Raw genomic sequence first — 144179 nt, 5'->3', positions numbered from 1 at the left:
TCTCAATAATGCTGGCATTGCGTCCGTGTCATACTGGCTTTTAGATGGATTCATAAAACAACTGGCGCAAAATCTGGAGAACGGTAAGACCCAAACGGAGGAGAAGAAGGTTACCCCATCACCAGGAAGGCCCAGGAATATGAGCCAGTTGCTAGCACCCTGCCCCGAGACCTCCCCCCACCTGATAGGTCCACTCAGGGTGGAGTTCAGCTGGAACCTAAGTCTGGGCTCCGTCAGGAAGAGTAACTCTGCCGTCGGGGACGGAGGACGGTACAAACCCCGAGACTGCGTCGCTCTGCAGAAGGTGGCGGTCGTTGTCCCTTTCCGCAATCGCCACGAACACCTGAAGTATTGGCTCAACTACCTCCACCCAGTTCTCCGGCGGCAGCAGCGCGACTACGGCGTGTACGTCGTCAACCAGCACGGCGCGGGGAAGTTCAACCGCGCCAAGCTGCTCAACGTGGGCTACGCCGAGGCGCTGAAGGACTACGACTACGACTGCTTTGTCTTCAGCGACGTGGACCTGGTCCCCATGGACGACCGCAACACCTACGGCTGCTTCGCCCAGCCGCGCCACCTGTCCGTGGCCATAGACAAGTTTGACTTCAAGCTGCCCTACATGGCCAACTTCGGCGGCGTGTCGTCTCTGTCCAGGCGGCAGTACCTGGCGATCAACGGCTTCTCCAACTCGTACTGGGGCTGGGGCGGCGAGGACGACGACGTGGCCAACAGAGTGTTCCTCAGGGGGATGTCCATCTCCCGGCCGGCCGCTCTGGTCGGCAGGTACAGGATGGTCCGTCACGCGCGCGACGCGCACAACGAGGCCGACCCCAAGAGGTTCGACAGGGTCAGCAACACCAGGTGGACCATGGAGCGAGACGGCATCAACTCCCTGCGGTACAGCGTGGTGGAGGTGGTGAGAGACCAGCTGTTTACGTTCCTTACCGTTGATATTGGCAATCCTGCGTAATCCTGCGTAGATTACTAGAAGATTCGGGGCATTGAACAAAGTGACTTTGGAAAAGGGATAATGCCTCTTTTGGAAGTGGGAGCCTAATGTTGATATTAGGAACGTTGCATTGCTACATGTTTGCATACCTCTACTGCAAGACGGTGTGGTATGATCAGAGATCCATAATATCTAATATTGTTGTATGTGGACTGTCTGGCACACAGGAGATTTTGTGTGTTTGTGTGTGAATGATGAATGTGATTATACATTTAATGTGATTTTTTCAATATTTGTGCAATAAAGTTCGAGCCCAGCTCTCCGCATTGCTATCAGCTTGGCTGGTCGTTCATACTAATACAATTGGCAGTATTAGGGGGTGGGAAGCTGATGGGTGGGGATCGGACGTTGTGGACAGTGACTCCTACAGGTCAGTTGGTGCGCCTGCGCAGCAGAATCAGGAAGCGACGAGGGCGGCGTGTCCCTCCCACGCAGACCCCCGCCGCTGAGAGATCGCGCTGTGCAGGTGAAAAGATGCGACGGCTGCTTCCTCGAGTACCGGAGGGGACACGTGATGTAAGGCTTCGTCCACATTGCAGCCGGCTTGTGGGAGGCATGGCCTAACAGCGTTCGAGACAGGGGACGATACGAAATTGGGATGGGAGAAAAATAGAAAATATTTTTGCAATAAAGTGGTAGAGCAAGATATATTGTTTATATAATATATATATATATAAACTAAGGCTGTCAAAGTTAATGCGTCATTAACGCGTTAACGTACAAAAAATGACATATCGTATTGTAACATAATATGGGCTAGCACTCATTCATCTCATCTTCAAAAAATTATTTTACTTCAAAAAAGATTTGTTAGACTGGCAACCCTCTCAGATCGATTTGAACCATCTGCTCCTCTTTTCAAGAAACTAAACATTCTGACTGTGTCTGAGGTTAATTCTTTACAGATATGTATATTTGTGTACAAATGCATTCATGATCACAATCTACCAAATGGTTTTAATAGTTTTTTTTCTTTTAATTCAGATGTTCATTCATATGCCACACGTCAGTCCAGGGACCTGCATATACCTTATTGTGGTACTTCACTTAGGCAGTTCTCAGTGAGGTATAGAGGGTCCAATCTTTGGAATGCAGCTGATCCTATGCTGAGGAAATCTCCATCTCTGCTTATTTTTAAAGCAAACTACAAAAGAATTCTCATCCAAAAGTAGTAGATAGATAATAGGTCATACATGTAGGTATGCATTTGGTTATGTGGGTGGGTAGGTTTGTAGGCAGGTGGGTGGGTTTTTATATATTATTATGTACACAGTATATGCAGTTATGTACTGTGTGTATGTATGTTTGTATTAACACAAATCTTATTAATGTATTCTGGTATTTTATAATATGCATATTTTTGTATTTTTGTATGTTTGATTTTATAAAACAGGGGAAGTTCTTGATAAGCCTCTAGGCTTCTAACTTCTCCTTCACAATCGTTATAACTTATTATGTATTGTTTTTACTTCTGTTTAACTGTGTTAATAAACAAACAAGAAAACAAGAAACAATAGTGAGTGTGTGTGTGAGAGAGAGGGGGGGCGGGGGTGTGTCCTCAGCCCATGTGTGGGTGAATGTAACACGTTCCTAACATTTTCTTTCCCCTATTATTTCATGCACACTTTATTCATTATTTTAAATTATTATTTTCTTTTAAGTTATTTTGTGCGAGTGGCTGGGTGGCACAGTGGTCTAAGCACTCGTCACCAACGCAAGAGACACCGGTATCGAATCCGGCTGTCAGCGTTGCCTCCGGCTTGGGCCGGCCGTCATACTGACTCAATTGGCAGAGTTAGTGGGAGGGAAGTCGATGGGTGGTAGTCTGGTCGTTGTGAACAGCGACTCCTACAGGTCGGTTGGGGCGCCTGCACAGCAAAGTCAGGAAAATGGCGGGGGCAGTGTGAGCCTCCTACACGTTACTCCTCGCCAATGAGAGTCGACGCTGGCAGGTGAAAAGATGTGACTGGCTGCCTCCACATGTATCGGAGGGGACATGCGATGGGGCTTCTATCCTCCCTACAACCGGCCAGTGGGGGGCACATGCGAGCAACGATCAAGACATGGGAGGGGAGAATTGGCACGGCTAAATTGGGATGGGAGAAAAATAGAAAAAGGAGGAGAAAAAAGTGAAAAAAAAATAAAATTGTGCATCACTCTGTTTTGAATTTGATGCAAATTTGCAATGCATGAGGGTCATCCTTTTGTGTTAAATGGTTGCATAAAGCAAGCATTTGTTGACTCATGTTGATAAGAGTATTAAAACTTGAAAAAGATCCGTTTAAGGTAGATTTAGGAAATTAAAAAAAATGCGATTCATTTGTGATTAATCGCCAGTTAACTATGGACAATCATGCGATTAATCACATTAAATATTTTTATCGATTGACAGCACTAATATATATATATACATACATTGTATCTAAGGTACATAAGAACATTTAAAAGGGAGAACATTTAAAAGGGGAAAAAATCCTCTGTTCACAATGGGAAGACATAGGCGCAATAAATACATGTAATAAGCATATATATATGCATACATAGTAGCAATAGAATCAAGGTATATAAGAAAACTATAAAATGAAAGTAATAAATAGAACTAAGAACAAAGAGGCATATGACTACTGTACACGCTCTGGTATACAGGATGAGATACAAGAAGAAGAATAAGAGCACAGCTGACATACCAACCCATTCTCATGCTCCCTGTGTCACATGGTCACGCTGGTCTGGCAACCGTTGCATGTATTCTACACACTGAGACGCCCTCAGGTGTGTGTTGTTCAGGCACTGGTTAACCCAGGGAAGGAGCTCTCTCCTGGGGCTAGGAGGGAACATGACTGGGTGGTAGCCAGAGGGGCCAGGTTACACCGAGACGGGCTCACTATGCCTCGCTCTGGGTCAATCTTATCTGTGGAGCAACTAACTTTTAAAATAAACTGTCAGGAAGACCTGTGCACATGTGATGGTGACAGTTTACAGGTGACCTGTGCCTGTCTCCTAACAATGAGAACATGGTGCCTCAGGCTCCATGGCTAACAAAACAAACATACATGGAACACTAGAATGACGACACTGAACATAAATGTCCTACATGATGCAATGGACCAGAGAGAAGGAACTGAAATACACAAGCAAACAATGGGAGAAACACCTGGTCTGATTACAAATGGAGACACCTGGGAGGGGAAACAGACTAACAAAGAACTACAGGAAACAATACAATGCAATGAAAAGTATAGAAAACAGGACAGAGGAATACATAGACAAAAGATAAATACAAATAAATACTGAACAGAGCCACAGAGAAAGAGAAAGAGAGAGAGAGAGAGAGGGAGAGGGGGGCATCGAAAAAAAAAAAAAAAAAAAAAAATATATATATATATATATATATATATATATATATATTTTTTTTTTTTTTTTTGGCGAGGCATACAGTCAACATATTCTTAAATAATAGCGCTGCCCGAGGCTGGGCATGATACAGTCAACTGTCAACATATAGCAAGAGAGAGAGAGAGAGAGAGAGAGAGAGAGAGAGAGAGAGAGAGAGAGAGAGAGAGAGAGAGAGAGAGAGAGAAGAGAGAGAGAGAGAGAGAGAGAGAGAGAGACGAGAGAGAGAGAGAGAGAGAGAGAGAGAGAGAGAGAGAGAGAGAGAGAGATGGAGAGAGACACACCACGGCGGGTGCAGCACACAGAAGAGAGAGAGAGAGAGAGAGAGAGAGAGAGAGAGAGAGAGAGAGAGAGAGAGAGAGAGAGAGAGAGAGAGGAGAGAGAGAGAAAGAAAGAAGACAGAGAAGGGGGACAGAGAGAACGGGAGAACAAAAGTCTTATTGTAGAAGAAGAAACATCACGATAGGTAAAAAAAACTAAAAACACCATAAAATCCAAATAGTAGGGGCAGAATGTTACAAATACTTGATAGTGGGGAAGATCACAGGTGTTACCTTACTCACCAGGTCCATAGGTATGGAGAGACACACCTTCCAAACAGAATAAAAGAATAAAATAAAAAAGTAATTGTACTGGGGATTTGTACTTTACTCAAGTATTATTAGGTTTGTATACAGTACTTGTACTTTTACTCAATTACATTTCAGAGAAAAAAAAACATACTTTTTACTCCTTACATTTAAAATGCAGACCTACAAAGTACAAAGTACAAGTCTTGCAGGTCCAACCATTTTAATTAGTATATTTGTTTCTCTGGCCCGAACTAACGTTAACATTATTAATCCTGCGGCGACACTTTATTTAAAAACAGCCAATCAAATCCTGATCAATGGAAAATGAACCTGCCCATACCCATGCTGATTGTGTGAGGATTCGCCTGTTCCCTGGACCTTTAATTCCCTGTCTCCTCACCTCACCAGCCCCCCACCCTTGCGATGATTTACTCTCCTCTACTCTTCACCAGCCCCCACCCTTGGACTTTCTTGTTCCTCTACCTTCACACACCTGTTGGGAGTTTGCAATCTGCTCGGGAGGAGTACTTAGGTTGCAGACTCCCCTCCAGTCCTGGTCGGGTCGTTCTTGTTACTACAATCTACTGCCGCGTCTCCGGCGTGAGACGTCGTGCCACCCCGGTACATCACCACCTGTCGCCGTTTGCCTGGAGTGGGACGCCGTCTACGCTCTCTATTTCTCTACGGGAGGTTTCCCAGTGTTCCCACTCCAGACGTCAAGCCGGCGCGCATCGCTTCCTTTTTCCACGGGAGGATGCGTCTCTTCGCCCCGGTCCCCTGGGACCCCTGTGTTCTGCGCTGCCCGTCTTCAGCATCCGAGGAGGATCTCCGTGCCAGGCCTGGAGTGGTGTTCCACTCCAGACGTCAAGCCGGCGCGCATCGCTTCCTATTTCCACGGGAGGATGCGTCTCTTCGCCCCGGTCCCCTGGGACCCCTGTGTTCTGCGCTGCCCATCTGCAGCATCCGAGGAAGATCTCCGTGCCAGGCCTCCGCCGTCGGGCCCCTGGTCCCCGTGCCAGGCCTCCGCCGTCGGGCCCCTGTTCCCGTGCCAGGCCTCCGCCGTCGGGCCCCTGTTCATGTGCCAGGCCTCCGCCGTCGGGCCCCTGGTCCCCGTGCCAGGCCTCCGCCGTCGGGCCCCTGTTCCCGTGCCAGGCCTCCGCCGTCGGGCCCCTGTTCCCGTGCCAGGCCTCCGCCGTCGGAACCCTTTCCTCATCCCTGTAAGCAGCTCTGGCCCTCGCCCTGTCCAAGGCCTTACCCTGTTCTCTGTCCCTGTCTCCAGCCCGCCTCTCTGGGCCTCTGTCCCTGTTCCCCCTCTCCAGTGCCCCTGGTCCTGGTCCTTGACATTTAGCCCTGGCCCTGTCCCTTAGCCTTAGTCCCTTAGCCTGTTCGCCTCTTAAAGGCACAGTGCCGCATTTTCCAGATTTTTTGACTCTAGTGTTTTTTGTGTTCTCCCTTAAAGGGACTGTGCCGCTTTCTGTTATGTAAGAAATAAATGCCCTGTTTTGGCTTACTCTCATACCTGTCTTGTGTTGTGCGATTGGGGTCGATTACAAACCATAACAGTACGACCCGACCAGTCGACGACCCCAGCCAGCACAGACAGTGTATGTGAGTTAGCCCCTGTTAGTTCCCTCTAGTTCCCTCTAACCCACTCTAGCTCCCTCTAGCTCTCTCTAGTTCCCCTGTTAGTTCCCCTGTTGACTCCCCTGTTAGCTCCCCTGTTAGCCTCGTTAGCTCCCCTGTTAGCTCCCCTGTTCCCCACAGCTAGGACTGTCCTTCCAGCTAGCTTGTTCTCCTTTGCTAGTCCAGCCCTGTCTGCTAGCCTAGCTCCGGCAGCTAGCGCAGCCTCTATGCTAATGTAGCAGTACAGCTAGCATAGGCCCTGTAGCTAGCAATGCTCTGGCAGCTACCCTCTCCCTCTGCTAGCCCCACTTTAGGTGTAGCTTCCCCTGCTAGCATGGCCCAGTTTTTTTTTTTTGTTTGTTGCTTTGTCATGTCCCCTGCCCCGTTGTCTGATTTTTTCGGTTGCCCGGTGGCTCCCGTGGAGGGGGAGGTACTGTGAGGATTCGCCTGTTCCCTGGACCTTTAATTCCCTGTCTCCTCACCTCACCAGCCCCCACCCTTGCGATGATTTACTCTCCTCTACTCTTCACCAGCCCCCACCCTTGGACTTTCTTGTTCCTCTACCTTCACACACCTGTTGGGAGTTTGCAATCTGCTCGGGAGGAGTACTTAGGTTGCAGACTCCCCTCCAGTCCTGGTCGGGTCGTTCTTGTTACTACAATCTACTGCCGCGTCTCCGGCGTGAGACGTTGTGCCACCCCGGTACATCACCACCTGTCGCCGTTTGCCTGGAGTGGGACGCCGTCTACGCTCTCTATTTCTCTACGGGAGGTTTCCCAGTGTTCCCACTCCAGACGTCAAGCCGGCGCGCATCGCTTCCTTTTTCCACGGGAGGATGCGTCTCTTCGCCCCGGTCCCCTGGGACCCCTGTGTTCTGCGCTGCCCGTCTTCAGCATCCGAGGAGGATCTCCGTGCCAGGCCTGGAGTGGTGTTCCCACTCCAGACGTCAAGCCGGCGCGCATCGCTTCCTATTTCCACGGGAGGATGCGTCTCTTCGCCCCGGTCCCCTGGGACCCCTGTGTTCTGCGCTGCCCATCTGCAGCATCCGAGGAAGATCTCCGTGCCAGGCCTCCGCCGTCGGGCCCCTGGTCCCCGTGCCAGGCCTCCGCCGTCGGGCCCCTGTTCCCGTGCCAGGCCTCCGCCGTCGGGCCCCTGTTCATGTGCCAGGCCTCCGCCGTCGGGCCCCTGGTCCCCGTGCCAGGCCTCCGCCGTCGGGCCCCTGTTCCCGTGCCAGGCCTCCGCCGTCGGGCCCCTGTTCCCGTGCCAGGCCTCCGCCGTCGGAACCCTTTCCTCATCCCTGTAAGCAGCTCTGGCCCTCGCCCTGTCCAAGGCCTTACCCTGTTCTCTGTCCCTGTCTCCAGCCCGCCTCTCTGGGCCTCTGTCCCTGTTCCCCCTCTCCAGTGCCCCTGGTCCTGGTCCTTGACATTTAGCCCTGGCCCTGTCCCTTAGCCTTAGTCCCTTAGCCTGTTCGCCTCTTAAAGGCACAGTGCCGCATTTTCCAGATTCTTTGACTCTAGTGTTTTTTGTGTTCTCCCTTAAAGGGACTGTGCCGCTTTCTGTTATGTAAGAAATAAATGCCCTGTTTTGGCTTACTCTCATACCTGTCTTGTGTTGTGCGATTGGGGTCGATTACAAACCATAACAGTACGACCCGACCAGTCGACGACCCCAGCCAGCACAGACAGTGTATGTGAGTTAGCCCCTGTTAGTTCCCTCTAGTTCCCTCTAACCCACTCTAGCTCCCTCTAGCTCTCTCTAGTTCCCCTGTTAGTTCCCCTGTTGACTCCCCTGTTAGCTCCCCTGTTAGCCTCGTTAGCTCCCCTGTTAGCTCCCCTGTTCCCCACAGCTAGGACTGTCCTTCCAGCTAGCTTGTTCTCCTTTGCTAGTCCAGCCCTGTCTGCTAGCCTAGCTCCGGCAGCTAGCGCAGCCTCTATGCTAATGTGCAGTACAGCTAGCATAGGCCCTGTAGCTAGCAATGCTCTGGCAGCTACCCTCTCCCTCTGCTAGCCCCACTTTAGGTGTAGCTTCCCCTGCTAGCATGGCCCAGTTTTTTTTTTTTGTTTGTTGCTTTGTCATGTCCCCTGCCCCGTTGTCTGATTTTTTCGGTTGCCCGGTGGCTCCCGTGGAGGGGGAGGTACTGTGAGGATTCGCCTGTTCCCTGGACCTTTAATTCCCTGTCTCCTCACCTCACCAGCCCCCACCCTTGCGATGATTTACTCTCCTCTACTCTTCACCAGCCCCCACCCTTAGACTTTCTTGTTCCTCTACCTTCACACACCTGTTGGGAGTTTGCAATCTGCTCGGGAGGAGTACTTAGGTTGCAGACTCCCCTCCAGTCCTGGTCGGGTCGTTCTTGTTACTACAATCTACTGCCGCGTCTCCGGCGTGAGACGTCGTGCCACCCCGGTACATCACCACCTGTCGCCGTTTGCCTGGAGTGGGACGCCGTCTACGCTCTCTAATTCTCTACGGGAGGTTTCCCAGTGTTCCCACTCCAGACGTCAAGCCGGCGCGCATCGCTTCCTTTTTCCACGGGAGGATGCGTCTCTTCGCCCCGGTCCCCTGGGACCCCTGTGTTCTGCGCTGCCCGTCTTCAGCATCCGAGGAGGATCTCCGTGCCAGGCCTGGAGTGGTGTTCCCACTCCAGACATCAAGCCGGCGCGCATCGCTTCCTATTTCCACGGGAGGATGCGTCTCTTCGCCCCGGTCCCCTGGGACCCCTGTGTTCTGCGCTGCCCGTCTGCAGCATCCGAGGAAGATCTCCGTGCCAGGCCTCCGCCGTCGGGGCCCCTGGTCCCCGTGCCAGGCCTCCGCCGTCGGGCCCCTGTTCCCGTGCCAGGCCTCCGCCGTCGGGCCCCTGGTCCCCGTGCCAGGCCTCCGCCGTCGGGCCCCTGTTCCCGTGCCAGGCCTCCGCCGTCGGGCCCCTGTTCCCGTGCCAGGCCTCCGCCGTCGGAACCCTTTCCTCATCCCTGTAAGCAGCTCTGGCCCTCGCCCTGTCCAAGGCCTTACCCTGTTCTCTGTCCCTGTCTCCAGCCCGCCTCTCCGCGCCTCTGTCCCTGTTCCCCCTCTCCAGTGCCCCTGGTCCTGGTCCTTGACATTTAGCCCTGGCCCTGTCCCTTAGCCTTAGTCCCTTAGCCTGTTCGCCTCTTAAAGGCACAGTGCCGCATTTTCCAGATTCTTTGTTTTTTGTGTTCTCCCTTAAAGGGACTGTGCCGCTTTCTGTTATGTAAGAAATAAATGCCCTGTTTTGGCTTACTCTCATACCTGTCTTGTGTTGTGCGATTGGGGTCGGTTACAAACCATAACAGATTGGTCCTTGTGTGAGTGTATGCTTGGTTTCATTCCAGCCTTGCCTAAACACCAGCTGATCAGCGGCAAGATCATTGGGAAGGACCAGGAGCCACTCAGCAGCATCCACAAGAAACGGACAGTTAAAAAGGCCTGCCAAATAGTTGAGGACAACACACACACCCTTCACACCCATTACAAACGAATGCCCTCAGGCCGGCGATACAGAGCTTCAACACTAAATAAAAGGGGCTTAGGTAGCTTTGTGCCAACTTCCATCAGACTGCTGAACACCTAGGTCTGGTGGAGGCCGGACTGCCCCCCCCCGCCCAAGGACTTTGGACTACTTAAAATAGACTCCCCCTTCCACCTGATGGACATATATCACCTGTACTACTATTATTTATTATTTATATACATATAGAACTCAGTGGCGGCTGCTGACCAAATTTCTTGGTGAAGCACAAATTATTATATTATATTATATATTAAATTATATTTTTAAAACATCCCCAAGGCTGCAACACCCCCATTCCTCCCAGGTGTCAGGCTCCTCATTCATTTTGGGGACCATGTTTAAATATCATACTTCTGAAGTATAAACAAACTATACTGCTGTGACGATTTCAATAAAACAGACCATTCTGAGGCGGTCAGGTGGCGTAGCGGAGATTGCGTTCGTCACCAACCCCGGAGACACTGGATTCGCCTGTTCGAATCCAGCTCACAGCTCCGGGGTTGTCACCAGCTTGGCTGGCCGTTCACACTAATACAATTGGCAGTATTAGAGGGTGGGAGAAGCTGGCGGGGTGGGTCCGGGTCGTTGTAAACAGCGACTCCTACAGTTCGGTCGGGGCGCCTGCTAAGCGCAGATAGGGTCTAAGGGCGGTAGTGTGATCCTTCCACACGTTACACGCTCTCAGTGCATTTTACACGCTCTCAGCGCTGCCAGGTGAAAAGAAGCGGTTGATTGGCTAGACGTGTGTCGGAGGAAGCACGTGAGAGCCTCCACTCTTCCAGACCGACTGTGGGGGGTAAGTGCGCAGCGACCAGGAAGGGGATTGGGAATTGGCATAACGACTAACATTGGGATGGGAGAAAATCGGAAAAATAAAAAAAATACCATTCTGAGTCAATGGTACAGTAAAACTGTACATTGGAATATCTAACATGTATTTACCACCTTCCTCTGCACGAGGCCACAGATTGGTTTTATGTAACACAAGGACAATGAATGAATGAATGAATGAATGAATGAATGAATGAATGAATGAATGAATGAATGAATGAATGAATGAATGAATGAATGAATGAATGAATGAATGAATGAAAACTTTATTTAACAGATTGCAGAATGGGTACAATACAGTACGGCTCAATACACACAATTGTTAAGGGGATGCAGACCAGAGAAAGACTTTCGTCTTGTTTACATCAGGGTCCCCCATTTTCAATTCATACCTAAGAGAGGAGAGGAGAGGGAGAGGAGAGGAGAGGAGAGGAGAGGAGAGGAGAGGAGAGGGAGAGGGAGAGGAGAGGAGAGGAGAGGAGAGGAGAGGAGAGGAGAGGAGAGGAGAGGAGAGGAGTGGAGAGGAGAGGAGAGGAGAGGAGAGGAGAGGAGAGGAGAGGAGAGGAGAGGAGAGGAGAGGAGAGGAGAGGAGGAGTTGGGGACACAAGATCCCAATGCATTGTCCCGTGGGATTATGCCCCCCCCCCCCCCCTCCCCGCGGTGATATTAATATTTGATTAGAAATGCAAGGCTTGCCGCGGACGACTCATGTGGTCCTTGGGGGCTACCTGGTGCCTGCGGGAACCGTGTTGGTGTATTACACACGCAAGGCCACAGCGGGCGAATTAATTCATAATCACTGTAAAATATACATATATATTTTAAATCCACTCACCACACAACAGCCAAAGCAATGACCGATCTCATCTTCCATTGAATATTGCAGCTTCTCCATCGTGACAAGTCCGACTCGAGACACCTGCTTTTATCCCATGGAAAGTGTAAACAATTGACCACTGCACCACTTCCGGTATTTTGAGCTCATGGGAGGTTCGGGGGGGAAGGCAGCGCATTCATTTGATTCCCTCGCGCTCTCGTCCCCCCGCCCCCTTCCTCCTCACGAGCTCCATGTAACGCGGAAGTGCAGTGATCTATGCCATGTCACGCAGCTCCTTTCTGATTGAGTCTCAGACCGTTGAGGGCTGTCAATCATTCAACCCGCGTTCGTGAGTAGTGTGCGCAAATCTGCACGGCGGGGCTTAGATGACTAAAATAGCCTATTTTGATTGGATAATAGAATAAAAATATCAACCCGTGCAGGGAAAGTTGCACTTGAGTGATTGACAGCTCTCATTACTGCAGTTATGTGAGCACTGCAGGCCTGATCACAGAGCTCAGAGCTGTCACTTGGCTATTTTTTAAGGAAAAAAATAATTCACTGGAATTTTTTTTACAGAGGAAAACATTTCTAATTTTTTTTTTAATAATTACAAAAAAAAATATATATATATATATATATATATATATATATATATATATATATATATATATATATATATATATATATATATATATATGTAAATTAATAATAATTATGAGTGAATTTGTGCTTCACGTGTTGTCATGGAATAACCTCCACTGATAGAACTGCTCCACATGGATTTTAATATATCATGCTTTAAGTACAAGCTCGCTCCGTATTTTTCTGCCTATCGCTAATGTAATGAGTTATTATAGCCCTTTCAACTCTAAATACTCTGTATGTTAACTCCCAGTTCCTATGGTACTTCTCCAGAACTGTGAATTTTCTTATCTATTCAGATTTATGACCACAGTGCTCCGTCGAAAGGACGAGTAGCACGATCTCTCCGTGGGAGGAATAGCAAGATGAAGAAGTCTCCGTCTTATCAGCTACACACAAAGGACTATGTCGGCCACTGAAGGCGAGGATATTTATGAAAGACGAGGTTTTCCTTGTTATTTTGAGTTTTAACGAGACGGAAGACGACAGTGGTTTGGTCGTGTGAGTAATAGAGCAACGGACCGCTCCAGAGCAACGGACTGCTCCGTGTTTAGAATAGAGCGACGCATAACTCAAGGGCGACGGAACTGCCCCGTGTAGGGGAGAGAAACGGACATCTCCAGGGCGATGGAAACTGCCCCGTTTAGGAGAGAGCGACGGACAGCTCTGTGGTTGTTGATTGACGGACTGCTCTGTTGTATGATATTTCATAAAGACCCCGGTTGTGAAGTGACCCACCATCACTAGCTAAGTACATAGCTTAGCTTCAGTTTAGCCTAACCTGAAAAGACAGGAAATAAGGGAAGATGCCGGGACTCGGCTCTCCCACAGAATGTACTAACTGCTTGAAGATGAGTATGAGGATTGTAGAGCTGGAGGCTCGGGTTTCTATCCTGCACCAAATCCAACAGGATGAGCGACTCATTGACTCTATTTTTGAAGCTACTACAAATATAGCCAACGATACCATGATTGAGACCTGGCCTATGCTAGCAGCTACAGAACAGCACCACCCAAAAGACGGTCCTTGGCACAACCAAGGAGCTAAACCAAAGCAGTGGACCACCGTCAAGGATAAAAAGAGAAATAAACGAACCAGGACCTCACCCCCGGTGCCGCCAGGAAATAGTTTCAACCTACTCTCGGAAACACGCATATCAACACCCAAAGCAAAGAGACTTAGAAGCGTGGCTAACGGCGCTAATGAAGCAAACAGCGAGCGTAACGGAGCTCACACTAACGACGCTAATAGCAGGAATACCGGAGCTCACGCTAACACTAGCGAAGTAAACAGCTGGCATGCCGGAGCTCACGCTAATGCTAGCGAAGCTAACAGCCGGCACATCGGAGCACACGCTAACGACGAGACGACAAGGAAAACAGAGCCACGAGCGACGTGGCTAGCAAACAGAGACTACCATACGCCGAGGAGAACGTCGCGTAGCCGACACCGAAGGTACGAGACTAGCATTAACATGATGGCTACTGAGATGGCTAGTGGTACAGCTAGCGAGGCTATTTCACCAAGGCCACAAGACTGTGGTGAGAACCCGCAGACTTGGCCTAATCCAAAAACAAACGGCCCCAGAACTGTTGGAAAGAAAAATACTAACTTCACACAGAAAACAGACTGCATATTGATTGGAGATTCCACAACAAGGTACGTGGAAATGGCAAACACAGAAAATCGATGTCTAGAAAACACATCTGTGAAGGAGCTGTCCGAAATACTTCCAACACTCATCGGGCCAGACATAACAAAAATGGTCATTCACTCTGGATAATTTGACATCCTCTGAAGGAAAACGGGCACAGAGACATTGAAAGAGGATTTCACTTGTTTAATGAACACACTAGACAAATATCAGGATGTATCCATCAGTGGACCAATTGCATGCTATCGCAGAGGACAAGAAGCCTTTAGTCGACTCCTAAATTTATATTCATGGTTAGAATCTGCCTGTCTTACACACAGACTAAATTTCATTGACAATTTTAATGTGTTCTGGAATAATCCTGAACGCTTTCAGAGGAATGGATTCTTCCCAAACCGCCTTGGTTCGAGGCTTCTAGCAGCAAACCTACGTCATACCTTAGTGACTTCCAAGGGCATCAAACTCATGATACAAGCACGAGCACAAGGCGTCCTGTCCCCAGACAAGGCCATCATGGCCACCAGCAACCCGCTTTATCAAATGTCCCCGAGAGAGCTAATCAAATCAGCTCATCATGCACTAGAGGAGATGGACAGTCTGCTAGCACCAAAAAGGGTATTAAATGAATAGTACAAACACCATGCCATCTTTCAAAACATACCGGTAATCTTAACCAGCCAATGGCATGTTAAAAGCAATAATAGATATACACCATCAATGCGTTCACCTGCTATTAACCTCAAAGCCATCAAGGTCAAGCCAAAGCAGACCTCCTCTAAAGAAGTCCAACAAATAAAATTAGCCCTCCTAAATGTCAGATCACTGAATAATAAAACATTTTTAGTAAATGATCTGATTAAAGAAAATAACTTAGATTGCATCTGCCTATTAGAGACATGGCTCAATAATGACACAGCTACATCAATAATAATAGAGGCTTCTCCACTAGACTATAATTTTTATCAAATACCCAGAAAAAATAGAAGGGGTGGAGGAGTTGCAGCAATTTTCTCCTCAAAACTCTTGTTTAGAATCACGGAACTAGGCGAGTTTATGTCGATGGAATATCTTGCCATTGAGCTCAAAACAGAATCAATCATTATTGTCACAATATACCGACCGCCCAGACACTCACCAATATTTATACAGGAGCTCTCTGAACTGATTTCACTATGTGTTACCGGATATGATAAGGTGATCCTAAATGGAGATTGAACATCCATTTTAATAAGAAAACAGACTCCAAAACTATAGAGCTAGAAAATCTACTGGATAGCTTTGATCTAACACAACATATAACAAATGCAACCCACAAGCTTGGAAATACATTAGACTTAGTTATAACAACAACTGGGCTAAGCATAAAAAATTTCTCAATAACTGAATTACCTGTCTCCGACCATCACTGTATATTTTTTTATACTCAAATAACCCTTACTAAAACAAAAAAAGAAATCATAGTTCAAAAGAGGCTCCTAAACGACAAGGCTGAATCAAAGTTCATTAATCTTATCAGACTACATGAACCACACAATCATGACAGCTCTCTAAATGAAATGGTAGAAAATCTCAATGATGCACTGTCATCTGTACTAGATTCTGTCGCCCAACTAAAAATGAAAAAGAAGAAAACCAGAGCCTCGCCCTGGCTGAACTATAATGCGGTCAACAAAGAAAAAAGGAAATGTCGTGAAAAACAAAAACCACCATATGCTGTGATTATACAAAGATACTTTAACTGCTTATAATAAAACCATCCGCTTAGCAAGGAAAGACTACTTCTCTAAAATCATTACAGAAAACGCTGGAAACTCCAGAATCCTTTTTTCCACTATTAATCTACTACTAGTGTGAAGAACTTGCACTATTCTTTAACAACAAAATAACCTTGATCAGGGCCAGCATTACTCATGATGGAAATAAAGCTGATTGCAGCAAACCGTGCAATGTAACCATGAGAAGATTCACATGCATCACATTAGATGTACTCTGCAAAAATGTCTCAGAATGTAACTCCTCCACATCAGACATTGACGCTATACCTACAGCTTTCTTCAAACGGGTGTTTAATAGTGTTTCAAGCCCTGTGCTAGATATCATAAACACTTCCCTTAGAACTGGTATTTTCCCAGATGCCTTTAAAACAGCAGTTGTAAAGCCATTACTAAAAAAACCTAACTTGGATAGTAATGAAATGGCAAATTATCGTCCAATATCCAACCTACCATTCATTAGCAAAGTACTTGAAAAGATAGTTTCAGTTCAAATAAATTCCTTTCTTGAAGAAAACAACATCTTAGAAGAATTTCAGTCGGGATTCAGAAAATATCATAGCACTGAAACTGCCCTCACCAAAATAATCAGTGACCTCAGGCTAAACTCTGACGAGAATAAGATCTCCATCCTTATCCTGCTAGATCTCAGTGCAGCATTTGATACAATCGATCACGATATTCTAATCGATCGTCTTGAAAACCTTGTCGGTTTCTCAGAACATGTGCTAGGCTGGTTCAAAACATACATCAGAGGGAGGAAATTCTATGTTAGACTAGGAGAGCACATGTCTGATATATACGACAACAACTATGGAGTTGCACAAGGGAGTTGCTTAGGTCCTTTACTCTTCTCCCTTTACATGTTACCGCTGGGTAATATCATCAGAGAATATAATGTAGATTTCCATAGCTATGCGGATGATACACAACTGTACATATCTGCTGAACCAAATGATACAGCGATTAGCTCCATTACAGACTGCTTACTGGCAATAAATAAATGGATGAAAAAGAACTTCCTGAAACTAAACAAGAACAAAACTGAAATTCTAATTAGCGGCCCCAAAACTAAAAAAGAAACGTTAATAAAGAACCTGGGAGGACTAACCCCTTGGATCAAATCTGAGGTCACTAGTCTCGGGATTATCATAGATTCAAAACTGAACTTCAATTCTCATATTAGCAGAGTAACGAAAACATCGTTCTTCCATCTCAGAAATATAGCAAAAGTACGACCATTTATTAATCAGAACGATGCTGAGAAGCTAATTCATGCATTCATATCTAGCCGGTTAGACTACTGTAATGCACTTTTCACAGGTCTCCTTAAGAAAACCACAGAGAGGCTTCAGCTAATCCAAAACTCTGCAGCCCGACTGCTAACTAGAACCAAAAGGAGAGAGCACATTAGTCCAGTCTTAGCTGCTTTACACTGGCTTCCTGTAACATTTATAATTGACTTTAAGGTCCTTCTCCTTACATACAAAGCTCTAAATGGACAGGGACCTAGCTACATCACCAACACTCTAATAAATTACACGCCAGCAAGAACACTGCGATCATCAGCTGCTGGACTACTAGAGGCTCCCAGAAACTGTCAAAAGAGGATCGGTAATGCAGCCTTTATCAACTATGCCCCAAAACTGTGGAAGAAACTACCCCAAAACATCAGGGAAGCCAACTCGCTAGACATCTTCAAAAGACAGCTTAAAACCTATCTCTTTGCTCAGGCATTTCAATGACTTACCTGCACTATTCTTACCCTGCCTACTTTTATACACTGCCTATCAAATTCAAGTGTCGGTTCTATGCTAATTTTATCTGTTTTATCACACTTTTTACTTCTTACTGATGCACTGCTCTGTTGTATGTTAAATACCCTGTTGTATGTCCGTTCTATTTTATAATTTTTAGAATCATTATAAACTATTTTTATACTGAATGATTTACCATACCTTGCTACCTGTCTATCTTTTTTACGTTAGCTTATACCTGTATTTTTTACTGTTGTGAAGCACTTTGAACTGCAACCTCTGTATGAAAAGTGCTATACAAATAAAGTTATTATTATTATTATTATTATTACTAATTGGCTCACCTCTTCAACTAACTCACCTGATGCAATGTGTAGTTAAAATGAAAACTTGGCCCACGATGGAATGAGTTTGAGACCCCTCGTCTATCCCTTGCAATACATTTTTTTTATTTTTAAACTTTTTAGTACGTAAGTACATTTCAAAATAGAAACTTTTTGACTTTTACTCAAGTGTGTTTTTAGCCAGATACTCTGACTTTTACTTGAGTAAGATCTTGAGGCGGTACCCATACTTTCACTTAAGTATAATTTCCGGGTACTTTTTACACCCCGCGGGAGACATACAGAACAACATGTGACACATTTAGCAATTAAACTTGTATTGCCTACAAATGATCTGTCACACTGTCAAGCCACAGACATTCCTTCTGACACGAAGGGACTATTTTCTAAATGCCCCCGCACACGCTATTGCCCAACAGCCAACAAGAGATGTGCTCCACACACACACACACACACACACACACACACACACACACACACACACACACACACACACACACACACACACACACACACACACACAAACACACACACACACACACACACACACACACACACACACACACACACACACACACACACACACACACACACACACACACACACACACACACACACACACACACACACACACACACACACACAGAGGGAGAGAAAGATGCCTCACACACACACCCCCCCCCCAAGTTGGGTCAAGAACCAACATTCTGTGACCATTCTCTGGCTAAGATGTTTTGATGATTGATTTGACTTCTATGGACCTTTTATAAAATATTTAGCCCCCGTGTCCCTCCGAAAAATCCCGGCATTTTTTGTCAGATGGCCAAATCCAAAATACCTGCTGACGCCATCTTGAAAAATTAACTTTTGATCCAGAGCACCTAGAATCATGTATGAATACACTTTTTTGTGTAAGTCAACCATGACGATTCCAATTCTGACATCAGTTTGACTCTATGACATCAATTTGACCCAGAAATCCAAGATGGCCACCATATAGTAGAGCGAAAATGTAACTTTTAATGTCAAAACCAATTTTACCATGGTACTGCTGTACTTTAAACAAACTACCTTCATAAGGATCTCAGCAAAATAATTGATGAATGTACAGTATGATAAGATAACTAATTATACTTCAAAATACGCTCTCTTAAATAGCTGTAACTTGAACAGATTAACAATGAAACCACTTTTTCTTCTTATTTTTTTTTACTTAATTTTTTTTTAACTTTATAGCATTTTCAGCCTTTTCTGGCCACGCAGGACCGATAGAGGGAGAGAGGGAGAACGGGAGGAGAGGTAGGGAAGACATGCAGCAAATGGTCGCCGGGACTGGGAAACGAACTCAGCACGCTATGTGGTGTGCTACTGGAGCGCCCCAACAATGAAACCACTTTAAACATGTCATGATCAGTCCGAATCAGAGCATTCTGCCTCACTAGATTTTGAATCATCAGATTCCAATGAATCACCCCTCCTCCTCCATACATCATCATCTCCCTTCTCATCATCATCCTCCTCACTCTCCTTTTCCTCACTTAATTCAGCTAGCCCTGGTGCAGGTAGATGTGTTGGGAGAGCAGGTCGTGTGTGGCGGACAGGGCGACAGCGACCACCCACCAGCTCCCAGCCATGTCCGAGTGGCGAAGGGTGTCGCTTCAGGGAGGGGTGGCGCACTAGATATGCCAAGTAGTTGGCACGGAGGCAGTGTTGGCGTAGGCTATCTGCATCTGGAGGGAGATGGATGAATGATTTGTTCTTCATTCTCTTCCACTTTGTGGCACGGGCCTCAGCCATGGTGCTACTCTTCTTGTCGCCATAAATAACATGTTGTGTGAACTCGAACAGCTCCTCTAGCACCTCCTCCTCAAGGTCAAGGCTATCTCCACACCGCGAGAGCAGCCGTCGTGCCATAGGGCTCTTTGCCACCTTGTCATACATCGACGACTTACCCTTGTCATAGAAGCCTGAATTGGCATCACAGTGTAGCTGCACAATACAATCTGCCATCTCCTCAGTAACCAGGCCACGGCAGAAGACCGTGTTCTGCTTTCTCTTGATGCAGAGCATACCGGGCAGCTGTTGAGAGATGACCGCTGCCATGACATAGGCATCGGTGTCGGCTGCATCAATGACCACAGGGCCACTGTAGCCTGACTCACGTAGAACTGTGTAAGCAGAGAAGAGGATGGTGTCAGCCTCAGACTGGTCAAAGCTGTAGTTCTGCATTGGTTGCTGGGTTGACAAGTTGGTGCAGTGGGAGCCAACAGAGTAGACAATATCTGTATCTACACCCTGTGCAACAAGGTCAGTCAGATAGCTGCATATTACTTTTTGTAGCCGCTCCTTGTTGCTGACGCTACACAGCAGTGTTTTGAACTCTCTGGCAGAGGGGAAGGGGTCGCCCAGCTTCATGTAGGTGTTGGGGACATGTACCTTACCTTGTACCCGCAGATCTCGCTCATCATCTTTAGTTGAGTATGCTACGTCGTACGGGTCATTTACACAGAAAATACGGTCAGCATCACCATGGCGGGCAAGGATGATGGATGATACCTTGTGGACATAGTCCAACCACTTGTATGGGGTGCCATCTTGTGTCTGCCGATCTTCTGCTGATGGGGTTGCCATCCTCCAGATCATGCCCATGTCGACAAGAGCGGTGTAGGGTTCTTGCAGATCTACAGATTGGAGAGAGAGCTTCTGAATGAGCTTGCTCTTCTGTGTCTTCCTATATGTGCCATTGGAGTTGAATAAGGCCACACATTCCTCGACAACACGATGTTCCAGCAACTCTGAGAGATTCACAAGTTGACTGACCTCAACCAGGTTGATCACTGCCTTGAGAGCACTCCGCTCCATCTCAGCAGCTCTTGCTTTGAGTTCCTCCCTGGGCTTCTCCATGCAGGGCTGCTTGGCAAATGTCAAGCGTTTGCTCAGAGGGACAGGTGCATGGAGGGAGGTTTTCTTACTGAACACTCGGTCTTGCAAGAAGCTGGTCAACTTCTCCTCTCCCACAGCATAGGCTGAGTTGAAGTCCGCGATGAGTTCATCAGAGGCAGGCATGGCTGACTGTAGGGTGCGGAGGGTGGGTGAGGCTGGATCAAATGGGAAGGAATCAAACTCATGCATGCATGTGACCAGGTCCTGCACACGCTGCTCATCTTCTCTCATCCTTTTCGGACCACATTCTATGTGCTTCCTCTTGGCTTTTTTGTGTGTGGCCAGAGCATTGTGAGCCACCCGGATCTTGGCCAAATTGTTCACATTTCTGGAGTGCACCAGCAGATGTTTCTCATTCTGGAGGATGGAGAGCCAGCCAGACTTCATTTTGCTGCCCTTGTTCATTGTACACTCGATCCACATGTCCCAGGCCATGTTGGAGTAGGGGTTGCCTGTGATGGACTGAGTGAAGTCAGTACGAAGGAAGGCGACCTGATCAGCAGGGAGAGCTGTCAGCATTGCCCAGAAGTCAGGCAGCCACCTTCCATACCTATTGTTGTCGTACACTACCATCCATGGCAGCATGGCACGCAGAGAGCTGACATACTCATCCAAGTTGCAGATATGTACTGCATGCACATTCTGCATGAGTGCATCCGTCATAGACAGGAAGTCCCTCCAGTAGTCCGCCATGTCACTGGCCTCCACCTGGGTGAATAAATTGGTGATGAGGCTCTCGAGGTCAGTATCATCCTCCAGTGCCGCATGTGCAGCTGCACGGGGTTCTTGGGAGAGACTCATATCTCTCAGAATCTCAAGGTTCTCCCTTGTCTCATCAGCCAGGTTGGGCATGAGCCTCCCCTTTACCAGCTGACTCATGAGTGCCTCATAGATGAGCCTCAAGCAACGCAGCCCCCTCTTGTAATGCTTGCCTTTCAGTGCACGGTCGACCGAGCCCTCTGCAATAACTCCTCCTGCCACAAGTACATCTCCTAGCTCACTCCCCTTGTAGCGCTTGTAGATAGCGCTCATCATCACACACTGTGTATGGAAGGGACCAAGAAAGGGTACAATGTCATGGTACTTGTTTGGGTTCTCGGCCTTGAGCAGAGTGATGAGGACGTACACAGGATGATCTCCCACTAAGAAGGCGAAGGGCATGTGCTTAGTTGCGATGATGGTAGACAGCTTCTCCATGATGTCATTCACAACTGACTTGTTGGGCGGTTTATTGTAAGATGTATAAGCCTTGCTCTTCCTCTGCTCCATATTCAAGCCAGCGTGAAACCCATTGTATGAAGGGATAGTGCACGCATGCACGCACGTACGCACACACACATGTGCACACGCACGTATGCGCACACACACACACACTCACAGTCTATTGAAGAAGAAGGCCTGGATGAGCGAGGTCAACGGGAGTTCTTCATGTCAAGGAATGGCGAGATGGCGTGGTCCAAGATACCTTTTGAAACAGAAGGCTGAGCACAAGCTCAGAACATCATCAAAATAACTCCTGAAAGAAACAGCTTTCGAACACAACACAAGGGTTAACAAACCCCAAACACAGGGCTACAATGACTATATTAGCTAACTAGTTGTTGTTGTTGCTAGCTAGCTAGCTATTGGGAAAGTTGTTAGTCTGAAGCCCTGCCCAAACACCAAATCTTACTTTCCCATTCAAAAGTTACATTTTCGCTCTGCTGTCTCTTTCTACATTTTTGCTCTACTGGATGGTGGCCATCTTGGATTTCTGGGTTAAATTGATGTCATAGAGTCAAACTAATGTCAGAATTGGAATCGTCATGGTTGACTTACACAAAAAAGTGTATTCATACATGATTCTAGGTGCTCTGGATCAAAAGTAAATTTTTCAAGATGGCGTCAGCAGATATTTTCGATTTGGCCATCTGACAAAAAATGCCGGGATTTTTCGGAGGGACACGGGGGCTAAATCTTTTATAAAAGGTCCATAGAAGTCAAATCAATCATCAAAACATCTTAGCCAGAGAATGGTCACAGAATGTTGGTTCTTGACCCAACTAACCCATTGCTGTCTAGTAACAATTTATGATTGAAGCCGTTATGATTCTTGCACGAGACAGCAACAGAGCTCGAGAGAGACAGAGTCGAGAGAGCGTTGATGGATGAATGGGCTCATCCTGCCCGTTATTCTCACTCACGTAATACAGAACAAATGACGCTCAGTGTCGACTCGTAACAGAAACAACGTTTTGGACGGGTGGCAACAGGCAGCGTGCGTAGCGGGCGGTACTCCAGCTGAGGATACGTCCCTCGCCATAGCTGACGTGGGGAACGTGGAGCTCGATCCAGGGTTGTCCCAGATTGTACTTGGTAGGTCTGCATTTGTAAATGTAAGGAGTAAAAAGTATGTTTTTTTTCTCTGAAATGTAATTGCGTAAAAGTACACAGTATACAAACCTAATAAACAGTGAACTCCAAGCCCACGTGGTTGAACTAAAAATCCAAAGAAACAGACTAAGAAATGACGTAAACACCATGATCAGAACCGCAAAAAGAAATTTCATCAACGACAAAACTGAGGAAAACAAAAACAAACCCTGCGAACTTTGGAAATTACTCAATAATCAACTAGGCTGCAGTAAAAAACTTAAAACCAGATTCTCAAACATAAACATAAAGACGGACAACTCGCTCATCACAGACAAGCTGGATGTAGCCAATTACTTAAACATCTTCTTCACAAACATAGCCACAACACTGGTAAACAAACTACCCTCCCACTCAGGGCATTATGGGGTAGAACACATAGTAGCATACTACAAAAACCTAGGGGTCCACAAAGACGACTTCAAACTTGAAATGGTAACAACCGATGAGGTACTAAAAAAATTGAGCGCCCTCCAACCTAACAAGGCCACTGGCCATGACAACATCCCCTCCAAATTCCTCAGAGACGCAGCAGCCGCCATCACCCCAGTCATCACACACATAATAAACCTCTCTATAAGACAGGGGCACGTCCCCAAGGACTTCAAAATTGCGAGAGTGACCCCTCTACACAAAAAGGGCAGCAAATTAGACCCAGGCAACTACCGCCCTGTTTCTATTCTTACCTCCATCTCGAAAGTCATGGAGAAAATAGTCTACGAACAGGTCGAAAAGTACCTGGCGGAAAAAAACCTAATCTACGAATTCCAATCTGGCTTCAGAACGTCCCACTCCACTGACACATGCCTCCTCTATTTGAACGACCACATCAAACAAGAGGTGGACGCGGGCAAATACTGCGGCATGGTCATGCTGGACCTACAAAAGGCCTTCGACACTGTCAATCACTCCATTCTAATGGACAAGCTAAAAGCAATTGGTTTTGATAGCCTATCAGTGAGCTGGATGCAATCCTACCTGGAGGGGAGAGAACAGATGGTAGAGGTAAACGGTACTCTATCCCCCCCCCTCACAGTGAGCTGTGGTGTTCCACAAGGAAGCATACTAGGACCGCTACTCTTCCTAATTTATGCAAATGACATGTCGTCAGCCTGTGACTGCAACTTGTTCCTGTTTGCGGACGACTCAGCCCTGCTGGTCTCTGACAAGAACAAATTGCAGGTTGAAAAAACCCTCAGCACGGAACTAGGCAAAATCTGCATATGGCTCGCTGATAACAAACTATCATTACACATGGGCAAAACAGAGTCCATTCTCTTCGGTTCAAATAACAAACTCAGCAAGACCGACGGATTCTCAGTTACAGTGGGTGACAATATTGTCACAAGGAAAGACGAAATTACCTACCTGGGTTCCATCCTAGAGGCAAATCTTTCCTGTGACAAAATGGCATCCAATGTAATAAAAAAAGTCAACCAACGAACTAGATTCTTGTACCGGATCTCCTCTCTGGTAAACAAGAATACCCTGAAGACTCTGGCAGGAGCACTCATTCAAGGGTACTATGACTATGCGTGCACCTCATGGTACCAAAGCACCTCAAAGGCGCTTAAAACAAAATTACAAACATCACAAAACAAACTGGTCAGACTACTACTTGACCTGAACCCCAGAACCCACCTCACCCCTGCCCACTTTGCCAACCTAGGATGGCTTAGAGTAGACGACAGAGTACAGCAACTTGCAATGGGCCTGGTCTACAAGATACACTATACGACCGGGGTGCCCATGTACATGTCAAAATACTTCCCAAAGGTCAGTGAATACCACAACCACTACACCAGAGGAAGCTCCACAAATCATGTTAAACCCAGATTCGGCTCAAACAAGGGACTAAACACGTTTCGCAATTATGCCACAACAATGTGGAACGCCCTCCCCAAAGCTGTAAAGGAATGTGAATCCCTGCCCACATTCAAAACCGCTCTTAAAGAGCACCTACGGGAGGCTGCAATTCGAAACTGGCCACCGTAAATGCCCAAAACCCCCACCACCTCCTAATAGACAGTCTCCTCCCCACCGCATGTATATATTCCCTCCCCGCCGTATGTATATTTCTCTCCCACCCACCCACCCCCTCCTAATGTACAGTCCCCTCCCCATCATATGTATATACTCTGTCAGGATCTAGGGGTAACAGTACTGTATATTTGAATACCGCCTATGTCACAAATGTATCAGTACTAAATACCTATATGTCCCTATGCCATAAATGTCATGTATGTTGTGTATGTCATAAATGTCTATATGAATTGAAAATGGGGGACCCTGATGGAAACAAGACAAACGTCTTTCTCAGGTCTGCATCCCCTTAACAATTGTATGTATTGAGCCGTACTGTATTGTACCCATTCTGCAATCTGTTAAATAAAGTTTTCATTCATTCATTCATTCATTCATTCATTCATTCATTCATAATATTAGAGTAAAGTACAAATCCCCAAAAACAGAACTTAAGTATTGTAACGAAGTACGATGACTCAAGTACTTTACACCCCTGTCATTGTACATGATGTAATGAAATGAAATGTACGTAGCCAATTGAGAAAAAAAAAACATCTGTTTTGACTGACTGTCAAAGTGGAATGAGAATTGCATCTACACTATGAAAACTGCGTTTATTGTTTTGCATTCTGTGTGTGAACACAATGGGAAGTGAAACAGTGTATTGGCCAGTTGCCTTAAGGGTGTGGGGCTTGAAGACACTGTTGAGAGAATGAGGTTAGAGTCTGGAGAAATGCATCCAAGCGATTGAGAAATACTGTAATGCTTATCCTTGTTATTAAATGAAGTGCTGGTAGCTTCCGACTGAATGGTACCTGAATGACAGAGTAGGAGTCAGCTCTACTGAGCCATGTTGAAAATGAAAAGAGACACATTAACCTAAGTCATACTCCTTGTCTGGCAGTGTCGCTACATGGGTCAAGGCTGTTGTCAGAAAGTTGTTGTTGTACCCCCGTCACGATGATAGGGACACTGTACAGTTGCGAGTGCCGTCCATCGGATGCAGGGCCATTTCTAGCTTTTTGGGGGCCCTATTTTGTGAAAGCTATGGTGGGGGAATCCAAACCCTTTAAGGTGCACGGGCATGCATTTAACATTTAAATGCATAAATCTGGTTCACTTTAAGAGGAAAAGAGGCTAGATCCATGAAAAAAACGTACATGTTTTTTTCTCACAAATTCAAATCAAACATCTCAAGTTGACCCCAGCAATGACAGAACATTATAATAAATAGGAAACACTGGGGCTCCCCTACATCAAGAAACTCCTGAAAACTTACAGGATTTACAGAATCTGCATTATAACATCTCCCAAATGCACATAAATGAGACAGATACTGCATTTTCCTTATATTTCTGACTTACAATATTGAAATTTAAATGGAACTATTTAAGATAAGGTTAAAGTTAAATAAAGTTTGAAAATGCAACTACATTTGATGTCAGTAAGCTACTTGTATATATAATTTTGTATATAGAAACGGCCACTTGCGGTCATAAGCAGTAGCCGTTAAAAAAATGTAAGCTGATGATTTGTTACATCCCTACAGGATATATATACAGTATACAGTGTATTGAGTGAATATATATATATATTTTTTTATTAATAAAAATATTATAATTTATCTTTTTTTCTGGCATTTTAGGTGGCTTCGGGGGCCCTATGCAACCGCATAGTCCGCATATAGCAAAAAACTGGCCTGATCGGATGAGACGTTAAACCAAGGTCCCAACTGACTTTGGTCATTATAGAACCGGGCACCTATCACAAAAAGTAGGGTGTTCCCCGACATTTGCCAAATTCCCAATCAGATCTCTGACATCAAGGCCACCTAATCATCCCTCCCCCTTAATTGGCTGATATAAATCCCTGTCTCCTGAGCCGTTAAGCCATTGTGTAGTGTGATGTGTGCCTGGTGCCAGTGAATGGCAGCCATTGAGCCTGCATAGCCACAAGGTTGGGTGCTACACAGTGGTGGTGAAGGAGGCAATTTCCACCCTACAATGTAAAGCGATTTGATTGTCTAGAAAAGCACTGTATAAATGTAATATTCATTCATTCATAATAATCAGAGGACTTTCAGGTTTGCTCTCTGACTAGGGATGGGTACCGATTCCGGTACTTTTAAGGGTATCGACCGAATCACGTTGGTACTACAGAGTACCGATTCATGTGAGATCCACCCGTGCCACATTTCAGTAATGCTAATTATTATCTTTTTAAACCTATGAAGTGTGCCGCACATTCACGTCAACATTCACGCGCACAATACACGCTCAGGGACGCGGGAATTAGGGGTGCAGCAAGGGCTGCAGCACCCCCTGCTGGCGGGGAGTGTAACTGCAACTGCAAGGTTGTTTTGGATTTTATTCCAAATTTGTAACCGAGGCTACTCATGTCACAGAGCGGAGCGGCGGCACTGCAGATTTACCCTACTCTTGGAATTCATTCAGATCGTCATAGGGGCGCTGTCTCGATAATGCAGTGTTATTAACAGCGTGTAGCCGACGCATGAACCAGTTGGGATTCGAATAGACGCGGCCTGGAAGCGTCAACGTGGAACTGGAAATCCGTTGGTAAAAGAAATAGACACAGCGGCTGCGCCCTGAGATAGTTTTGGGACGCTGAATTCGCAGTAAAGGAATATATAAACAAGCCAGCAGAACTATCCGAGCCCCCGGGAGGGTGGTCCAAGACCTTTTGCATGTCGGCGATCATGTATGCGGGGAACGAATTGCAGAGGGAGGGCGCAACAGCCAGGTGGGGTAAGCTGGGCTGTGATGTGTGCATCAGAATTGTCTCGCACGCTCAGAGCGCGGAGTTGGGCAGCGGTATCCTCTAGTGAACGAGAGTGTTGGTTATGACGTGACAGACAGTGGAGCTGTTTGCAGATAGCAAGCATTTTGACGTGTTGCGTGGTGGCGATGTCTCGCAGACAATACAAGTATAATTATATAATATATATATTTGATAAAAAAAAAATTATATAAAAAAAAAAAAAATTATCAAAAACGATCGATATCTCAGCACCCCCACTTCCCGCGGACTTCCCGCGTCCCTGTACACGCTTACCTAGGATTTGACTTGATTCAATAACAAAGCAGTCGGGGCAATGGCAAGCCAAAAACAGTCGCAAGTGTGGTTACTGGTTACGGATTCTGATTCTGATTCTGATTGTAGTTATTTATATTGTCTTGCGTGGTTTGTTTAATCGTTTTATACATGTTATTTTGTAAAATACAATACATTTATTTATTTATTTATTTATTTATGTATTTATTTATTTGTTTATTTATTTATTTATTTATTTATTTATTTATTTGTTTATTTATTTATTTATTTATTTATTTATTTATTTTATTTATTTATTTATTTATTTATTTATTTATTTATTTATTTATTTATTTATTTATTTATTTATTTATTTATTTATTTATTTATTTATTTACATAGGTGTGTACCTTTTTATTTCCGCAGAATAGTTAATTGGTGCTAGAATGGTTTGTTTAATCGTTTTATAATAATTTTTTTATTTAAAGATATGTGTATATATATATATATATATTAACAAATTGTTCTAAATAAATAATAATGATAATAAATCATTTGAAGTTTGGACACATTTTTTTAGAACTGAGGTACAGTAGGTAGATTATATTTTTAGAGAGTAAAGTACAGAAAAAAGGTACCGTTGGGTACCGGTATCGAATGCTAAATGTATGGTCTGATACTTCAGGCGCAGCGTGCTTCGGTGCGGGGTGCTAAGCACCCGCGAAATTGAAACAATGGCAGACGGAATGTGTTACATGTTAGGAATGATTTCACGTTTCTCAGGCAATTGCATTTCAATGTGTATCTGTGTAGAATTAGGTGCTGCTAGCTTTAAAAGGAATGCTGCCCAGAGAGTCTGCACTGGGCTTTGGCTCGGAGCAGTCAGCCCAACTGTGGCCCTGTTCAAAGCGCTATAAAACATCTAAATTGAAACAATGCCATAACAAACTCAGTACACATGTGTGTTGGACACAACTTCAAGTTTCACATTCAAGCGTATTTTAATGCATATCTGTGTGAAATTAAGCGCTGCTAGCTGTCAACTGAATGGTGCCAGCCTGAGGCTGGGGCCCAATTTAGTCGTTAGGCCAATTCCCTGCAGTCTGGGGAGGGTGTAGACACATGCTGCCCTACAGTCAGTCTGGGGAGGGTGTAGACTACCACATGCTGCCCTACTGTCAGTCTGGGGAGGGTGTAGAACTACCACATGCTGCCCTACAGCTGGTCTGAGGAGGGTGTAGAACTACCACATGCTGCCCTACTGTCGGTCTGGGGAGGGTGTAGACTACCACATGCTGCCCTACTGTCAGTCTGGGGAGGGTGTAGACTACCACATGCTGCCCTACTGTCAGTCTGGGGAGGGTGTAGACTGTAGACTACCACACTACCACACAGTTTCACTGGGAGAGCGTAACGCTCACATTATCACCACCAGATCCCCTCCCTGCTCAACAGGCGCTCCCACGACCAACCAGTAGGAGTCGCTATCGCAACGGGAGTCTAAATGTTTTTGTGGTCCATTTGAGGCAGGTCAATTTAGCACAGGTTAGAGTCCCTAGCGTTCCAGGAGGAAACGATTTGTATTAGCTAACTTTTTCAAATGATATCCCATAAGTAAACTGTACAGGAGGCATACTGTTCAGAATCAGAAAGGTAGTTTTCACATACAAGGAATTTGATTTGGCCGTTTTTGGTGCGACATTAATGGACAGACAATTAGGGTAGAATAAAAAAAAAAAAAAGTAGAATAAAATCAAATGGAATATAACTAAATTAAAATAGAAGCACAATAGAATACAATAGAATTATAAAATTAGCAGGGCTGTGCAATTGAGGAGTAATGTGCAAAAAGTATGAACAATGAAGTATGAGCAAGTATGAATGAGTTTAGATTGTATATACAAATATATAGTCCAGTAAGGGTGTGTTAATGTGACATACCCAAACTGGTATGAACAACTGTTTAAGTCAAATTATATTTAGAATAATGGTAAAATTGGAGACAACAATTGTGCTCACTGCTCATGAGTATGTTAGTGCATTCTGTTTTATTTCAAATACTAATTCAGCATAATTTCTGCCTAGCTTCCTAGTAGGGGCTTGTTTTTAGATCATCCAAAGAAAAGTTAGAGCAACACACTCTAACCTGCCAAAGGAAACATTAATTTGCTGCAAGATTTAACCTAATCGCTACATTAACTCGATTAGATTAGATTAGCTACAATTAAATAAATCATAATTAGCTTGTTTTTATTACGGAGACATGTGTCACAGCGTGATGAATTGAGCAGGCAATTTCATAAACATTTATTTAGTCAGTTACTCTGCTATAAATAATGATGGTTGATTTATTCGGTCTTCTGCAGGTGTATTATGTCGGAGGAATGAAAGCCAACTGAGGCGCGGGAGAGTGACAGACGGGGTGAGATGGAGAAAGAACAGACTCAGAGAGAGAGAGAGAGAGAGAGAGAGAGAGAGAGAGAGAGAGAGAGAGAGAGAGAGAGAGAGAGGTACCAACTCTCTCACATGTAGCTATGTCTCCTCTAGTGTTACCTTCTCTGATGTATTGGCCTCTAGTGTGTTCTAAAACAGATCATGTGTAGAAAATACATTATGAAGCCTTTTGGAAAATAGTTTCAGTGCCTTAAAGGGGCACTTCACCCAAAAAAGCAATGCTGTTTTATTTTGCACATAATCTCACACACATCCATAAACTCTAAACAGTTTTGCACACTTTCATTTAGTTTGACATGTTATTGAGGGTAAATTTGTTTGAAATATGGCCACCGGTGATCGGGGACATTGAATCATAGTGTTGATTTCAGCTCAGTGAAATAATGTAGATCAGGGGTTCTCAAACTTTTTTATACCACGACCCCATTGTATTTAGGATATTTTTTGGCGACCCCACACTTAATGTATTGCGTAATTTCAACATAGAATTAAGGAATATCAAAATAAAAGCACATGTTGTTGAACTTGATCATGCATATTTTATTAGAACATTTTATTACAGCACTATTTTATCAATACTCATTTATAAAACGAGGCATATTTAGCCAAGATTTGTTGCCAGAACACACAAAAAAATGTATTATATATAACTGTATATATATATTTTCTTATAATAATTTTTTACTTGCCAATGCGCGACCCCACTGTCACCTACCCATGACCCCACTTTGGGTCGCGAATAGCAACACCATGTCTTTTAAAGGTGTCTTATCGTTTCATTCATCGCAACACAGGATTTACTTTCAATAACTAAATTAATGTGTGTAAAACAGTTTTGGGATAATGTGTGTGATTATGTGCAAAATAAATCAGCATTGTTTTTTGTAGACCTCCAGGTAGACCAACTCTCTCACACAGACACTTGTACACAATTGTACTTCAGTTCTGCCCACCCTGATACAGTAGCGATGTTTACATGCAGCCTAATAATTCACGAATAGGACTGATTCACGCCACTCTGATTGAAATGACCTCATATGAACTGTTTTATTTCAAATAGTAATTCACCAGCATCCTTTCTACCTATAGCTTCCTAGTATAGGAGCTGGTTTTTAGATAAAACAAGTTAGAGCATTTTTTTTGCTGAATCGCTACATTAACTCGATTATATTATATTATATTATATTCGATTAGATTAGCTACATTGACATAAATCATAATTAGACATGTATCATGGCTTGATAAAATGAGCAGACACATTAAAAACACCTCTATCAGAGAGCAGAGTGAGGTGAACTTGGCCACAAGTCTATTACTTCTTTGAGCAGGTTGAAGGGCCTGGATCATCCGCTATAGATGTAGAATAGGGGAAATAGTTCAATTGAACCCTTTCACTGCTCCATTACCAAACGGTTTAACCCTTTCACTGTAACAATACACACAAGGTTAACCCTTTCACTGCCACATGACAGCCGGTTAACCCTTTCACTGCCACACTACAGAAGGTTAACCCTTTACTATCTAGCCGGATGGCTTTCTACTGAACGCACAGAGAGGAAATTGGTCTCTATCTGTCCGACTATGCGGCAAGTGCATTTCCCATAATGTTGGCATGTTTAATGTTAATCGTCTCTGCTGTGTATTATAATTGAAGTTGCTTGTTTTTCCTCCTCTCTTTATTTACCTCGGGTAGCTTCTCGGAGCACGGATGCTCTTTTTCAGCAACGCCCTGCTTCACACTCACACATCTATGCATTCACACCTGGGAGCCGCCCGGTACAAGTACTTTTTATTGCACTGCACTATTTTACTCTGTCTATTGCTTTTTATTACAGATTCAAGGCTGTCAGGTATTAAACTGTGTGGGTATAAAACAAGAAAGACTGTCAGGCTTTAAAACTGTGTAGGACCGAGGCCTAGAACTGTGCCCTGAGAGAGGGCACTGCGGCCTGAGAGGGAGGTTTGCCCTGCGCCGGATGTTGGAAGGGTCAAAGTTCAGTATCAAACAGGAGGGAAGACTGTCAGGTGTTAAACTGTGGCTACCAAACAGAGAAGGTAAAGACGACTTTAAACTGTTAACAGTAATCCAGAACTATTTTATTGCACTGTAAAAAAAAAAATTATAATAATAATTATATGTCTGTACTTTATCTGCTCATTTCATGTATATTCTATTCTACTACTTATTGCACTATTTTACTCTGTCTATTCTATCGTACTCTTTTTATTATTGTCTATTTTTGAAAATGAATCAAACCATAAACAAGGTGGCCTGTTGGGATGTTAGATCCTAATGTGAAAAACTGTGATTTTATATGTCTGCACTTTATGTGCTCATTTTCCTGTCTTTTTTCTGTTGTGAAGCACTTTGAGCTGCAATTTCTGCATGATTGAAAGGTGCTATAGAAATAAAGTGTATTATTATTATTATTATTATTATTATTACAACCCCAGTCTGACACTGAGCAACTCCACCGGAGCAGTCGGAGATTAAGTGCCTTGCTCAAGGGGTGCCTCTGCAGTTTTCGACGGAACATTTCCAAAAAACCGCGAGCCAACAGACCGCTCCAGCCTGAACCCTCTCCCAGGACACTCCAGGTGCAACAGGCAGAGAAACGCCTGACGGTGGTGCGTTGCTAACTCACGGCTAGGATCCTCCCAGAGCCAGGACTCCGGGTCCTGTTACGCATGCAGCCACCTCTGGCCTCCCAAACACAGAGTCAGTGTTTTACCTCATAGCCTCGGGTTAGAAGAACTGGGGAAAAGGCAACATTCAGAGATGGAGGTGTTTGCTGTACATACATGCAAAAGACGCTTTTTGAAGCAGACCCTCGAATGTGAAAGTCGAGCCTCACTTGCACTTACGTCAGCGGAAAAAGATGTAGCAACCTTTTGAATTCAGTAGGTTCACAGTAGAGAGGCCTTTTATGAAATGCTTAGAACGCCCCATTCGTCCTCCATGTTGGAAGACATGACGGTTGCTACGTGTTGATATACAGTATGAGATGTATATATCGACATTAACGTTTGGTTTTACCTACTCCATGAAGATCCGTCCACAAGCATAATTGATGAATCCGGTTCCACCACATATCCAACCAGAAGAGCTCATTATATTTGTTTCATGCATCGCTGTTGAGAGGATTCAGATTCAGAGTTTTATTTGCCACATGGAAGCAATACAATCATACTGTTTTTCATACTAAATCCTAAATCTTGTTCAGCCTAAGAAGCAATATTTTTTATAATTTCTTATTTTTATTAATATTTTTTACATGAAAAAGTTCCATAGTGCAGGTTAGTACCTTAAAACCAGGGGTGTGTAAAGTACTTGAGTGATTGTACTTCGTTACAATACTTAAGTACTGTTTTGGGGGATTTGTACTTTATTCGATTATTATTAGGTTTGTATACTTGTACTTTTACTCAACTACATTTCAGAGAAAAAAAACATACTTTTTACTCCTTGCAGACCTACAAAGTACAAAAGTACAAATCTCACAGGTCCAACCATTTTATTTAAAAACAGCCAATCAAATCCCCATCAATGGAAAATGAACCCGCCCATACCCATGCTGATTGGTCCTTGTGCAAGACTAGAAAGCGGGGATCTTTGATTAAACACCTGCTATCAGAAGAATAGACACTCAGAAAAAAGGTTTTTACTTTTACTTTTTAGTACTTAAGTACATTTAAAAGTAGAAACTTTTTGACTTTTACTCAAGTGTGTTTTTAGCCAGATACTCTGACTTTTACTTGAGTACGATTTTGAGACGGTACCCATACTTTCACTTAAGTATAATTTCTGGGTACTTTTTACACCCCTGCACATAAGTAAAGTGCTTGAGTGAATGTACTTGGTTGCTTTCCATTCCTGGAGGGGGATACATCTTTTTTCTTCCAGTTTCACATTTGTCATCATCCGTATTTTGACGTCCCGGCTTTTGACTGCTATTGTTCCCTGCAGTTTTGCATGTCAAGGTAATCACGCCTGCCCTTAACATCATGTTGGTCACCGCCACATACCCCTCTGTCCAATGTTCTCTCTCTCTCTCTCTCTCTCTCTCTCTCTCTCTCTCTCTCTCTCTCTCTCTCTCTCTCTCCTGTCTGTGTTCACTATGTAAGATATACTCACTCTGGATCCTGGCCCAAAGCCCTGCCTCTGCTGACGTGACTGGACAAATTAGTGTTAGTTCAGCTAATGTATTCAAACTGCTGCCGGGCCGCAGCGGAGGACATTGAGAAGTATTAGAAATGATAGGCTTGACTGTCAGCGACGCTAACCACTCCTGAAAAGGTGACAGCACATTTGGCTGCTATTTGCCGAGGGAGAGAGAGAGAGAGAGAGAGCGAGAGAGAGAGAGAGAGAGAGAGAAAAAAAATACCTACAAGTTTAACTTTGGGGCATTTTGATCTTTAATTCATACAGGATGTGGAAAATGTGGACGGTCTATTCACATCTCGGAAACGGGTCGCTCTGACGAGAGAAACACGCCACGCCGATCATCTCACGCCACGGCGCTTCACCGCTTTGATGATTCTGTGCTCGGGGGGGGGGAGGGGCGGCTCGTTGACAAACTACCCTTTCATACGAGAGAGGGCGCCCGGCGGAGGAACAACTGCCCTCGGACCCCGGGCCCTCGACGCTCCCGCCCCGGCCCCGGCTTTTACGCACGCAATACGCCGAATATTTGAGGCGACTCCTGGATGTGTTTTATGCAGACAACATCTGACAGCGCCTGAAACGGAGCCAGGGTGAGATATGAAAGCAGGCACTGTCCGTCAAAACCAGGAAATAATCACCCCCCCCCCCCCCAACCGTCAACCTCAGGGGTCTCCAGCTGAAAGTCATTAACCTAAACAATGTGCCGCTTCTACTGTTAGTCTGAAGGCAGGGGAGGGAGAAAAATACTTAGGAGGAATTATCATAACCGTTTGGGAGGATCTCAATTATCTCCTGGTTTTTTTTGTGTGTGTTTTGTTTTGTTTTTTTCCTTCCCCGCCGTGGACGTCTAGGACGAGGATGGACCCTACTGTAGCGGAACCTGTGGAGAGGAAATGGGGGGCTGTATTTACGTTCCAGGCTTGATTGTAATAATGGCCGACGGTGATTACCCGTCTCTAATCCTATTAGCCTTTGTTTGGAACACGGGAAAACATCATCTCTGAAAGTACAGTTCAACAGAAAAAAAAAGAAACGGGTAAAACTACATCCATATGCTCACCGAGTTTTGCAATTACAACTGAGACGTTCTCTTTTTTTCCGAGTTGGCGAGCCCTACGGTCGGAGGACAAACGCCAAGAGTTGTTTTTTCTTCTCCTCTCGTAGTTAAACTCTTTCGGTTGAATTCAATGTAAGCAAATATATTATGCACAAAATTGCGTTGTACAGTAATTGCTCCAATCTTTTTTATTGAACTTTTTGTTTACAGAATAATTGGCTACAGCGGGTAAAGCGGCGTGCACAGACCCTATCAACTGTCTAACGCTACTTTCAGTTGGAAAGAACAGTACAACAAGTGAATGTAAAAAAAGATAAGCTATGTCTACGACACTGCAATATTACAGGCAAAAGATATAAAACACATTCTTACATTAAAAACATTTAATATATACATACGGCTGAAGATAATGAGTGTGAGGTTTTACACTTAGTGAATGTAAGAAAAAAAAAAGAAAAAAAAGTGCGGTAATGGTGTTAAAAAAATACAAATGGGTCCTTAAAGGTGCAATAGATAACATTCAGCCACTAGATGTCGGACTAGAGCACCAGCATGTAATTTATCCAAACAGGTGCATTGCATGTGGGGGGAAATGGGAAGTAGGGAGGGGATACATGCAGGCAACATGTAAACAACAACATACATTTGACCTTTTTTATGATAAATTCATTCATCAATAATCTTTTTTTGGGGGAAAAGCAATACTTTTATTCCACACCTTTCTAAAAGCTCTGTGGATGTATTTTTTAAATGAGTAGTCTACATAAACATGTTATCTATAGCACCTTTAACACTTTCACTACCACACTACAGTACCAAATGGTTAACCCTTTCACTGCGACAATACAGAAGGTTCACCCTTTCACTGCCAGACAAAGGGTTAACCCTTTCACTGCCACACTACAGAAGGTTAACCCTTTCACTACCACACTGCAGACGGTTAAGTGGTAGTGACTGTAGTGTGGTAGTGAAGGGTTAACCTTCTGTAGTGTGGTAGTGAAAGGGTTAAATTACTCTGTGTTTCTATCATGTGACATCGTGACCGCACAGTGAGTGAGTTATTTTCCTGGGTGCTCCTGTGGAAGACCAGGGTGGAAAGGAACCCAACCTGAGCATGCCATAAGAGCAAAATGGCCGTGTTAATGTGGTCAATTCAATCCAAGGGGGCAAAAAAACACAAACTATGTCCTTTCAGAGTGAAAATGTTCATATTGTCAGTTAGTTAAGCTAAATATTCTGTACAGCGGACGGGGGGGCCAATAATAATCTTAAATAAAGATTATTACTAAGGCTGTCAAAGTTAACGCGTTATTAACTTTGCTCTCGCTCTCTCTCTACGTTCAATGACTTAAAGTGGCCAAACGTAACTTTTTAAGGCTGAAAAGCTTTATGCGTTATTAACGCGTTATTTTTTTTATAATTATTTTTTATTTTTTTACTAGACTTCACTCAGGTGTATTATTGATACTCTCATTGATACTATGTTTGTTTCTGACTCAAAGTGTGTGTGTGTGTGTGTGAGAGAGAGAGAGAGAGAGAGAGAGAGAGAGAGAGAGAGAGAGAGAGAGAGAGAGAGAGAGAGAGAGAGAGAGAGAGAGAGAGAGAGAGAGAGAGAGAGAGAGAGAGAGAGAGAGAGCGTGAGAGAGAGAGAGAGCGAGAGCGAGAGAGAGGGGGGGGGGTGAGAGATGAGGAAGGGGAAAAAGAGAAAGATCTGGGAGTGTGTGTGTGTGTGTGTGTGTGTGTGTGTGTGTGTGTGTGTGTGTGTGTGTGTGTGTGTGTGTGTGTGTGTGTGTGTGTGTGTGTGTGTGTGTGTGTGTGTGTGTGTGTGTGTGTGTGTGTGTGTGTGTGTGTGTGTGTGTGTGTGAGAGAGAGAGGGGGGGGGGGCGGGGGGTGCGAGTCCTCAGTCCTTGTGTGGGTGAATGTAACAGTTAAATATTTTTTTAATTTTTAATTTTACAATTGTAGGCAGAGTTGAGTGGCCTGGCCTTCAATACAACCTCACCTTGACGTGCAGCTGGATTGGGATCAGTGCGCTGACTAATGCTCACAGCATTAGTTGATGTTACGTTTGCCACCCCATGTTAAGTATTTTAATACTTGTCCAGCTTTTGGTCAAATGTAAGATGCAAATTAACCTAGAACATAATAGCATGAAAACAACCAACATGATGGGGCCCGTGTCCTGCAGTAGGTGCCCTGTTTATCTTTTTCGCCCCCGGGCCTTCAAACAGCTTCAGTCTGCCCCTGCTCTCGGATGCTATTTCTGAAAAGATTTCTCCCCACTGCGTTTACACATCGGTCCTCTGTAGATACGCTTCCACTCCATTCAATTACGTTTTTTCTTCATCATTTCAAATTTTTATTTTCATATGGTTCTAGATGTGTTGTTTTTGTCCTCTTCGTGTGAGCCGGCGCCAAACCCCCAACCCTTTTGTCTGCGACGTTTTCTTGGCAATAAAACACTGATGCAGAAGATTCGGAAGAAGAAAAAAAAGCTACGAAATATTTGTCCACTTTTGCTCTCGAGGACATCTTTTCTTTTAAGACCGCTGTGCGGTCGCCCCCCCGTTGGATTGAATTGCAGTCAGAAGAGCTCAAGGAGGATCCATCGTTGAAAATAACCATTATTATCCTCTCATTACATGGAGAACCGATGCACAAAAAAAAAACTTTATTCAAAACATACGGCACTAATTTGGCCGTTTCACGTACCGTAAATCCAACGTGACGTTACCCATGCAATGTATTATGTGCAGTGAAGTCATACTCTAAGTGTTGCACACTATAATTAATAAACATGTAATAAAACATAAAATTATATCGGCATGCGTTTATAATATATATCATGGTGTTATTCACGGATCAATGACACTTGTCCTTCAATAGGCCTTAGTGGTGTAGCTTACTTTGACCGTGCAATATTAATAACAAACGATGCAATAATATAACTAACATTTACATTCACGGCTAGTGTCAGGAGCTTGAAAGTATCACCAGATGGTGGCTCGTTTTGGGCTTCTTTGTCAATTTCTACAATCCACTGTAGATCTTCTTTCTCTATTCTAGAAACCAGGTGCTTTGGCAGCTATTGAATTAGTTTGTCCTCTGACGCTCTAAGTCCTATTACCAATGTGGTCAGTTCATGAAAAACGTAAGTGCTGTTTCTAATTCATGATGATTATCATAACTTATTACATGGCGTTTTCACATTCGCCGAAAGGCTTGCTTGTGATTGGTCAATAGCGCGCGTCAGAGGTCAGTTATCAGACAATAATGACCGCTGTGGGACAATAATGACCGCTGTGCGCAGCTGTTCGCAATCAAGCCCACAATAATGACCGCTGTGCGCAGCTGTTCGCAATCAAGCCCACTGACATCAGTGCTGCCGGGGAAGCTGCCGGCGATGACAGGGGGCGGAGCGACGAGCGGAGCCAGAAGCCCAGAACCAGTGTTGCGAGTCGATGTAAAATGAATTAGGTATATTGTTAGTAAGTTAGCCATGTAATAAGCGGGATAATGTATAGCTATACTCGATCATTGTCGCAAAATAATTGACCTTCACTGACGTTTAAAACACCTCGCCGAGGCGGCTCGGTATTTTAAACTCCGTGTCGGTCAATTATTTTGCGACAATGACCTCGTAGCTATACATTATCCCTTACATCAATGTTGGGGATTTAAACAATTTAAATAAAAAGTTTTTTTTCTGGCGGGTTGGGGCGCAAAAAGATATCCAAATCAATTATCATGTCCATCATCTTTGGTATAGAGGCTTTTCTATGTGAAATAATGAACATCTGAAGTCTAAAGCCCTCCTCCGATTGACCGATCTCAAACCCTGCCCTCTTTTGTCCGAGGCGAGGGGAGAAACAGTTGTGATTGGAGGATCGTGGAAAAGAGGGCGGGGTTTGAGATGGGTCACTTGTTAATCAAGTCAATTAGCCTGAAAAGGGAAATAAAAGACAAAAGTAATTCTTAGGGGCCCAACGGTCATCATTCTGGGGGTCAAGGACAGGCAACCCTTGGGAAACCCTAGTTCATGGCGACCATCCAGACGGGCACGATGACCTCGGGGAAGCCCTCCTGCTTCTCCACGGCCAGGACCTCCAGGCCGGCTTTCTTGATGATGTCCTTCATGATGTCCAGGTGCCTGGAGATGCTGCTGTCCACAGCGTCCAGCTTGCAGCCCTGCCGCGCCATGTTGTCCTTCATGATGATCACCCCGTTGGGACGCAGGCTCTTCTTGCAGCGGGACAGGAAGTTCATCAGGTCCTTATCCGTCAGGTGGCCTGTGGCGGGGGGGACAAGAGGACAGAGAGACGGGGGTCTGATGAGGATGGTAAATGGTAAACGGACTGCGTTTATCTCTTGTAGTCCGAAATGCAGTGTAGAAAATTCCTGGATGAAGATTTAAATGTTTTATTTTTAGTTCATTCATTCATTCATAACTTTTGAATAATAGATGCTATTTCTAATCAGCTGTTCTATATTGCCCACAACATTGGCTAAATATCATACACTCTCATTTTTCTAATCCCAAGTAAGTAAAGTGCTTGAAAATCATTTTGTTTGTTCAAGTTCAAGTTCAACTCAAAAGATGTGCTGTACATATGAAGAAGAATAACAATAATAATGATGATAATCATACACATATTTTATAACATTGGAAAGCCCTAGTTGTTAGCTTCAAAATGGTACCAGATATGAGGTACTTTGACATACCCAGTAACTAATAATTTATCACAAACCGACGTTCAAGTTCAGGAATTTTCTAACTGGGCCTGGGAGGGTTAAGAGGGATTATATAGCACTGTTCTTCAAAGTGCTTTCCCACTTATGCCTCACATTCAACCGTTCACTCACACATCAGTGGCGGAGGTGACTGTGCGAGGTGCCGACCTGCTCATCGGGAGCAGAGAGGGGTTAAGGTGTCTTGCTCAAGGAGGAGCCGGAATCGCCATTGAAAAATATTATAATTAGCATTTTAAAATGTTTTTATTCACACAATACACTGTATACTGTATATATATATCCTGTAGGGATGTAACAAATCATCAGCTTAAATTTTTTTACCGATAGGCTACTGCTGGGCGTTTCTTTATAATAATTTTTTTTAAATACATAAGTAGCTTACTGACAAAAATGTAGTTGCATTTTCAAACTTTATTTAACTTTAACTTTATCTTAAATAGTTCCATTTAAATTTCAATATTGTAAGTCAGAAATGTAAGGAAAATTCAGTATCTGTCTCATTTATGTGCATTTGGGAAATGTTATAATGCAGATTCTGTAAATCCTATATGTTTTCAGGAGTTTCTTGATGTAGGGGAGCCCCAGTGTTTCCTATTTATTATAATTTTCTGTCATAGCTGGGGTCAACTTGAGATGTTTGATTGAATTTGTGAGAAAAAAGACAATACGTTTTTTTCACGGATCTAGTCTCTTTTCCTCGTAAAGTGCACCAGATTGATGCATTTTAAATGTTAAATGCATGCCCATCTTAAAGGGTTTGGAATCCCCCCACCATAGTTTCACAAAATAGGGGCCCCCAAACAACATTTCGTAGAGGGCCCCCAAAAAGCTAGAAACGGCCCTGGATAAATGTATCATTAGTTTGGTGTCTCCAGTTCAGTTTATGTCCGTCGTGTTTATGTTCAACTGAAACCTGGATGATGTGTCTACAGTGAGAGAGAACCCTGGATGATGTGTCTACAGTGAGAGAGAACCGTGGATGATGTGTCTACAGTGAGAGAGAGAACCCTGGATGATGTGTCTACAGTGAGAGAGAACCGTGGATGATGTGTCTACAGTGAGAGAGAGAACCCTGGATGATGTGTCTACAGTGAGAGAGAACCCTGGATGATGTGTCTACAGTGAGAGAGAACCTGGATGTGTCTACAGTGAGAGAGAACCCTGGATGATGTGTCTACAGTGAGAGAGAACCCTGGATGATGTGTCTCCAGTGAGAGAGAACCTGGATGATGTGTCTACAGAGAGAGAGAACCTGGATGATGTGTCTACAGTGAGAGAGAACCCTGGATGATGTGTCTACAGTGAGAGAGAACCCTGGATGATGTGTCTACAGTGAGAGCGAACCCTGGATGATGTGTCTACAGTGAGAGAGAACCCTGGATGATGTGTCTACAGTGAGAGAGAACCCTGGATGATGTGTTTACAGTGGGAGAGAACCCTGGATGATGTGTCTACAGTGAGAGAGAACCCTGGATGATGTGTCTACAGTGAGAGAGAACCTGGATGATGTGTCTACAGTGAGAGAGAACCCTGGATGATGTGTCTACAGTGAGAGAGAACCCTGGATGATGTGTCTACAGTGAGAGCGAACCTGGATGATGTGTCTACAGTGAGAGAGAACCCTGGATGATGTGTCTACAGTGAGAGAGAACCCTGGATGATGTGTCTACAGTGAGAGAGAACCCTGGATGTGTCTCCAGTGAGAGAGAACCCTGGATGATGTGTCTACAGTGAGAGAGAACCCTGGATGTGTCTCCAGTGAGAGAGAACCCTGGATGATGTGTCTACAGTGAGAGAGAGAACCCTGGATGATGTGTCTACAGTGAGAGAGAACCCTGGATGATGTGTCTACAGTGAGAGAGAACCCTGGATGATGTGTCTACAGTGAGAGAGAACCGTGGATGATGTGTCTACAGTGAGAGAGAACCCTGGATGATGTGTCTACAGTGAGAGAGAACCTGGATGATGTGTCTACAGAGAGAGAGAACCCTGGATGATGTGTCTCCAGTGAGAGAGAACCTGGATGATGTGTCTACAGTGAGAGAGAACCCTGGATGATGTGTCTACAGTGAGAGAGAACCTGGATGATGTGTCTACAGTGAGAGAGAGAACCCTGGATGTGTCTACAGTGAGAGAGAACCCTGGATGATGTGTCTACAGTGAGAGAGAGAACCCTGGATGATGTGTCTACAGTGAGAGAGAACCCTGGATGATGTGTCTACAGTGAGAGAGAGAACCCTGGATGATGTGTCTACAGTGAGAGAGAGAACCCTGGATGATGTGTCTACAGTGAGAGAGAACCCTGGATGATGTGTCTACAGTGAGAGAGAGAACCCTGGATGTGTCTACAGTGAGAGAGAACCCTGGATGATGTGTCTACAGTGAGAGAGAGAACCCTGGATGATGTGTCTACAGTGAGAGAGAGAACCCTGGATGATGTGTCTACAGTGAGAGAGAGAACCCTGGATGATGTGTCTACAGTGAGAGAGAGAACCCTGGATGATGTGTCTACAGTGAGAGAGAGAACCCTGGATGATGTGTCTACAGTGAGAGAGAACCTGGATGATGTGTCTACAGAGAGAGAGAGAACCCTGGATGTGTCTCCAGTGAGAGAGAACCCTGGATGATGTGTCTACAGTGAGAGAGAACCCTGGATGATGTGTCTACAGTGAGAGAGAACCCTGGATGATGTGTCTCCAGTGAGAGAGAACCCTGGATGATGTGTCTACAGTGAGAGAGAACCCTGGATGATGTGTCTACAGTGAGAGAGAACCCTGGATGATGTGTCTACAGAGAGAGATGCCCGTGGCGGCTCAGGTTCTCCGACGGAACACGAGGACATCAACCTGGAGGAACCGTCTCACGAGGTTCACGGCCTCGAGTCAAAGAAAGTCCATCTGTTTAAAAACAGTCACTATTATTATTATTATTAAGTCTCAGCACCAGACAAGACAAGAAATCTTACATGTGAACCAATATTGATAATGTTGGGTAATGCAATATGTTATGTTACCTTAGATTTTTATATATTTGTTTATATTTAGATATAATTTGTTTGTGTGTTAATGTTGTTGTGTTTCCTCGGTTGGTACGTCTTGCTATGTTTTTAATTGTATTATGTTTTAATTGTACTGTATGTGTTGTAATTAGGGATGTCCGATATTATCGGCCGATATCGGCATTAAAATGTGATATTGGAAAATATCGGTATCGGTTTTCAATTATTATTATTATAATTTTTTTTACATTTCTATAACCTTTATTTACCCAGGCAAGCAAGTAAGAACAAATTCTGATTTTATTTATTGTCAAAAGTATGCATAATGTTGTGTTAATTCCACAACAAGAGATATGTAATGTTAATTACCTGAAATAATTCCATTTTTTGGGGGGGGGGGGGGACCCTGCACATATCGGTATCGGTTGATATCGGTATCAGAAATTAAGAGTTGGACAATATCGGTATATCGGTATCGGTAAAAAAGCCAATATCGAGCATCCCTAGTTGTAATGTTTTAATGTTGTCTCGGACCCCAGGAAGACTAGTTGACGTCTTGGCGTCAGCTAGTGGGGATCCTTTGCTAATAAACAATAAACAATAAACTGAACAATGCAGCGCCGGTCCATGACAAGCGTGCAGCATTCACAGCGTAACACCAGGTCCGCGGGGCGAAGGCAGGAACACTGCTGCTCTTCAGTGATCACACCAGGTCCTTCAGTGATAACACCAGGTCAGTGATAACACCAGGTCCTTCAGTGATAACACCAGGTCAGTGATAACACCAGGTCCTTCAGTGATAACACCAGGTCAGTGATAACACCAGGTCCTTCAGTGATAACACCAGGTCAGTGATAACACCAGGTCAGTGATAACACCAGGTCCTTCAGTGATAACACCAGGTCCTTCAGTGATAACACCAGGTCCTTCAGTGATAACACCAGGTCCTTCAGTGATAACACCAGGTCCTTCAGTGATAACACCAGGTCAGTGATAACACCAGGTCCTTCAGTGATAACACCAGGTCAGTGATAACACCAGGTCAGTGATAACACCAGGTCAGTGATAACACCAGGTCCTTCAGTGATAACACCAGGTCAGTGATAACACCAGGTCCTTCAGTGATAACACCAGGTCAGTGATAACACCAGGTCCTTCAGTGATAACACCAGGTCAGTGATAACACCAGGTCAGTGATAACACCAGGTCAGTGATAACACCAGGTCCTTCAGTGATAACACCAGGTCAGTGATAACACCAGGTCAGTGATAACACCAGGTCAGTGATAACACCAGGTCAGTGATAACACCAGGTCCTTCAGTGATAACACCAGGTCAGTGATAACACCAGGTCAGTGATAACACCAGGTCCTTCAGTGATAACACCAGGTCCTTCAGTGATAACACCAGGTCCTTCAGTGATAACACCAGGTCAGTGATAACACCAGGTCAGTGATAACACCAGGTCAGTGATAACACCAGGTCAGTCATAACACCAGGTCCTTCAGTGATAACACCAGGTCAGTGATAACACCAGGTCAGTGATAACACCAGGTCCTTCAGTGATAACACCAGGTCAGTGATAACACCAGGTCCTTCAGTGATAACACCAGGTCAGTGATAACACCAGGTCAGTGATAACACCAGGTCTGCGGCAGAACCTCACTATGTTTTGATTCAGGGCTTTGTGCTGCGGTGCGGAACCAGAATCTAGCCCCAAGGTGTATACAGTTCACGTTCCCATGATGTGTTAAAATCCAAGATGCGAGCTTTGGTCTGCCAGTCATCCTTCTCTCCCTCACGCCACGTCTTTGTCCACCATAGTATCTAATAAGTGAGAATTGGCACGGAAATGATCTTAGGAAATAGAGCAGAGAGAGAGAGCATTTCTCTGGTTGGTTGGCAAGCCGGGCTCTTGGATGTGTCAGTGTACGTTTCACATGTGTTTAAGGAGGCTAAGTGCAATGGAAAGATGGACTCCATGCAAAGTGGCAGGTCTGGAGAAATGAATGCATGGATTCTCAGTACCCTTTGCAGTATGCTAAACAGTGGTTAGAGAGGTTGACAGGGTCCATTCAGGGAGTGCAGGGTGTGTCGGCCTGACAGGAGGAGAAAGGAGGAGGAGGGAGGGAGGGAGGGAGGGAGAGAGGGAGGGAGGAGAAAAGGTGAAGGCAAGGAGGAGAAGATACGATTGGGAAGAGGACGAGAGGGGAGGAGACAGGAGACGTGAAGGACAAAGGAGTAAAAGGAGGACAAAATGAGGAGGGGAAGGAGGGAGGAGGTGAGGAGATGAGAGAGGGGGGAAGGAAACAAGAGGAAAGGAGGAAGAAGAGGAGGTATAGAGGGCCGCACGAAGAGGAGGATGCGTGGTAGGAGGGATGGAGGAGGAGGAGGAGGAGAGGGAGGAGAAGCAGGCAAACAAGCAGGCCATGGAACCCAAACAAAACCCCACCACCTCAAATACCCTGCCACTGAGTACCTATTCATCTCAGAAGTCAATGCCAGTCCCTCCTGAAATAGGACTGTGGAGTTTGTATTAGGGTTGGCCACTGGCAGGCAGTCTGAGGTGGGCCTAGCACTATATATATGTATATGAGTCCTTGTGTATATATATTATATATATTTATTACATGGCGTTTTAACATTCGCCGAAATGCTTGATTGTGATTGGTCAATAGCCCCTGACAGCGGTGAATTATTACCTGCCCGCGATAATAATAATCACTTTATTTGGGCTGACAGAGCCACAGAACAACTGCGTCTGCATTTGATCTCGTCTTGTCGATTTTGTAAAATGAATTAGGTATATTGTTAGTAAGTTAGCCATGTAATAAGCGGGATAATGTATAGCTATACTCGGTCATCATCGCAAAATAATTGACCTTCACTGACGTTTAAAACACCTCGCAGAGGCGCCTCGGTATTTTAAACTCCGTGTCGGTCAATTATTTTGCGACAATGACCTCGTAGCTATACATTATCCCTTACATAATATATATATATGAGTCCTTGGACCACTTGGCATTATGGTTGGCCACCTGCAGGCAGTCTGAGGTGGACACACACACACACACACAAACACACACACACACACACACACACACACACACACACACACACACACACACACACACACACACACACACACACACACACACACACACACACACACACACACACACACATACACACACACACACACACACACACACACACACACACACACACGCACACGCCCACGCCCACGCCCACACACACACACCGTCAGATACATGCTGTGCGTGCTGTGTCTCTATCTCAAGCTCCCTCTCCCACACATGCACGCTGTACACACACACACACACACACACACACACACACACACACACACACACACACACACACACACACATTGATAGAGAGACTGCAGTGGTGGTTCAGGAGGTAGAGCGGATGTCTGGTAATCAGAAGGTTGTTCGTTCAATCCCAGGCTCCTCCCAGCAGCGTGTGAAAGTGTCCTTATTAACCCCTAACTTCTCCCGAACAGCAGGTTGCATGGTCACCTCTACCGTCGGTGAGTGAATGTAAGGCATACATTGTAAAGCATTTTGGATAAAAATCCATTTACCATTCACACACAGCTATGCACACACTACACAGAAAAGGAGAGGCAAGGCGGAGAAGAGACAAAAGAGTTTGGGAAGAGGACAAGAGGGGAATCGAAGGATTTTCTGCACTCCCAAAGTCCGAACAGAAATGGGAAAGCTTTTAGCCGCACCTAAGGCATCATGGAACAACCTCCAGTCCGATCTGAAGATTCAAACTTGGTAACACTGAATGTATTTAAGGCTATGGTGAAGCCTATTGTAACCAGGTTTTCTGTGTGCAAATGTTTTATCTGACCATTTTGTAACGTAACTTTGATCTGTAATGTCTATGTGTTTATTTTGAAACTTTGTGTTGCTGCTATTCTTGGCCAGGCCTCCCTTCTAAAAGAGATCCTGCATCTAAATTGGGACAAACCTGGTTAAATAAAGGCTAAATAAATCTAATAAATAAAGGGTAAAAGATAGAGGAGACGTGGGGGGAGGAGGTGAAGGACAAAGAGGAGTGAAAGGAGGACGAAAGGAGGGGAAGAAGGGTGGAGGTGAGGAGATGAGAGAGGGGGCGGAAACAAGAGGAAAGGAGGATACATTTTGGATAAATTCCATTTACCATTCACACACTACACTACAGCTATGCACACACACTTGTGTTGCGCGTCGGTCGGACTCACATGCGACCCACTGCATCCAGATGACGTCGTACTTCTTGGACGGGGGCGTGAACTCCTGCAGGTTGTAGCAGAAGTAGGTCTCGATGCGGTCGGCGTCCTCTCCCAGGTACTCCTCGTGCGCGTGGGTCAGGAAGTGCTCCATCATGTCCACCATCTCCATGACCTCGAACACCGGCAGCAGGACGCCCTTTGTCACGCGTCCGATCCCGCAGCCGCAGTCCAGGGCGCGGTGCGTACCGGCCTTACCGGGACCCTGCGGACGGACACACGCACCGTCAAATCAGGAGGGGAAGTCGCGGTTACCATCGCAAAACACAAAGCGCTGGTCACGCAGAAATACGGGGCTCTTTCCAGCTTGGTTAGCATCACTGCGGCCCCTCGGCTAGTGGACTAGAGCGGGGACTTCTTCTGCCACCACTGTCTGCTTAACAGCTTAAAGGAACACGCCAACCTTTAGGGAAATTAGATTATTTGCCATCTACCTTGGAGTTAGACAAGCAGATACATACGCTTTTCTTCTCTGTGCATGCATTAGGCTTAGGGAACAGCCGTACCGTTAGCCTAGCTTAGCGGCATTCACTGGAAGTAGGTGTGCCAGTGTAGCCTAGTGTAGTTCCCAACAGTCACGAAATACACTCCAAATACAACTCCAAAACGTTCCTGTAAACATGTATTTACCACGTGGAGATTTTTTTTTTAGATTTTCGTTTTCTAAGCAGATATATACGATAGCATTTTTTTTTGCCGAACCACTGCTGCCTGGGTGTAGTGATTTCATCACCTCAAAAGCCCTGTTGTTTTTTGAAAAACGGGCCTTTTAAATACACAGGTCACAACATGTTTACAGGAACGTTTTGGAGTTGTATTTGGAGTGTATTTCGTGACTGTTGGGAACTAGGCTACACTGGCACACCGTCTTCCAGTGAATGATGCTAAGCTAGGCTAACGGTGCGGCTGTTCCCTAACCCTAATGCATGCACAGAGAAGAAAAGGGTATGTATCTGCTTGTCTAACTCCAAGGTAGATGGCAAATAAGCAAATTTTCCAAAAAGTTGGCATGTTCCTTTAACACTTTCACTACCACACTACAGAAGGTTAAGACGTTCACTACCACACTACAGAAGTTTAACATTTCACTACCACACTACAGAAGGTAGGCTAGCTTGCAAGCGGATAGCTTTCTACTGAACGCACACAGAGAGGAAATTGGTATCTATCTTCTTGTCTGACTCTGGAGAAGACAGTAAGCACATTTTCCATAACGTTGGTTATGGTGGCTGTTTCAATAACAAAAAATTATATAAATAAATACTAAATAAATTCCAGTGTCATAAATTAAAGTAAGAAATGGCCCTCAAGTTCATGTGCCACACATGTAGAACGTGGGACAAGATTTATAATGACAACCCGACCAAAAACCAAAAGCCACGGTAGAATATGCAAAGTTAATTACCACGCATAAATCAACAGGAGACGACTAAATGGGGGAAGCACTCATTATCATCTGTCATACAGTGATACAAGAAAAATAAGATACATTAAATCATCATTTTCAATTCATTCAAAATGTTAATTGAAGCAAAAAAAATATATAAATATAGAACATTCATTCCAAATAATATATTCACCGGCTGCATTCGAGAAACGAGAAAACTAAAAGTAAAATAGTTAAATAAAAACTACAACTACCACAAACTACTAAAACTCCCCAGGATAATTAAACGAGCTGGCAAGGCTTGGGATCGTTTTCCCTTTTGGACTGATTGTTATCTAGCGATGTCTAGTCGGGCCCATTCATGATACCTGTTCACCCCATCGCATCACCTAATCAGTCAAGTGTCATGTTATTACCACAAGTCACAGTTTCATGTTATTACCACAAGTCACAGTTTCATGTTATTACCACAAGTCACAGTTTCATGTTATTACCACAAGTCACAGTTTCATGTTATTACCACAAGTCACAGTTTCATGTTATTACCATATGTCACAGTTTCATGTTATTACCATAAGTCACAGTTTCATGTTATTACCATAAGTCACAGCTAGACTAGTTTCATGTTTCAAGTTTCAAGTTTCAAGTTTCTTTAATAGTTGTCATACAGAAGTACAGAATACTTTTATACAAAATGCTTTTTACTGTTACGCTCCAGAGACTGTGCTAGACAAGATAAGTATGAAATAAAATAGTATAGCATGTAAATTAGAAGTAAAAAATGAGGTCACAGTGTTCAGTATAGACATGTACAATGTCCGATGCAGAATAGAAGTAACTGAGTTACCATATAATATACAATATACTATGCAGTGTACTAATATACAATGTACTATATAGTGCAAAGCAGAAATGGGATGAGGTACAATTTAGGTACAATTTACAGTAAGGTGTACGAGTTGTAGTGCAAATCCTTTATCAATAAATATAAAGTGTGTTTAGGTGATCTAAAGTGTGGAGAGTGGGTGCTGCAGTGTGTTGTTTGTTTAAAGTGAGTGTGTGCGTGTGGATGTGTGTGCTGTGTGCATTTGATGGTTGTTGCATAGTGTTTATTGTTCGTTGAGCAGCCTGATGGCCTGGGGATAGAAGCTTCTTCTGAGTCTTTCTGTGCTCGCCTTGAGACTCCGGTATCGCTTGCCTGACCGCAGCAGTTCAAAGAGGCAGTTGTTCGGGTGGCTGGAGTCCTTGATGATTCTCTTAGCATTACCCCTGCACCGCTTGTTGTAAATGTTCTGGAGGGTGGGGAGCCCCCCTCCAATTGTGCGTTCGGCTGAACGTGTCACTCTTTGTAGTCTGCTTCGGTCTTGTGCAGTGCTATTCCCAAACCAGGAGGTGATGTTGCCAGTCAGGATGCTCTCTATTGTACATGAGTAGAAGTTCTTAAGGATCTTCTGACTGACTTGGAACTTCCTTAGGCGCCTGAGGAAGTAGAGGCGTTGTCGTGCCTTCTTCACAACACTGTCAATGTGTGTGGTCCATGTCAAGTCCTCGGATATGTGGGCTCCGAGGTACTTAAAACTGTTCACTCTCTCAACCGGTGCCCCGTCGATGCTGAGGGGGCTGTAGTCCTTGACCCCCGACCTCCTAAAGTCCACAATCATCTCCTTTGTTTTGCTGACGTTCAGGGAGAGGCTGTTCTCCTGGCACCATCCCGCCAGGACCTTGACCTCTTCCAGGTAGGCCCTCTCGTCGTTCTCGTCGAGATCAGGCCCACCACTACTGTGTCGTCAGCAAATTTGATGATTGTGTTGTTACTCCGCTGAGCCACACAGTCGTGTGTGTACAGGGAGTAGAGGAGGGGACTCAGAACACAGCCCTGGGGGGCCCCTATGTTGAGGGTGATGGATGAGGAGGTGCAGTTGCCTGCTCTCACCACCTGGGGTCTGCCCGTCAGGAAGTCCAAGACCCACTGGCAGAGGTCATAGTTCAAGCCCAGGTCCCTGAGCTTGGCTATGAGTTTGGAGGGGACTATGGTATTGAATGCCGAGCTGTAGTCGATGAATAGCATTCTCACATAGTTCCCCTTCCTCTTGTCCAGGTGTGATGCTGCTGTGTGCAGCACATGGGCTATGGCGTCCTCCGTGGACCTGTTGGGGCGGTATGCAAATTGCAGGGGGTCCAGGTTGATGGGGAGGGAGGAGCAGATGTAGCCCTTTACTAGCTGTTATTACCATAAGTCACAGCTAGACTAGTTTCATGTTATTACCATATGTCACAGTTTCATGTTATTACCATAAGTCACAGTTTCATGTCACAGTTTCATGTTATTACCATATGTCACAGTTTCATGTTATTACCATAAGTCACAGTTTCATGTTATTACCATAAGTCACAGTTTCATGTTATTACCATAAGTCACAGTTGCATGTTATTACCATAAATCACAGTTGCATGTTATTACCATAAATCACAGTTTCATGGTATTACCATAAATCACAGTTGCATGTTATTACCATAAATCACAGTTTCATGGTATTACCATAAGTCACAGCTAGCACCATTTACCATGTATAAGTCCCAGCTAGACAGGACCTGTGGTTAGTTACCTCACCAGATGTTAAAAAGCACAGCGACTGGCTCCCTGCAGCGCCTCGGGGGCAAAGGAAACCATGAACTTTCACGTGAGCAAAACAAAAGGATATACCTAACGACAATCTACATACGTTTTCTCTTTCCTTATACTTTGCATTTCATACGCTGACCTCAACTCCGGAGCAACAGGGGGGGGTGAAAGGTCGAGGCCCCCGGTTGTGTGATTGTATGAAAGACGGGGCCCACCGAGGAACCCTACGGTGGTTTGAGGGAGTCTTCCTGGTTTCTGCGGGTGAATTACTGCCACATTGCTCCACTTGCGTGTACTCCGGTCTGACCTGGATGCACTCTAAATCTCTGCGCCGTGCTCACTGTTTTTAATGGAGATGTCAGGTCTAAGAAGCGGGAGCCGTTCACTGCCAGGGTTAAGAGTTGGGGGGGAGAGAGCTGGAGGAGGAGGGTTCTGCTGGAAGCGGACGGTGTGTATTCCACTCCACTGGAGTGAGTTTTTTATGATTTGTTAGTAGACCGGGTTCTTGAATGAGCGTGAACTCTCTCTCTCTCCCCCATAGTGATAATAAACACTGCCTGCCTTGACCTGACAGACTTATTCTAGAGTGTAAAAAAAAAAAAACACTTCCTCTAGTCTTGTAAAACAGACTTCTTCTAAATAGACTTCTTACGCAATAGGCCCTTGCCTAGTACTGTCTACTATGTACTATGTCTATACTACTATCTACTATGCTAATATATCTACTGTATACGACTATCAACTATCTACTATGCTAATATGTCTATACTACTATCTACTATGCTAATATGTCTATACTACTATCTACTATGCTAATATGTCTATACTACTACTATGTACTATGCCTATGCTACTATCTACTATGCTAATATGTCTATACTACTACCTACTATGCTAATATATCTATATACGACTATCAACTATCTACTATGTTAATATGTCTATACTACTATGCTAATATATCTATACTACTACCTACTATGCGAATATGTCTATACTACTATCTACTATGCTACTATGCCTATACTACTATCTACTACTATGCCTATACTACTACCTACTATGCTAATATGTCTATACTACTATCAACTATGGTACTATGTGTAGCATCCCTGGGAGAGTGATGGATGGACTCCTTTACTGGTGTTTCATGAATGTTTATTTTCATTTCACAACGTAAGAGCTGAAGTGAAAAGACAAAGAAAGACAAAGAAAAGATACTCAGATATATACATTATATATATACAGATATACATTAGATATACATAAGTGCCACATTCACATTGTTCAATAAAGCTAACATAACACTTGACACAAATGGCTTCCAATAACAGTGACATAGCCAAATACATAAATACAAATACAAATATAAAATAAACAGCCCATATCACTAAATAGGATAATTTGACATCCTGTACCTTGTCCTCTCTCTCCAACAGGGGGCTTAACCATAAACCACATGAAAGTCTTCTTTCCGGATCTATAAGCAAACAAAACTCTTAAAATGCTGGTACTCAGGACCTTATTAAATGTGTAGGCAAGCTAGCAATTTGCAATGACCAAGCTAGCAAGAAAACAACGTAATCCTCACAGTAAGTTAGTAACAGGAATAACTTTAGGTTGTCAAAAACACAAACAAAAGTGAGTTCAAACCAATATTAAAACTAGTGCTGTCAAACGATTAAAATATTTAACTCGATTAATCGCATGATTGTCCATAGTTAACTCGCGATTAATCGCAAATTAATCGCATTTTTATTTTGTATTGTTTTTTACCTTAAACAGATCTTTTTCAAGTTCCAAGTTTTAATACTCTTATCAACATGCGAGTCAACAAATGCTTGCTTTGTGCAGCCATTTAACACAAAAGGATGACCCTCATGCAGTCATGCATTGCAAATTTGCATCAAATTCAAAACAGAGTGATGCACAAAATAACTTAAAAGAAAATAATAATTTAAAACAATGAATAAAGTGTGCATGAAATAATAGGGGAAAGAAAACGTTAGGAACTTGTTACATTCACACACACAAGGGCTGATTAATCACACACCCCCCTCTCTCCCTCACACACACACTCTCCCAGCTCTTTTTCTCTTTTGCCCCTTCCTCATCTCTCTCACCCCCCTCTCTCTATATATCTCACACACACACACACACACACACACACACACACACACACACACACACACACACACACACACACACACACACACACACACTTCAGAAACAAACATAGTATCAATGAGAGCATCAATAATACACCTGAGTGAAGCCTAGTAAAAAATAAAATAAAATAATAATTTTTTTTTTTAGTTAATCTTGAGTTAAAAAAATTAGTGGCATTAATAGAATCGGGAGTTAACGCGATATTAACGCGATATATTTGACAGCCTTAAAACCATAGAAAGTGCACAGCAGTTACCTTGTAAACCATTTCCAAATAACAAAAGAATAACGAAGATATTCACAGAGATATTCACAATTACTCTGTATTGTATATTGTATATATATGTATATTGACTGAACATTCCCTTACTTACTTTTTACTTACTTCTTAATAACATTTTTTTACTTACTTTTTTTTTACTGTATGTAGCACACTCTCATGGGCTCATACAGAAACAAGCATTTATCATAAAGTATTCTGTATTTTGTTGTGACAAATAATAAACAAACTTGAACTTGAACTTGAAGTTCAACACTTTTTGACGAACAACACCACTGACCCTTAACACACACACACACACACACCACACACACACACACACACACACACACACACACACACACACACACACACACACACACACACACACACACACACACACACACACACACACACACACACACACACACACACACACACACACACACACACACACACACACACACACACACACACACACACACACTAACACACACACACACACACACACACACACACACACACACACACACACACACACACACACACACACACACACACACACACTTGACCTCCATACCTAATTCCAGCCTCCTAGGGTGAAAACTATGGCCGCTAGAGGGTGGGGACACTTTTGTGGTCCAACCAACCAAAAGAGCGAGATATAGAGCTGCTGGTCACAGCTAAAACATTTTTGAAAAAAATAACACTTTAACTTAAAATAGCTGACTTATCCCTGTCCTGCAACAAATCAAATAGAATGATTCTAGTCTCTTCAAATAGACTCGTCTAGAATGTTTGCAATGTGTTTAGTGAAGCCAATAGGCCCAAGCCCAGAACAGACAACTGAAACCTTGCATTATATAATACGGTGTAACATTCCAACTGGGTCATTTTGGACTGCGTGCTGCCACACGATTCACCTGTCACTGTCAGAGGATCCATCAATGTCAGAAACTATAGCTGATGTTGATGTTGATGTTGGACACATAAGTGTTGGAACACAAGTGTTCTGCCATGACTCCCATGCCTCTCTGGATGCAAATTGCTTTATAATCCATATAATAGTCATAATCGTATAATATGCATCTGTTAGCATACAACACGGATTAGCTGTCCGTGTTGTCACTGTCTCATCTCGCGTGAACGCAAACCTCAGTTAATCCACTGACATTTCTGTTTTAATCCTTGGAGGTTATGCACTGTGCATGTGTTCTTGCTTGCACCTGCTTCCACAACTGAACTGCATGTTGTATTTGAACCACCTACCTACCTACCTATCTACCTACCTACCTACCTACCTACCTACCTACCTACCTACCTACCTACCTACCTACCTACCTACCTACCTACCTACCTACCTACCTACCTACCTACCTACCTACCTACCTACCTACCTACCTACCTACCTATCTACCTACCTACCTACCTATCTACCTACCTACCTACCCAGGTGTGTAAAGTACTTGAGTAAATACTTAAGTACTGTTTTGGGGGATTTGCACTTTACTCAAGTATTATTAGGTTTGTATACTTGTACTTTTACTCAATTACATTTCAGAGAAAAAAAACATACTTTTTACTCTTTACATTTAAAATGCAGACCTACAAAGTACAAATCTTGCAGGTCCAACAATTTTAATTAGTATATTTGTTTCTCTGGCCGAACTAACGTTAACGTTATTAATCCTGCGGCCACGCTTAATTTAAAAACAGCCAATCAAATCCTGATCAATGGAAAATGAACCCGCCCATACCCATGCTGATTGGTCCTTGTGCAAGACTAGAAAGCGGGGTTCTTTGATTAAACACCTGCTATCAGAAGAATAGACAGTCAGAGTGACAAGCTACAGAAGATGGCCACAAACTATAGTACGATGGATGAAGAGGACAAAACGGAACATTTCATTGCCCCGGATTAAAAAAAAGTTTAAACTTTTTCGTACTTAAGTACATTTAAAAGTAGAAACTTTTAAACTTTTACTCAAGTGTGTTTTTAGCCAGATACTCTGACTTTTACTTGAGTACGATTTTGAGACAGTACCCATACTTTCACTTAAGTATAATTTCTGGGTACCTTTTACACCCCTGGTGTATGTAACTAGGAGGGATATGAGGACTGTGTATGTGTAACTAGGAGGGATATGAGGACTGTGTGTATGTGTAACGAGGAGGGATAGGACTGTGTGTATGTGTAACTAGGAGGGATATGAGGACTGTGCGTATGGAGGGATATAAGGACTGTATGTATGTGTAACTAGGAGGAATATGATGACTGTGTGTATGTGTAACTAGGAGGGATATGAGGACTGTGTGTATGTAACTAGGAGGGATATGAGGACTGTGTATGTGTAACTAGGAGGGATATGAGGACTGTGTGTATGTGTAACTAGGAGGGATATAAGGACTGTGTGTATGTGTAACTAGGAGGGATATGAGGGCTGTGTGTATGTAACTAGGAGGGATATGAGGACTGTGTGTAGGTGTAACTAGTAGAGATATGAGGACTGTGTGTAAGTGTAACTAGGAGGGATATGAGGACTGTGTGTGTGTAACTAGGAGGGATATCAGGACTGTGTGTATGTGTAACTAGGAGGGATATGAGGACTGTGTGTGTGTAACTAGGAGGGATATCAGGACTGTGTGTATGTGTAACTAGGAGGGATATGAGGACTGTGTATTTGTAACTAGGAGGGATATCAGGACTGTGTGTGTGTAACTAGGAGGGATATCAGGACTGTGTGTATGTGTAACTAGGAGGGATATGAGGACTGTGTATTTGTAACTAGGAGGGATATCAGGACTCTGCATATGTGTAACTAGTAGAGATATGAGGACTGTGTGTATGTGTAACTAGGAGGGATATGAGGACTGTGTGTATGTAACTAGGAGGGATATGAGGACTGTGTGTATGTGTAACTAGGAGGGATATCAGGACTGTGCATATGTAAGTAGGAGGGATATGAGGACTGTGTGTGTGTAACTAGGAGGAATATGAGGACTGTGTGTATGTAACTAGGAGGGATATGAGAACTGTGTGTATGTAACTAGGAGGGATATGAGGACTGTGTGTGTAACTAGGAGGAATATGAGGACTGTGTGTGTGTGTAACTAGGAGGGATATGAGGACTGTGTGTATGTGTCACTAGGAGGGATATGAGGACTGTGTGTATGTGTAACTAGGAGGGATATGAGGACTCTGTGTATGTGTCTCTAGGAGGGATATGAGGACTGTGTGTGTGTAACTAGGAGGGATATGAGGACTGTGTGTATGTAACTAGGAGGGATATGAGGACTGTGTGTATGTGTAACTAGGAGGGATATGATGACTGTGTGTAATGTGTATGTGTAACTAGGAGGGATATGAGGACTGTGTGTATGTGTCACTAGGAGGGATATGAGGACTGTGTGTATGTGTAACTAGGAGGGATATGAGGACTGTGTGTATATGTAACTAGGAGGGATATGAGGACTGTGTATGTGTAACTAGGAGGGATATGAGGACTGTGTGTATGTGTAACTAGGAGGGATATGAGGACTGTGTGTATGTGTAACTAGGAGGGATATGAGGACTGTGTGTATGTGTAACTAGGAGGGATATAAGGACTGTGTGTATGTGTAACTAGGAGGGATATGAGGACTGTATGTGTAACTAGGAGGGATATGAGGACTGTGTGTATGTGTAACTAGGAGTGATATGAGGACTGTGTGTATGTGTAACTAGGAGGGATATGAGGGCTGTGCGTATGTGTAACTAGGAGGGTTATGAGGACTGTGTGTATGTGTCACTAGGAGGAATATGAGGACTGTGTGTGTAACTAGGAGGGATATGAGGACTGTGTGTATGTGTAACTAGGAGGGATATGAGGACTGTATATGTGTAACTAGGAGGGATATGAGGACTGTGTGTGTAACTAGGAGGAATATGATGACTGTGTGTAATGTGTATGTGTAACTAGGAGGGATATGAGGACTGTGTGTATGTATCACTAGGAGGGTTATGAGGACTGTGTGTATGTGTAACTAGGAGGGATATGAGGACTGTGTGTATGTGTAACTAGGAGGGATATGAGGACTGTGTATGTGTAACTAGGAGGGATATGAGGACTGTGTGTATGTGTAACTAGGAGGGATATGAGGACTGCATGTGTAACTAGGAGGGATATGAGGACTGTGTATGTGTAACTAGGAGGGATATGAGGACTGTGTGTATGTGTAACTAGGAGGGATATGAGGACTGTGTGTACAGTATGTGTAACTAGGAGGGATATAAGGACTGTGTGTATGTGTAACTAGGAGGGATATAAGGACTGTGTGTATGTGTAACTAGGAGGGATATGAGGAGGACTGTACATATGTAACTAGGAGGGATATGAGGACTGTGTGTATGTAACTAGGAGGGATATGTGAAAACACTAATTCCAATGTCCTTGTGTAGACTGACAACAAAGCATGAATGAATGAAAACTTTATTTAACAGATTGCAGAATGTGTACAATACAGTACGGCTCAATACATACAATTGTTAAGGGGATGCAGACCTGAAAAAGACGTTTGTCTTGTTTCCATCAGGGTCCCCCATTTTCAATTCATATAGACATTTATGACATACACAACATACATGACATTTATGGCATAGGGACATATAGGTATTTAGTACTGATACATTTGTGACATAAACGGTATTCAAATATACAGTACTGTTACCCCTAGATCCTGACAGAGTATATACATATGATGGGGAGGGGACTGTACATTAGGAGGGGGTGGGTGGGTGGGAGAGAAATATCCATACGGCGGGGAGGGAATATGTACATGCGGTGGGGAGGAGACTGTCTATTAGGAGGTGGTGGGGGTTTTGGGCATTTACGGTGGCCAGTTTCGAATTGCAGCCTCCCGTAGGTGCTCTTTAAGAGCAGTTTTGAATGTGGGTAGGGATTCACATTCCTTTACAGCTTTGGGTAGGGCGTTCCACATTGATGTGGCATAATTGCGAAACGTGTTTAGTCCCTTGTTTGAGCCGAATCTGGGTTTAACATGATTTGTTGAGCTTCCTCTGGTGTAGTGGTTGTGGTATTCACTGACCTTTGGGAAGTATTTTGACATGTACATGGGTACCTTAGTCGTATAGTGTATCTTGTAGACCAGGCCCATTGCAAGTTGCTGTACTCTGTCGTCTACTCTAAGCCATCCTAGGTTGTCAAAGTGGGCAGGGGTGAGGTGGGTTCTGGGGGTAAGGTCAAGTAGTAGTCTGACCAGTTTGTTTTGTGATGTTTGTAATTTTGTTTTAAGCGCCTTTGAGGTGCTTTGGTACCATGAGGTGCACGCATAGTCGTAGTACCCTTGAATGAGTGCTCCTGCCAGAGTCTTCAGGGTATTCTTGTTTACCAGAGAGGAGATCCGGTACAAGAATCTAGTTCGTTGGTTGACTTTTTTTATTACATTGGATGCCATTTTGTCACAGGAAAGATTTGCCTCTAGGATGGAACCAGGTAGGTAATTTCGTCTTTCCTTGTGACAATATTGTCACCCACTGCAACTGAGAAGCCGTCGGTCTTGCTGAGTTTGTTATTTGATCCGAAGAGAATGGACTCTGTTTTGCCCATGTGTAATGATAGTTTGTTATCAGCGAGCCATATGCAGATTTTGCCTAGTTCCGAGCTGAGGGTTTTTTCAACCTGCAACTTGTTCTTGTCAGAGACCAGCAGGGCTGAGTCGTCCGCAAACAGGAACAAGTTGCAGTCACAGGCTGACGACATGTCATTTGCATAAATTAGGAAGAGTAGCGGTCCTAGTATGCTTCCTTGTGGAACACCACAGCTCACTGTGAGGGGGGGGGGATAGAGTACATCCTCTAATGATGTCCATGCCGTTGGCTAACAGCAGTGAACATGGCACACTGATCCACTATCATGAGGAATGGTGTTAAATACTGACACGTCGTGTTTACATTAGCACCAGTGGCCGAGCGACCATTCAGTCCCAAGGACCCGCTGTACTTCCTTCCCCCGTAAAACGGCCAAAATCCTGGCGGCTCAAAATGAGAGCACTCCCTCAGAAGTGACCCTATAAATAAACATGGTCTCTTGGCACAAACGCATTCCCTTGAATTAGCACTTGGACTACCCAGTGGCCCTCACAGACACACTGCAGTAAGAACCATGTGGCTATAGGGTTGGGCATTGTTTTGATTTGAACCATTCAGATTCCGATTCTCCATTTCGATTCCTGTTCTAAACTATTCTCGATTCCGATTATTTGAGGTGCAGGTCAAAACAGGTCACAGCTTATTTCGCAGGAAAAAACATTTATTTGAAAAATCCTTTATTTTTTTCATACTATTCACATTGTCAGTTGACTTGATACAGTTTAATTTGGTTGCTGTACTGTAACTAGGGTATTCAATTACGTAACTTCAAACATCAATAACTGTAACTGTAAAACGGCACATATGTACATGAAACTCTTAACTTAATACTTAATAAACTGAAACCTGCTGAAATAACATTGCAAGTTGTCAGCAGTCTAAAAAACAAAGAGCTGCAGCCCAGGTGGGTGTTGAGATATGAAACTAAATAAAACAAAGTCATGTGACAAATTAATTTAAAAAAAATTAAAAAGAATTCGGTTCCGGAATCTTCTTAACAGTTCCGGAACCGGAAGTTAGGACTCGGTGCCCAACCCTACATGGCCCTCACAGACACACTGCAGTAAACACCATGTGACCCTCACAGACACACTGCAGGTAGGTAGGTAGGTAGGTAGGTAGGTAGGTAGGTAGGTAGGTAGGTAGGTAGGTAGGTAGGTAGGTAGGTAGGTAGGTAGGTAGGTAGGTAGGTAGGTAGGTAGGTAGGTAGGTAGGTAGGTAGGTAGGTAGGTAGGTAGGTAGGTAGGTAGGTAGGTAGGTAGGTAGGTGGTTAAAATGCAACATGCAGAAAGAACTCATGAATGCACACACACACACACACACACGCGCGCGCGCAAAGACACGCATACACAAAGACTATGAACTGTGTGTAATGCCTCTTTACTTGTCTTTATAATGTGTAAATCATGTGATGGTCCGTCAGGGTACATTCGAGGGAGGAAGGAGATTCTACCGCAAATGATGAAAGGCATCCGACTTTTAATTAACTATAATATGTAGATACTACATGATTGAAAGCAGCAATTTTTCCCTCCCTGTCATCATCCATGTTGTTCAATTTGGAAGAGTCAGCCACTGTGCGAGTCCAACATGCACCCAGGGCACGGAGGGATTAGCAGGGATGGTCTCAGCCGACCAGGAACCAGTATGTTTATGGAATTGGCTCCCAGTCCGTCACCGGTACTATAGACGGTGTATTGAGGCCACAAATCTCTCTCTTTCTCAATGAGAGATGGAAATCTTTTAATAACAACTCTCGACTCCAAAATACATTTCAAACATATTCGTTCTATATTTGATTTTTCTACATTTGATAGCTGCCTAAATGGCGTTTAAAGTTTAAGTGGAGACGGATACCAAGCACACCAGGGTTGTGGCCCGAGTCCCTTTCAAAACTCCTCGCTGTCGGGTGAAAAGAAGCGGCTGGCGACTCCACATGTATCGGAGGAGGCATGTGATTGTCTACATCCTCCCCAGACCGACAGTAAGGCAGCATGTGGTAGTCTACACCCTCCCCAGACTGACAGTAGGGCAGCATGTGGTAGTCTACACCCTCCCCAGACAGTAGGGCAGCATGTGGTAGTCTACACCCTCCCCAGACAGTAGGGCAGCATGTGGTAGTCTACACCCTCCCTAGACCGACAGTAGGGCAGCATGTGGTAGTCTACACCCTCCCCAGACTGACAGTAGGGCAGCATGCGGTAGTCTACACCCTCCCCAGACCGACAGTAGGGCAGCATGTGGTAGTCTACACCCTCCCCAGACAGTAGGGCAGCATGTGGTAGTCTACACCCTCCCCAGACAGTAGGGCAGCATGTGGTAGTCTACACCCTCCCCAGACAGTAGGGCAGCATGTGGTAGTCTACACGCTCCCCAGACCGACAGTAGGGCAGCATGTGGTAGTCTACACCCTCCCTAGACCGACAGTAGGGCAGCATGCGGTAGTCTACACCCTCCCTAGACCGACAGTAGGGCAGCATGTGGTAGTCTACACCCTCCCCAGACTGACAGTAGGGCAGCATGCGGTAGTCTACACCCTCCCCAGACTGACAGTAGGGCAGCATGCGGTAGTCTACACCCTCCCCAGACTGACAGTAGGGCAGCATGTGGTAGTCTACACCCTCCCCAGACCGACAGTAGGGCAGCATGTGGTAGTCTACACCCTCCCCAGACTGACAGTAGGGCAGCATGCGGTAGTCTACACCCTCCCCAGACCGACAGTAGGGCAGCATGTGGTAGTCTACACCCTCCCCAGACTGACAGTAGGGCAGCATGCGGTAGTCTACACCCTCCCCAGACCGACAGTAGGGCAGCATGTGGTAGTCTACACCCCCCCCCCCCCCCAGACTGTCAGTAGGGCAATGCGCGCAATGACCAGGAAGGGAATTGGCATAATGACTAAATTGGGATGGGAGAAAAAGATAGAAAGGCAAAAAAATAGGACCCATGGCAGTAGGCCTATACATATTCACTATACCTCCCAGCTCTGCTACTGCTGACTACAATTAAACTTAAACCCTACTATTTAGTACAATTATCTACTAAATAGTACATTCATATTTGTTCATTCTTAAAATGAATTAGGTATAGGTGGATATAACAACCTTATTATAACAACAATTATAAAGAAATCCACTTCCTGAATTGAATGGATATAAAGTGAATTGAACTGAGAAGCAGGAGTTAGCCACAGCCAAAATAGTATGCACATTCTGTCACGAATCACCCGCTTCATTAGTTGAACCAGTTATTATAATGGCTATAACTGGTAATGGCAGTACAGTTAGTGGTCTGGTTCTGCTCTTAGAGCTGCTCCCTGCTGCAAGATGTTAAAGCACAACAACTTACACAGAAGATAAAGCATAACAGCATCCTGGAACTGAACAACAGGGAGCACTGTGAACAAATCCACCACATGGAATGTAACACTTGAGTAGTTGCATACAATACAGAGTAGAACCAAAGCAGGTGGAGGCGGGGTGGTGGTGGTGGTGGTGTTGGTGGTGGTGTTGGTGGTGACTGTAATAGTGGTGGTGTTGGTCTTGGTCATGTTGGTAGTGGTGGTGATAGTGGTGGTGATTGTGGTGGTGGTCGTGGTGTTGGTGTTGGTGTTGGTGGTGGTGTTGGTGTTGGTGGTAGTGGTGATAGTGGTGGTGTTGGTGGTAGTGGTGGTGGTGATAGTGGTGATAGCGGTGGTGTTGGTGGTGTTGGTGTTAGTGGTGGTAGTGGTGGTGTTGGTGGTGATAGTGGTGGTGGTGGTGTTTATGGTGATAGTGATGGTGGTGGTGTTGGTGTTAGTGGTGGGGATAGTGGTAGTAGTAGTAGTAGTAGTAGTAGTAGTAGTAGTAGTAGTAGTAGTAGTAGTAGTAGTAGTAGTAGTAGTAGTAGTAGTAGTAGTAGTAGTAGTAGTGGTGGTGGTGGTGGTGGTGGTGGTGGTGGTGGTGGTGGTGGTGGTGGTGGTGGTGGTAGTAGTAGTAGTAGTAGTAGTAGTAGTAGTAGTGGTAGTAGTAGTAGTAGTGGTGGTGGTAAAAACCTTACTTGCAGATTACAGCAACACAACCAACAGATCCCAACCATATGCCAGGATGCTAAGTACTATGTGTTCAACCCCAACAGAGTCCAACCATATGCCAGGATGCTAAGAGACAAGGCCCTCCTACCATACTATGTGTACTGAGAAACCATTTTACATGTAGCACATCAACTGCTACCTTTGGTGGCAGGGATTGAGATCCCTCCAGAAAATAGGCACGAGACACTCCCTCTGGAGTTGGTCAACAACCCCTACAGACGTATGTGAGGGCAAGACACAAACCTGTGTACAAAAAAACAATGTGTACAGTGGAGAGCGCCCACTGTCTCCTGGATTACCAGGATGTCCGGTATTGGATCATCTTGGATCCATCAGTTGCTCAGAGAATGCTGCTACATCTCGGAACACGCCTGCGATTCACCACTAAGATCTAAAAAGACGTTCTACTTTTACGTGAGAGTGTAACCCAGCCAGCCGCCCGCTACTTAATGCAATTACCCAACGAAGATTGGGTCGAAAAATAGACTTTTGTCTATTTTGGTCCACTTCTGTCTCTGTTGGAGTGTCGTGAGGTACTCCTTCTTCCATCTTGTCCAGAAGTGGTTGGCTAAGAGTTGCACTCGCCGCCATCTTTTGCGGAGGTACAGATCTTCCTTGACGAACCTTCCGGGCGGTGGAGCGAGGATTGTGGCCTTCATGGTCAGGATGTGGTTTCGTGTCAGAGGCTCTGAACTAGATGAATCATTGAGACAATCAGTGGTCGGAGGTCTGCTGGTTCCAACCGCTATGACCGTCAAGACACTTCTGATGGTCAAGACAAGCCACGTCCAGACACTTCTGATGGTGCGTATTTGTCCTTCCCAGAAAGCAGCCGGCTTCTTTGTTGCCGCCTCCGTGGGCCCGTTGGCCCCGACAGGGTTCTTGGCTGCTGGCTTCGTGGCTTTCGGAACGGCTTTCCTTGCGGGCCTTTTGGCTTTAACCTCAGCCTTGGTGATCTTGAAAGAGCCGGAGGCTCCGGTACCCTTGATCCTGACCTGGATGATAGCTAGAGCCTTCTTTACGGTAGCCAGAGACACACCGCTCCCTCCCACCTTGACTTCTTTTCCACGTGGTAGCTCGTTCTGACAACGCAAGTCTGGGTCTGTGGGCCCGTTAGAGGATATCAGTTGCTCTGCGGTGCGACCTCTGGAGGCATGGTCGGCTGGCTTCTCTTCCGGAACCACATACCTCCAATTTGTAGACTCTGTGCTTTGCTTGATGCGTTCCAAGTTCGACTGGAACCTTAGCTCCTCCTGAGAGCTGGGGCTAGCCTCTGCCGCGATCTTATCTGCCATGTGTTCAAGATGAGGCCATGCCTTCGCTGTCTCTGGTGTGGGAATATGGTCTCTGTTTGCAGGGATAAACTCTCTTGAGTACGTCACTGGCAGAGGGATTAGCTTGGTTGAATAGAATCCTCTCACTTGTAGACCGGTCAGTTTCCGACACGGCACGACTGTGCTTCTTGCAGCCAGTGTCGCGATGTTTAGCTGCACTGGTTCACCCTCTGTGTTGAGAGCCTTTGCTGTCATTTCGAGGATAAAGGTTGTGTCACTTTGTGTATCGAGGAGTGCGTACACCAGAACTTCATGGTGTGGCTCACCTGTAGATGACACCCACACTGGAATTATTGTGGATGTATGAGTGTCCCCATCCTTCTGGATGACTCTATTCGATGTTGCCTGTTCTTGTGGCTGAGTATTTGTACCTTTGTCTCGGTACTGTAGCACTGTTCCTTGCATCCGACCTTGGTGTCATCCTTTCTTCCGTGGTGCGATCATCATGGAAGCAAGTCATATGTCTTCTATCACAGATCGCGCTGTTGGTTCTATCTCTACAGTCCCCGGAGCGATGGCCCGACTTCAGACAACCAAAGCACAACTGATTTTCGCGAACAAACTTGTTTCGTTCTAACATGGTCTTCTGCATAAACTTGCGACACCTTTGTAGACTGTGGCCGGTCGTTTCACAAAGGACACAGTGTGTGGCGACGGCTGTCTCATGGGAACTCGTTGCTAAGACCCTTGCTCCAGGGTCCCTGCGTCTTGCGCCCTGGTCCCGCATACCTTCCCGTGGGTTCAGGGCATGAAGCGATGTTACTGGGTTGCAAATGATTTTGGCTTCACGTGTGAGGAACTTGACAAACTGGCTGAAGCTCGGGAACGTGTGAGTTTCTTCGTCTATGTCTATGACTTTCCTATTCCATCTTGCCGTCACCCAGTCTGGAAGTTTAGAGAGTATTTTCTGGTTTTCGTTGCAATCATTAAGTATTTCAAGACCTCTGATCTGAGGCATGGCAGCCTCACAGCTGCGCAAGAAGTCGGCGAGTTCTTGAAGTTCAACACTGCCTTTGGCGCTTATCTTGGGCCAAGAATCAAGCTTCTCTCTGAATGCACTGGCAAGCAGGAATGGATTGCCATATCTCTCCTCTAAGAGTTGCCATGCTGCATTATAGGCGTCCTCTGTGCCTTGCACGCAGTAGCTCTCTATGGCTTTCTTGGCGGCTCCCCCCACGTACTTGCGTAGATGGTATAACTTCTCTGAGGCTGGTATGATCTTCCTGTCAACCAGCGTCAAAAAGGACGCCTTCCAGTCGTGGTAGCTTAGTGGGTCGCTATCGAACACTGAGGGTACAGGTATAGGCATACGACTTGCACTGATGGATTCTGTGAACAATCTGACAAGAGCTGCTGTGCTGTCTTCGGCTCTGTCGTCGTGCCTTCCTTGTGATACCGCTGGCTGTGGAGCCCTCTGAGGTGGCTGGCTTGGGCGTGAGGCTGCCTGCGGTGGCGCCTGGTCCCCTTCTGGCCCTGCTGGTGCTGCAGCTGGCTGTGGAGCCCTTGGTCTTGGGTGTGAGTCGGCTTGCAGTAGCGCCAGGGGTTGCATTGGTGGTGCTGGAGACTGGCCTTCCTCTTTCACCGTAACGCCTACGAAACGTACAGCTGGGTAGTCACGTTGGCTGGCGGCTTGAGCTGCCTGTAGCTCCAGCCTGGCTACCACTAGCGCTCCTTCTCTGCGTTTAGCCTCTAGCACTCCTTGTCTTTCCGCGCTTTCGGCCTCTTGTTTGACCTTTCTTTCCGCGTTTTCGGCCTCTTGTTTGGCCGTTACCTGTGCCTCTTCGGCTACCAGTTTCCGGATTGCTTCATGGTTCTCCTCTTGCGCTAGCAAGGCGTCTACGATGGCTTGTCTAGCCGCAACGTCAGCTGCGGAGCTTGTCCTGCTTGCTGCGGAGGAGTTACTGTGGCGCGAGCTGATGCCTGTCCTTGTCCTGTGTTATGTCAAGCGGACAAAAGAGCCTGCTTGGTATGCGCTTTGTTTATTTTCTTTGTTTTGGAGTTCAGTAACTTATTATACTGTACATTTCTCCAGACCTCTCTTGGCAGAGCCAGTAGCAACCCCACCCCCATACCACTGAAATCTAACCCACACAGCAGACGAAAAAAACAAAAGAGGGGCTCTTTTGCCTAGAGGTCGCTGTTTGACGACATTATAAATTCTACCTGCTACTTTATGCAAATGTTATGCTTAATTTATGCCAAGTTCTATGTCTGCACTGTGCATTGCTCTTGATCTGACACAAAACAGAATTGACATTGTGCTATTCCTCTTGGACAGTCAAGTCAATACCGTGACAGTACCCATGGTGATTGTTGTTTATGTTAACCCTTTCACTACCACACTACAGAAGGTTAACCTTTCACTACCACACTATAACCGTCTGTAGTGTGATAGTGAAAGGGTTAACCTTCTGTAGTGTGGTAGTGAAAGGGTTAACCTTATGTAGTGTGCTTGTGAAAGGGTTAACCTTCTGTAGTGTGGTAGTGAAGGGTTAACCTTCTGTAGTGTGGTAGTGAAAGGGTTAACCTTCTGCCATGTGGTTGTGAAAGGGTTAACCCTTTGTCGTGTGGCAGTGAAAGGGTTAGTTAATCTTCTGTAGTGTGGTAGTGAAAGGGTTAACCTTCTGTAGTGTGGTAGTGAAAGGGTTAACCGTCTGTAGTGTGGTAGTGAAAGGGTTAACCTTCTGGATTGTCACAGTGAAAGGGTTAACCTTCTGTATTGTCACAGTGAAAGGGTTAACCCTTTGGTAGTGTGGCAGTGAAAGGGTCAATGGTGTCCCGGGAGTTCCACTGTTTTGATTGATTGATTGAAAATGTGATTAACAGATTGCAGAATGGGTACAATACAGTACGGCTCAATAGACACAATTGTTAACCCTTTCACTGCCACAGGACAGAAGGTTAGCCCTTTACTATCACACAACCGACGGCGATGCTCCATCATTAGCATCATTAGCTCCGCAAATGCGGAGCTAATGATGCTAATGATGGAGCATCGCCGTCGGTTGTGTGATAGTAAAGGGCTAACCTTCTGTATTGTCACAGTGAAAGGGCTAACCGGCTGTCGTGTGGCAGTGAAAGGGTTAAGGGGATGCAGAGCAGAGAAAGACTTTCGTCTTGTTTACATCAGGGTCCCCCATTTTCAATTCATCATTTCAATTCACCACGGAGCAGGATGTGTCTCTGGATGACGTCGTCACCGGAGTCTTGTCTCTCTGGTGTTCAGCTCAAAGGAGAGACGTGTCCATATCCCAGAGTGAAAGCTGATCTGCAGAGTAACAGGCTATGATAGAAATAACATGTGCAAATTCAATCTTAGGGTGGATTTTCCCTTCAAGGGTCTCCAAGTTTTCCTAAAAATGCTTTTTAGTAGTAAAATCCCAACGGTCATCTTCTGAATCCACTGCCAACAATGATCTTTGAGCTTAGATCCTTTTTTAAGGGAACTTTATTATTCCCATGCAGATGGTCTGTCCACCCCCTTTAGTATCGAGACAGTAGGAGTGTGAGGTTTCCAGTGAGTAAAGGAACACGCCGACATTATGGGGAAATGCACTTACCGTCTTCTCCAGAGTCAGACCAGAAGACAGATACCAATGTCCTCTCCGTTAGCCTATAGCTTAAAACTCTGCGATAGGTGTTTTTGGCCAACAGCTAGGCTAGCCGGTCCGTATCCACTGCCATGAATTTGTGCTAAGCTAGGCTAGCTTTCTACTGAGAGGAAATTGGTATCTATCTATCTTCTCATCTGACTCTGGAGAAGACAGTAAGCACATGGTCCCATAACGGTGGCCTGTTCCTTTAAAGGTGACTATTCGGATGAATTCCATCCTCTGCTGTAATAGAATCTAGCGGTCCTGAGGCAGACAGAGGAGGGGAGACACAGGAGAGAAGGTTCTGGCAGGTTTCCATCCCAGGCCAGTAAGAGGTGGGGGAAGGATTCTTTCTCAAAAGTGAAAATAGATACTCACCTAAAATAGAATCCTTAAAACATTTGGGGGGGGCTCAGTCCATTTGGGCTGTGGGGGGTGCTTAATGTCTGAAGGAGTCGACTGAAGGCTTCTTGTCCTCTGCAAAAGCATGCAATTGGTCCACTGATGGATACATCTTGATATTTGTCTAGTGTGTGAAATCCTCTTTCAGTGCCTCTGTGCCTGTTTTCTTAGGCAGTTAGCCTCGCTGGTATGTGCACCATTAGCGTTAGCCATGCTTCTAGGCCTCTTTGCTTTTGGAAACAATAAAAAATGTTTGCATTCAACTAAGAGGTTGGCAGTCGACTACGGCTCCTTTCGATCGATTAGTCGACTATTCGACTCGTCGAGGTCAGACCTAGAATCCTGTATATTATAATAATAATAATAATAATTAATTGCATTTATATAGCGCTTTTCTGTTTTTCTAGACACTCAAAGCGCTTTTTACAATGTAGGGTGGAAATGGCCTCCTTCACCACCACTGGTAGCACCCAACCTTGGGCTACAGGCTCAATGGCTACCATACACTGGCACCCGGCACACATCACACTACACAATGGCTGAACGGCTCAGGAGACAGGGATTGATATCAGCCAATTATGAGGAAAGGATGATTAGGTGGCCTATTAGGTTATATTGTAATGCTCGCTTGTGATTTGTGAATATATGAAGTCTCCCCTCAAGCTGAACACCAGAGAGACAAGAATCTAGTGATGATGTCATCAAGAAGGTGTCTAATTCATTGTCAATGGGATCCAATTCCAAAAATTCACAAAATCACAAATTCAAGTCTTGATGCTATGATTTCCAGCTTAGGGAGACAGTTTATATATATATATAATTTAATTAACTGATCAAAGATATTGGAATGGCACAAGTACATTCCGTTTTAGGGTGGATTTCCCCTTTAACCGCCATCTCTGGGCAGGCTCTTTGAGGGGAAACTTGGCCCAAAATTCAGGTGAAGGGTCCTTGGAGTTTGTGTCTCTCATTCTGTAGATTCACCACAAACCACAGAAGATGAATACATTTTCCTCAAATGCACCTTAGTGGCAGAATCTCATACATAATTTTCTAAAACCAACCTGGCCAAGGGGGGGCAGGAGGGAAAGGGCCGTGCTTTTGGGGAAACGCTGGTCCCGAAGTGAAAGGTCAAAGGTCAGTTAACCCTTTCACTGCCACACAACAGCAGGTTAACCCTTTCACTGCCACACAACAGCAGGTTAACCCTTTCACTGCCACACAACAGCAGGTTAAGGACGTATCTCACAGGAGGGTAGACTCACCACAAACCTCTTGAGGAACTCCCGGGAGCCTTCCAGGTCACCGGTGTTGATCTCCACGTAATCTCCCAGCATGCCCTCCTCCGACGCCTCCACGTCCTCATAGAACTGCTGTGCGCGGTAGTAGAACTGCTTCTCCCCTTTGATGTATTCGCACGTGACCGGAAACAGCTTGACTGTCGAGTGACAAACAACAACAGGCATCATCAGAGTCATCAAGTCTCGTGTTTACCCGTCACGTATACTGTAACCGGCGCGGCGTCACACAAATGTGCCTGTTATATTTTTGTGTTATTATTTAGTTGCAGTGCCATGTTTGGTCACTAAGTGGCGCTCCATTGTTTGGCTTAAGGCGAGACAGTACCCCCGAAATCGCGTTTTTGCTTTTTTTTTTTTTTTTTAGAGAGAGAGGTTAATCATGCTGGTAGAGGAGGATCATCATTGTTTGTCTTGGCAAAAAAGCCATCGGGAGAGCCAAGTGCATGAGGCGAGAGGGGGTAATGCATGAGTTCTTGGAGGTTGATGGGCATATCCAGATCCAAAGTAGACCTTGAACACCTGCCTCCTCCCAAGGTATGTCTCATCCCACATGTACAGCGAGTCAACTTCAGAGTTGCCTGCTACAAAAGAGCAGACCATCGGCGTATTTAGACCACTATCAGTAGGGCACGTGCCCTACTGATGATCATCTGTGCCCCACTGATTAAAAAAATTTTTTTTTACAAATGTTTTTTATTTCCCCTTTTTTAACATGATCAAATGATCATTTAACATGATCAAATAATTATTATAATATTTTTTACTTCACTTTGAAATATTATAGTGAAATATTTTGCAATGTTGTTGCATTTATCTTGTTGAAATCCTCCAACAGGCTCTTTTTTGTAAGTTGACTGGTTTGCACACCAATAATACAGTGCAATAATAGAATAGTAGAATAGATAGTAAAATTATGCAATAGAATGGCCAGAGTAAAATAGTGCTACAGTACAATCAACAGCGGGGTGTATTAGAAGGCTATGGTGAAGAGGTACGTTTTTAGCTTATTTCTGAAAATATTAAGAGATCTAGCTTCCCTAATGTCCATAGGTAGTGTGTTCCATAACTTTGGTGCATAGTTACCAAAGGCTGCATCCCCGATTTTCTTTAGACTGTGGCTTGGAACCTTCAATAGTAGATGATCGCAATGTTTATACTTTGTATATAAGGAGGAGGACCTTGAAATCAATTCTAAATGTTACTGGAAGCCAGTGTAGGTTATTTACTTGTAACTTTGGGTTTGATCCAAGGAGTAAGTTGCCCCATATTGCTCTGTAACATTTCTCTTTTTGTTATAGGACCGACTAGTAGGATTTCAGTTTTGCCCTCATTTAATTTTAGGAAGTTGTTCGTCATCCATTTGTTTATTGCTAAGAGACAGGCGGAAATGGAGTTTATAGCTGTGTGATAATTTGGTTCAGCGGAGATGTACAATTGTGTGTAATCTGCGTAACTATGGAAACATACATTGTGCTTTCTAATGATGTCTCCTCAATGTTCAATGCAATGTTCAATGCAAGTAAAGCACTTTAAACTTTAAGTATGACTAAATGCTTTCTTGACTATATATAGTAACTGTTCCAAAATGCATAGATTTCTATGTATTTTAGGGGTTTGGGGGGCTAGCTCTTTTTAATATAAATGTCAGATTGTTTTATTTATTTCATAGATTTCTATGCATTTCAGGAGTTTGGGGGGCTGGCTCCCCCAAATAATTAAATAACATAACCCTAACCTAACCCTAAAACCGAAATAAAGTTTAAAAAAAATAGTTACAAAATCCACCCATTTTCGCCCACAAACCGGCCAAAACCGGCCAAATTTTTCTCGCGGTAGCACTACACGCTCCCGCTTCATAGTTTTTGGTGCCCTTCTGTGCCCTACTGAAATGCGGGGTCTAGATACGCCCCTGGAGCAGACCAGCCAATATTTGAGATGCCGAAACCCTATGATCAGGATATGGGCTGGGAGAAGATGATGGATGAGGGGGTGTTAGAGCCTGTCTGGACGATTGGACCCATCCTCCCTCCTTCTCTTGTTGAGGTACTGGCCCAAAAAGCAGAGTCAGAAGAGCAAGAAGCTCTTAATAAGGAGGCAGATTATGCAAAACATGAAGTGGATGAGGAGGATGGAGAGTACGAGTGTGATGAGGATGGAGATTGATGATGATGATGATGATGATGATTAGTAGTTTAGGTTTTAATGTTGTGCCAACAGAGAAGATGTACTGTAATAGTACTTTGTTTGAACCTTAACAAAACATATTTCACTGGATTTCAAATTGTATAGGAAAATGTGTTAATGTGTCTATGTAGGACGAATTAGTCTTTTCACATTAGTCTTCCACTTTTGGCCTTGTTTACACAAAATCTACAATATTTAGGGCATAACAGCATGATACAATCTTTATTAACATTGTATTTCCAATATTAACCTCAAATTGATTTCATCTGATGGACTACATTTGAGTAAAGTGGGAAAATAGAGATGTGATCTAAACATTTTCAAAAAAAAATGCATTTTCTTGTCCTGAAATAGAATCAAGATGTGTTTGAATCTTAAAAATAACAATTTTACTGAATTTCTTGGGTCAATATTGTCTCTATATGTTTATTTTTCTTCTTTTTCAGGTTTTCGTTCAGGATAGGTGTAATAAAGGGTTAAAAAATAAACCCCATGGGACATTATTTCACCTGTTAAAATCTTAAAATAGACACTTCAAGGATTAAGAAAAAACAGGTGGCGGAAAAAAAAAAACAGACCATGCAGGTGGACCTATGTTTCCATCTAGAGTCAGACTATATGCCATTAGTAATGTAGGTAATTTCCTCCCTGTAGAGCCAACTAGAGCCAACTGTCTCTCTTGCTCTAGGGTCAGGTTGAAGCATTCCACCTAGTTAATCTTAGATGACTTCTGACCTCCTCTGCTCTGTGGTCTTCACCAGATCCTCGTGTTACAGCTTCAATCAGAGACACCAGATGAGTCAAACAATTAACGATCATGTTACTCCTGTCTCAGCGCTAAGGTCTACTTCTGAATAGGTCACCTTATAGGGATGGTGGATGTACTTCACTGTTACATGTGCACTCTGGTTGGATGCCAAACCTCTTTTCGTTGTACTGTAGGCCTACTTGATTCAGATAACAATACATTTGAATGTAATAAAAAAAATAAGTAACTAGAAGTAGCCAGTTAGTGAGTTGGAAGAATTCAATGGACCTCCTGATTAAAATAATTAACATGTTATCAATAATTACTAGTGGTGGGGGAAAATATCGATACGTAGTAGTATCGCGATACTTTGCGTGGCGATACTGTATCGATACAAGGACGCCAAGTATGGATATTTTATTATTTATTTATAAAAAAAAAAAAAAAAAAAATTTAATAAGGAAGTTGCATTGTTCATTTCAATACCTGTAATAGTACAGTAGTCCACACACACACACACACACACACACACACACACACACACACACACACACACACACACACACACACACACACACACACACACACACACATTCAGTTAAGTTGGAATATGAGTGTAATACAAACAGTTCAGTTTGTGAGGTACATGCAACACAGATTACAGTGTTGACATCTGTCTGCTTGAGAAAATACCATGTTCTGCAATAAAAATGATTGAAGTGAGATGAACAGACTGAAAACTTTATTTTATTAGATAAAACATGTTGACAGTTTTACTTTGCAGTTGAAAAAAGGTAATAAATCGCAATATATCGCAATACTCAGCATATTGCAATATATTTTGAATCGCAATACTATCGTATCGTGACTTAAGTATCGTGATAATATCGTATCGTGAGGCCTCTGGTGATTCCCACCCCTAATAATTATGAGGGATTACTTTTTATGATGGCCCTTCTCAGCGGTGGGAGAAGGAATGGAGACTGATCTGTGCGACAACCTCACAGGAGAGGACTTGAAAATGAGAGGACTAGGAATCTATAAATAAGGAAGCGTTTGTCCGACCCTCCTTGTCAGCTGTGCTATTCTCCACTTGCACAATGTGGGGGCGTCATATCCGGCTACGTCTCTAGCCCTGCAGGCTTCTTTTGGTCCAATCACAATACATAGGGAGGTGTAGTCTGACGTCGCTTTGGTCCGCCCGCGAGGTCCACCCGTATAGGGATTTATCATTGGGAAAATGGATTATCGGCTATTGTAACAATTCTGCCTCATGAACATTGGCAAGCTTTAAATTTTTGCACAAAATGAGTTCCCTTCTATCACTAGTAACATTATTGTTTAAGCATTTTTGGTTGAAATAAAATTCGAAGATCTTTTTTTACGATTAATTGCGAATATTTTCATGTTGAGCTATAGATTGTGGATGAATACACACAGAAAGGTACACCATGCAAATGTTCATGCTTTATTTGATTTAAATGAGAAGATTTATAAATGGGCAATGGGGAAATACATTGCGTTTCCAAGAACTTTTTTACATGAAATACAGCCCAAAAACCTTTAAGAAAAGTAACGATAAAGTTGTTTAATTGAGGGGAGAAAAGTTGCTAAACTCAATGTATTGTGATGGGACCGGAAGAAGTCTGCGGGGCTAGAGACGTAACCAGATATGACGCCCCCACATGATGGAGAATGGGGGTATTATGGTTAGCGCATATAGTGATATGATCTAATGACATGCCATTCGAGCAACATTGTACTTTTATACTTATTTTATGCCATTATTAAGTTTGCACGTTTACATTGCACTACTTTTATACCTATTCTTATGTCTGCAATTTATGCATTGTTTTTTTTATTCTGTCAATCTGTGTGCTGATTTATGCTATGTTAATTTTATACTATATAGATAGTTATTCATATGTATTGTTATATTGTAGAAATGTGTGCATTGAAATGTCTGTAAAGTCTCGACGACATTGAAAATGAGGGTGACCGTCACCAACCCCGGAGCGGCTGGATTCGCCTGTTCGAATCCAGCTCACAGCTCCGGGGTTGTCACCAGCTTGGCTGGCCGTTCACACTAATACAATTGGCAGTATTAGAGGGTGGGAGAAGCTGGCGGGGTGGGTCCGGGTCGTTGTAAACAGCGACTCCTACAGTTCGGTCGGGGCGCCTGCTAAGCGCGGAAAGGATCTAAGTGGGATAGTGTGATCCTTCCACACGCTACGCCCTCTCAGTGAGAATCCGCGCTGCCAGGTGAAAAGAAGCGGTTGATTGGCTGGACGTGTGTCGGAGGAAGCACGTGATAGCCTCCACTCTCCCAGACCGACTGTGGGGGGTAAGTGCGCAGCGATCAGGAAGGGGATTGGGAATTGGCATAACGACTAACATTGGGATGGGAGAAAATCGGAGGAAAAAGGAGGGGGAAAAAGATCAAAAAATAAATAAAAAATGAGGGTGACCTCAATAATTATTGTCTTTTCGAGTATAAATGAAGGTTGATGATTACCGTACTTTTCGCACTATAAGCCGCACCTGACTATAAGCCGCAGCAGCTAAATTGAATGATGTGTACATATATAAGCCGCACTGGACTATAAGCCGCAGGTGTTTTAATGTTTAATTACCATATGTAAGGGTTCGTGCACAGAGGGGATTGTCACAATACTGTCGGACAAATAACAAGAATTAACTCATTTACAAGTTGTATTAAGTTTAGCAAATAAGGGAACAGATAAATAACACTTCAATGCAGTAAAAAAAGCAATATTTTGGGGTTTGGTCCACATATAAGCCGCACCGTTATATAAGCCGCAGGGTCGAAAAATGGGGAAAAAAGCCGCGGCTTATAGTCCGAAAAGTATTAGAGGATAATAACATCAAGACAAAGCAGATATCCAGAGGGGTGGGGTGTGTACTCTTGTCTCCTTACAATCAAGTGACTAAGTCACTGTCTCTTTTGGTATTCAGCTCCAGGAAAGACTTGTTCATATTTACAAATGACAAGTGAGCATTGCAGTATTAAAGAATGAACAGAATGTGGATTCTATTTTAGGGTGACAAGTAGTCATACATACTACTACCATATTGTTGTTATGCCTGTATCAATGTACATATTAATATTACAACTCTACATCTGATAGAACCATAGATAGTAGATATATAGTACTATACTCAGTTGTACTACTTTATATATATTATACCCAGTTATTCCCAGTGCTGTATAATGATAATACATTTGAATCTAATCTAATCTAATCCAACGTGTTAAAGCCAGACACAGGTGAACCAGACATGCAGAGAACTGTCCAGTTAAAGTGCTGGGGGCTGTTTAAACGTCTCAAGGCGTCAGGCCTGGCACAGAGACTGGTTTTGGATTTAAGTTAGCAAGTCGGTACATGCAGCCACAGTCATGTGACCCCACATCAAGACTTTCAGAGGGGGGATAAGTATAGAAACACAGATTACGACCAAGGAGGACAGGAATGGCGGACGCCGGACGGAGGAGGTATTTGACAGGACATGTCTTCAGGTATTATCTCTGCCAATATAATAATAATAATAATAATAATAATAATAATAATAATAATAATAATAATAATAATAATAATAATAATAATAATAATAATAATAATAATAATAATAATAATAATAATAATAATAATAATAATAATAATAATAATAATAATAATAATAATAATAATAATAATAATAATAATAATAATAATAATAATAATAATAATAATAATAATAATAATAATAATAATAATAATAATAATAATAATAATAATAATAATAATAATAATAATAATAATAATAATAATAATAATAATAATAATAATAATAATAATAATAATAATAATAATAATAATAATAATAATAATAATAATAATATATTTGATTTGTAGGGCGCTTTATAATTGTGGAGCAAATCTCAAAGCGCTACATTGTAAAAGAACATAACAGCTAGCAAGGGAGTAAAAAAAGAATATAAAATAAGCAAGACTAAAACTGATAAGGAGTAAAACTGGTAAAACATAAAATGTGTGGAGCTAAAACTAGATAAAAATCAACAAAAGGCTCTATTAAAAAGATGAGTTTTGAGGCCCTTTTTAAAAGCATCCACAGTCTGTGGTGCTCTCAGGTGGTCAGGGAGAGCGTTCCACAGACTGGGAGCGGATGAGCAGAAAGCCCGATCTCCCATGGTGCAGAATTTGGTCCTTGGGCGCTGGAGGAGGTTTGCCTGGCCGGAGCGGAGATGTTGTGAGGAGGAGTGAGGGGTGATGAGTTCTTTGAGGTAGAGGGGGGGGCGTTTTCCGTGGAGGCACTGGTGAGTGAGTAGGGAGACTTTGTACTCAACCTGAGTGAGACAGGGAGCCAGTGAAGGGACTTGAGAATGGGTGTGATATGGTGGTATTTCCGCACTCCCATCAGGACCCTATCAGCGCTATTCTGGATGCATTGTAGCCTTTGGATGTTGTTGTCTGTATCGTCTGTGTCCAATAGCCTTGTCTGGATTGTTCTTTTTGGTTTATTCATTTCTTGTTTTTCTATTTAATTAATTTTCGATTTAATAAAAAAATAAATAAAAATCCAGAGAGATCCTTTTGTCCACCATTGTGGAGTGAGGGCCGAGAATAGAGAGGTCCTTTTGTCCACTATTGTGGAGTGAGGGCCGAGAATAGAGAGGTCCTTTTGTCCTCTCGCCAGGCCGTCATTGTAAATAAGAATTTGTATTTAAAACCACTTAACAGGCACCCCCAAAATTGGCCATTTTAGTTTTCGCTTTTGAGGACTGCATACTTTTTAGTAAACTGGTTTCTTTTTCCTCATAGACTTCAATTAATTCTGCATTTTTTTTCTCTTCCTGTTTTCCCTCGTGACTTTTCAGCTAGATCCCAGATTTGTACATCCCCAGGTGGGGTATCATTGGAAAGCCACACTCATTGTCCATTGCCTGTCCATCAAATTCATCAGATCACCCCGCTTGGTATACTATACTCAGTTGTTTTGGACTAGTTCTATAGCTGCAGAGCACAGCTTGTGATTGGAGGATCGAGAAAAGTGGGCGGGGTTCAAGGTTCAATTATAGGACGAGGATGAGTCAGTAGAAGGGGGGGGGGGCTGAACTCAGCACTGTTGTTCTAAATCATAACAACATTTACCAAGACATAAAATATATATTTTACAAATCCCAATAAAAGTTCACGTCGTTTGTAAATAATCCGACCGCGCGACCAACTGACATCCGACCACACAGCTGCGCAGCATGAATCTTGTTCGGGGACACGGATCTCGCACGGCGACGGTGACGTGAGGGATGCTCTGACATGAGTTACTGCTTCCATGCTTCACATACCAGGCCATGAAGGGACCTGGTGTTAAGCAGGGGTGTAAAGACCACCCGCATTTCATTGTATACTTGTATGCCGTGACAATTAAAACTCTTGACTTGACTTGACTAAAAAGTACCCAGAGATTATACTTAAGTGAAAGTATGGGTACCGTCTCAAAATCGTACTCAAGTAAAGTATCTGGCTAAAAACACACTTGAGTGAAAGTCAAAAAGTTTCTACTTTAAGAAGTTAACTTTTTTTCTGACTATCTATTCTTCTGATAGCAGGCGTGTTTAATTAAATATCCCCGCTTTCTAGTCTTGCACAAGGACCAATCAGCATGGGTATGGACGGGTTCATTTTCCATTGATGGGGATTTGATTGGCTGTTTTTAAATAAACAACCCCTGGTGTTAAGTGAGTAGTCAGTACCGTAAGTAGCTCTTCTTCAAGCCAAAATGAAAAAAAATTGCAATGGCAGAAACAGGCGACATGGTCTGAAATCTAATCACATTTCCTGGCAATGAGATGTTCCTAATGATTAAAGCAAACTCCTTCAGTGATGTAGCTCCATCAGAGCTGCCCTGTATATATCGCTGCCTCAATAAGGAGCTGGGTGGCTATAGGGTGTAAAGAATGTTTTATTTTGAAACAGGCTGAGTGATTGGTCTGATTTTACCAAATGTTATCAACTTGCAATAAGGCCTCCTGGTGGCTCTGTTATGCTAAAGGCAGAACATTATATGGATCAATCCACATATCTCTCCCTTCAACCTCCCACCTTTCACTCTCTACTGTGTGCTATCTAGTAAAACAAGAATGACAAAGATGTCATCGTCTGCATACAGGCACAGTACTATCAACCAATGATGCCTATAATGTACACGGTCGACGTTGAATCAGGTGCATCTCACCCTTCCCCCCTCCTCCCACACTGTGCAACATCTTACCCCTCAAGTGCAATATACTGTACACAGTGCAATACCCACCCACTACCATCTGACACTGTGATTGTTATTTTGTATATTGTTATCTTGTATATTGTTGTTATTTTGTATATTGTATTGTAACATTGTTTTATTGTATAGTATTTTATGTTTCTGTATAATGTTTTATGTTTCTTGTATAGTATTTTATGTTTCTTGTATAGTATCTTATGTTCTCTTGTTCTATCTATCTGTTCTATTACTTAATACTGCACCTTAAGTTTGAGTCCCAAATCTCGTTGTATGCAAATATAATGATAATAAAGTACAATCTAATCTAATCTAATCTTAGTCAGAGACAACACATATGGCGCCACATACTCACAACCCTGTGTATTTGAATCTGACTCACAATGTTTGCTGTGTGTTACTGTATGTGCTCGGTCCCCTCCTGTCCACCACTGTGTGTACTGTGCAGTAATTAAGCAGCAATGCCATGAATACTGCTTTGTTTTGTTAAAACAAAACAGAAAACGTGAACTCCATTATCAAAGTGAAAGAAAGGGAAATTCAGTCCAGCAGCAGCAGGCTGCATAATGCAGTACAATACCTGAAATCAAATCTCACTTATTTACACTCTGACCTGTGACCTCTGAGAGGGGGATGCAGAAACTCTGCAGCTGGTAGGAACTCACTATGCTGCTATTTAGGCTGACAGGTGGATATAATGTAAATACCGCAGCAGAAGTATTAATAACAGCAGGTGAAACCAAAACGGCAGACATTTCGACAAGGTTAAAATTACAACACGCAAAAACCAATAATCATTCAGATTCAGATTCAGATTACTTTATTCGCCATTTCATACAGGTACAAAATGGAACGTGTTTTGGCATTATAGTGCATACTTTTTTCACAATTAAGAACAATACAACAGTAAATAAATAATTTTAAGTAAAGTGCAAGACAGGACATAACAGTGAGACAACAGTAAGACTGTGAAAGTGCGGTGGTTGGGGACATGGATACAGTCAGTCATGGATGTACCAATCAGTCACTGTACGCTGAATCGTACAGGACAGCATACAGTCTCTGCTCCCGGCTCCCCTGTGAGGGTGGGAGCCCTGAACTAACCCATGGGACACTAGGGCTGACCTCCACTAGTCGAATAGTCCACTAATCGATCGAAAGGAGCCGTTGTCGAATGCAATTTTTTTTTTATTCTATTATTATAATTTTTTATATCATTCTTTCCAAAAGCAAAGAGGCCTAGAAGCGTGGCTAACGCTAATGGCGCACATAGCAGTGAGGCTAACTGCCTAAGAAAACGGGCACAGAGGCACTGAAAGAGGATTTCACCCGTCTAATGAACACACTAGACTAGACATATCAAGATGTATCCATCAGTGGACCAATTGCATGCTTTCACAGAGCACAAGAAGCCTTCAGTCGACTCCTTCAGACACCCCCACAGCCCAAATGGAATGATCCCCCCAAAAATAAAAATAAATATATATATATATTGGGGGTGTAACGGTACACAAAAACCACGGTACGGTACGTACCTCGGTTTTGAAGTCAAGGTTCGGTACGGGTTTTCGGTACAGTGGGGGAAAGTTGGCTTTCCATGTTCCACTCAGCGGTGATGTAGTGTGCAGCAACTAATTGTACTTGTAGGGCTGTCAACGAATATTCTATATTGAAATGAATAATCCACTTGTAAAAAAAATTACAAAATTATATTAGATTGTGAAAAAAACAGTGTGGGCGGTCGTTAGTGGTTAACATACCGTTGTATTCGTTCGGTACACTACACAGCCGTTCGGTACAGTACGGGTACACACCAATCAAAGTCGACTATACAAATCCTTAGTCGGAGACAGGCCTACAGGACATGCAGGGGGTCTCTGGGTTACATAGAGGCACCCTGAACCCTTACCCACGGGGGTCTGTTCCATCAGGTGCAGGTAGCTCGCGAAGAAGTCGTGCCTCAGCGAGTTCTGGATGGTGAAGGGCTGGCACATGACGTCGTCCGTGTCCTTCCAGCTCTCCCTCCGGCCCCCGTACTTGGCGGGGGGTTCTGCTGGGGTACCCTCCGCCATGACGACAGTGGTGTGTGTGTGTGGCCCGTGAGCTGGTGTGACAATGTAGCGGCGACCGGTGTGAGCTGTGCGACAGCTGCAGCGTGTTAATAGCGTGTTAGCGGTGGTGTGCCTGTGTGTAGAGTGTTGTTGCTTCAGCTGCTCTATATCTGTGTGGCAGGGAGGCAGGAGACTGGCAGTCTCTGACAGCCTCGCTGCTGGGGAGTGATTGGCAGGGATCGCTTTTCGACTGGGGGGGGGGGGGGCCAGGGGGGGGGGGGGGGTGTTCAAGATGCCGCTCTGGGGATCAGGAACATAGGGCCCTGAAGGAGCACCTGCCCCTTTTTCACTCAGGAGGCTGGGAGTGCCCTTCTTTGGCTGGTGTTAATATATTGCGTTTAAAATTTCTATTGAAATTAGGGATGTCCGATATTATCGGCCTACCGATATTCGGCCGATATTGGCATTAAAATGTAATATCGAATTTTTTTTTTTTTTTTTATATATTTATTTAACCTTTATTTACCCAGGCAAGTGAGTAAGAACCAAATTCTTATTTTATTTATAGTGAAAAGTATGCATAATGGGGGGGGGGACCCCGCATATATCGGTATCGGTTGATATCGAATTAAGAGTTGGACAATATCGGTATATCTGATTTCGGTAAAAAAGGCAATATCGAACATCCCTACTTGAAATTGTATCAAATATGTGCCAATTATAGATGCAAAAGCGTTTTATGTTCAAAAGATTGATCTCCCCCCCCCCCCCCCCCCCCCCCCAACCAACACCACCAACCCCGCCCCCCTCATATGCCACAGTGGTTTGGTCCACTGACTGCTTACCTAGTGAGACCGTTCTTAAAGAATACCTCCTAGGCGCTGCATAGCTGGAACCGATTAGCTAGCTTGCTTAGCTAGCTGTGGAGCCATCAAGTCTCATGTTGAGTTTTTAAGCCTCTCTGGCTTTGTGCATTTTGTGTCATTTTGGCAGAGTATGCTGAAGAGAGAATTCATTTTGGGCCTTGGACTGGAGGCAGATGGATGTGACTGTTTCTGAAAAGACTGAGTCTGCTTACATGGGTTATGCTTTTTCAACATGGAAAGGCTAAAGAAAGGCTAATGAGTTCTGCAAAACCTACAGAATTATTTTTCTCCTGTCCATGTGCAAAGTTGACTGGCTGAGTCAAACTATGTTTTCCCTTCTGTAAGCTTTGCAATAAGACTCACTCAGGTTGTGTTTTTGCTATTGGTTTCCCCCCCTATTTGCTATGTGTGTCTGTGTGTGCCCTAGTGATTGGGAGTTAAATGGAGAGGAACTTGACACACTGTAAGCTGATGATATTGATATTGCATACTGTATTTTTGTTACAGCCTGCATCCTCCGTGATACACGATAAGACACGATAAGTGTTTATGAAGTGTCGGTGTCACGAGGCTTGTAAGTGCGCCTCCTGCTGGTTGATCTATTACTTTTAACAAATAAAAAAAGATGTAAGTTATGCTAAAGATGTTTTTATTGGGCACCTGCCTCCCAGAATGTCTGTACGCGTCCCCCTGCTCCAGATATACAGAACACCTGCTCAGAACTCAGTTGGCATGGGAGGATCGAGAGAGAGAGAGAGAGAGAGAGAGAGAGAGAGAGATAGAGAGAGAGAGAGAGAGAGAGAGAGAGAGAGAGAGAGAGAGAGAGAGAGAGAGAGAGAGAGAGAGAGAGAGAAAGAGAGAGAGAGGTGATATATCTTTCCAGAGAAATCCTTTCTGTTAGAGGCTGAGAAAGGCGGACAATCAGACCATCCATGAACCAAAGTCAGGCGCTCACTTGGCTAACAGCTGTTCTGAAAACCTGGCAGTACAGGCAATACTTTCAAAGAATTGTTAGACTAGAAGACTAGAAGTCTTTATTTGCCATGCAGTTTTAACACACACACGCGAGATGGGCGACCCACAGGAACACACACACACATGCACTGAGTCGCCGATGAAATGTCTCTCTGCACTTTTCCCATCCCGTTGTCCTTCCCCCCATGGGCAGCCGGGAGCAGATAGGGCGTCAACGTGAGCCACGCCCCGGGGACCAATCCAAGTGCTCCTGTCCGTCTTCGTCAAGGACGCGACAGCGTTAGCGATCTGTTGTGCATGTTTTTCCATTGGGTTTATCTTATCGGGGGGGAAACCCTTGAGAGCACGGGGAGAACATGCAAACTCCACACAGAAAGGCCTGGGAGATACCCCACCTGAGTACCTGGCATCATGCAAACCTGGTCCCCAAGCGGGAATTGAACCCTGGACCTTCTTGCTGTGAGGCGACAGTGTTAACCACTACACCACCGTGCCACTTGTAAGAAGGTACACGTATAGAGACACGGATACCGAGGAGGACAGGAAGAGCGGACGAGGTAGTGACAGAGACACGTGCCCTCGGGTATATCTCTGCCAAAGAAGTGCAAATATTCTGTCACCATGTGCCTTGCATCTTAGCAACGACAGCACCTCATTAGAATTGGTGGTGAGATTGGCCTTCCTGTTTCTGTTTAAAAGTATTTACTGTTGTTAATAATCCAAACATCTGAAGATGAGCTCTGTTTCTCTTGAGCGTCCAAAGAGAACGCTTCACCTTGAAGATGTACGATCAAAGCGGTGAGATTAGAATTAATGATGATGGCGACCTGTCGGAGTTCTACAATTCCAGAGAGGAATTCTGAGAGAAACGTTTTCGGAAAAACTCATACCTCAAAGGGTTAAAAGTAGCAGAATCCCTCGACTACAGATATCTTTATTAAACACAATTAAAGCAGGGGTTACCTTTTTTGGCAGGTGACCCCATTTTGAGGTTGAAAAATTCTATAATAATAATAATTCATTACATTTATATAGCGCTTTTCTCAGACTCAATCGCTTTACAATGTAGGGTGGAAATTGCCTCCTTCACCACCACTGGTAGCACCCAACCTTGGGCTATGCAGGCTCAATGGCTACCATACACTGGCACGCGGCACACATCACACTACACAATGGCTGAACGGCTCAGGAGACAGGGATTGATTAAGGGGAAGGGATGATTAGGTGGCCCTGATTGGGAATTTGGCCAGAAACGTCTGGGAACCCCCTACTCTTCACAATAGGCGCCCTGGGTTCTTGACCGAATTCAGTCCGGACCTCAGTTTAGCGTCTCATCCGAAGGACGGCACTCGCAGCTGTATGGTGTCCCTATCACCGTAACAGGGGCATTGTTACTGACAAGTCCAGAGGACAGAGTGCCCGCTGCTGGACAACAACACCACTTTCCGACAGCAGCCTTGACCGGGGCTCGAACCGGTGATCTTCCGATCATGAGTCCAAAGCTCTACTCATGTTGCCACATTGCCGGACAGAAGGTTGGAATATTCTAGGGACCCCAACATTGTACAAAACATTTAATTCCTCAGGGCTAAATAAATCAAGTCACCGGTCAGTTACAACAGTAGGTGGGCTACTGCATTGCTTCCTGAGTTGCCTCTGTTTGAAGATCTCAATGTGTCCAACCTGGCACAGAGACTGGATTCAGGATTCAGGTTATAAATCAGTATATGCAGCCAAAGTCATGTGACCCCATATCAAGACTTTCAAAGGGGAGATATGTATTAGAAACACGGACCGAGACCATATACATTACATTACATTTAGGCATTTAGCTGACGCCTATAAGCGACTTACTAATTGGGTCAAACAAGTCACCAGGAGGGGGTACAACTTTATGGGTAAGTGATATTGTTCGTTTACTAGTGCCGACCTTGAGTGCTAGTTTCAAGTTCAAGTTTGTTTATTATTTGTCATAATAAAATACAGAATACTTTATGATGGAAGCTACACTCTGAGTGCATAGTGGTATAGACATATTTATCATAGTAGGTAGTGGTATAGGCATAGTACTTAGTAGATAGTAGTAGGGCTGACATTGACTAGTCGAATAGTTGACTAATTGAACGAAAGGAGCCGTAGTCGACTGCCAACCTCTTAGTCTAATGCAAAAAAATATTTAAAAGATTAAAAAGATTATAATTATTATAAATCTTTTTTGTTTCAATCATTCTTTCCAAAAGCAAAGAGGCCTAGAAGCGTGGCTAACGCTAATGGCGCACATACCAGCGAGGCTAACTGCCTAAGAAAACAGGCACAGAGGCACTGAAAGAGGATTTCACACACTAGACAAATCAAGATGTATCCATCAGTGGACCAATTGCATGCTTTCGCAAGAGGACAAGAAGCCTTCAGTCGACTTCTTCAGACATTAAGCACCTCCCACAGCCCATGAACCCCCCCCCTATCGGCAAATTTCAGCCAATCAAAGTCCACTATACAAATCCTTAGTCGGGGACAGGCCTAGATGGTATAGGGAGGTGTAGTGGTTACGTCATTGCCGTTTTTCGTGTTCCACCCTCTGTCCAACACAATGTATTTCCCCATTGCCCATTTCTAAATTGTCTTGTTTAAAACAAATAAAGCATTAACATTTGCATGGTGTACCTTTCTGTGCTTCATTCATCCACAATTATGGCCAAGTCATACATCTATCTAATCTGATCTTTCCAATGGAGTTAAATCTGGATTTAGTACCACCAGGCGCCCATTACAGGGCAGCAAATACTGTGAATGAAATCTACTGTAATTGTATAATGTACATAGCTCCGCCATTTTTCACCAGAGAAAGGTAAAGAAACAATATATGTTGTATGTTTTGGCAATAACGTTCAGGTTTGTCCGACCCATGAGATATAATCACAAAAATAATGTCAGAATATTTCGCATAGAATATTTTCAGCAGCTTTGACAGCGGCTGGTGTGAGCTGGGTACTGTAGTTGTATGAAATTTCGATGTCCATCGAAAGCCCTGTGTCTCCTCTTTCGATTTCATGACAGCGTCATTTCCTTGCGTCTAAATCATCTGGTTTCCGATGCAATGCGCCGAGATGTTTATAAACTCATACTGTATTTCACTAACAACACTTCAAATCATTTGTAAAGAAACGTAGTGCTGAAAATATACACTTTGACTGCTGTTTTGATAGGGTTAGGGTCTTTACTCTTGGCAAAATTTTTACTATGCGAGCGCAGCATGGTTCAGTGGTCTGTCGACTAAATTAAAAAATAAACTTCAGGTGATGCAAAACAACACTATTCGGTACATACTAGGTGTGCCTCCCAGAACGCATGTAGGTAGTGCCGAATTCATAAAGGTGGGACTGCTACCAGTGCACCTCAGGGTTGAACAGGTGAAACTGAACCACATGTTCAACATACAGTAGTAAATGGTACAGCCCTAAGCTATCTGAAGTATCAGATCAATATGGTCCATACGCAGCATGTACACAATACCAGGGCCAGTGTTCGCTCCTGTAAGGTGCCACGGGTCAAGTAAAAAATGGCTCAGAGCTCTTTTTTCTACACCGGTATCTCAATGTGGAACAGCCTTCCACTCAGGATAAAACTGTCAGGTTCTAGAGGAATATTTAAAGGTCATGTTTGCTCATATCTCTGGGGTAAAGTGGCCGGATAGCTGTCAGGTCATACTTGTATTGTTGTTTTAACCTGTTAATCTGTAGACCGTTTTCGCCTAAAGGTACATGTCTAAGTAAATGGAAGATTGCTCCACTTCTGCAAGGTCAATTTGCATGTTCTTGGTATCTAGGAACATCTAGGGACCTGGGGGTATGTATTTCCAGTGTCAGAAATATTGTGTCTGTTACTAGGCTGAGTAAATTGTAATGAAGAAAAGGAGAATATGAATTATGATTTATGATTTTTGCATCTTTGATCATGTTAAATCTGCGGGGAACGAGAAAATGCTCACTGACCTCATTCACCACCTTATTGAGATAATGTGTAAAAAAATCTAAGCAAATGAACCGCGGGAAGATGATTAAACAGAAGGATTTGTAGATACAGTAATTAATGATAATCGAGTTTAATTATAAATTCATATTTGACCTTGAACTTGACCTTGACCTTATTATGGCCAAATCATACATCTATGGATAGGGAAAATGCTCCTCTTTCCAATGGCAGGGTTGTATCTGGATTTAGTAATTTCCTTGCGGTTTTTACGATAATTAGCATTTTCCTATAAATTCGTATTTCCGATAAATCGTATAAAACATCGGTAAAAATAAAAATATACACTTTGACTACTGTTTTTGATAGGGTTATGGTCTTTACTCTTGGCTAATTTTTTTTTTAAACATTAACCTCTTAACATCCAAGGGCCCACATGTGGACGATTCTTTGCCTCTAGTGGCTCGGGTGTGCATTTCTTTTAATACAATAATTTATATAGATGGAATTAAAGCCCTATTTGTTGCCTGTCGATTGCCCTTTCAGGTGACAAAATCCGTTCAGCGGTTCTCGTAAAAGTACACATTACCACCCCCGACTCCCGGGGCTCTAGCTCGTCAATCATTTGGCGATCTTTGCACAGGGTTGTAGCCAATGAGTGTGTCTTTCCAATGATACCCCATGATATGATAATTGGGGATCTAATACGGTCTCTATTGATCGATTTATGATAAAGAAAAGCAGGGTCCCCCTATATGGGGACCTTAAGGCTTAATTAATGGTATAATGAAATGCGCTATTTTATGGTATTTGGTCATGATGATATTGACTTGTTTTTAGATATGTAGAATATGGATTTGTTGTATTGGACTTTTGCTTTATGTGTTGTTTATGTTATTTGTATTTATACAATGGCATGCAAATTTCTTGATTCTGATTGTCTGAAACAGTCAAGTTAGACATGGTTATTTCTCATAACACACGCTCGTGATCCCAGAACCCGCCCACAACCGAATTACAATCACTCCGCCAGTTCGAGTTTTTAGAAATGAAACCAAGATGGCGGACAATAATCTTTACGAATGGATGTGTTGATAGCGTCATAACGACTCATTCAAAAACGATTCTGTCACGTGGAATGTGTTAGTTGCTTACACAATGTTGGATTATGTAATTGGTTGGTCATGACTCATTGTGGAACAAAATATAAATCGCGGGATGTCTGTTGTTAGATGCCAAAAGGACACTCATTTCACTTAACACTTGGGATGCCCAACCCGAGTTTTCTCGAGTTTACCCCCCGCGGGTTGAATGCCCATAACGAGAATATTCGTTTTTTCTATTTTTTTTTTATTATTAGCGATCTGAATTCATATTTCATCAACCGAGTCTACCGTTGGAAAATCAGCCACCCCAGGCGCTCAGATGTGAAAAAAGCGCCCCTTATCGTCTCCCAGATGGTAATTCACCCTTTTGGATTGGACTCAGTGAAAATGAATGAGAAAAAAGACCCGGACTCCACATTTTACTTCTCACTCATGTAACCGGGGTCGATCAGCTTCATGCTGGACCCTCAGAGCAGCGGGGATTATGTGTTTTTACTGTATACGCGGTGGATCAATAAAAGGATTGATTTTTTCGAATGGCGATCAGGAATTGGAATAATCCATTTGGATACCATCTGATCTCAGGTAAGGAATCTATGTTACCAGTCTTAGGATAATCAGACCCGTTTTCACGGAGATATAAGCTTTTTCTTTTTTTTGTGATATGGCTGTTTGACTCTAAGAGCGATCAGGAACTGAGAGAATTGTTTTTCAGTGCGCGGCACTAGCGTGCACACATACACATATACTATCGATAATCTAGCGTTTATTTGAAAACGATTCATAAATAGGCAGACAAATGACAACGTTCTAGAATATTACAGTACAGGGCGATTATCATGGAATCCTCTTTTTTTCCCGTGAAAACAAGGGGTTTTCTAAATACTATGAAACGGAAATGAACCGATAAAAAAACAATCTGCTTCGACAATGTTGACTGGAAATAGGTCATTGATAATGCAACGGGCAGATTAGACACATAGCCATAATTTAAGACAGAGATTATGCGTTCACAACGCTATCATATTGAGAGAGTATATACAAGTATATACAATATACAAGAGTATATACAAACAAGTTTCTAGGGGTCTTAATAGACCACAAACTCTGCTGGAAACACCATATAAAATATTTGTGTTCAAAGTTAGCGAGAAGTATTGGTATACTGGGCAAGACTAGATATATCCTGAATCAGAAAACTCTATATACATTATATTGCACACTCATTGTACCATATCTATCATATTGTGTTGAAATCTGGGGAAATACTTATAAAAGCAACTTACAAAAGATATGCACACTGCAAAAAAGAGCCATACGGATAGTACATTACGGTAGATATTTAGATCACACAAATAGTCTGTTTGTAAGCAGTCAAACATTAAAATTCATGGACTTAATCAAATTCAAATCTGCACAAATTATGTTTCTGGCAATAAAAAACAAATGACCAAGCAACATTCAAAAAAATTCACGGCTAGAGAGAGTGTTTATAATTTTAGAGGGACATTAGCTACGGTACGTACAACTCTTAAAAGTATGTGCATTGCAGTTTGTGGGGTATCACTCTGGAATGGTCTGGATGCGAATATAAAATTAAGCAAAAATATCAATACATTTAAAGGTAGCTATAAACAAGCACTTATGGACACATATAAGAGAGAGGAGCTTGAGCAGTAATGTGACCCTATTATTTTTTCTCATTTGGATATTTGGATATATAAAAAACTGTACTTTTATTTTATTTTTTATTATTTGTTATATTATTTTTATTTTTATTAAATTATAATGTCAAATATTGTAAGGAAGGGGCAGGGCTTGATAAGTTGTTTTACTTCCCCCTGTTCCTTCTCGAACACTTATTGTATGGAAATAGTCTTTGACTATTTACCTTTTTGTTTTTTAAACTTGTTTTATGTTTATATGTTCGAGACAAATAAAAATCAAATCAAATCAAATCAAATCATTGAAGTGGGTGGTGGCATTTAACCACGTTTTACCATGTTAATGGCCGGTAATCAAAGTGTTAATAACATTTTCAATCAATCCAATAACACACGCTCACTACCTTCCTGCACCCCACTAAAACACTGCACACCTTTACCCCTTTGGGACGTTTTCTGTCCCATGTACTTTACATGTAATATATATATATTTACTTATGAATTTCTTTTACATTTTTCTTATGAATACCATTATTAACTTCTGTCCTCAACATACATATAAAATATTCATTCATTTTCAGGATTTTAATCCCTTAAATACCAGTTTGTGTGATTGAAGCGTGGCTTATTTTCAAGACAAAAAACACTAAGGGTTAATTATTTTCCATCCCATAAATGCTAATGTCATTTTTTTTGGGGTGGGATTATGAGAGCCTGGAGTGTCGAAGATTGGCAAAAAAATTAGTTTGATACATACAAATGTTTTGTGCAGTGACACAGTGTATAAAACACTGCACACGTTGACCCCTTTGGTAAAAAGAAACGTCCCTATTGGCTCCCATGTTAAACAAGTTTTTTGAAAACGACGCCATTGCAGATTGAATTTAGATTTTTATAATTTCTTTCATCTAGGCCCCTTTATGGGCATTTACATATGCATGATTACAAATTTTTTTCAAGATGCCCGCATTGCGTCATCTATTTCCGGCGGCCACAGCTTGTGTGTTTACTGCTTATATCCTGCAATGCCGTTCAAAAAATATTTGTATCTAAAATGATTTTATGAATGTTTTATGGAGGTCTTAGTGTGGTGTGCATGCATGTGTTGAGAAATTAATGTGTGTGCATGTGGTCATTTGCAGCCATTATGTGAAAATGGCTAGTACACAGTAATGTACTGTACTAGTAATGCTAGTACAGTAATGGCTAGTTTTCACATAATGGCTGCAAATGACCACATGCACACACATTAATTTCTCAACACACACATGTACACCACAATATTCACGCGGATCGGAATCACGGCGCGCCCGTGGGACACTTTTCCGTTTCGGCGAGTTTATTCCACGCTTTCGACTTTCCTTTTCTAAGCATTTTCGGGGCTACATACGAATGAGTAAAAGTTGCGGGACGCCCAGATGTCTCCACGATAGAAAGCTCGCGTGGATCCCATAATAGGCTCACTTAATACAGCGTTTCTAAAATCACGTGACATTTTCAGGGTTGCGAGCCGACCTTTTCCCCTCGTTTTCGATGATGGAAGTGATTTAGGAAAAGCTTCGGCACGCCGAGAGGTACCCGTGGAATCTCGCGAGGATCGGGGCAATATTCGGCCCGTGGGAGCAGTCACGGGTTAATACAATTTTCAGAGTGCAGAGGGGAGGTGTGCAGAGGGGATGCCAGACAAATTATTCTGCTCACAGCCCCGTTTTAAACTTTTAAGGTGTGGCAGTCAGCTCGAATCTGATTGGCTAGTATCGGTTTTGGACTCTACATACATGAATCACATGGTTGAGGCTGGAGAAAGACACCTACAGTACCCCCTGCCTCTCCTCTAGCTGCAGTGAGCATAGTGAGTCTGACAGTGTGTTAGAGAGAGTGAGAAGGAGAAGAGGGAGACATTTAAAAAAAAATATAACACAGATGCACAGATGAAAAAGAATGTAAACTATATTAAAAAAAAATTATATATATATATATATATATATATTTTTTTTTTCATATTTCATATTTGATATTAATTCATATTTTGATAGGGAGGCCTGGCTTCCGTTGGCTTCCATAAGGATTCGCCACTGGTGTTATGAGAATTAGAGCATGCCTAGGGGGGTCTAACGACCCTCGGCTGCGCCTCGGGCCTAACAACCACCCCTAGGCATGCTCTAATTCTCATAACACACTCCTGCGCATAATGTAATGCTTAAATGTTGGTCAGAACATCGGGGACCATGCTGGAAATAAGTGTTGTCACTTTTGCATGTCATCCCTTGGATTTGTTATGTCTTTGGATCCATAAATAAAATCAATCAATCAATCAATACATTTGAAAAAGAAACGCAACATTAATTAATACGGACTGTATTGATCTATTTATGACGTGAAATTGTTCTCTGCCCGGTAGCTAGAGTTTTAAAGGCGATATTTCACTTCAGTAGACCTTGTAAAAAATCAGCAGTCTTATCTAAAGTCAAATACAAGTAAGCTAGTAATTCTTCTGTAATATATTACTGTATTTAATTTATTTTTTTTTTTAGCTAAAGTTGCCATTTTCAAATTATGAGTATAGGAACTATTTCTCGCTTGAGGTCTAGTTTGACCAACTGTCAATTTCTCACAAGGATGTTTAGAATCTTTCCTCCAGCAAGGCAGCAGGTAACCACGGTAACCACAGCATTCAATGCAAGGCAAAGATACACAGCACACTCAAATTACAACAAATGTACTGGATCTGCTTTTATTTTTCAAAGGTCATAAATCTGTGAAGACACATGAAATGCCCAACAAACATACTTTTGACTCAGAATTTTTGTCTGATTTATTGGAATATGCACAGCAGTAGTTGTGAGTGAATGAGGATCCTGACACCTGGGAGCAGGGCCGCCTGGGAGAAATGCGAGGCCCTGTGCGAGATTTAAACGTGAGCCCCCCCCCCCCCCCCCCCCCCCCCACCCCCCTAAAGGTAAAAAAAAGAATTATATAATATATATATATTATTTTTTTATACAGTCAACATATTCTTAAATAATAGCGCTGCCCGAGGCTGGGCATACAGTCAACATATTCTTAAATAATAGCGCTGCCCGAGGCTGGGCATGATACAGTCAACTGTCAATTATAGAGAGAGAGAGAGAGAGAGAGAGAGAGAGAGAGAGAGAGAGAGAGAGAGAGAGAGAGAGAGAGAGAGAGAGAGAGAGAGAGAGAGAGAGAGAGAGAGAGAGAGAGAGAGAGAGAGAGAGAGAGAGAGAGACTTACAAAGAGCCCCTTTTGTCAACTCATAATGAAACTGGCTGACATCTCACACTCTGACATCACAAACCCTAGCCAGCCTCAGAAGATTAGACCTAACCAAATTATAACCAAAGAAAAAGATAAATACATTACGTATTGGAATCAACTCACACAATCACAACACAAATTAGAAACATATTTGGCCCTAAACAGACAGTATACTGTGGCAGACTACCTCAGCACAGTAACTGATAAGAATCTAAGAAAGAATCTGACAAGGTACAGACTGAGTGACCATGGTTTGGCGATAGAGAAGGGCAGACACAGACAGACCTGGCTGCCCAGAGAGGAGAGGCTGTGCTGTCTTTGTGATGAGGGAGCCGTAGAGACAGAACTACACTTCCTAACACAATGTGAAAATTACAGAAATATTAGGGAGGAATTCTTTCCAAAAATTGAAATAATTTCCCCAGAATTCCAAAGTATGACAGAAGTGCAGAAATTGCCATTCCTCCTGGGGGAACAGAAAGAATGTGCAGTTTTAGCTGCAAAATATGTCAATTCATGTCACAAGAAAAGGGACAACCAGTAGGACACATATACTGTATATACTGTACATGTACCATGTTTTACTCACTGCACCATCTCCTTTATTTCTTTTGATCTTATATTGTTTGCTGTTTATGTCATAATTGTGCTTTGGCAACATTTGTGAAATTTCATGCCAATAAAGCTTTTTTAATTGAATTGAGAGAGAAATGCGTCTAGAGAGAGAGAGAAAGAGAGAGAGAGAGAGAGAGAGAGAGAGAGAGAGAGAGAGAGAGAGAGAGAGAGAGAGAGAGAGAGAGAGAGAGACAGGTGGGTGTAGCGAGAGAGACCATGGCGGGTGGGTGTAGCGAGAGAGAGACCACGGCGGGTGGGTGTAGCGAGAGAGAGAGAGAGAGAGAGAGAGAGAGAGAGAGAGAGAGAGAGAGGCGGGTGGGTGGGTGTAGCGAGAGAGAGAGAGCAAGAGAGAGAGAGGCGGGTGGGTGTAGCGAGAGAGAGAGAGAGACCACGGCGGGTGGGTGTAGCGAGAGAGAGAGAGACCACGGCGGGTGGGTGTAGCGAGAGAGAGACCACAGCGGGAACAGAATAGATTGCTTGAAAAACTCACCCTAACGCAGATTCACTGGCAAAGTTGGAAGGAGACGACATCGACGCATTTTCATACCGTGGAGATGGAAAAGTTAGCTAGCGTTAGCTAACACTAGTTAGCCTTTAGCTAAGCTACTAGCCAACATGGCTAGCCCGACTGAACCACATGTTAGCACCCGCTAACGTAGCTAACGCTAGTTAGCCTTTAGCTAAGCTACTAGCCGACATGGCTAGTACCACATGTTAGCACTCGCTAACGTAGCTAACGCTAGTTAGCCTTTAGCTAAGCTACTAGCCGACATGGCTAGCCCGACTGAACCACACGTTAGCACTTAGATAACGTAGCGAAAGCTAACTAGCTGTCCCTGCCTTTAGCTAAACCTGACTGAACTTTCTAACATGCAACAACTTTCATCTTCAGTCCATCTGCCAAACGACCGTCCTCTTCGTCTTGGCTGGCATAACCTCCAATGCTGCACGCGCGAAATAGTCAGACGCTACCTTACCTGTAACCCCTCCCCTCATTGAAACCAATAGTATCTGCTGCAGAGGCTCAGAGCTCCAATAGTGTATCTGCAGAGCCGTAGAGCCAGGAACAAGTCAGACACATTCTACAAACGTGTCTAATGTGAAATATATAAGCATATAAGCAAAACTAGATTTTAGGTCTGTGATGAAAAAGGGCCTCGCGGGAAGGGGGGCCTCGCAAAAAAAATTTAAATAAAAAAGAATTATAAAAAAATTATAATTTTTTTTTTTTTTTTGAGGCCCCCCTTCCCGCGAGGCCTGGGAGGAATGGTGGTGTTGACAGCAGATGACATTGATAGCAGTGGTCACTTGTTTACTTGTAGATGACTTTACATAGAGAGGTCAGACTGCTGAAACCTATTCTACTGAAGTGAAATATCCCTTTAACATTCTGTATACCCCCCTGTATAAGATTACCAGGGGGCCAGCGGTCAGTCATCCTCCTGCAGCTGTCCAGGTCCAGTCACCTTGTCCAGGTTGTCCACACCTCCCTGGCTGTTGTCCAGGAGGACGGCTGGCTTCCAGGCCTCACCATCAACCATCTCAGCCATTTTGGGCAGTGTTCCTGTTTTTGGAAGAACAACAATGTTGATGAGAAGGTCTCTCTCCTTGTTGATGAGAAGGTATCTCTCCTTGTTGATGAGAAGGTCTCTCTCTCCTTGTTGATGAGAAGGTCTCTCTCTCCTTGTTGATGAGAAGGTCTCTCTCCTTGTTGATGAGAAGGTCTCTCTCTCTCCTTGTTGATGAGAAGGTATCTCTCCTTGTTGATGAGAAGGTCTCTCTCCTCCTTGTTGATGAGAAGGTCTCTCTCTTCTTGTTGATGAGAAGGTCTCTCTCCTCCTTGTTGATGAGAAGGTATCTCTCTTCTTGTTGATGAGAAGGTCTCTCTCTCTCCTTGTTGATGAGAAGGTATCTCTCCTTGTTGATGAGAAGGTCTCTCTCCTCCTTGTTGATGAGAAGGTCTCTCTCTCCTTGTTGATGAGAAGGTCTCTCTCTCCTTGTTGATGAGAAGGTATCTCTCTCCTTGTTGATGAGAAGGTCTCTCTCTCTCCTTGTTGATGAGAAGGTCTCTCTCCTTGTTGATGAGAAGGTCTCTCTCTCCTTGTTCATGAGAAGGTCTCTCTCCTTGTTGATGAGAAGGTCTCTCTCTCCTTGTTGATGAGAAGGTCTCTCTCCTTGTTGATGAGAAGGTCTCTCTCCTTGTTGATGAGAAGGTCTCTCTCTCCTTGTTGATGAGAAGGTCTCTCTCTCCTTGTTGATGAGAAGGTCTCTCTCCTTGTTGATAAGAAGGTCTCTCTCTCCTTGTTGATGAGAAGGTCTCTCTCTCATTGTTGATGAGAAGGTTTCTCTCTCCTTGTTGATGAGGTCTCTCTCTCCTTGTTGATGAGAAGGTCTCTCTCTCCTTGTTGATGAGAAGGTCTCTCTCTCTCCTTGTTGATGAGAAGGTCTCTCTCTCCTTGTTGATGAGAAGGTCTCTCTCCTTGTTGATGAGAAGGTGTCTCTCCTCCTTGTTGATGAGAAGGTCTCTCTCCTTGTTGATAAGAAGGTCTCTCTCTCTCCTTGTTGATGAGAAGGTCTCTCTCTCCTTGTTGATGAGAAGGTCTCTCTCCTCCTTGTTGATGAGAAGGTCTCTCTCCTCCTTGTTGATGAGAAGGTCTCTCTCCTTGTTGATAAGAATGTATCTCTCTCCTTGTTGATGAGAAGGTCTCTCTCTCTCCTTGTTGGTTCATGTATTTCTCACTGAGACATAATGTTGATGCGTTCGTGAATGCTTGGGGATTGGGGAATGCAATGTGTACTGTGGGGGAGGAGGGGCTGAACATATGCATTTGAAGGTCAAGTGGGTTTTATGTGCTGAAGGAGTTTTTGCAGGTCTTGTGGGTCCTCGTGGGTCATCATCCTTATGACATTTTATGCTGCCATCCTTCCCTGGTTGTCATATGGTGATGAGGACCATGTTATTTTGCCCCCGCAGAATTGGCCAGGTTCGGCCAGCCATGGTTTTATACCTAACAACACACATAAAAGAGAGCTTCGCTGATGACAAAAAAATGTCAACGTCAAATAGCCAGAGCTGATGAGAGCAGTAGTAAGAGATCAATTAAGATAACCCAAGCAGGAACTGAACTTACTGTAGGTCTCCCTGCACAGCAAGCACCTGACAGAACCTCATTGCTATGACAGCCGTGGCTCACAGCCAACAGCAGTGGCGCTCTGAACCGAGTTTAGGGTTAGGTGTTAAGTGTTTAGTGCTGCCTGCTTAAGGACGTCATGGTGGGCCAGGCGGTGCTTTACACCGTATGATGACTATTGCCTATTGTCTCTCTCTCTCCTTGTTGATGAGAAGGTATCTCTCCTTGTTGATGAGAAGGTCTCTCTCCTCCTTGTTGATGAGAAGGTCTCTCTCTCCTTGTTGATGAGAAGGTCTCTCTCTCCTTGTTGATGAGAAGGTATCTCTCTCCTTGTTGATGAGAAGGTCTCTCTCTCTCCTTGTTGATGAGAAGGTCTCTCTCCTTGTTGATGAGAAGGTCTCTCTCTCCTTGTTCATGAGAAGGTCTCTCTCCTTGTTGATGAGAAGGTCTCTCTCTCCTTGTTGATGAGAAGGTCTCTCTCCTTGTTGATGAGAAGGTCTCTCTCCTTGTTGATGAGAAGGTCTCTCTCTCCTTGTTGATGAGAAGGTCTCTCTCTCCTTGTTGATGAGAAGGTCTCTCTCCTTGTTGATAAGAAGGTCTCTCTCTCCTTGTTGATGAGAAGGTCTCTCTCTCATTGTTGATGAGAAGGTTTCTCTCTCCTTGTTGATGAGGTCTCTCTCTCCTTGTTGATGAGAAGGTCTCTCTCTCCTTGTTGATGAGAAGGTCTCTCTCTCTCCTTGTTGATGAGAAGGTCTCTCTCTCCTTGTTGATGAGAAGGTCTCTCTCCTTGTTGATGAGAAGGTGTCTCTCCTCCTTGTTGATGAGAAGGTCTCTCTCCTTGTTGATAAGAAGGTCTCTCTCTCTCCTTGTTGATGAGAAGGTCTCTCTCTCCTTGTTGATGAGAAGGTCTCTCTCCTCCTTGTTGATGAGAAGGTCTCTCTCCTCCTTGTTGATGAGAAGGTCTCTCTCCTTGTTGATAAGAATGTATCTCTCTCCTTGTTGATGAGAAGGTCTCTCTCTCTCCTTGTTGGTTCATGTATTTCTCACTGAGACATAATGTTGATGCGTTCGTGAATGCTTGGGGATTGGGGAATGCAATGTGTACTGTGGGGGAGGAGGGGCTGAACATATGCATTTGAAGGTCAAGTGGGTTTTATGTGCTGAAGGAGTTTTTGGGGTGTGTGTGTGTGTGCGTGTGCGTGTGTGTGTGTGAGTGTGTGGGTGTGTGTGTGTGTGTGTGTGTGTGCGGGTGAGTGTGTGGGTGTGTGTGTTGTTTTTATGAAGATGCCGTGAGTTTGTTGTGTCTCTACTGACTGTTTTTAGTTGACATGTTTTAATAAAGAACATCAAAAGTCAAAGTCAAAGTCTCCTTGTTGATGAGAAGGTCTCTCTCTCCTTGTTGATGAGAAGGTCTCTCTCCTTGTTGATGAGAAGGTCTCTCTCCTTGTTGATGAGAAGGTCTCTCTCCTCCTTGTTGATGAGAAGGTCTCTCGCTCCTTGTTGATGAGAAGGTCTCTCTCTCCTTGTTGATGAGAAGGTATCTCTCCTTGTTGATGAGAAGGTGTCTCTCTCCTCCTTGTTGATGAGAAGGTCTCTCTCCTTGTTGATGAGAAGGTCTCTCTCTCCTCCTTGTTGATGAGAAGGTCTCTCTCCTTGTTGATGAGAAGGTCTCTCTCCTTGTTGATGAGAAGGTCTCTCTCTCCTTGTTGATGAGAAGGTATCTCTCTCTCCTTGTTGATGAGAAGGTCTCTCTCCTTGTTGATGAGAAGGTCTCTCTCCTTGTTGATGAGAAGGTCTCTCTCTCCTTGTTCATGAGGTCTCTCTCTCCTTGTTGATGAGAAGGTCTCTCTCTCCTTGTTGATGAGAAGGTCTCTCTCCTCCTTGTTGATGAGACGGTCTCTCTCCTCCTTGTTGATGAGAAGGTCTCTCTCCTCCTTGTTGCATTACAGATGTGAAAATAAAAGATTCACCTCTGAATGGAACCAGTTGCTCATCCACTGTTACTTCAGGCCCAGGGTTGTAGAGGTCTGGCAGACAGCTCTCTGATTGGCAGACAGCTCTCTGATTGGCCGTCAGTTTGTCTCGCACAAGTCTTGCAGGTCTTGACTCATCATCAAATTGTAGCATTCTTGAGAAAGTGTGAAAGTCTTTCAGTGGCGCCGCCCGTAGCACGTAAAATTGCCCTTCCATTCTAGACTAGATGTAGCCTCAGGAGCTATATACACCTGTTAAGATTAGCAGCCCTGTGTACAGTATGGAGGCACGCAGGTACATTTTCCAGGTGTCACCCAATGTACATAGATCCTACACATTTGTCACCCCCAGGATGATTTTTTTCGATGGCCAGGCAACGGGCGACTGCAGGTCTTGTGGGTCCTCGTGGGTCATCATCCTTATGACATTTTATGCTGCCATCCTTCCCTGGTTGTCATATGGTGATGAGGACCATGTTATTTTGCCCCCGCAGAATTGGCCAGGTTCGGCCAGCCATGGTTTTATACCTAACAACACACATAAAAGAGAGCTTCGCTGATGACAAAAAAATGTCAACGTCAAATAGCCAGAGCTGATGAGAGCAGTAGTAAGAGATCAATTAAGATAACCCAAGCAGGAACTGAACTTACTGTAGGTCTCCCTGCACAGCAAGCACCTGACAGAACCTCATTGCTATGACAGCCGTGGCTCACAGCCAACAGCAGTGGCGCTCTGAACCGAGTTTAGGGTTAGGTGTTAAGTGTTTAGTGCTGCCTGCTTAAGGACGTCATGGTGGGCCAGGCGGTGCTTTACACCGTATGATGACTATTGCCATGACGTGGATAGCAGCGTCCGAATCCCGGCAGTGATATCTCAGAGTTGACCTCCTGATGGCGCCGCGGGCTAAGGGCGGCTATAACATTTAATGCTGTGGATTAATCCAGCTTGTGATCTTTCTCATATATCAGCCGCCCTTCTCCCTCCCATATTTCACTCATCTACACCATCTAATAAAGCAAGAATGACAAAGATGTCTGCGGCAGTTTTGGCTGCCAAACGCCCACCGAGATGGCTTTCTACAGGGCCCTCCCGAAACAGAGACCGTGGCGGAGAGATGGTATAAACAGCAGAGCGGTTTATTGAAGAGGTGGCAAGATGGTATGAGCCAGAGCAGATGGGACCTTGTCATGACCTCAATGTGTCTAATTAGCTTGACTCAGGGCTGCTTAAACCAGCCACACCCACACCATAATGTAATGAAAAGACATTTCTCTCTTTTCTGCATACAGGCATGGTAATATCAACCAATACTGCCTATAATGTACAGTATGGTCGAATCAGGTGCATCTTGGTGGCTTAGTAGGAAACAACGCATACAGTAGGCCTACCACTTCTTGGTTCCCCTATGTATGTATAACCAAAGTGTAGCAAGGCATAGCGTACATATATAGCCAGCAGGTCTACAGTACCATGTACTCACAACACTGTGTATTTTAATCTGGCTTGTAACGTTTGCCACATGTTATACGCTCTCTCTCTCCTATCCTCTCTACTACTGTGCATACTGTGCGTACTACTGTGTTACTGCGTTCAGTAATCAAGCAGTAGTGCCATGAATAATGTAGGATAAATATGTAAAAAGTAAACAAAACAAAACAGAAAACCTGAAATCTGTGAAAAAAGTGAAAGAAGGGGAGATTCAGTCCAGCAGCAGGTTGCATAATGCAGTGAAACATGCTAAATAAAATCTCAAGTTCACATATTATCACCTAACCTGGGTCAGTATCATCTAACCCTGACTGACTGACTGACTGACTGACTGACTGACTGACTGACTGACTGACTGACTGACTGACTGACTGACTGACTGACTGACTGACTGACTGACCCAGACTGAACCCTGCTTTCAGAGCATCCACCATATCTTCTGTAGAGCTTTCTGCTCAGTGGTGGTGTACTGGCAGCAGTGAAGAGCAGGGGTGTAAAGTACTTGAGTAATTGTACTTCGTTACAATAGTACTTAAGTACTGTTTTTGGGGATTTGTGCTTTACTCAATTACATTTCAGAGAAAAAATACATACTTTTTACTCCTTACATTTAAAATGCAGACCTACAAAGTACAAAGTACAAATCTTGCCGGTCCAACAATTTTAATTAGTATATTTGTTTCTCTGGCCGAACAAACGTTAACGTTATTAATCCTGCGGCCGCGCTTTATTTAAAAACAGCCAATCAAATCCCCATCAATGGAAAATTAACCCGCCCATACCCATGCTGATTGGTCCTTGTGCAAGACTAGAAAGCGGGGATTGACTTTTACTTGAGTACGATTTTGAGACAGTACCCATACTTTCACTTAAGTATAATTTCTGGGTACTTTTTACACCCCTGGTGAAGAGGGGTACGCTGAAACTCAGAAGAGGAAGCAGATATACTACGAACTCACAGGTGGGGTATAATGTAAACACTACAGCAGAAGTGCTAGATTAACAGCAGGTGAAACCAAACGGCACAAGTTTCGACATGTTAAATGACAACAACACATAAAACCAAATAACGATACATGCATACTGCTGTAGCACTGCACCAATCAGTCACCGTACGCTAAATCTCACTGCTCCTGCACACCCCCCTGTCACATCGTAGGCTCCCCTCTGAGGGATGGAGTGCTGAAGTAACCCACAGGACACACGGGGGCCTCTGGGTACACAGAGGCACTCTGAACACCTTACCCAGGGGCATCTTTTCCAACAGGTACGTGTAGCTGACGTAGAAGTCGGTCCTCAGCGCATGCTGGGCGTGGAAGGACATGCTGTGGCGAGACATGGCGTCGTCCTCCGACCTCCGGCGGTCCTGGATCACCCGGTGGGCTCCGTACTCAATGTTAGGCTCTGATTGGGTAACCGACACCTCCATTTTAGGCTCCATTTCAACAGTATTGTAGCCTAGTGAGCTGTGACCCCGCGTAGTACACCGGTACAGTTATCCTTTATGACTGGAGCGTCAGTGTAGAGAGAGTGTAACGCACACTGTGTGTTAAAACAGTGTCTCTGACGATATTGCTTCAGCTGCTGCTATATCTGTGGTGGCCCCGGCCAGTAGGGTCCCTGCCAGCTCCCCTGAAAAGTGACGGGCGGAGATCGGTTTTCCCACGGGGCGGCGCTCGAAACGACACTTTGGACGCACCGCGGATCCACTCGCTCAGAGCATCGACGTCGGAGAGAGAGAGAGAGAGAGAGAGAGAGAGAAAGCGTGCAAGATAGGTGATATCCCTTTCCAGGGAGAGACCCTCTCCTTCAGGACCATGCAGGCATGCAGAGGAGAAACCGAGCTTCCTCTCCATGGCCACAAATAACCAAGAGTGGCCATACAGTATGTCTCTCTGCCAGGCCTTTACCGCCATATAATATGGCTGCTATAATTAGTGACATCTTCTCATTTCTGTATACACAGGAGGGTTCCCGTTTCGTGTACAGCGACATGAAGCGTTACAGAGCGGGGCTCCCTGCCATCTATAAGGATGAGAAGAGAGCATTTGCATGCATGTGCCCGGCACATGGCGAAGGCACACTTGATCTCCAAAGCCCTCTGACATTATGCTGCCTTTCCCCTCATACTAACAGAAAGGTCATCTAAGAAAAACACTAAAGACTTACGGGTATTTGGACATTCACGTCCCTGCATTGTTTATAATTACACAATGGGTTTTTCAACAGGTTTCATAGGGGTCGTGTGACGCATGTAAAGCATTGTGGCGGTTTTAAATTCAAGTACGGAGGGAAAAGAAGAAAGTACAACTCCAAACTCAACTCCAAACTCAACTCCAAACTTAACTCCAAACTCAACTCCAAACTCAACTCCAAACTCAGCTCCAAACTCAGCTCCAAACTCAACTACAAACTCAACTACAAACTCAGCTCCAAATTCAACTCCAAACTCAACTCCAAACTCAACTCCAAACTCAACTACAAACTCAACTCAAAACTCAACTCCAAACTCAACTCAAAACTCAACTCCAAACTCAACTCCAAACTCAGCTCCAAATTCAACTCCAAATTCAACTCCAAACTCAACTCCAAACTCAACTCCAAACTCAACTCCAAACTCAACTCCAAACTCAACTCCAAATTCAACTCCAAACTCAGCTCCAAACTCAACTCCAAACTCAACTCCAAAACTCAACTCCAAACTCAATTCCAAACTCAACTCCAAACTCAACTCCAAACTCAACTCCAAACTCAGCTCCAAACTCAGCTCCAAACTCAGCTCCAAACTCAACTCCAAACTCAACTCCAAACTCAACTCCAAACTCAGCTCCAAACTCAGCTCCAAACTCAACTCCAAACTCAACTCCAAACTCAGCTCCAAACTCAGCTCCAAACTCAACTCCAAACTCAACTCCAAACTCAGCTCCAAACTCAACTCCAAACTCAACTCCAAACTCAACTACAAACTCAACTCCAAACTCAACTCCAAACTCAACTCCAAATTCAACTCCAAAACTCAACTCCACTGACTTGCTCTCTGCTTATAGTTGCCGGCTGAAGCGTCACCCCGGCAGCGTGTTCGTTTCTGCCGCCTCTGCATACTGTAGCCGACGTACTGCCCGTATGTAGGTCACTCACTCCAACGGAACTATTTGCAGACATGTACAGTCTCACAGCCAGCCCTTCCCCAGAGCTTTGATATTCCTATTTTTATATTGGCACCGTTTACATTGAGAATAATTTAGGGATTCAATTAAAACTACATTTTTGACACACAAAAAGCCGATAGCTGTGTTGGCAGAACCGTGCCAGGGGACTGCCAAACCAAACAGCACCTCGGGGACCATCCGCGGTCCCCACACCTCACGTTTAGAGACAGTGGTCTGAACTGTATGCACGGGCATATGGAACATCCATCTCTACTCTATACCCACCAGTCAGTCTGACTATAATTGAAATACATTAGGACGGTGGGGTTATGCCCAGTACACTGGGGTTCTGCTGCAGGGGAGAGAGAGAGCAGCGTCAGGGTTAGTTAATTGGTACAGGTGTTACGTGTCGACTAATTATAGTAGCACGCTGGACCTGGATAGAAGGCTTTTTGACACACACACACACACACACACACACACGCTGACAAGGAGGAGTGGGGAGAGGCTGTGTCAGAAATGCTGGCTTGATCTGTGTGTATGTAGACCGGCCCTATGTTTGTTATGAGTGTCAAGCAGTGTGGTATTATATTGTGCATGCGTGTGCGTAAATTAAAGCGCGATGCATTTGAGAAGCAAACCCACCACGCTGTGTTGGGTAGAGAACCGGCCCGGGGGGCAACAGACTTCACTGTTCCAACTTTCCAAGTTCTGGTCCACTGTCCACTGTTTTCTATAGCCTGCTACAGAGATTCTTATCCTCTTCCATGTCAAGGACCCATGGGTTGTTATTTGTTTTATTTTATTCAACCTTTATTTAACATTCTTACTTTCAATGATGGCCTGGCGAGAGGACAAAAGGTCCCCTCGAAGGGTAAACAGGGGAAGGGGCCAAAAATAAATAAATAGAAAAGAGACAGATGGTACATACATCACAGAGGTAAGGGAAATAATTCAAACACGCATCAAAACAAACAATCAAATAAAATCACAAAGAGGCATACATGAAGCAGGATGGTCAAATGACAGTTAAAAGGCTGGGTGACAGTAAATAACTCTGCAATAGAGTGCTTAAAAGTAGTGAGGGGGATCAATTTGTCCATTTTCAAAGTATTTTGCATCTCGTTCCGATGCTGCTTCTCTGCATCTCTGTTACACTTTTTGCTGCAGAGTCAAGTCAAGAGTCACATTATTGTCCCATCAGCTGGGAGATTTGTCTTGGGCTTACACCCACACTACAGCCACAGACACATACACACACACATGACGCAACTGACTCCAAACAGAGGAGATAAACAATGTAAAAGATACAGTAAAGTACCTGCACAGCAGGAGGTCTGGCAACACATAATATATAGAATAGTATACCCAAATATCGGTTATCGATTATCGATAATATAACAACCAAATATCAGTTATTCGATAATTGCCGGCCATTTATCTGGCAATATTTAAAGGTTTAACTGAGAAACGTTTATGCCCTATACCACTGCCCTCTACCACTGCCCTATACCACTGCCCTGGTATAGGGCAGACGGCATCCCCCGGAGGTCCTTGGGAACTGCAAACTCAACGACATTGTGCTTGATGGAAGACATAGGGTCCCTCTCCAACATCATCCCGGTACCGGAGTCTGGAGACCTGCGGCTAAGCCGGATAACTATCGCGGCATCAGCCGGACCTGTATCATTGCAAAGATGTTCAACCGCATGATATTAACCGGATTCGGGATGCCATCGACCCCCACCTGAGGAACAATCAAAATGGCTTCAGAGAGGGAAGGACCACCGTAGCCCCCGATCCTGGCCTTAAGGAGGATCATCGAGGAGGTGAAAAAGAACGACCTTACAGCGGTTCTCCATTTCATTGACTTCAGGAAAGCTTTTGATTCAATACACAGAGGTGTGCTGGTGAAAATCCTTAAAGCAGCTTACGTGGTCCCTCCTCCTAACCTGCTCCGGGCTATAGAGGCCATGTACAGGGACACGAGAACCAAGGTGGTAACCCCAGACGGTGACAGTGAGGAGTTTGACATCCACTCAGGGGTGCTGCAAGGGGACACTCTTGCCCCCGTTCTCTTCACTGTAGCCCTGGACTACGCGCTTAGGAAAGCCATTACTGAGCGGGAGCAAGAGCTGGGATTCACAATCACACCCCGGAAGTCCAGAAGAAACACTGCTGTAGTCCTGGCAGACCTGGATTATGCAGATGACATCTGCCTGATGTGTGACCGTGTGGAGCAGGCTCAGGAGCTCTTGAACAGAGTGGAGGCAGAATGCGCCAGGGTTGAAGACTGAGGTCATTACTTATAACATCCCCCTGGACCATCCACCTCTCAGCATAGCAGGAGGCAATGCTCTGGCAGAGGTCAGTGACTTCAAATACCTGGGTTCCTGGGTCAACTCAATAGAGCGGGACCTTAAGGTGAGGAAGGCACTGGCATGGAGGGCCCTGACTGGCATGAATAGCGTGTGGAAATAATGTAAACACTACAGCAGAAGTACTAGATTAACAGCAGGTGAAACCAAACGGCACAAGTTTCAAAATGTTACACAGAAAACCAACAACGAACGATACATGCCACTGCACCAATCAGTCACCGTACGCTGAATCTCACTGCTCCTGCACACCCCCTGTCACATCGGAGGCTACCCTGTGAGGGATGGAGTGCTGAACTAACCCACGGGACACACGGGAGCCTCTGGGGCCTCTGAACCCTTACCCAGGGGCATCTTTTCCAACAGGTGCGTGTAGCTGACGTCAAAGTCGGTCCTCAGCGCACGCTCTGCATGGAAGGACATGCTGTGGCGAGACATGTAGTCGTCCTCCGACCTCCGGCGATCCTTGTTCACCCGGTGCGCTCCGTACTCAATGTTAGGCTCTGATTGGGTAACCGACACCTCCATTTTACAACAGTATTGTAGCCTAGTGAGCTGTGACACCGCGTAGTACACCGGTACAGTTATCCTTTATGACTGGAGCGTCAGTGTAGAGAGAGTGTAATGCACACTGCAGTGTCTCTGACGATAGTGCTTCAGCTGCTGCTATATCCGTGGTGGCCGGGCCGGTAGTGTCCCTGCCAGCTCCCCTGAAAAGTGATCGGCGGAGATTGGTTTCCCACGTGGCGGCGCTCGAAACTACCCTATACCACCTCCCTATACCACCTCCTTATACCACCTCCTTATACCACCTCCTTATACCACCTCCCTATACCACTTCCTTATACCACCACCCTATACCACTTCCTTATACCACCTCCTTATACCACCACCATATACCACCTCCCTATACCACCTCCCTATACCACTTCCTTATACCACCTCCCTATACCACCACCATATACCACTTCCTTATACCACCGCCCTATACCACCACCTTATACCACCCCCCTATACCACTTCCTTATACCACCACCCTATACCACCTCCCTATACCACTTCCTTATACCACCTCCCTATACCACTTCCTTATACCACCTCCATATACCACTTCCTTATACCACCGCCCTATACCACCTCCTTATACCACCTCCTTATACCACCTCCCTATACCACTTCCTTATACCACCACCCTATACCACCTCCCTATACCACTTCCTTATACCACCGCCCTATACCACCTCCATATACCACTTCCTTATACCACCTCCTTATACCACCTCCCTATACCACTTCCTTATACCACCTCCCTATACCACTTCCTTATACCACCTCCTTATACCACCTCCTTATACCACCTCCCTATACCACTTCCTTATACCACCGCCCTATACCACCTCCATATACCACTTCCTTATACCACCGCCCTATACCACCTCCTTATACCACCTCCTTATACCACCACCCTATACCACTTCCTTATACCACCACCCTATACCACCTCCCTATACCACTTCCTTATACCACCGCCCTATACCACCTCCATATACCACCTCCTTATACCACCTCCCTATACCACCTCCCTATACCACCTCCTTATACCACCTCCCTATACCACCGCCCTATACCACCTCCTTATACCACTTCCTTATACCACCTCCTTATACCACCTCCTTATACCACTTCCTTATACCACCTCCTTATACCACCTCCTTATACCACCTCCCTATACCACCTCCTTATACCACCTCCTTATACCACCTCCTTATACCACCTCCCTATACCACTTCCTTATACCACCTCCTTATACCACCTCCTTATACCACCTCCCTATACCACCTCCTTATACCACCTCCTTATACCACCTCCTTATACCACCTCCTTATACCACTTCCTTATACCACCTCCCTATACCACCTCCTTATACCACCTCCTTATACCACCTCCCTATACCACCTCCCTATACCACCTCCTTATACCACTTCCTTATACCACCTCCCTATACCACCTCCCTATACCACCTCCTTATACCACTTCCTTATACCACCTCCCTATACCACCTCCCTATACCACCTCCTTATACCACCTCCCTATACCACCTCCCTATACCACCTCCTTATACCACTTCCTTATACCACCTCCCTATACCACCTCCCTATACCACCTCCTTATACCACCTCCCTATACCACCTCCTTATACCACCTCCCTATACCACCTCCCTATACCACCTCCTTATACCACTTCCTTATACCACCTCCTTATACCACCTCCCTATACCACCTCCCTATACCACCTCCTTATACCACTTCCTTATACCACCTCCTTATACCACCTCCTTATACCACTTCCTTATACCACCGCCCTATACCACCTCCCTATACCACCTCCTTATACCACCTCCTTATACCACCTCCCTATACCACCTCCTTATACCACCTCCATATACCACCTCCTTATACCACCTCCATATACCACCTCCATATACCACCTCCCTATACCACCTCCTTATACCACCTCCATATACCACCTCCATATACCACCTCCCTATACCACCTCCATATACCACCTCCTTATACCACCTCCATATACCACCTCCATATACCACCTCCCTATACCACCTCCTTATACCACCTCCCTATACCACCTCCATATACCACCTCCCTATACCACCTCCATATACCACCTCCATATACCACCTCCATATACCACTTCCTTATACCACCGCCCTATACCACCTCCCTATACCACCTCCTTATACCACCTCCTTATACCACCTCCCTATACCACCTCCTTATACCACCTCCATATACCACCTCCTTATACCACCTCCTTATACCACTTCCTTATACCACCGCCCTATACCACCTCCCTATACCACCTCCTTATACCACCTCCTTATACCACCTCCCTATACCACCTCCTTATACCACCTCCATATACCACCTCCCTATACCACCTCCATATACCACCTCCATATACCACCTCCTTATACCACCTCCCTATACCACCTCCTTATACCACCTCCATATACCACCTCCCTATACCACCTCCATATACCACTTCCTTATACCACCGCCCTATACCACCTCCATATACCACCTCCATATACCACCTCCTTATACCACCTCCCTATACCACCTCCTTATACCACCTCCATATACCACCTCCCTATACCACCTCCATATACCACCTCCATATACCACCTCCTTATACCACCTCCTTATACCACCTCCCTATACCACCTCCTTATACCACCTCCTTATACCACCTCCATATACCACCTCCTTATACCACCTCCCTATACCACCTCCTTATACCACCTCCATATACCACCTCCCTATACCACCTCCATATACCACCTCCATATACCACCTCCTTATACCACCTCCTTATACCACCTCCCTATACCACCTCCTTATACCACCTCCTTATACCACCTCCCTATACCACCTCCTTATACCACCTCCATATACCACCTCCATATACCACCTCCTTATACCACCTCCTTATACCACCTCCATATACCACCTCCATATACCACCTCCTTATACCACCTCCATATACCACCTCCTTATACCACCTCCTTATACCACCTCCCTATACCACCTCCATATACCACCTCCATATACCACCTCCTTATACCACCTCCATATACCACCTCCTTATACCACCTCCATATACCACCTCCTTATACCACCTCCCTATACCACCTCCTTATACCACCTCCATATACCACTTCCTTATACCACCTCCATATACCACCTCCTTATACCACCTCCATATACCACTTCCATATACCACCTCCATATACCACCTCCTTATACCACCTCCTTATACCACCTCCTTATACCACCTCCATATACCACCTCCATATACCACCTCCTTATACCACCTCCATATACCACTTCCATATACCACCTCCATATACCACCTCCTTATACCACCTCCTTATACCACCTCCTTATACCACCTCCATATACCACTTCTTTATACCACCTCCCTATACCACCTCCATATACCACCTCCATATACCACCTCCATATACCACTTCCTTATACCACCTCCATATACCACCTCTCTATACCACTTCCTTATACCACCTCCATATACCACCTCTCTATACCACTTCCTTATACCACCTCCATATACCACCTCCTTATACCACCTCCCTATACCACCTCCATATACCACCTCCATATACCACCTCCATATACCACTTCCTTATACCACCTCCATATACCACCTCCTTATACCACCTCTCTATACCACTTCCTTATACCACCTCCATATACCACCTCCTTATACCACCTCCATATACCACCTCCATATACCACTTCCTTATACCACCTCCATATACCACCTCCTTATACCACCTCCATATACCACTTCCTTATACCACCTCTCTATACCACTTCCTTATACCACCTCCATATACCACCTCCCTATACCACCTCCATATACCACCTCCTTATACCACCTCTCTATACCACTTCCTTATACCACCTCCATATACCACCTCCTTATACCACTTCCTTATACCACCTCCCTATACCACTTCCTTATACCACCTCCATATACCACCTCCTTATACCACTTCCTTATACCACCTCCATATACCACCTCCTTATACCACTTCCTTATACCACCTCCATATACCACCTCCTTATACCACCTCCCTATACCACCTCCCTATACCACTTCCTTATACCACCTCCATATACCACCTCCCTATACCACCTCCCTATACCACTTCCTTATACCACCTCCATATACCACCTCCTTATACCACCTCCTTATACCACCTCCTTATACCACCTCCATATACCACCTCCTTATACCACCTCCCTATACCACCTCCCTATACCACTTCCTTATACCACCTCCATATACCACCTCCCTATACCACCTCCCTATACCACTTCCTTATACCACCTCCATATACCACCTCCCTATACCACCTCCATATACCACCTCCCTATACCACCTCCCTATACCACCTCCTTATACCACCTCCTTATACCACCGCCCTATACCACCTCCTTATACCACCTCCTTATACCACCGCCCTATACCACCTCCTTATACCACTTCCCTATACCACCTCCCTATACCACCTCCTTATACCACTTCCTTATACCACCTCCCTATACCACCTCCTTATACCACTTCCTTATACCACCTCCCTATACCACCTCCTTATACCACTTCCTTATACCACCTCCTTATACCACCTCCATATACCACCTCCTTATACCACCTCCCTATACCACCTCCTTATACCACTTCCTTATACCACTTCCTTATACCACCTCCTTATACCACCTCCTTATACCACCTCCCTATACCACCTCCATATACCACCTCCTTATACCACCTCTCTATACCACTTCCCTATACCACCTCCATATACCACCTCCCTATACCACCTCCCTATACCACCTCCCTATACCACCTCCATATACCACCTCCTTATACCACCTCTCTATACCACCTCCATATACCACCTCCCTAGACCACCTCCCTATACCACCTCCTTATACCACTTCCCTATACCACCTCCCTATACCACCTCCTTATACCACCTCCATATACCACCTCCCTATACCACCTCCTTATACCACCTTCATATACCACCTCCTTATACCACCTCCATATACCACTTCCTTATACCACCTCCATATACCACCTCCCTATACCACCTCCTTATACCACCTCCTTATACCACCTCCTTATACCACCTCCCTATACCACCTCCTTATACCACCTCCTTATACCACCTCCCTATACCACCTCCTTATACCACCTCCTTATACCACCTCCCTATACCACCTCCCTATACCACCTCCTTATACCACCTCCTTATACCACCTCCTTATACCACCTCCTTATACCACCTCCATATACCACCTCCATATACCACCTCCCTATACCACCTCCCTATACCACCTCCTTATACCACCTCCCTATACCACCTCCTATACCACCTCCCTATACCACCTCCCTATACCACCTCCCTATACCACCTCCTTATACCACCTCCTTATACCACCTCCTTATACCACCTCCCTATACCACCTCCTTATACCACTTCCCTATACCACCTCCATATACCACCTCCTTATACCACCTCCTTATACCACCTCCCTATACCACCTCCTTATACACTTCCTTATACCACCTCCCTATACCACCTCCCTATACCACCTCCCTATACCACCCTCCCTATACCACCTCCCTATACCACCTCCTTATACCACCTCCATATACCACCTCCCTATACCACCACCTTATACCACTCCTTATACCACCTCCATATACCACCTCCCTATACCACCTCCTTATACCACCTCCTTATACACCTCCCTATACCACCCTCCTTATACCACCTCCATATACCACCTCCTTATACCACCTCCCTATACCACCTCCATATACCACCTCCTTATACCACCTCCATATACCACTCCTATACCACCTCCATATACCACCTCCTTATACCACCTCCTATACCACTCCCTATACCACCTCCATATACCACCTCCTTATACCACCTCCATATACCACCTCCATAAACCACCTCCTTATACCACCTCCATATACCACCTCCTAATACCACCTCCATATACCACCTTCCCTTATACCACCTCTCTATACCACCTCCTTATACCACCTCCATATACCACCTCCCTATACCACCTCCATATACCACCTCCTATACCACCTCTCTATACCACTTCCTTATACCACCTCCATATACCACCTCCTTAACCACCTCCATATACCACCTCCCCTATACCACTCCTATACCACCTCCATATACCACCTCCTTATACCACCTTCCTTATACCACCTCCATATACCACCATCCTTATACCACTTCCCTTATACCACCTCCATATACCACCTCCTTATACACCTCCCTATACCACCTCCCTATACCACTCCTTATACCACCTCCATATACCACCACCCTATACCACCTCCCTATACCACTTCCTTATACCACCTCCATATACCACCTCCTTATACCACCTCCTTATACCACCTCCTTATACCACCTCCATATACCACCTCCTTATACCACCTCCCTATACCACCTCCCTATACCACTCCTTATACCACCTCCATATACCACCTCCCTATACCACCTCCCTATACCACTTCCTTATACCACCTCCATATACCACCTCCCTATACCACCTCTCTATACCACTTCCCTATACCACCTCCCTATACCACCTCCTTATACCACCTCCTTATACCACCTCCCTATACCACCTCCTTATACCACCTCCTTATACCCACCGCCCTATACCACCTCCTATACCACTTCCCTATACCACCTCCCTATACCACCTCCTTATACCACTTCCTTATACCACCTCCCCTATACCACCTCCTTATACCACTCCTTATACCACCTCCCTATACCACCTCCTTATACCACTTCCTTATACCACCTCCTTATACCACCTCCATATACCACCTCCTTATACCACCTCCCTATACCACCTCCTTATACCACTTCCTTATACCACTTCCTTATACCACCTCCTTATACACCTCCTTATACCACCTCCTATACCACCTCCATATACCACCTCCTTATACCACCTCTCTATACCACTTCCCTATACCACCTCCATATACCACCTCCTATACCACCTCCCTATACCACCTCCCTATACCACCTCCATATACCACCTCCTTATACCACCTCTCAATACCACCTCCATATACCACCTCCCTATACCACCTCCCTATACCACCTCCTTATACCACTTCCCTATACCACCTCCCTATACCACCTCCTTATACCACCTCCATATACCACCTCCCTATACCACCTCCTTATACCACCTCCATATACCACCTCCTTATACCACCTCCAATACCACTCCTTATACCACCTCCATATACCACCTCCCAATACCACCTCCTTATACCACCTCCTTATACCACCTCCTATACCACCTCCCTATACCACCTCCTTATACCACCTCCTTATACCACCTCCCTATACCACCTCCTTATACCAACCTCCTATACCACCTCCTATACCACCTCCCTATACCACCTCCTTATACCACCTCCATATACCACCTCCTTATACCACTTCCTATACCACCTCCATATACCACCTCCCTTATACCACCTCCCTATACACCCTCCCTATACCACTTCCTTATACCACCTCCATATACCACCTCCATATACCACTTCCTTATACCACCTCCTTATACCACCTCCCTATACCACCTCCCTATACCACCTCCTTATACCACCTCCTTATACCACCTCCTAATACCACCTCCTTATACCACCTCCCATAACCACCTCCCTATAACCACCTCCTTATACCACCTCCCTATACCACCTCCTTATACCACCTCCCTATACCACTTCCTTATAACACACTCCTTATACAACCTCCTTATACCACCTCCCTAATACCACCTCCTTATACCACCCTCCCTATACCACCTCCCTATACCAACCTCCCTATACCACCTCCATATACCACCTCCCTATACCACCTCCAAATACCACCTCCTTATACCACCTCCATATACCACCTCCCAATACCACCTCCTTATACCACCTCCTTATACCACCTCCTATAAAACCACCTCCCTATACCACCTCCATATACCACCTCCTATACCACCTCCTTAACCACCTCCTAATACCACCTCCATAAACCACCTCCTTATACCACCTCCTAAATACCACCTCCTTAATACCACCTCCATATACCACCTCCCTATACCACCTCCTATACCACCTCCCTATACCACCTCCTTATACCACTCCTTATACCACCTCCCTATACCACCTCCTTATACCACCTCCATAAACCACCTCCTTATACCACCTCCATATACCACCTCCTTATACCACCTCCATATACCACCTCCATAACCACCTCCTTATACCACTCCCTTATACCACCTCCATATACCACCTCCTATACCACCTCCATATAACCACCTCCTTATACCACCTCCATATACCACCTCCTATACCACCTCCCTATACCACCTCCTTATACCACCTCCCTTATACCACCGCCCTATACCACCTCCTTATACCACCTCCTTATACCACCCCCTATACCACCTCCTTATACCACTCCCTATACCACCTCCCTATACCACCTCCTTATACCACTTCCTTATACCACCTCCCTATACCACCTCCTTATACCACTCCCTTATACCACCTCCTATACCACCTCCATATACCACCTCCTTATACCACCTCCTTATACCACCTCCCTATACCACCTCCCTATACCACTCCTTATACCACCTCCTTATACCACCTCCTTATACCACTTCCTTATACCACCTCCTTATACCACCTCCTTATACCACCTCCCTATACAACCTCCATATACCACCTCCTTATACCACCTCCTTATACCACCTCCCTATACCACCTCCATATACCACCTCCTTATACCACCACCTTATACCACTCCTTATACCACCTCCATATACCACCTCCATATACCACCTCCTTATACCACCTCCTTATACCACTTCCTTATACACCTCCATATACCACCTCCCTATACCACCTCCCTATACCACCTCCCTATACCACCTCCATATACCCACCTCCTTATACCACCTCCTCTATACCACTACCTTATACCACCTCCCTATACCACCTCCTTATACCACTCCTATACCACCTCCTTATACCACCTCCATATACCACCTCCTAATACACCTCCTATACCACCTCCCTATACCACCTCCTTATACCACTTCCTTATACCACCTCCATATACCACCTCCCTATACCACCTCCCTATACCACCTCCCTATACCACCTCCATATACCACCTCCCTATACCACCTCCCTATACCACCTCCTTATACCACTCCCCTATACCACCTCCCTAAACCACCTCCTTATACCACCTCCATATACCACCTCCCTATACCACCCTCCTTATACCACCCTCCATAAACCCACCTCCTATACCACCTCCATATACCACTTCCTTATACCACATCCATATACCACCTCCCTATACCACCTCCTATACCACCTCCTTATACCACCTCCTTATACCACCTCCCTATACCACCTCCTATACCACCTCCTTATACCACCTCCCAATACCACCTCCTTATACCACCTCCTTATACCACCTCCTTATACCACCTCCCTAAACCACCTCCTTATACCACCTCCTAATACCACCTCCTTATACCACCTCCTAATACCACCTCCATATACCACCTCCATATACCACCTCCCTAATAACCACCTCCCTATACCACCTCCCTATACCACCTCCTTATACCACCTCCCTATACCACCTCCCTATACCACCACCCTATACCACCTCCCTATACCACCTCCCTATACCACCTCCCTATACCACCTCCTTATACCACCTCCTAATACCACCTCCTTATACCACCTCCCTATACCACCTCCTTATACCACTTTATACCACCTCCATATACCACCTCCTTATACCACCTCCTTATACCACCTCCCTATACCACCTCCTTATACCACTTCCTTATACCACCTCCCTATACCACCTCCCTATACCACCTCCCTATACCACCTCCCTATACCACCTCCCTATACCACCTCCTTATACCACCTCCATATACCACCTCCCTATACCACCTCCTTATACCACTCCTTATACCACCTCCATATACCACCTCCCTATACCACCTCCTTATACCACCTCATTATACCACCTCCCTATACCACCTCCTTATACCACCTCCTTATACCACCTCCTTATACCACCTCCCTATACCACCTCCTTATACCACCTCCTTATACCACCTCCTTATACCACCTCCATATACCACCTCCCTATACCACCTCCCTATACCACCTCCTTATACCACCTCCATATACCACCTCCCTATACCACCTTCCTATACCACCTCCTTATACCACCTCCATATACCACCTCCCTATACCACCTCCCTATACCACCTCCTTATACCACCTCCTTATACCACCTCCCTATACCACCTCCTTATACCACCTCCCTATACCACCTCCCTATACCACCTCCATATACCACCTCCCTATACCACCTCCTTATACCACCTCCTTATACCACCTCCTTATACCAATTCCCTATACCACCTCCTTATACCACCTCCTTATACCACCTCCTTATACCACCTCCTTATACCACCTCCCTATACCACCTCCCTATACCACCTCCCTATACCACCTCCCTATACCACCTCCCTATACCACCTCCCTATACCACCTCCTTATACCACCTCCCTATACCACTTCCTTATACCACCTCCCTATACCACTTCCTTATACCACCTCCTTATACCACCTCCTTATACCACCTCCCTATACCACCTCCTTATACCACCTCCCTATACCACCTCCCTATACCATCTCCCTATACCACCTCCATATACCACCTCCTTATACCACCTCCATATACCACTTCCTTATACCACCTCCTTATACCACCTCTATATACCACCTCCTTATACCACCTCCTTATACCACCTCCATATACCACCTCCTTATACCACCTCCATATACCACCTCCCTATACCACCTCCCTATACCATCTCCCTATACCACCTCCATATACCACCTCCTTATACCACCTCCATATACCACTTCCTTATACCACCTCCTTATACCACCTCTATATACCACCTCCTTATACCACCTCCTTATACCACCTCCATATACCACCTCCTTATACCACCTCCATATACCACCTCCATATACCACCTCCTTATACCACCTCCTTATACCACCTCTATATACCACCTCCTTATACCACCTCCATATACCACCTCCTTATACCACCTCCATATACCACCTCCTTATACCACCTCCATATACCACCTCCATATACCACCTCCTTATACCACCTCCTTATACCACCTCTATATACCACCTCCTTATACCACCTCCTTATACCACCTCCCTATACCACCTCCCTATACCACCTCCTTATACCACTCCTTATACCACCTCCCTATACCACCTCCTTATACCACCTCCCTATACCACCTCCCTATACCACCTCCTTATACCACCTCCTTATACCACCTCCCTATACCACCTCCCTATACCACCTCCCTATACCACCTCCCTATACCACCTCCCTATACCACACCTTATACCACCTCCCTATACCACCTCCTTATACCACCTCCTTATACCACCTCCCCTATACCACCTCCCTATACCACCTCCCTATACCACTTCCCTATACCACTTCCCTATACCACCTCCCTATACCACCTCCCTATACCACCTCCATATACCACCTCCTTATACCACCTCTCTATACCACTTCCTTATACCACCTCCCTATACCACCTCCCTTTACCACCTCCTTATACCACCCCCCTATACCACCTCCCTATACCACCTCCCTATACCACCTCCTTATACCACCTCCCTATACCACCTCCCTATACCACCTCTCTATACCACTTCCTTATACCATGCCATATACCACACCTTATACCACCTCCATATACCACCTCCCTATACCACCGCCTTATACCACCTCCTTATACCACCTCCTTATACCACCTCCCTATACCACCTCCCTATACCACCTCCCTATACCACTTCCTTATACCACCTCCCTATACCACCTCCCTATACCACTTCCTTATACCACCTCCTTATACCACCTCCCTATACCACCTCCTTATACCACCTCCCTATACCACCTCCCTATACCACCTCCCTATACCACCACCCTATACCACCTCCTTATACCACCTCCCTATACCACCTCCTTATACCACCTCCCTATACCACCTCCCTATACCACCTCCCTATACCACCTCCTTATACCACCGCCCTATACCACCTCCCTATACCACCTCTCTATACCACTTCCTTATACCATGCCATATACCACACCTTATACCATCTCCATATACCACCTCCTTATACCACCTCCTTATACCACCTCCATATACCACCTCCCTATACCACACCTTATACCACCTCATTATACCACCTCCTTATACCACCACCTTATACCACCTCCATATACCACCTCCTTATACCACCTCCATATACCACACCTTATACGACCTCCCTATACCACCTCCCTATACCACCTCCTTATACCACCTCCATATACCACACCTTATACCACCTCCATATACCACCTCCTTATACCACCTCCCTATACCACCACCTTATACCACCTCCATATACCACCTCCTTATACCACCTCCATATACCACACCTTATACCACCTCCTTATACCACCTCTATATACCACCTCCTTATACCACCTCCTTATACCACCTCCATATACCACCTCCTTATACCACCTCCATATACCACCTCCATATACCACCTCCTTATACCACCTCCTTATACCACCTCTATATACCACCTCCTTATACCACCTCCATATACCACCTCCTTATACCACCTCCATATACCACCTCCTTATACCACCTCCATATACCACCTCCATATACCACCTCCTTATACCACCTCCTTATACCACCTCTATATACCACCTCCTTATACCACCTCCTTATACCACCTCCCTATACCACCTCCCTATACCACCTCCTTATACCACTCCTTATACCACCTCCCTATACCACCTCCTTATACCACCTCCCTATACCACCTCCCTATACCACCTCCTTATACCACCTCCTTATACCACCTCCCTATACCACCTCCCTATACCACCTCCCTATACCACTTCCCTATACCACCTCCCTATACCACACCTTATACCACCTCCCTATACCACCTCCTTATACCACCTCCTTATACCACCTCCCTATACCACCTCCCTATACCACCTCCCTATACCACTTCCCTATACCACCTCCCTATACCACCTCCCTATACCACCTCCCTATACCACCTCCATATACCACCTCCTTATACCACCTCTCTATACCACTTCCTTATACCACCTCCCTATACCACCTCCCTATACCACCTCCTTATACCACCCCCCTATACCACCTCCCTATACCACCTCCCTATACCACCTCCTTATACCACTCCCTATACCACCTCCCTATACCACCTCTCTATACCACTTCCTTATACCATGCCATATACCACACCTTATACCACCTCCATATACCACCTCCCTATACCACCTCCTTATACCACCTCCTTATACCACCTCCTTATACCACCTCCCTATACCACCTCCCTATACCACCTCCCTATACCACTTCCTTATACCACCTCCCTATACCACCTCCCTATACCACTTCCTTATACCACCTCCTTATACCACCTCCCTATACCACCTCCTTATACCACCCCCCTATACCACCTCCCTATACCACCTCCCTATACCACCACCCTATACCACCTCCTTATACCACCTCCCTATACCACCTCCTTATACCACCTCCCTATACCACCTCCCTATACCACCTCCTTATACCACCTCCTTATACCACCTCCCTATACCACCTCCCTATACCACCTCTCTATACCACTTCCTTATACCATGCCATATACCACACCTTATACCATCTCCATATACCACCTCCTTATACCACCTCCTTATACCACCTCCATATACCACCACCCTATACCACACCTTATACCACCTCATTATACCACCTCCTTATACCACCACCTTATACCACCTCCATATACCACCTCCTTATACCACCTCCATATACCACACCTTATACCACCTCCCTATACCACCTCCCTATACCACCTCCTTATACCACCTCCATATACCACACCTTATACCACCTCCATATACCACCTCCTTATACCACCTCCCTATACCACCACCTTATACCACCTCCATATACCACCTCCTTATACCACCTCCATATACCACACCTTATACCACCTCCCTATACCACCTCCCTATACCACCTCCTTATACCACCTCCATATACCACACCTTATACCACCTCCTTATACCACCTCCCTATACCACCTCCCTATACCACCTCCCTATACCACCTCCTTATACCACCTCCTTATACCACCTCCATATACCACCTCCTTATACCACCTCCCTATACCACCACCTTATACCACTTCCCTATACCACACCTTATACCACCTCCTTATACCACCTCCTTATACCACCTCCTTATACCACCTCCTTATACCACCTCCATATACCACCACCTTATACCACCTCCCTATACCACACCTTATACCACCTCCTTATACCACCTCCCTATACCACCTCCCTATACCACCTCCATATACCACCTCCTTATACCACCTCCATATACCACCTCCCTATACCACCTCCTTATACCACCTCCCTATACCACCTCCCTATACCACCTCCTTATACCACCTCCCTATACCACCTCCTTATACCACCTCCTTATACCACCTCCCTATACCACCTCCTTATACCACCGCCCTATACCACCTCCTTATACCACCTCCTTATACCACCTCCCTATACCACCTCCCTATACCACCTCCTTATACCACCTCCTTATACCACCTCCCTATACCACCTCCCTATACCACCTCCCTATACCACTTCCTTATACCACCTCCTTATACCACCTCCTTATACCACCTCCCTATACCACCTCCATATACCACCTCCATATACCACCACCTTATACCACCTCCTTTTACCACCTCCCTATACCACCTCCATATACCACCTCCTTATACCACCTCCATATACCACCTCCCTATACCACCTCCTTATACCACCTCCTTATACCACCTCCCTATACCACTTCCCTATACCACCTCCCTATACCACCTCCTTATACCACCTCCCTATACCACCTCCCTATACCACCTCCATATACCACCTCCTTATACCACCTCCATATACCACCACCTTATACCACCTCCCTATACCACCTCCCTATACCACCTCCACATACCACCTCCTTATACCACCTCCATATACCACCTCCTTATACCACCTCCTTATACCACCTCCTTATACCACCTCCCTATACCACTTCCCTATACCACCTCCCTATACCACCACCCTATACCACCACCTTATACCACTTCCCTATACCACCACCCTATACCACCACCCTATACCACCTCCCTATACCACCTCCCTATACCACCACCTTATACCACCTCCCTATACCACCACCTTATACCACCTCTCTATACCACCTCCCTATACCACCACCTTATACCACCTCCCTATACCACCTCCCTATACCACCCCCCTATACCACCTCCCTATACCACCTCCTTATACCACCACCCTATACCACTTCCCTATACCACCTCCCTATACCACCACCCTATACCACCTCCCTATACCACCTCCCTATACCACCTCCCTATACCACATCCCTATACCACACCTTATACCACCTCCCTATACCACCGCCCTATACCACTTCCCTATACCACATCCCTATACCACCTCTCTATACCACCTCTCTATACCACCTCTCTATACCACCTCCCTATACCACTTCCTTATACCACGCCATATAGCACCTCCATATACCACACCTTATACCACCTCCCTATACCACCTCCCTATACCACCTCCCTATACCACCTCTCTATACCACCTCTATATACCACCTCCCTATACCACCTCCCTATACCACCTCCCTATACCACTCCCTATACCACTCCCTATACCACCTCCCTATACCACTCCCTATACCACCTCCCTATACCACCTCCCTATACCACCTCCCTATACCACCTCCCTATACCACCTCTCTATACCACCTCTATATACCACCTCCCTATACCAACTCCCTATACCACCTCCCTATACCACTCCCTATACCACTCCCTATACCACCTCCCTATACCACCTCCCTATACCAACTCCCTATACCATGTACATGTCAAAATACTTCCCAAAGGTCAGTGAATACCACGATCACAACACCAGAGGGAGCTCCACAAATCATGTTAAACCCAGATTCGGCTCAAATAAGGGACTAAACACGTTTCACAATTATGCCACATCAATGTGGAACGGCCTACCCAAAGCTGTAAAGGAATGTGGATCACTACCCACTTTCAAAACCTCTCTCAAGGGACACCTACGGGAGACTGCAATTTAACACTGGCCCCTGTAAATATCCTAACCCAACCCCCTCCAATGTACAGTCATTTACCTAGTATGGTTTTGTCAATAGTCCAATGTACAATTTTGTTTGTTTGTACAGTGTCTCCCCCCCCCCCCCCCCCCCCCTCAATGTACAGTTTTGCTTGTTTATACAGTGTGCCCCCCCCCCCCCCCAACCACCTCCAATGTAAATTACCCAGTATGGTTGTCAATATCCCAACGTACCCAACCCCCCCCCACCCAACCTCCTCCAATGTACAGTTTCTACGTCAAATGTATATACTCCCTTTTCTTGACTCCTTCTGTATCACAAACAGTACTGTATTTGCAAATCTGGTATGTCATAAATGTATAGATGTAGCAGTACTGACTATCTGTATGTCATGTATGTCATATATGTCCTGATTAATTGAAAATGGGGGACCCTGATGTAAACAAGACGAAAGTCTTTCTCTGGTCTGCATCCCCTTAACAATTGTGTGTATTGAGCTGTACTGTATTGTACCCATTCTGCAATCTGTTAATAAAGTTTTCAATCAATCACTCAATCAATCAATCAAACCAGTGGTATAGGGGTAAAATTCTATCGCTGAGATGACATTTCTCCCGGAGGTTTAAGCTAGGCTAGTGGTCCGTATCTGCTTCCATTTGTTTATGCTAAACTAGGCTAGCTTGCAGCCTAGTGAACTTTCTACTGAACACACAGAGAGGACATTGGTATCTATCTGGAGAAGACGGTGCATTTCCCATAATGTTGGCGTGTGTTGCTATAATAATGAAACGGTCTAGCGAATCGCTGAATCCCCTGGCCTGTTGACAAAACAAATGTATCCATCATCTAGTCTAAATTTAGACTGGTGATATCACGTGTTACTTTGGAAGTCTGGGTGGTGCTTAGGTAAGCACAGAGTCAGAGTCAGTATCAGCCTGCTGCATACTGTGCATACTGTATCTTTGCTTATCTTCTATAGGCCATGGTTCTCAATCTGGGGGTCAAGATCCCCCCCCCCCAAAGGGTGGTGGGGTGATTATTGGGGGTCACAAAAAGATTTGTATATGATATTTGGTATGTTTTTTTTCTTCTTGTGAAATTATGAATATTTGACAGTGGCTCAGGAGGTAGAGCGGTCATCTGAAGGTTCCTGGTTCAAATCCTGCTACTCCTGGGCAGCGCGTCGAAGTGTCCTTGAGCAAGACACTTAACCGCTAATTGCTCTCAAAGAGCATGTTGGCACCTTGCATGGCCGCCTCCGCCGTTGGTGTGTGAGTGAATGGGTCAATGTGAGGAACAGAATTGTAAAGTGTTTTGGATAAAAGCGCTATATAAATTTACCATTTTATCTATAATAACCGTCCTCTGATGATTCATAAAGTGAAATAGGATGAAAAGGCACTACATGTACATTCTATTTCCAGAATGGTATTATTTTGTATTATTATTTCCTCAAAACAATGTTCATGTAACTTGTGAATTTATAAGTGAAGATACAGTATAAGCTTATAGTTAGTAAACTCTGTTTAAATTACAAGATGGATAAACAGGGTTTAGGTGGATTTACCCCCCATTACAGTACATCCTGCAGAGGAGACAGGAAAACCTTTTCAAACTGAGGCAGACAGGATAGGAAAACCATAACTAACTGTCACAGAATACTCATATTTTCATATTTTGTTAGGACTGCTGTTCACACTGTACTTTCAACTGGAATTACATTTGATAGTTTGTATTGTTTTGACTGGATTATACTAATCGCAAGACATCGGATATTCAGTGGCCAAATTGGTAATTGATATATAAGGTTGAGTATTCATTTTCAATTAGTTCAGTATGTTTAAAGGAAATCCACTCGCTGAGTGGACTGAACAGGAAGTGAACTGACACCACCTCGTTCCATGATTCAGTTAAATGTGAAATCTGTGCTCAAAGTAAATTCGGTAAAGAGGAAATTCAACCCAACACTGGGTTACACAATGTACAGTGGAACATGTGACATCGAACCCCAAGTTCACATATTTACACTCATTTACACTCTGACCTAATAGTACATGGTCAATGTCACCTATTCCTGAACCAACCCAGAGGCCTCCTGTGACTAAACCCAGCAGACGAGGAATCCATCATTGTGTTTCCATGCTGCTGCTTCCAGGGGCCAGCACCACCTGCCATTGTTGTCAAAATATGTAATTTAGTCGACTGATTTTCCATAGTTGTTCAGCAGAGACTCTGCGCAAGGCAAACCAGAGACATCTGCAGGATGGGAAGAACACTGTGACTGAAAATCTTCACATTGAAAAAATTACATAGATTACTAGCTGCAACGTCCCACATATGGGATGTTTTTTGGACTTTTTGCAACCGGCACTTTGGCGACCCTTAGTGGCTCGGGTGTGCATATTTTGTAATACAATATATATATCGAATTGAAGGCTTATTTGTTGCCTGTCGATAGCGACAAAATCCGACAAAATACGTTCAGCGGTTCTCGAGTTACATGCCGGTATTTGAGGCTTGCGCAAAGTACACGGTATTGCGCAAAATACTACTCAGTAAAATACTCAGGCTGCAGTAGTTCCGTCAATCTAGATCCGATCTCGAAAATGATTGTGGATCGTTGTAGCCAATGAGTGTGGCTTCCAATGATACCCCATGTGGGGATGTGTGAATCAGGGATCTAGGTGAACAACTAAATCCTTTAACAGGAAGCCAAATGAATTGAAGTCTATGAGAAAACTGAGTTTTTCTTTGTACACAGTTTACCAAAATCACTCCTAATCACTCATTTCTGAATGGATCTTTATGAAATTTGGATATGTACTACATAAGGCTTCAGGCTATCGCTCCGTCTGTATTTGTAAGCCATACCTGTAACGTTCTGGGTTCCCTCTCCCGGGAACCCAGCTGTCAGTCTGGAATGTTTTCACCTGGTGGTTGGTATTTGCATTTTGGTTGTCACGCCCACATTCCTGTGTTGTCACTGATTGGTACTCTGCACTGTTGCTGTCACTGTGCTGTCAATTTGCTGTCACTGCTAATTGATTGGAATGTTTGGTTGGTGACTACTTATTCTTTCTCTGTTCCCTTGTTTGTTGTCAAGGCTTCAGAATACCGTTCGTGTGGGAAGGAGCTGGTCAGAGTTTGCTGAGCCACTCGCGATGCACTTATATTACTTTTGCCTGTTCTCTCTGTTGACGCCCGGCGTCTTTCCTGGATTATCGCTGCTCTGTGTGTTTTTTTTTCTTTTCTTTTTTTTTGGTCTTTTTCCCCCTCCATTTTCCTCCGATTTTCTCCCATCCCAATGTTAGTCGTATGCCAATTCCCAGTCCCTTCCTGGTCGCTGCGCACTTACCCCCCACAGTCAGATCATCTGGGAGAGTGGAGGCTACCACGTGCTTCCTCCGACACACTCACTTCCTCCAGCCAATCACCGCTTCTTTTCACCTGGCAGCGCGGATTCTCATCGAGAGGGCGTAGCGTGTGGGAGGACCACACTATCCCCCTCGAGTCCTATCCGCGCTTAGCAGGCGCCCCGACCGAACTGTAGGAGTCGCTGTTTACAACGACCCGGACCCACCCCGCCAGCTTCTCCCACCCTCTAATACAGCCAATTGTATTAGTGCAGACGGCCAGCCAAGCTGGTGACAACCCCGGAGCTGTTAGCCGGATTCGAACAGGCGAATCCAGCTCACAGCTCCGGGGCTGGTGACGAACGCAATCTCCGCTCGGCCACCTAACCGCTCTGCTCTGTGTGTTTTAATAAAGACACATCCTTAGAAATAGCTACCTATCTCCGTCTCTCCTTGTCTCCTCCACCATTGGACTCACTACTACTCACCCCCATATGTAACACCTTCTGGGGAAATACTACCTCTGGACTACTAACTACTACAGAAAAACTTGAGTAACACGTTTTTTTACAACTCAAGTTCAGACCTATGGTACTCTATTACGTTAGCACTAAAAGTAAATTTTCATTCTGGAATCAGAAACTTCAGAATGTTATCTTTCAAAAGAGACCAGGCTCATGCATGTGCTATAAGTATAAAGTTGTTTTGGTTTGCAAAAAAAGTATGCAGTCCTCAAAAAAGAAAACGATAATGGCCAGGAGACTCATTGCAGGTTAAAAGGGGAAATTAGCTGCACGTTAGGCTAGCTTAGCATAATGAATGGAAGCGGACAGTACCGGTAGCCTAGCTTAAACTCCGGGAGAGGTGTTAGTTGGCCAACGCCTAGGCCAGGGCTATTCAACTGGCGGCCCGCGGGCCAGATCCGGCCCGCCAAGCAATTTGGACCGGCCCCCGAAAGATTCTTTTTTTTAAAAGAAAAAAAATAACATTTTTTTTTCCTTTTTTTTTCTTTTTTTTAACTTTTTTTTTCATGTCAACGTTCACACGCACAATATACGCTTACCTAGGATTTGACTTGATTCAACAACAAAGCAGTCGGGGCAATGGCAAGCCAAAAACGGTCAAAAGTGTGTGTTGTGAAGGGCCAGATTAAACTGAGAATCTACCTTTATTGTTTGATATACTTTGTATATTATTTATATATACACGGAATATCCCTTTACCTACGTTCAAACCAGAGTAATATTCGCTCTCCTTATTGGATAGCGCCCTAGGCTCCAGGCAGTCTCGCACTCAGACAGGTGCAATGGGCGAGTTTGGGGCATGTCAGAACATGCCCAGAGTCAGCGTATTGATACCAGACAAGAACTGAGGTTTGGTACTAGATAACCACTTACGTATATATGCTGGCGCAGGTGCGCACAGCAGCAGTTTGTCTAAGCAAGCAGTGTGACAAGTTCAGTGTGATTCTAATGGAGTGAGAAGCAGTGCGTCTAACAGAGCGCTGAGAACATGTGCGAATAGAATAGTAAAGTGTCAGAGTTTAATGCAGTAACGTCAAGATTGCAGAACCATTACTGGTTGGATTATATTGATTTGGAACGTGTTACCCGGAGAAGAGCTTCGTTGATTTCCACTATCGTTTGGGATTCAACCTCGTGAGGATTACAACTCGGGCTGGCCTCGTGGACGGAGGCTGGCTAGCTGTCATCAGTGCTATCGAGCATTTGGATTACAATTATTGCTTTGCTGCTGACCAAGGGATTTACAAGGACCGACTCCTGTACCTGGAGTCTCTTTATTCCTCATTGAATCAGACGGAGTACCCGAACATTCCTCTACCCTCCAGGCCTTACACCCCCGGAGGGAACCCATTGTCTCCAGGCGGTACCAGTGTTGCCCTATATAGTTGCTACTATACGACAGGTGGTGTCAACTTAGACCCATCGTAGGATTCCTGCTATTCTTAGTGACTCATGCTATTGACTGACTTTACGTATATTCTTCGCCATACAAGCGCGACCCTAATTCTCATTCTGTAACCTAACGTTGCCTAATAATAATAGAATACCCTCAAATACTATTTCCTTGTCAATGCCGTGTTCTTGTGGGTGTTCACCATCTATATTTGATGTACTGTCTGGCCAGTAATTAAAGTACATAACTAGCAGTGGTTTAATCTATCACAATCTTTAATACAGTCAGGGTTTTGTAACCCCTCAGTTACAGTGTGGTTATTTGAAGTTTGGATTTTTTTCTTTTTACAACTGAGGTAGGTAGATTACATTTTTAGAGACTAAAGTACAGAAAAAAGGTACCGTTGGATACCGGTATCGATTCACAGGTACCGGTACCGTATCGGTTCAAATGTGAACGGTACCCATCCCTACTGAGCATACAACTGCAGGGCAAGGTCATTTTTGCTCATGAAATGCATAGCCATGTGAAAGCCTTCATGACAAAGTTGCAATTAATTTCAAGGCAACTAGGCAGCAACAATCTCGAACACATGAAAACCCTGAAAGAAGTCAAACCATCAGATGATCACCGGCACAGGTACTCATCCATGTTAGGAGAGGAGAACTGCATGATGAATTTTCAAGGCGTTTTCAAGATTTTAAAAAGGTTGAGGATGAAATGCAGCTGCTTTCCTCTCCCTTTACCTGCAGTGTTGATAGTGGATGGATCTGTGTCCAATATGTGCTTTTTAAGCGACATCTTTCATCATTTGAATCAACTTAATCTGGGACTGCAGGGTAGAAATAAAACAGTTACAGATATTGTTGAAAGTCTAACTGCATTTCAAACTAAACTAGTTCTTTTCTCATCTGATCTCACTGACAGAATGCTCCACTTTCCCACACTTTGTAACTTTATCAAGTCATCAACAAGTAAAGTCAAGCCAAAAGTCACTCAATTAATGACAGATTTCATTGATAAATTGAGGGAAAACTTTGCAAGTCGATTTGATGAATTTTGTGAGCAAACCATTTGCCAATGTAGCTGCTATTTCCACAAAAGGACAAGAGTTCCTTGCTTGCATCACTTCACATTGATGAAGGTCTCCTGCAACTTGAAATAATTGACATGCAAGCATCATCTGCTCTGAAGCAGGCACTTGAGAATGAATCCACCACAACATTTTGGATAAAGTGTATTCATGTCAACACATTCCCCAAAATAAAAACGCTGGCAATATCTGTGCTAACAATGTTTGGCTCAACATACACCTGTAAATCCAGTTTCTCTCACATGAATGCCATTAAAACAAGCAACCGTGCCTCCTTGACAAATGAGCATTTGCATCACTGTTTGCGGGTAGCCCTCACTTCCTATGAACCCTCTTTCTCTGCCATTGCCCAGTCAAAGAAGTGCAATCTCTCTCATTAGATGTGTGTATGTAGGCTAGGCCTGTCTGCCCCCCACCCCCCCTGATGTTTGAGAGTTAAGAGTGGACAATAAGTGCTAATAAGATGCTGTGATTTGCTGTTTTGCACAGACATGAAGCACTTTTTCATAAGCTCAGCTGCACTATAAATGTGTTTTTTGTTCAAGTGTTGATGTTAGAATGTTCAGATGCACATCATGCACTTATTTGTTTTTTATTTTATTTTTATATTGAAATGTTGAAGAGGAGATGTTGCAGTTGTTGCACAGTCATAAATGAAGCACTTTTTGCAGGAGATGTTGCAGATGTGGCACATAAATGAAGCACTTTTTTGAAAAGTATACTACTTTTGCAATGTAGTTAAATAAAAGTTATGAAAATGTGGTTGCGTGTTGTGTCAAGTGTACATATATTCATAGCACGGGGAGGCGCCGTGGCAGTCCGGCCCCTGGCCCCTTGGGTTTCTGACAATGTGGCCCCCTGAACAATTTAGTTGAATAGCCCTGGCCTAGGCTAACTGGTACTGTCTACTTCCTTGGTAAAAACCATGAACTTTGTTTTCTGAGCATTTATAACCAGTTTCAAGTTGCACAGATCAGCCTGTGTGGATTCAAATGCAGCCTGAAGCTCTGGAACAGCCTGATATATGGCAGAGGCCTGGGTGTAGACAACAGTGTCATCCGCATAGAGATGTATTTTTGGGTAAGTGGCCTCACAAAATAAATGATTTGTGAAAATGGAAAATAAAATAGGTCCCAAAATAGAGCCTTGGAGCCTTGGGGGACACCTTTAATAATATCCAAAAACCCTGATTTGTGGCCGTCAGCATAGACACGTTGTGTTTGATCTACCAGATAATCACTTCAATCAAAGATTGAACCAGTCAACAGTCTTAGAACTAAAACCAATATTTATGAGTCTATTTAGCAGCAATTCGTGGTCCACTGAGTCAAATGCCTTAGAAAGACCAATAAATAGAGCAGCATAATGCTGATTCCTTTTGTCAAGGGCTTTTATGATATTGTTGGTGAAGTGCTGGATAAATGTCCATCGATTAGTTCATTCACATGTGCATTTATGGCTACAGTAATATTTTACAACCAAATTTTTTTTTTTTTTACATCACCTGTTAGTAACAATACTGCAACGGTGGTGCTGGACAATTCTCTCTCCTTCCTCCCTCCCGCCCCTCACCCACCCCCCCCCCCCCCTCCCCTCAGGGTGCTCCACGCTAAACACGGCAGCGGGAATACACATACGTTATGTCTCAAGGCTAGTCCGACATGTCTCAACAAATGTGCATGTTTGGTGATTGTGTGCCATTATTACTATCAAATGTAATGATTGTGAAATATTACTGTAAATGAGTGGTATGTGTATGAACCAAGCATCCTTGACTCCAGGAACAACGATGGAAATAAGTCTTGGACTTTTCGTTTCTATCCCTGACAAAACAAATACTCATGTGATCTGTATATGTTTATTGTCTAAATAAATACCTACCTAACAGGCTGTTACCTCTCTAGCTCAGCCAGTAAATGTTTGGATTCAGCTTGAATGAATGAATGAATGAAAACTTTATTTAACAGATTGCAGAATGGATACAATACAGTACGGCTCAATACACACAATTGTTAAGGGGATGCAGACCAGAGAAAGACGTTTGTCTTGTTTACAGTACATCAGGGTCCGCCATTTTCAATTCAACACAAAATTAAAAACAGATTGCGAGAGTCAGAGAGCTGTGGTGTTCCACAAGGAAGCATACTAGGACCGCTACTGTTCCTAATTTATGCAAATTACATGTCGTCAGCTTGTGACTGCAACTTGTTCCTGTTTGCGGACGACTCAGCCCTGCTGGTCTCTGACAAGAACAAGTTACAGGTTGAAGAAACCCTCAGCTCTGAACTAGGCAAAATCTGCATATGGCTCGCCGATAACAAACTATCATTACACATGGGCAAAACAGAGTCCATTCTCTTCGGTTCAAATAACAAACTCAGCAAGACCGACGGCTTCTCAGTTACAGTGGGTGACAATATTGTCACAAGGAAAGATGAAATTACCTACCTGGGTTCCATCCTAGAGGCTAATCTTTCCTGTGACAAAATGGCATCCAATGTAATAAAAAAGTCAACCAACGAACTTGATTCTTGTACCGGATCTCCTCTCTGGTAAACAAGAATACCCTGAAGACTCTGGCAGGAGCACTCATTCAAGGGTACTACGACTATGCTTGCACCTCATGGTACCAAAGCACCTCAATGGCACTAAAAAACTAATTACAAACATCTCAAAACAAACTAGTCAGACTACTGCTTGACCTGACTCCTAGAACCCACCTCACCCCTGTCCACTTTGACAACCTAGGATGGCTTAGAGTAGACGACAGAGTACAGCAACTTGCAATGGGCCTGGTCTACAAGATACACTACACGACCAAGGTACCCATGTACATGTCAAAATACTTCCCAAAGGTCAGTGAATACCACGATCACAACACCAGAGGGAGCTCCACAAATCATGTTAAACCCAGATTCGGCTCAAACGGACTAAACACGTTTCGCAATTATGCCACATCAATGTGGAACGCCCTACCCAAAGCTGTAAAGGAATGTGAATCACTACCCACTTTCAAAAACACTCTCAAAGAACACCTACGGGAGACTGCAATTCGAAACTGGCCCCTACAAATGTCCTAACCCAGTTGTACAGTAAATGACCAAGTATGGCTTTGTCAGTATTCCAATGTACAGTGTACAGTGTCACCCACACACCCCCTACCCAACCCCCCCCCCCCCCCCCCCCCCCCCAATGTACAGTCCCCCCCCCCCCCACCTACCCAACCTCCTCCAATGTACAGTTTTTACGTCAAATGTATATACACTATTTTCTGGACACTTTTTGTATCACAAACAGTACTGTATTTGCAAATCTGGTATGTCATAAATGTATAGATGTAGCAGTACTGTCTATCTGTATGTCGTGTGTCATATGTTATGATGAATTGAAAATGGAGGACCCTGATGTAAACAAGACGAAAGTCTTTCTCTGGTCTGCATCCCCTTAACAATTGTATGTATTGAACTGTACTGTACTGTACCCATTCTGCAATCTGTTAATACACTTTTCAATCAATCAATCAATCAATCAATCAATCAATCAATCAATCAATCAATCAGAGTGAAATACAAATCTTCTTTAATTTACAGCTATAATAAAATGTATACATCAGGGGGGGTCCCTGATGTAAACAAGACGAAAGTCTTTATCTGGTCTGCATCCCCTTAACAATTGTGTCTATTGAGCTGTACTGTATTGTACCCATTCTGCACTCTGTTAATAACATTTTCAATCAATCAATCAAAACAGAACCAAGTGTTCTTCCAGTTGCTGTGTGTCCTCCACACACACAGGTGGCAGTATTGTCTCTTTTGGCTGCAGCCTCTTTTCCTGCCGCTGCTGCAGAGGTGCATGCCGGGAGCCCTCTCCTCCTCCTCCTCCTAGCAACAGCGACAGCAACACACCGGACTATAACGGTACTGGCTGCTGGGCGCCTGGTGGTACCATCTCTTTTCTTTCGCAAGAAAGACGGTCCAATGTGGGGTATCTATCATAACTGAAATGGAGAAAGTACAGGAGGAAGACGCGCGTTATCTGAAAAGGTAACGTCGTCCACTAAGAGCTATTAACGTTACGTTACGTAGCTAATAGTTAGCAGCCTTGCTAGTGATGATGATAACCCTTAGATATAGAAGGATGCTGTTTTGACAGGTCAGCTGTTGCAGGCCGTTTAATGTTAAATGAATGACTTGATCATTGCGGCTTCATTTGATCATTATTATAAACAACGTTAGCTCTCTTTTCACATCAGTTAACTTAGTACAAAAAGTACCGAGATTCGGCAGAAACAAGGGACTACTAAACACCGTAACACGTTTCACAATTATGCCACAACAATGTGGAACGCCCTACCCACAGCCGTAAACAAAATGTGAATCACTAGTACCCTCCTTCAAAACCACTCTCAAAGAGCACCTACGGGAGGCTGCAATTAGAAACTGGCCCGGTAAATGTCCAACCCCCCCCCCCTCCTAATGTACAGTTTCCTCCCCCTCGTATGTATATATTTTCTGTTAGGATCTAACAGTACTGTATATTGGCATATCTTGTATGTCACAAATGTAACTACTATATACCTGTATGTCATGATGTATGTCATAAATGTCATGATATATATCTGTATGTTGTGTATGTTCTGTGTATGTTGAAAATGGGGGACCCTGATGTAAACAAGACAAAAGTCTTTCTCTGGTCTGCATCCCCTTAACAATTGTGTGTATAGAGCCGTACTGTATTGTACCCATTCTGCAATCTGTTAATAAAGTTATCAATCAATCAATCAAAACTGTATTGTACCCATTCTGCAATCTGTTAATAAAGTTTTCAATCAATCAAAACCATAAATTTGTCATTGTGACAACTAATAACAAGAATAATTAATCAATTCAACGAATAGCCATTAGCTGTATTATACCGGTAACGTTGATAATAGCCAAATTATGTGTGTATGACTGTATGTATGTGTGTATTGTAAGGATTTGTAAGATACGGGACTTGACCGGGAGCCAGTGGAGGTGGATGAGAGTGGGGGTGATGTGCTGCCAGAGCTTGGTGCGGGTGAGAACCCTGGCACCTGAGTTCTGCACATACTGGAGCCTGTCCAGGGTGTTGCTGGGTACCCCAGGCAGGACTCTATATACGAGCTAATTCCCCATGAACATTAAATAAATACACAATACATGTCCGAACTAGAGTAGGACAAAGTATACACTTATTTGCTCCTACCCCCTTTCTATAACTTAAATAACAAACATAATGTTTATCATTATATACACATAGGGTAAGTGTACCATTTAATGTGATTAAAACCATTAATCGCGATAAGCAATATGATAAACAAAGAGGCGCAACTAATACTGGTATTTGTTCATTTTTAAGGCCCTTATTGTAAGCTACCTCCTTATACTACATCATTATTGGAATGGAATTGTGGAACCTATGGAACCCGTTCTAGTGACTGGCTGGTCCTTAAGGTCCCCTGAGTTTGCTCTGAACAGGGTAAATCTGCATTTTCTTATGATGCCCCTCTAGCTCATGGAATGAACTTCAATAGTCCTTAAAGCTTGAGATTCTACCCTCTGTTGCAGAGTTTAAAACCTTGATCTCCAACCTTTGACACTCAAGTTGTACATGTTTTAATTGATTTGTTATCCTTGCTCTTTGCCTCATCTGGTGGTCTTCAAGTTCAGGTTTTGTTTTATTTGTCACATATAAGGTACATGTACATTATAGTGAAATGATATGCTTTATTTATGCTTATTTCTGTATGTACACACTCAATGGAACTGTAAAGGGTGGACACCGCAGTTGCCTTTTGAGTTTAAATAAAGGTTTGAAATGAAATATCAGCATGTGGTTTCTCCTTAATTTCATGATATCACCTTTTTTTCTGACGACCTGCAGGAAGGTGAAAGGAGGTAGCCTGGATGTCCATCCCTCAGAGAAAGCCCTGGTGGTCCAGTATGAGGTGGAGGTCACCATACTGGGAGAACTGGGGGAACCCATGGTCGGAGACCGCAAAGAATGTCAAAAAATGTGAGCATGAAACGAATGCATATCGTACCTCCTCCCCTGTCCCATGTGTCCTTGAGCAAGACACTTAAATGATAACTTCACTCATTTGGACTTCAGACCCTGTCCGTGGTCCATCTACCGTGTACCTGACGCTTAGAGACCATCTTTTCACGTATTGGTCCAGTATTGAGCTAGCTACTGTACGTTAGCAGACAACAGGCAATTGTAAATCCTTTGCAAAAACAACAATAAATATAAATGTCGACTGCTGTTTTACCTAATAAGATAACGGTTTCACCCCCACCCCTAGTTTTACTGCACAGGGTACTTGACAGTAGAAGGGAGTGTATTTTCCATTTTTCTCAAAAAAATTCTCAACATTGATCTCCTCCATCTTCTTGCTTCCCTCAGCATCCGCCTGAAGAGCCTGAATGCCAACACCGACCTGGCCTCTCTGGCTCGTAAGGTGGTGGAGGAGTGCAGGCTCATCCATCCCTCCAAGCTGCACGAGGTGGAGCAGCTGCTCTTCTACCTGCAGAACCGCAAGAAGACAAACGGTGAGCCTGGCCACAGAGTTAGGCCTAACAAAATAAATGGTTTGGTTCCTGTTGGTTGTCAGTTAAGGCCATGGGTAGGTAGGGAATTTATTAAAATGTTTATAAAAAAAAATCCCACGCGACTATGGATATTGGATAGGGAATTATTTTATTTAATAACAATTTTCACGACAACATGGATGCATGTACTATGCCAGCATGTTTAATATCCATAATACTAAAGGTTAAAATACAAAGACACTGTACTACAAAAGTACAATGTACAAAGGTAGTAGTATTTAAAATGCCACCCCTAAATACTACTCACTAAATATCCTGACGTCAGAGAGCTGTGCAAATATTGTGAAATGCTTGCTTTTTATATATTATCATTATTGACATGGACTGCACTTTATTTTTTTTATATTTTTATTTTTTTACTCATACAATAAATTTGGGTCACACATAAATCGGCAGGGTCGGTCGGCAACCGGAACCAAACAATTTATTTTGCATGGCCCTACAGTCAGAAAACCAGCCTGTGAGGGTGCAGGAGGTACAGTCAGAACATCCAGTCTGTGAGGTACAGTCAGAACATCCAGTCTGTGAGGAGGTACAGTCAGAACATCCAGTCTGTGAGGAGGTACAGTCAGAACATCCAGTCTGTGAGGTACAGTCAGAACATCCAGTCTGTGAGGAGGTACAGTCAGAACATCCAGTCTGTGAGGAGGTACAGTCAGAACATCCAGTCTGTGAGGTACAGTCAGAACATCCAGTCTGTGAGGAGGTACAGTCAGAACATCCAGTCTGTGAGGAGGTACAGTCAGAACATCCAGTCTGTGAGGAGGTACAGTCAGAACATCCAGTCTGTGAGGAGGTACAGTCAGAACATCCAGTCTGTGGGATGTACAGTCAGAACATCCAGTCTGTGAGGAGGTACAGTCAGAACATCCAGTCTGTGAGGAGGTACAGTCAGAATATCCAGTCTGTGAGGGTGCAGGAGGTACAGTTATGGTTGGGCATCGTTTGGATTTGAACGCTTCCGGTTCCGATTCTCCATTTCGATTCCTGTTCTAAACGATTCTCGATTCCGATTCTTTGAGGTGGTGCAGGTCAAAACGGGTCACAGGAGTTTTTTTTTATTTTTTTTTTATCTTAAATTTGTCTCATACTATTCACATTGTCAGTTGACTTGATACAGTTTAATTTGGTTGCTGTACTGTAACTAGGGTATTAATTAACAAAGAAAAAAAAAAATATTATAATTTTTTTTTAAGAATCGAAATGAACCCATTACCCGCCAAAATCGCTGTTCAGCGTTATTGCCGCCATGCGTTGTCTGCCAATATCGCTGTACAGCGTGTTTCAAGTTCATATTTTCGTCATGGAATTCATATTTCACCCACGGAGCCTTGTCATATGCTGCGGGAGCCATCACAACTCTGCAACGCTTCAATACCGCCACCTGGTGGCCGATCGGCGAGTTGCCAAACCGGAAATGCCCGTTTCAGCTTGGTCTGTCCCCTAATTCCGTCCGGCCACTCGTTTATCGTCCCGGGACTCAATCCACACCGTGGACATGGATCGTTGCCATAACTCAATAAACAACATGATTTGGGCGTATATTAGTATTATACAAACCGGAACTGGATCGCCTCGATCCCCACCACATAACTGGGATCTGTTTGTTCCACTCTCATCACCCAACGGTACGAGGAGACGGACGTGAGTTTCAGCGTTTTTCTTTATCATTTTCAATACAAACTGCTCTGATAAATATATCACCCATATAGGGCTGGGCGATATAACGGGCTGGGCGATATAACGATAACGATAAATATCGCGATATATTTTAATAATCGATATCGAATATCGAAATTAAAAAAAAAACGAAAAATCGTTTTTTTTTCCTGCAACAGGGCAGTTTTAAAACCAGAGACAGTGGACAGACTTGTCTTTCTTGCCTGCAACTTAAAGTAATGGCTTTGCTTGTCCAAATGACAATACTGACCAAATTAAGATTTCTTTTTCTCTTGTCCATTTATTTTGTTTGCTTTCTAATTTAAAATACATTTTGAAACCGTCTGTACACAGTAGGCTATGTGTGCTAGCAGAACTAGACTCCAGTCACGAGTCACAGTGCACATGTGCGGTGGTTTGTCCACCAAAAAAGCGCCAAAAGATCGAAAATAAACTAGCAGAGCCAGAACTGTTCAACTCCTCTGGAGCCACAGCCAGCAGAGAAGCCGGTTTACTTTAGCTTTTAAACCAGCTGCAGCCTGAGAACTGGAGTGTGAGGGGATGTAACACTAAAGATGACAAAGAATTGCTGCAAAATAAACATACATCTGTTGTTAAAAAAAAAAAAATGTTTTTTTTTTTTTAATTTTTTTTATACTTATAACAATTCGATAATTATCGATATCGAGAAATAAAATAAAATTATCATATCGTTATCGCGATATGATTTTTTTCCATATCGCCCAGCCCTACACCCATACTACATAAATCATTTAACGTCGGTCATGGAATTATAAACGACCCCCCTGTTGTAGTTTTGGCTGGGTTCCGTATAGCAATAACTTGACAACACACACAAGCTCAGTTGGTAGCCACAGCAACAGGTTTAGTGAGAGTCAGGTCAGGAATGCACCACAGACATCATTAGTCGATCACAACACTCTTCAACACGCTGCTCTTAATCGAACCCGAGTACCATATATCACATCCCCCTTTCTTAAGGAAAAGTTATTACTCTCTTACTGCAGACCAGAATTAGCAAAATACTTCAATCACTTTTCCCAATAGCTTACCAACAGGAATAATGTAACAAATAATAAATTCATATTGTCAGTATCAGTTGCTTGGGGCCAGAGGTTCCAGAACATAGCCCACCGGTGGAGCTCAACCTTCAGCGTTGGCTCGTGTCATAATCGCTGTCGCTGTATCTCACAGGCGGCACGACAGCTCTCCCAGATCTGGTGCGGCATGTAGGGGAGTCGCCCGTGCTGGACTGGGAGGGCTGGTTCTGGGCAGGCGGCTCATCCCGCAGAGTCCATGGCTCGTCCCGCAGAGCTTCTGGCTCGTCGATAGACTCAGGATCAGCATACTCAGGATCAGCATTCTCAAGCAGACTTGGATGAACCGTCCTCAGGTGGCATCTGTTTCTCCTGAAGATCACGCCTGCCGGTGATTCCACACTGTAAGAGCGTGGCTCTACTCTCTTGCTCAACACGACAGCAGGCTTCCAGCCTTGCCTTGTTTTCATGTGTACTGTGGTTCCAGGAGTCAGTACAGATAGTGGTCTGGTTCCCACATTGTAGTACTTCTCCCTTTGTGCCTGCAGGTGTTGGAGCCTGTTATGTATGTTACTTGGGGTGGATGGCTGCAACACTGCGCTGGTGCACGGCAGCGGGCTCCTCAGGACACGTCCCATCAACATCTGCGCTGGGGAGACATCTAGGCCTGTCACTGGTGTATTTCTCAATGACAGCAAAGCCAGATGCGGGTCAGTGCCTGTTTTAGCTGCCTTCTTCAGTGTGCGTTTCACCATTTTGACCATACTCTCTGGAGTATGGGACTGTGGGTATCCAGGGCTAGAGTGTGTGATCTTGATGCCCCATTCTGCAGCAAACTTCTGCATCTCACAGCTCGCAAATGGAACATGATCACACACTAGCTCTTTGGGAATCCCATGTCTGGAGAAGACTGACTTCAGCCTTTGTATGACTGAGTGGGCAGTCTTGTCTGGTAGGTTTAGCACTTCTGGGTACTTGGTCAAGTAGTCAACAATCACTAGATAGGATTGTCCATGCAGCTCAAATATGTCAGTCCCCAGTTTCATCCATGGCAGTTCTGGTATCTCATGTGACTGGAGAGGTTCTCTTTGATTTTGTGGCTGCATCTGTTGACATGTGGCACACATTTCCACTTTTTTCTCTATGTCTTGTGCCATTCCTGGCCAGTATAGGACCTTCCTGGCATGGGCTTTCATTCGCTGGACACCTTGGTGTGCAAGATGCAATTTATCCATGATTACTGCTCTCATGCTCTGAGGAATGATGATCTTGTCTTCCGTTATTACTACACCATCTCTGATGCTCACTGTGTGACGCATCGGCCAGTATTGGTGTAATATGCCATCACAGCGTTGTCTCCTTTCTGGCCAGCCCTTTTGGTGTGCTTGTATCACTGCCTGCAACACTTTGTCTGCTGCAGTTGCTTGCTGGAGTTGCTTGAGCATGTTTTCACTCAACGCATCTGTGGCCTCCATCGCATACACCACTTTCTCATCAAACAGATTCTCAGTGAGACCTCCAACGTGCCCTTTCACCACTGCACGAGAGAGAGTATCGGCAACATGCATGTCTTTTCCTGGAGTGTATGTGATTTCAAGATCATAGCACTGCAGCTGAAGAAGCATCCGCTGTAGTCTAGCTGGTGCTTTGCTCAGATGTTTCTTAAAGATGACTTCCAGAGGTTTATGATCCGACTGCACACTCACTGTCTGCCCATATATGTACTGATGGAACCGCTTGGCTGCAAACACAATCGCCAACAGCTCCTTCTCTATTTGAGCATAGTTTTTCTCTGTGTCTGACAATGCTCGGGAGGCATAGCTCAGCGGGTAGCCTTCCTGTAGAAGACACGCCCCCAATCCATCTTTATACGCATCCGCTTGGATCGTCAAGGGTTTGTGTTTGTCATAAAACTTGAGACTTGGGGCTTGAATGAGAGCAGCCTTCAGGCTTTCCAGCGCTGCATCATGTTCATGGGCCCACTGCCATGCTGCCTCCTTTCTCAGCAGCTGTCTCAGAGGAGCCGTTATTGTGGCTTCCCCTGGAATGTATTGGGCCAAGTATCTTGTCATGCCTAACAATCTCTGGAGGCCTTTCTTGTCTTCCGGTGCCGGCATGTTGGCGATGGCTATCACCTTTGCATCATCAGGTTTAACACCCTCTGGTGTGATGATGTGGCCCATGTATTTCACTGTGTCGACTTTGAACTGGATTTTGTCTTTGTTGAACTTGACATTGGCAGCTTGTGCCCTCTTCATGACCTGCTGGAGAATTTCAGCGTGCTCTTGGTCTGAGGATGCAGCGATTATCATGTCATCAGCTATGATATGTACACCTTCTATGTCACCGAAGGTCTCACTGTTCTTCTGCTGAAACACTTCACTGGCTGACTTGATGCCAAATGGCAATCTCTTAAAGCGGTAGCGGCCCCATGGTGTGTTGAATGTACACAGCTCAGATGATGGCTCATCCAGTTTCACTTGCCAATATCCATCCTTCTCATCCAGAATGGTGAAGATAGATTTCCCTGCCAGTTTGCAGCAGACATCGTCTAGAGTGGGAATGGAGTAATGTTGCCTCTGTATGGCCTTGTTCAGATCACAGGGGTCCAAGCACACCCTGAGTTGAGTATTTTTTTTTTCTGTGATCACCAAACTGCTCACCCATGCTGTTGGGTCATTCACAGGGGTTATTACATCTGCTTCCACAAGGTGGCGCAGTGTGACCTTCAGCCTGTCCAGGACAGCAAGGGGAATCTTCCTGCACCCATGTACCACAGGTGTAACTGCCGGGTCAATGTGTATGTGATGTACACCCGGGAACTCACCCAGCCCGCAGAAGAGAGATGGGTACATCTCCAGCAACTCCTCTTTAGTGGCTGGAGGTCTCTTCAGCTTCTCTGTTGTGGCTGGAGGTGTCTTCTCAAGTGCATCAATTCGTTTCACAAGCCGCAGTACTTCACTTGCCTCTCTGCCCATGATCGGCACGGTTGACTGGTTGATCACATAGAAATCAAGCTTGGCTTTAGCCTTAGCAGTTTCACACATCAGTGTCACGGTCCCTTCCGGCTTCAGACGGTTCCCTCCATAAGCTACCAGCACTGTTCTTGTGGGCTGTAGCTGGATACGACCTGGAAATGTCTTTACAATGGACATAGGCAGCACGTTTCCATCCGCCCCCGTGTCAATCTTGAATTTGACCGGGACATTCCTCACATTGGCCACAGTGTACCATGCAGTGTCTTTACTTTTAGTGACTGCATCCACTTCCACACATGACACAGTACCTATAAACAGTGAGTCTACATCTACCTCAGTCTCAATGTCGTGGACACCACGTCTTATTACTGTTCTGTATGGTTGGGTGCCCGTCCTGTCAGCTGGTGTAGAACACATCCTTGCTAAATGGTTTTGCCTGTTACATTTGTGGCATACAGCACCATAAGCCGGACACTGGCGTGGTTCATGTGTTCTCCCACACTTGTTGCATTGTGCAATCCACTCTCTGTTTTTCTTTTCTGTCCTCCTGTCTTTGTAGAATCTTCCCCTCTCTGGTTGAGCTGGAGCTCTACTTATGGCTTGCACATATGATTCCCCCACAGCCTGTGTTGTTTGCATAGCTTGCAACTGGCTCCTCGCAGCTTCTGATGCTCTGCACACATCTACTGCTTTCTCAAGGGTTAAATTATTCTCCCTCAGTAGCCTTTCTTTCAGAGCAGCATTATTCAGGCTGAACACCAATTTATCTCTGATCATTTCGTTCTCACTTATTTTAAACTCACAGTTTCTGCTCTTCTGGCGCAGTTCCGTGACAAACTTGTCCACTGTCATCCCATCAGCCATAGAATGGGACCAGAACTGGTACCGTTCAAAAACAATATTCTTCTGTGGGCTGCAATATGTTTCAAAAGCCTTGAGGATTGCATCCACTTTCTTCTCGTCACCCTCAACAAATGTGAACGTGTTGAATACATCCAAAGCATCTTCACCAATTGTGTGTAACAGTATGGCCACTTTAATTTTTTCATCCTTTGCAATTGCTCCAGAGGCTGTCATATACAGTTGAAAACGCTGCTCCCACCTGCGCCAATTCTCTGCCAGGTTTCCCGTGAGTAGGACGGTGGTTTGAGCTGCTCCATCTCCTCTGTTATGTGCTCTGCTGCGCCGTCCAGACGCTGTTGCTAGCGTTAGCAACAACTAGCCCAACAAAAGTTCATCACTCACTCCGCAAATCCGCTGGGTTTTATAATCCGTGAGATCGACGTGCGTAGAGTGAAGATTCAGCCACTTCTGACACCATGTTGTAGTTTTGGCTGGGTTCCGTATAGCAATAACTTGACAACACACACAAGCTCAGTTGGTAGCCACAGCAACAGGTTTAGTGAGCGTCAGGTCAGGAATGCACCACAGACATCATTAGTCGATCACAACACTCTTCAACACGCTGCTCTTAATCGAACCCGAGTACCATATATCACACCCCCCCCCCCCCCCCCCCCCCTCCGTTCACCCACAGATGATCAGTCATAACGTTTAGGACCATGTACAGTTAAACATTTTAATATAGCATGGATCGGTATCAAACTGCATTTGATAATCTAATATATGCATTTATGCCTATATCTCACGTTCTATGAAATACTGCAGAAAAC

General features: G+C 44.4%; 3 protein-coding genes across 3 annotated transcripts in view; 2 read left to right on the top strand and 1 right to left on the bottom strand.

Annotated features, from left to right (window-relative positions):
* The window catches only part of LOC311223567 (beta-1,4-galactosyltransferase 1-like), a gene marked incomplete at both ends in the record, with an annotated part of 124350 nt that extends 123380 nt beyond the window's left edge, over positions 1-970 (top strand). Inside the window, one exon of the mRNA XM_084308347.1 lies at positions 149-970. Within this exon, the coding sequence (XP_084164473.1) occupies positions 149-970 (822 nt within the window). The remainder of the gene's footprint in view (positions 1-148) is intronic.
* Positions 971-40083: 39113 nt separating this feature from the next.
* Positions 40084-102663, bottom strand: ntmt2 (N-terminal Xaa-Pro-Lys N-methyltransferase; the record flags this gene model as incomplete). Its single annotated transcript, XM_084308346.1, has 4 exons — positions 40084-40340; positions 48056-48308; positions 70855-71027; positions 102480-102663. 4 exons carry the CDS (start codon positions 102661-102663, stop codon positions 40084-40086), a joined length of 867 nt encoding a protein of 288 aa, XP_084164472.1.
* A 31437-nt stretch (positions 102664-134100) lies between these two features.
* kifap3a (kinesin-associated protein 3a) overlaps positions 134101-144179 on the top strand; it is a 111478-nt gene continuing 101399 nt past the window's right edge. Inside the window, exons 1-3 of the mRNA XM_084308345.1 lie at positions 134101-134222; positions 136084-136215; positions 136606-136751. Coding sequence (XP_084164471.1) covers positions 134182-134222; positions 136084-136215; positions 136606-136751 — 319 coding nt within the window. The 5' untranslated portion in view covers positions 134101-134181. The remainder of the gene's footprint in view (positions 134223-136083; positions 136216-136605; positions 136752-144179) is intronic.

The sequence above is a fragment of the Notolepis coatsorum genome (assembly GCF_963971535.1).
Source record: "Notolepis coatsorum genome assembly, chromosome: 2".
NCBI classification, from domain to species: Eukaryota; Metazoa; Chordata; class Actinopteri; order Aulopiformes; family Paralepididae; genus Notolepis; species Notolepis coatsorum.
Note: the sequence above shows the minus strand (reverse complement) of the source record. Positions and strands in the feature narration are given on the sequence as shown.